At 41.2% G+C, this 126,616-nt stretch overlaps 2 protein-coding genes across 2 annotated transcripts; one reads left to right on the forward strand and one right to left on the reverse strand.

Moving 5' to 3' along the window:
* The first annotated feature begins 988 nt into the window (after window positions 1-988).
* On the forward strand, window positions 989-13,329 carry LOC149318284 (signal recognition particle receptor subunit beta-like). Its single transcript, XM_089509355.1, has 7 exons — window positions 989-1,210; window positions 3,064-3,158; window positions 3,850-3,927; window positions 6,569-6,651; window positions 7,107-7,243; window positions 9,785-9,839; window positions 10,769-13,329. The coding sequence occupies exons 1-7, from the start codon at window positions 1,075-1,077 to the stop codon at window positions 10,983-10,985; spliced, it is 801 nt and encodes a 266-aa protein (XP_089365481.1). The 5' UTR covers window positions 989-1,074; the 3' UTR covers window positions 10,986-13,329.
* A 6,104-nt stretch (window positions 13,330-19,433) lies between these two features.
* On the reverse strand, window positions 19,434-106,935 carry RAB6B (RAB6B, member RAS oncogene family). The gene is made up of 8 exons (XM_089509356.1): window positions 106,647-106,935; window positions 59,202-59,260; window positions 44,107-44,160; window positions 39,140-39,245; window positions 32,488-32,599; window positions 32,054-32,147; window positions 31,180-31,246; window positions 19,434-25,238 (listed from the first exon to the last, which is right to left on the reverse strand). Exons 1-8 carry the CDS (start codon window positions 106,714-106,716, stop codon window positions 25,174-25,176), a joined length of 627 nt encoding a protein of 208 aa, XP_089365482.1. The 5' UTR covers window positions 106,717-106,935; the 3' UTR covers window positions 19,434-25,173.
* Between the last annotated feature and the right edge of the window lie 19,681 nt (window positions 106,936-126,616).

Consider the following 126,616-nt stretch of genomic DNA (forward strand, 5'->3'; position numbering starts at 1 on the left):
ATTGCACTAATGGCTTTCACACAATGTCATGTTCAAAGCGCTATTGTCCTGGAAATATCCCATGATAATCATGAAATTGCACTAATGGTTTTCACACGTTGAGATGAAACATTAATAAAGTGTCATCATCCCGTGAATAACTAGGCAAGAAACAGCAACAACTCATTCATGGGATTTTATGTATAATAATATAATATAATTATATATAATATAATATATAATATTACTATAATTAAATAATAATATAATTATATATAATATAATTATATATAATATAATATATAATAATATATAATAATAATATAATATAATATATATAATACAATTACAATAATATAAAATAATTATAATAATTATAATAAAAGCTTTTTGTGGGTTTTTTCAGGCTACATGACCATGTTCTAGAAGAGTTTATTCTTGACATTTTGCCACCATCTGTGGCTGTGGCATCTTCAGAGAAATTTATAGATATATATTATTTATATACCGCCTTTTCCAAAAGATCAAAGTGGTTTATAAAATTACATAAACAAATATAATTATATTAGATATTATATATACAATTGTATTCTATTATTCTATTATTTTATATTATAATTATATTATATATAGTATATAATATTATTATATTAATTATTATAATATATAGATATATAATTATATCATATAATTATATTATTTTACAATTATAATTATATTAGATATTATAATATGTTGTTATATAATTATAATTATATTGTGATTATATTAGATATTATATATAATTATATAATTATAATAATAATAATAATAATTATTATTATTATTATTATTATTATTTCCTCAGTGTGTTTGGGGCCTATGAGTCTATGAGTGTGTTTTTATGTGGTAACGTCTTGCTCCTATCCCTTTCCTAGGCCCACTTTTCCTCCTCAGACGCCTCTCCCACAGAGAACTACATCCCCCATGATGCACTTGGGGGAGGACGGAAGTGCGTGCGCAGAGGAGACCGGAAGTCGGCGAGGCTCGCGAGGGGGGCCACGTCATCAGGCACGCGCGAGGGGAGGCAAAGCAAGGCCGAGGGGACCGTTAACGATGGAGGCCGGGGAGGTGAAGGCTGCGCGCGAAGGGCCTCTTCCGGCGCAGGACGCCCCGCTGCCTCCCCCGGAGACGGCCCAGGCCCAGCTCTTGGCCTCGGTGGCGGTGGCCGTCTTCGCCCTCCTGGCTCTGCGTGAGTCCCCTTCGCAGCGGCCTTCTTTTTAAGCAGCTGGAATGATGACGACGACGATGATGATGATGATGATGGGACTTCAACACCCAGAATCCCTGAACAATAGCATTACTGACGGGGGCTTCTGGGAATTGAAGTCTAAAACATCTTTAGGCCCAAAGGTTGGGAAGCCCTGGTCTGGCTGCGTTGGCCAGATAGCAAAGCCCGGCAACATCCAAACAACGGGGCTTTTATTGGGCCGAACAAGATGCAGAGCTCCATGTTGCAAGCATTCACAGTCAGGCTGGTTTCTTCATCAGGCAAAGAGGAGAGAGAGAGAGAGAGAGAGAGGATGTTAGTCACAGTAGGCATGCCTTTTCTGTTTCTGGCCCCAGTTCAGATGTTAGGGACAAAGCCAAGGCAACTTAGTCTCCATTTGAACTCAGAGGAGATGTTTCCTTGGAGTCCAGCATGCCTCCTTCCTTTGGGAAGCCACAGGCTCCTCAGGAATCCAGTAGAGAGCGCCAGACTAATCTCTTCAGTTTCTTTCTTCTCTTTGCCTGATGAAGAAGCCAGTCTGACTTCGAAAGCTTGCAATAAGTAATTGTGCATTTTGGTAATAAAGGTATCATTGTTTTGATAGTCAAATATGGGTTAGTGTGGTCCCCAAACTGTGCTCTTTAAGGGATTAAGCTCTCACAGCCCCAGAGCTGAAGTCCAAAATCTCTTAAAGGGCACAGTTTGGGGACCACTGGGTTAGATGATCCAACTGTTACGTGGATTTGTAATTGGTTAACTGGCTGAACCCAAAGGGTGCTCAGCAATGGCTCCTTTTCATCCTGGAGAGAAGTGACCAGTGGATGAAAGAATTGGGGGCATACTTGTCAAATTTGCAGGTGACACCAAATTAGGAGGAATAGCTAATACCCCAGAGGACAGGATCAACATTCAAAACGACCCGAATAGATTAGAAACCTGGGCCAAAGCTAACAAAATGAACTCCAACAGGGAGAGATGTAAGATACTGCACTTAGGGCGGAAAAATGAAATGCACAGATATATGATAGGGGACACCTGGCTGAATGAAAGTACATGTGAAAGGGATCTAACATGAGTCAACAAGTGATGCGGCAGCTAAAAAGACCAATGCAATTCTGGGCTGCATGAATAGAAGTATAGTGTCTAGATCAAGGAAAGTAACAGTGCCACTCAATTCTGCTTTGGTAAGGCCTCACCTGGAATACTGTGTCCAGTTCTCGGCACCACAGTTCAAAAAGGATGTTGAGAAGGTGGAGCGTGTCCAAAAGAGGGCAACCAAAATGGTGAAGAGCCTGGAAAGCATGCCTTACAAGGAGAGACTTAGGGAGCTGGGAATGTTTAGCCTGGAGAAGAGAAGGTTAAGGAGTGATATGATAGTCCTGTTTAAATAGGGGTGTCACATTGAGGAGGGAGCAAGCTTGTTCTCTGCTGATCCAGATAATAGGGCCCAGAACAATGGATTCAAACTACAGGAAAAGAGATTCTTCCTAAACATTAGGTGGAACTTCCTGACAGTAAGAGCTGTTCAGTTATGGAGTCTCCTTCTTTGGAGGTCTGTAAACAGAGGCTGGATGGCCATCTGTTAGGGGTGCTTTGATTGTGAGTTCCTGCATGGCAGAATGGGGTTGGACTGGATGGCCCTGGTGGCCTCATTCACCTCTGTGGTTCTATGAAAAATATATCCTCATTTTTTAAAACAGAATCCTTGAAGTAGCATTAGTTCTGAACCAGGTTAGTGGATGCGTGTTAACAGCTTGATTTCATAGGTGGCAAAAGTATGAATCATCCTGGATATAAGCATTCAAACGTCCCCTAATTCTTATGTTTTCCTGTAGTTATTTGGAAGTTTGTCCAGTCCAGAAAGAGCAGTCGGAGAGCAGTGCTTCTGGTGGGCCTTTGTGACTCGGGGAAAACTCTTCTCTTTGTAAGGGTATGTGAACTCCTTTCTTGGTTTCTTTTGGCTGTGTTCCAGACGTACATATTGTTTTTTCATACTGGAAAAAGTGACAAGCTTTTTGTCTAAGCCTACTTTTTAAGACACTGTGGGAATAAGATATTAAAAAGTCATTATGGCCTGTTACAGACTGCCAAAATAAAGCTGCTTCAGGTCTCTTTGGAGGTATGCTATTTAAATGATGCATGGGTCCTAAGAGTCCGGAGGTTGCGTCAAAGCCACACTCCATTCCTAAGCACTGGAGTGCAGCTTTGATGCAGCTTCTGGATTCTTAGGATGCATGCTTCATTTAAACAGCATACCTCCAAAGAGACCCGAAGCAGCTTTATTTTGGCAGTCTGTAACAAGCCTATGTTTCCTTATTAGGTATCTTAGCCCTTTGTTTACATAAATGAAAATAGAACCATATCATATCAAATGATAACATTAATTTTTATTTTTATTGAGTAAATGTAATTCACTGATGGGAGATCTAGATAAGATGCAGATGTTAAATTTGCAAAAAAAAATTTGTCAAAATTTTCCAAGCTGTTTCTGCAGGGAGAATTACTGGTATGTTCCTTGAGGATAGTTTTGTTAAATTAAATTGCATATTTATAAATTCAAGAGACAACTATTTGAAATTCATAGCATCTTTCTAACTCTTCCTTTCTTTTAATTTTCCTAGCTGATAACAGGAAATTTCCGAAATACACAGACTTCCATTACTGATAGCTCTGCCCTGTACAGAGTTAAAAATGATAAGGTAAAGACAGGAGAAGTGTGCTTATTGTTCTCTTACATTTTTATGGTTTTGTGGGCTATACTAAAAGCTTGAAGGATTTCATTGTAATAATTTGTGAAATGTAATATGGAGGTGTTAGTCATCACCTCTGCTCTTATGCAAGTTTAGCTTACATTATTTGAAAAAAGAAAGAAAGGGGATTTCATCTTACAAGTGAAATTTGTAGGGTTGGGTGGGAATCCCACAGAATGCATTTTTAAGCCATTCTTTTATCTGCTCTTGGAAAAGGTGCATGTTGTTTTGTGCCTTCAAGTCACACAAGTAGCTATCATGCATACAGTATAGTAAATCTATTACTATATATGCTAGGCCTGCCTAAACATTTTGTAGGAGGGATCCATTGTTCCCATTCCTACCCAGGATCACATGGAGACACTACTCATGCTGTTAGGTTTGAGGTGAGGTGAGGTGCGGGATGCATTGTTGAAAGAGAGAGCCAAGGCTTAGTAATGCATTATAGATAACAATATTCTTCTATATCTATTGGGAGAGGTGGGAAATACAAATATATTATTATTGTTGTTATTAATCTGTCCTTTCTGATGTTCTCGACTCCTTCATTACTCAAGTTCAGATGGCCATCTAATCATAGTTTAGAACGGTGATGGGGAACCTGTAGGTTTCCAGAAGTAGTTACTGTTTCCATTATTATTTTGGCCCTGTTGAAGGATAATGGGTGTAATAGTTGGTTAACATTTGAAGAACCACTTCTTTCCTACTCTTCATTTAGAAAATGATCAGGAGTGATCTGTAGTGAATCATTGGCCTGTTACAGACCACCCAAAAGGGGCGGTCTTGGGCCGCTGCCGGTTGCAGCGCAGAGGAGTCGCAGCAGCCAAACCGTGTGACTCCTCCGCGCTGCAAAGAAGGAACGCGAAAATCACGCTCCTTCTGGCAACCCGGAAGAGACGCCGCAAGTGCCAAAGCGCGCACTCGCGGTGTCACTTCGGGACCGTGACGTGTGGACGCAGAGCATCCGCTACGTCAAAATGGCGGCAGCCGTCTGGAACGGCCGCCGCCATTTGTTACGGACTGTCCGTAACAGGGTAGGGGGTGTCTGGAAGAGAGGCCCCTTTTTCAAAATGGGACGTCCCTTATAGCAGTCTGTAACCCGCCATTGTTTGATCCTGGTCTGTTTTCACCAACCAGGATTACAATAAATTGCAGTTCTCAGTTTTATACATAAAACAAAGCTGTATATACCTACCATGATTTCCCTGTTCTTACTGATACTTTGGCGAACAAATCCCTACAGATGTTTAAATAGTAGTAACTGTATATGCAACTTTGCCACTTCCCTGGAACCACTACTTCACACAAATAGTGAAATACCCACCATTGTATGGTGCCATTTTGCAATTGTAATCCAGTCCTGTAAGGATGAGTCTGAAAAGATTGGCTATGTTTTGCTAAATAGTGGAATGTAGTGGTGTGTGCTCTTGTTGCCATTTTTTAACCACAGTGGTAACTAACATGGTATTACAAACTGATGTCTGGACAGTTTCCTTTTCTGAGAATTGTGTAAGCAAAAGTTAACTGTATATTTAGGACTTTAATCATTTTTGAAATGCTCTAATCTAGAGGGTCACTCACATGGTCTGAGTACTCAGATAGGGAATCATCTGGGTTTCCTTGGTGTTGTCTTGAATTCCTTGATGGAAGGCAAACTGGATATAAAAACTTCACTTTTTTATTTTGTTTTTGTTACAAAGCTAGAAAAATATGCTAGTTGTGATGCTGCTTTCCTTGAATGTTTGGGTTATCAACATGCTATAATTCCAGTTAATGCTTAGATGTTCCTACAAGAACTGTGACTTACTTGACATATATCTACATCAGTTAGATGAAGCACTAGAAGTAATAGTGAATATTTCTGCAGACACCCAACAGTGCTTGTGTCAGACTTACCGGTAAATCTAATTAGTAGTAGAGCATACTCACTGAATCAGTGAGAACATTACATAATTTCCATTTATTTAATTGGTCTACTCAGGTTGGGACTAGCAATTGGATGTACACCTTAGTATTTTGCAAACAAGATTAGTGGTTACCATGGTCTAATTGTATAATTGTTCCCAGGATTTCTGTTCATCTCTAGATATTTGGTGGCTAGGATACAAATTTAAATTTTTCATTTCATCACAGTTTATCACATTCTATATTATTATTATTATTATTATTATTATTAACCTTTATTTATAAAGCGCTGTAAATGTACACAGTGCTGTACATACAATCTTTTTAATTAGACGGTTTCCTGCCCTCAGGCTTACAATCTAAAAAGACATGACATAAAAGGAGAAGGGAAAGGTGGTGGGGCTAGTAGGCTATTACATATAAAGTACATAGCAATACAGGAAATGGTTCGATAAAACAGGCACCAAAAGAACATCAAATAGCAAGCGACAATTATGCAATAAATATTTATCTATCAATATTTATTTGGGTTTAATTAGTTATGTGGGAAAACTAAATGAAATTGATAATGTTTGATGATAAGAACTCACATATTTGGACAGATTACAGTAGGCTTACTTTGACTCTGTCTAAAAACCCTCTGTGTGTCTCTAGAGGTTCCTGAAATATACTGTTTCTCCTACAGAACACAAGTGTGACTTTGATTGATCTTCCTGGCCATGAGAGCCTACGGCTTCAGTTACTGGATAGGTTCAAGGCTGCAGCCAGGTAAGAATAGGAAGAGAATTGGATGTTCATTACTTTTAGGCTGTAAGCAAATAAGACCTCTGCTAAGAATGGATCATATAGACTTTCCATATATAAACCTAAACACCTAATGAAATTGTATGCAGTTCATTTATTGGGCTTCATCCATGTTTCCTTTTCTTTCAAGAACTGGCCAACCATGGGGGAAAGAAAATACTTTTTTAACACAATAGATCAGACATCTAGAGGAAATGCTTGAGACTGGCAGGATTTTTTTTAAAAAGTTTTTGTGTAGAGTTTTTCTGTAGTATCAGCTTGGAGATGCTGTCCCCAGGCTTAATATTAGATCTTTGTACTTAAAGTGAAAGATCAGTGCTTCTTGCATAATGTTAAATGTTCCATGGGGGTTATATATGCAGACTGTCATTGGAGCACCACACCATTTGTGTTAATTTCTTTATACTTTCTCTGTGTAGGGCAATTGTGTTTGTTGTAGATAGCATAGCATTCCAACGAGAGATGAAGGATGTAGCAGAATTCCTGTACCAGCTTCTGATTGACAACACTCTGATGAAAAATGCACCTCCCCTGCTAATAGCCTGCAATAAGCAAGGTACTACATATTTACTTGAAAACAAAATGGTGATTCTTTGTTTATCAGATACTTTGACTGGCATTTTCTCATATTTTCTTTTTGCCTAAGATGTATTTGCACATATTGAGTTATGTACTACCCACATGAGTCTGTGGTGTATCATACTGAATTGAAATGCCTAGGCTGCTGGCAAAGGGGATTCCCCCCCCCCCCCAAGCTAAACAATAGTTATAAAACCAGCAGATGTATCCTCCACCTCTTTCCAATCCCATTGTAATAGATGGGTGTTATCCTTGGGTTTTTTTTTATGTTGGTTGCTGCTGTGATGAGAAGTGACTAGTAAGTTGAGTCAGCTGAATAAAATATGATAATATTTGTCAACTTACATTAAAAGATGAAATAACTGAACTATGCCATTGCAGCTGAATCCTTTATTTGTATGTGTGTGTTGGCGGAGGGGGTAAAGCCAGCTGATAGAAGTGGTACATACTTTATCAGTCTGTATTCATTATGGGTTACAAAACATAATCAGATTTGTGCAATCAAATTCCTGTATTCTGGACCAGTGGCTTGTATATCTTAAATCTACCTGTCAATCTCTTGAAGAACTTGAGTCCCATCAAATAGAAACAAAAAGCAGACTCTTGCTGAGAACAGGTGTTCTGTTATTACATCTATAATTTGTGGCAAGCTTTAAATAATAATACCATTATGAGTGGGAAATGGCAGTCATACCTTTGAGTATAAATTTTCCTAAATTAAATTAAATAAAGAGCTAAATCCAAATGAGCTAACCTAGAGTAAAATTAATGGAATGCACATAATTGCTGACTTAATCAAGTTCCCTTTGATTTCATGGGTCTATTCATGGAATCTACTAATTGAAAGTTGTTGTTGTTTCTGACTTATAGTGACATTAAGGTGAATGTATCATGGGGTTTTGTGAGGCTGAGAGTTTATAGCTTGCCCAGGTTCACCTAATGGGTTTCCATGGGTGAGCAAGGAATCAAACCCTGATCTTCAAACACATAGTTCAAACCACTATACCATTCTGGCTCTATAATTGGGATTAACAAGCATAATTAGGCCAAGGAATGTAAGTTTAAAAAATGCAATAGTATTAAAGACAGTTTGTAGAGTTAAAAACTGTAATAAAGCAAGTGGGATATGGTTGCTATTTAATCCAGGAACTGGAATGGATTGTAAGTGGATTTTTGTAGCCCTGTGTTTTCTTGCATAGCCTCTTCAGTTTCAGCGTCCATTTACTTACAAAGATAACAAAAGATGATTCTTTCTTTCTCAGAGTCTTCACTTGTTAACTCTCCTTTTTATAACTGCTGAATATTTTCATCTGAACGATTTGTACAGTGTAATTGTGTGTGTGTGTGTGTGTGTATTGTGTGCCTTCAAGTCATTTCTGACATATGGCGACCCTAAGGCAAACCTATCATGGGGTTTTCTTGACAAGATTTGTTCACAGTAGGTTTGCCATCTCCTTCCCCTGAGGCAGAGAGAGTGTGACTTACCTAAGGTATTTCACTGGGTTTTCTGGCCGAGCTGGGAATCAAACCCTAGTCTCTACTATTGTAGTCCAACGCTCAAAACCCTATACCACACTGACTGTAATTAAGAGTACCCAGTAGCAATTGGCTTCCAGGGAGATTTCAGGCTTGATAGTTTCTAGGACCCATTTATTTATTTGTTTGTTTTGGCTTTCCATGGTATCCTCAACATTATTCTCCAGCACTACATCTCAAATGAATTTATTTTCTTTTTATCCATTTTCTTAATTGTCCAGTTCTCATATCTGTACATAGCCATGAGGAATATGATGGCTTGAATGATTCTAAATTTAGTGCTCAGTTGTATATCTTTACACTTTAGTAATTGTTCCAGGTTGTTGTTGGTTTCTGCTAGTACCATTGTTTCATCTGCATATCTTGTTAATGTTTCTTCCTCTGATCTTCTCCTTCTTCTGACTCTAAACCTGCTCTGCATACTGTATTATCTGCATACAGGTTGAATAGATAGGGTGATAGATTGCAGCTTTACCTAAACCCTTTTGCTGATTGGGAACCATTCTGTTTCTCTAGGTCATTTCTTATTGCAGCCTCTTGTCCTGATATAGGTTGTGCATCAGAGCAGTTAGATCTAATGGCACTTCCATTTCTTTGAGAGCATTCCATCGCTTTTTGTGGTCTTTCTAGTCAAAGGCTTTGCTGGAATCAATAAAGAACATGTACATTTTCTTTTGGAATTCTCTGAGGCTCTCCATTATCCATCATGTGTTTTCTACATGGTTCCCAGTGCCTCCTATTTTCCTGAATCTAGCTTGCATCTCTGGAAATTCTCAATCCATGTATGCTAGGAGTCTTTGCTGCAGAATTTTGAGCATAACTTTGCTTGCATGGAAAATAAGTGCAATGGTCTTGTAGGTACTGCTGTCTTTTAGGTTTTTTTTTTGTGTATAGGAATGTATATTGATTTGTGTGAATTATTCAGTATCAAAATAACTCAAGAGAATGTGTAGTATAATGTAAAAATTTGTTCCTTCCTTAGATGTTACAATGGCAAAATCTTCCAAACTCATACAGCAACAACTTGAAAGAGAACTGTAAGTGTTGAAAAGAGTTGTCTTCTCAGACCTCATTCATGTGCCCTTCTTGGCTCTTTGCTTTCTGCCTGTATACTTCACAGTTCATTGGAATGGGATAGCAAAAGGAATAACAGCCTAGAAATCAGTTTAATCTAGTCAGTTTATGGACATCACACCCTTTTGAAATACTGCTTTGATCCAGATGATTCTTAGGCTGCATCCGCACTGCAGAAATAATGCAGTTTGACACCACTTTAACTGCCATGGCTCACTGTTATTGAATTCTGGGAACTGTAGTTTGTTGTGATACCAGAACACTCTGACAGAAAGCTAAATGTCTCACAAAAGTACAATTCACAGAATTTCATAGCATTGAGCCATGGCAATGAAAGTGGTGTCAAACTGGATTATTTCTGGAGTATGGATGTAGGCTTAGTGACTTGATTCTTAATTCATGAATTCATTATAATTCATTCAATAATTAATTGCTTTGAATTATTCTCCAGCTGGTGGCAGTATTGTAACTCAGGTTGGTAGAAATCTGCATTATCTCAGTTATATGTTAGTTATTTTGAATGAATAGGCAGTGGATAAAAAATCATTATTCAGATTATTATCATGGTGTGTTTATCACCAACGTATTACAAAGGTGAAGCTAAGGGAAAACATTTACAGTTTTCCACCTCCATGTAAAATGAAGCTTGTACTGTTGTCTCTTAAGTAGGCAATGATTTTAAGAACTCCAGATATAATGTAATTATAATTGCTTGATTTTCATAAGTTTTGGCCACACATCTCTGATCTAGTAAGATAGGACACCCCCTTAAAAGAAAACGTCTTGCTAGTTTAGCATGAATGAATGAGATGTATGTCGCATGTGATTTCAGCCTCTAATTTTGCATAGGATTATTTTGTTAATTGTAAATTTATTTTCTTTTTTTCAATAGCAATACCTTACGAGTGACACTCTCTGCTGCCCCAAGCACACTGGATAGTTCGAGCTCTGGGTCTGCATCTCACCTTGGGAAGAAGGGCAAGGAATTTGACTTCTCTCAATTGCCCATGAAAGTGGAATTTGTTGAATGCAGTGCGAGAGGAAGTAAGGGAGAAGAGGATAGTGCTGACATTGAAGCATTGGAGACGTGGCTAGCAAAAATTGCCTGAGTTTAAGGAAGCAACCAAGGCACCCACTGGGAAAACTAAATTGGAATAGTATACAGGATCTCATGAAAAAAAGCTTTAATTCCCAAGAACATCTGGGATGGGATGAAGAAGCAGTGACAAAAGCCATTCTTCTCTGGGGTGTTTCTGCTTGGCCTCTTACATTCTGTTCATTGTAACATTGTTGAGGGATCTCTGGTCTCCAGGCATATCCCAGCCAGGTGTAAGCCATCTTTGTGCTTCCATTTCTCATTTGCCTCAGCAGTTTTCCAATGCCTTATCTAGAGAGGCTTTGTGGGGTGGGGGTATTCTATGTTGATGAAATTTGCAAGAGAGATAGGAGATCTTTCCCATTATTATTCCATGGTTGGAATTTCTCTGCTTCTCCTTTCCTTCCGTTGTCTTCCTTATCTGAGTAGCTCAGGAGGAGGAGGAGTTACCTAATCATCACACCTTATTTCCTCCTCTTCCTTTTCATTTTCTGGGAAGCATTATAGTACCCTTCATTGAATAAAATATATTCTACCTAAGGTAGTATGAGCCCTTGTGAAGGCAATGCACTGCTTGCTGTTACGATCCATCAGCAGGGGTTGGCACAGTGTACAATGTCTGACATGGCTGTTCTTCTGCTACTGGGCTTGTAGTTACCTGGTGTTGCTGTTGTGAAACAGACCAAAATATTTTCTATAAAGAGTTGGGAACCCTATCTGGCTGAGGAAAATCTATCTGGTTTTGAGCACTTTTTTCCAGTGAGAATGGAAATGATGTGATGTACTGTAGGCCCTTGCCTTACATGGGGGATCCGTTCCGGACCCCCCCCCCCCCACGTAAGGCTGATTCCGTGTATGCTGGAGACCCATTCATTTGAATGGGACTCGTGTACGGCGGCGCGGGAGCACGCGGGGCACCACAGGTGCACGCACCATTCATTTGAATGGGACGCGCTGCCCTGCGTGCTCCCTGCTGCTTGAGCGCTTACGCTCAAGTCCGCGTAAAGCGCACCTGCGTATAACACGGGCGCACCGTACTACATAATGTTTGGATTGATTTGCACTATTTGCAATGAATCCAATAGCTGATACATCTGTAGCTGGAGTGCCTTCCATTCTTCAGCTTGATTCCTTCATAGCTTGCTAAAGTAACCTGAAAACATTAAAAAGAAAAGTTGAATATCCATTCTGAGAATGTTACGTTTTGGTGGATGAATCTCCCCTCAGTGCCCTAAGATCTGTCAGTCCTACAGCAGTTTGAAGGTGCTTCTGTCATGAATTTTTCTCCAGAACTCCATTTCTATCTGTGCTTGATTATTAAGACAGCAACCCTTAATACTCCATTTAAATATTGGTGTTTTGCTGTTATTTTTATAACAGAAAAAGTTGATTAGAATTTCTTTTAATATATTACAACTTTGGGCTTACTCATAAAATATAAAAGATGTTTATGGCCTATGAGTTGCATGTCCCAGCAGTGAACTCTACTGTTTGAGCAGGAGAAATGGGTGTGTGTGCATACATGCATGCAACTATATGGCTAAATCCTTTAGTAATCTCAACTAAAGTGGAACCATTCTCTCAAATGGATTTTACACAATTGATTCAATAGCTTGTTCAGTGGCTCATTTCTAGTTGGGTCTATCAGTTGAACTGAGACCTAATACTTATCCATGCCTTTAAAAAAAATCCTCACAATTTAGTTACTACTACTGGTGCCTGGTTATCACACATCCACAGACGCATGTCTACTACTGTAGTAAATTTGATGTGAAAAATCTGTTTTCATATTATATAAGAGAGCTCTATCTTTCCACTTGCTAGTCTCAATTAGAATATACCCATTGAATTAGCAGAATTTACAAATGTGTTGGCTTACCATTCACAAGTACTACTCAGTCTACTCCATTAGTATCATCCAGTTTACTCTAAATGAGGATAGCAATTCGATTTAGGCCATAGGATTTTGCATATATCTAGCAATATCCATATGGATGCGCCATGATAATGGCTCTCTCGTCATTTCCTCCAGTTTGTGGATTGATGAGAATTAATTTTGTACTTCTGAGCAACTGAGTTTGGACATTTGAACATGAAACATCTTATTCCTGAGCTCTGGAACAGTGCTGATACTGAGCTCTCCTTTGAAACAGAGTTCACATCCTAAGCCTTTTGCCAGGACCACACAACAGGAGTAAAATTTCAGCCCATGTGTCATCTTGTTTGCCATTAAGCCTGTGACTCCAGATGCAAGAAGCTGTTTTATACATACTGTATTTACAAGCTGCAAAGAGGTATGAGTCTATGTTTTTTTAAATTATTATACAAGTTTCTGTAAATAAAAATGTGTGACTGAATTTTTGACTGGCATTTCTGTAATCCTCACATACCTTGTCATCATTAATGTTTTCTAGGAACAAGATGAAGATGTACTGCATCAGAGTACATTTTCAAGTACGGGGCTTTATGCTTGTGAGAGGGCCTTAGTTGTTGTGTTAGAAAGAGTGGTTAATAATTCTAATTAATGTCTGAATAACAGTTTTTCATAATGCTCTTTGTTCTTTGATTGTAAATCTCTTAACACAGAAAAAAATGGTGGGATCTTATTTTGATATAAGATTTAGATGTTAATTGCTGTAGCAATCTTAGGGCCAGTACAGACTGGCATGAAAAGCCAGCTTGAGGGTATGGCATACACACAACTCACAGCAGGGCGGGAAAAGCCAGCTTTTTGCCAGCACACAAAGGAGTGGCTTTTTACCGCTTCTTTTTGGACCAGCAAAAAGGTGGATTGGGACCATGGCATTGCTGCAGCCTCAATCCAGCTTTCTGTTCCTCCTCTTAGTTTATCGACATATAACAAATTAGAATACAGTCGGCTCTTCTGATACACTGATTTTTTATACACTGATTCAAGCATCCACGATTTGAAAATGTTCAAAAAAAGTATAAATTTCAAATATCAAACCTTGATTTCCCAGTAGATAAGACCTCCCCACTTCCTGTAGTTGGGGTTATGCTCCTCCCATTCAATCCACATAGGCAGGAAGTAAAAAGATAGACCTTCTGGTGACCCCACATAGGTGGAGCTAACCCTAAAAGGCCAGTCTTGTCCTGCCTATCACTCCAGTACGATGTGTTTGCTGTTGCTCTCCAACTTCTTTACTACAGCTACTCCAGTCCTTTTCCTTCTCTTCATTTCTCTTGCTGCCTTGGAAGAATGAAGAAAGATTTAATATGGTAAGGCCTCCCAGGATTGGAGAAAGGTCTTGGCTTTGCCTATGACTCTCCCTCCTCCAAAGCTGCCCCCTTTCATGGTGGGAGCACAGGAGATTTCTGCAAACAGCTTTGCAGCACATGGGAGCTGAGGGAACAGTTGGTGAGTGGTGTCCCCTCCATGTCTCAGTTTCTCCACATCACCTCCACCCAGCCTGTTCAGGGCCAGGGATTAGGGAGGCAGCTGGCCAGAAGTTATGGAAACTTCCCTTCTCAGCATCTCTGCCCAGCCCGTTTAGGGCCAGGGTTCAGAGGACAGGCCAGCCAAAAGCCATGGAAAGAGTTTCTCTACAGCAAGGTCAGAGAGGCAAGCCAGCCAGAAGCAGTGTTGCCAATCACCCTAGAAGAAAATTCCCTGATTGGCTTCATGGAATGCCCCCAAATTTCCTGGAATGGGGGCGGGACTTCCAGTTTGGGCCACATACAAGGCACTATGGGAAGGCTAAAGGGGGCGGGACATTCCAGGATGGGAGATGCCGGGAGGTTTTTTGGGGGCGGGAAGGTGTTTTGGCCGGGGTTTTTGGGGAGGAAGGTTGAATTTCCCTGAATCTTCCCGAAAATTTAGCAATCCCAGAAATGACACGGAAAAACTTTTAAAACCCCAATTTCCGGGGAAATTTCCTCAAATTGGCAACATTGGCCAGAAGACAGGAGAAGGGGCGAGTACCAGGGGCCCCCTCTGTCCAGCCAACAAGGAACCTTTGTCATATCTCATGCCCTCACTCAGGGCAGTCATTGCCAGGAGGCCTCTACCATTGCCACTGCAGGCACTATGGCTAGCATAAGGTTTGGAACCCTGCCACAAAGGGCAGATGAGGGGATGATGATGATGATAATAATAATTTATACCCCACTCTTCAGCCAAGGCTATCAGAGTGGCTTACAATTTGTTAACTAGACATTTCCCTGCCCTCAGACTTACAATCTCTTGGTCTCCCCCTTCCTTCCCATCTCTAGCCCTAATAGCACCCTATTGGGTGTGGGAGATCCTATTGCAGCCAGGGAAACACATGGTGTCGCCAGGGCTCCTGCACATTCCCTTTGAATTCTTATAATGAGATGGCATGGAAGGAGGCAGAGGACTCCTCCTCTGGCATGTCCAGTCGCCATCTTGGCCGCATGGCTGTAAAGGAAGCTAGACAGGGCCCAGCAGGGGCTGAGGCTTCCAACTCTGAAATGGTCTTTTTTGGCTGCCACAGACAATCCCACAAAAAAACACAAAATGGCTTCATGTCCTCACTAGAGGGAGCATGGCCTCTGCCACCCACTTCTAAACAGAGGCTGGAGGGCCATCTGTCGGGTCTGCTTTGAGAGTTCCTGCCACCCACTTCTAAACAGAGGTGGCATATAATGGGGTTTGATTGGATGGCCCTAGCGTCTATTCCAACTCTAGGATTCTATGATTTTCTGAGAGAGCACATGGATACAAATCCTCCTGCATTCCCAGCCCCCCTGAAAAAGGGGGTGTTGAAAACTTCTCAGAAGGATGTAGAGAGTGTTCCCTACACCCCCAATTGTGCTAGGCTGCCTCATATGGTGGCACTCTTGAGAAGAACAATTGGGGCCCTTGGCCTCGCCTTTCCATCAGAGATAATCCTTTCTCAGGATACAGACTTACCTCAGGTAAATTTAGAGCCATGTCCCACAGCAGCCCCTCTGCCCTTCCCAGCTACCTATGCAAGTGGGAAGGGAGCTGAGGACCAAGCTAGCTTCTATCTTGCAGCCAGGTTACTATAAAGCCTGCCTGAGATTGAAAGGGCTAAGCTTCTAAACCCCAGCTTGAAGTTGGGGCTGTTTCAAACATAAATAAAACAAAATGCCCTGTGAATATCAGGGCTACACTACAGGCCATATACAGCTATCTACCCATGGTTCCAAATGGTCTTCAGTCACTGCTAAGCCAGGAGCAGTTTCCTCACTGCCTGGAAGAAACTTCTGCCCAGGCAGCCTCCCTTGATAGGGCAAATAAAGGAGGGGAGAGGGGTCTTGCAGCAGGTGCTCAAACCTATGTCTCTGAAGGGCCAGCACAGCCCAACCTGTTTAAATCCCAAACTACAGGATGTGGGGGTCTTATCTACTGGGAAAAGGGACATTGGCTCTTACTTGTGATATGTCCATTTCCAGTAGATAAGAGTCCCACATCCTGGCCCACCCTCGGGTGCTGGCGCGAGGATGGTTCATATCCACATAATGCGTCCCTATGGGGAGCAAGCTAGATTGCTCACTGGCTGCCTCGGTTGCCGTCCAATTCTCTATAGTTTGATATCCAAATGAATTGTGTATGTTTTTTCTAGAGCCTTTGTCTGTTGTAGCGACTGGCCTTCTAGGGTTAGCTCCACCCACATGGGGTCACCAAAGGTCTCTCTCTTTACTTCCTGCCTATCTGGAGTGAGTGGGAGGAACATAACCCAAACTACAGGATGTGGGGCTCTTATCTACTGGGAATGGACATATTACAGGTAAGAGCTAATGTCCCTTTTTCCATTTTTTATAAGGGGCACCATTTTGCTATGTCATTATATTTAATGGGACTTGAGCATACACGGATTTTGTTATCCATGGGGATTTTGGAACCAAACCCCAGCATATAACAAGAGTCCACTGTACAAGCCAAAGAAACTGACTTTTTGAATAAGATATACCTCTTGGCTTTAAGGCTAGGACAACACTTGAGCAATTTTTTGTGATGGTCACTTTTTACAATGGAATGATGACACTCACTATGCATATAGATTGCAAACACTTTGGGTTAGAAATCTATTTGCTTATGTAACTCTAATTGCCATGTAGTTGATACTATACTTGTCATGACATCTTGCAGTTACAGTATTTTAATACATGAAAAAATAAGTCCAAAGCAATATAGATAAGGAAGATGACCATGGTTTCTTTGACATTTGCTAATATATTGGGTTTGGGTCTCACCCCTTAATGGATATGATGTTGCTGGATATTGTTTCAAGAAAAAAATTAACTGTGAGCAAATTGTTCTACTGCAAAATATTGGTTCTTCAATCCTAGCTCAGGAAATGGCACTAGTGGAGTGTGTAAGGTGAATGATTTAATAATTACTGTGAGTTACTGCTGAGTTCAATTACAGCACAGATTCTATTGGAAACTACCCCAATGGGATTGTTCTCCCTCCTCATTTTTTGTCTTGGCTGTCTACAGGAAGTGCTTGTTTTTCCTTTTGATTGCCAATTAGTTCCATGAAGAATCCTCCCATGTGATCTTTTGCACATTGCTTACGAGAGTGCTGTGGTAGTTATTGCTTGAAACCCCTTCATCCCAGCTATTCTTTATTTGAGCATTAGTTCTGCCTTCTGGTTTAATCTCTTCAATTAATGTGAGTGGAGGGAGGGAAGTTCTGCTACACCTTTGAGTATTTCTCAATGTTCTCACCCTATACATAAGTTATTCTTTGTAAATTCACCAGTTTTCAGATCATTGTGTGTAACTGATAGCAATTGTAGTGAACTGCACAACCCACAGTATGAAAAACTTTTGACTGGATCCAGGCCAAAAATGGTTTTAATTGCCTCTGGGTGCTTCCATGTGCTACACTGGCTCATGCTTGTGAGCCTCAGCCCTTTTGTTGTTATGTTACTAGTTTATTCTTTCCTCTGTAAAAACTTTAAAATGTAGCTTGGCAATAGCTAAGTGTGTATGCTTAAGAAAGATTAAGATAGCACAAAATAGCTTGTTTAGTATTACACCAGGATGGCAATTGCATGATGTACAGCTCTGTGTAAACCTACAGTGCTTTATAAATAAACTTTAATAATAATCCTCCAGATATTCTTCACCATTGGCTATGCTGGCTGGAGCTTCTGGAAATGGCAGTGCAACAAGATCCTGAAGGCCACACAAATCCCATTCCCCCACCCTATGTCAATAAAAGTTAAAATACATGAAAGCTGTTAATATATTGGTTCAGCTTCTTTACAACTAGATTCCAGTAGACATGGCGTGTGACTTACCTGCTCCAAGAAAAGTAAATAGCACTGGGGAAATGATCCAGGTTGGGACTATGGTTCATCTCTGCCTGAGAGTGAACGAAAGAATATTACTCTTGGCTCAGGCTGTTCTCCTGGAGGCCAGGAAGAGAAGCTACAGTTTCTTTTGACATAGAGAAGAAAGTTGCCACTGTCCCTCCTACTTCTCCTCCTCCTCCTATTGGTTTTCTTAAGGGCACATAGCAAAGCCCTCTCAGCCAGAAGCTGGAAGAGTTGGGGTTTTGGACTAAAACATCCCAGCCAGCTGACCACAGCTGGCACTCTGCTAATCTCTGCTCTGTGCGTAGTTTTGCAAGCCAGTGGTAGGCCACGTGTGTGCAGTACTAAGAGACTGCACATATTTCTGAACTCATCTAGGGAGGATACTGCAGAACCGAACTCAAAAGTATCGAATCCACACTGACTTTTTTTCCTTATATAGACTTGCATGTAACAATTTAGTGTGCAAAGTATTTTATGGTATTTTTGTTTATGAACCCACCAGTCCACACCAGGTAAATGTGGATATGTAAAAGCTCTATCAACTTTACTGCGTGGCTATCCTGGTGCCCAATTACAGTCTAACCTATTTGGCATGAGAACATAAAAGCAGCGGGGGAAATCCCCCATCCTGCTGTATATATACCTGGTCAGGAATTCTCAGTATTCTCTCTGGCATGGAAGATTTGAATTTCATGCCATTTATACCTATCCTCTATGCATCCTTTTGGGCATATGTTGATCGCTATTGCCAATTTGTCAATAGGTAAATGTAAATCCCAGTGTGGTGTAGTGGTTTGAGTGTTGGACAGCAACTCTCGGAACAGGGTTTGATTCCGTTTGACCATGGAAACCCACTGGGTGAACTTGAGTGAGTCACATACACATTTTTTTCTGTTGTGGGAGTCCTTCTCTCCTAAGTAATCAAAATCAATCCTATTGTAAATTTTGATCTGGATAAGCTCTGTGGTCCCTATGTGTCTGCCTCACTAGTTTAAAGGGCTGCCTAATTGTAGCTTTGCATATGACAGAGAGGCTTTTAAACATATTTTGTAGTCTGATTGCACACACTCAAGAAGAGAGATCTTAATTATATGTCTATTAGGATTTTGTCCATTAGCTTGGGGAAAACAACAGTCTTATACTTGTGTCCCCCCCCCCCCCTCACTAACAAGAGAGAAGCTATGAATGAGCCATATGCAAAGGAAACATTGTGAAATAAACAAAAAATATATTTTTATTTTGAAGGTCTGTTTTTTGAAAATGCCAATAGTAGAACATGGTCCAGACCAAGGGGGCTCTTCAAAATTAAAGTCAAACAAGCATAACATTGCAAATAAAAAAAAAATTCTCAATAGAAGGAAATGTATTGTCATCTACATCACTGTAGTGATCTAGAAAAGGAGCAACAGTAATTCCTAATTTAAGAGAAAGTACAGTACTGCAGAAGATGTTTCTACAAGGCATTTGGTCTGAAACACATGTAGAATGGTGTGAGTTGCTGTATGTAAAGGGAATGAATCTTTATCAAGATAGATTTACTCTGTTTATTGCTTTAGAATGGTTTCTTTTTTTTTTAAAGTTAACTCAACTTGCTTCAGCCCTTCATGCTTATTTGTAAGGGCTGCAGTTCTTGTTTTTGCTTAAGTGTCAAAAATTTATTTTTCCCCATGGTCAGCAGAACCTCTGAATGAGATCTCCAGTTGGGCTCTGTCATGTTGTAAGCACAGTGGCATTTTTAGTCTGAAACTTCAACAGTTAATACCATTTCTTAGAGTTGTTGGTAAATCGTATAGTGATTTTTACAAATCTTTGTGGGCAATGTCTCCATATAGTCCATCCATTTCTTTCTATTTTCTTTCTTTTTATTGTAAAATAGCTTGTTTAGTTTTGTTATGCAGCTACCCCTCTGTAGTATTCAGATTGCGTATCCAGAATTTGACCATCCATGGCTTGAAAATATGTATTTTTAAAAAATCTGAAAAGCCTGATTTTGCCATTTTATATATGGGTCACCATTTTACTACCTCATTATATATAATCTTGAGCATCCACAGATTTCGGTTCCTGGTTTGTGTGTGCCCTGGAACAAAACCCCAGCACATACCAAGGGCCCATTGTATATGGTGTTCAAGTTAATCATCTGAATGCTTCTCTACAGATTATGTTTTAATTTAATCATATGTGAGTATATAGTTTGTTATGTGCCTTCAAGCCATTTCTCACTTGTGGTGACTCTATCATGGGTTTTCTTTGCAAGATCTATTCAGAGTGGGGTTTACTTTTGCCTCTCACTGAGGCTCAGAGTGGGGCTTGCCCATGGTTAGCCAGTGGGTTTCCATGGCTGTGGGGATTTGAATCCTGGTCTCCAGCACATATTTCAGCACTCAGACTACTATGCTATGCTGGCACTTGTGAGTACATGTATTCTATGGGGGTTTCTCCAAAGACTTTCACACTTTGTGCAGAGATTTATCCCTGTTCAGTGTTTCTCTTTTAGAGAATGGATGAGATTCATATGACCCTAAACATTTCCTGTAGCTGTGCCTAAGTACACTAAAGGCACCAGATGTATCTGATCTTCGAAACAACAACAAGAACTACTGCTACTACTACTATTACTACTACTACTGCTACTACTACTACTATTGTTGTTGTTGTTGTATCCTCTTTTTCTCCCAGAATTGGGACCCAAAGCAGCTTAGAGTATAAAAACACAGTACAATTAAAGAGGAATTAAACTATTGCAATATTAAAATACATCATTTGTTTAAAAACAGAATACAATTAAAAAGATAAAAGCACTTAACAACAGCACACCACCCCCAGGACTTTTAAGCTAAGCAGGGTCAGCCCTGGTTATCAGTCAGCTCTCCATATCCATGGATTCTGCATCCATGGATAGAACCATACACACACACAAAGCAAACTGTGCCATTTTATATAAGGGATACCATTTTACTACACCATGGTATATAATGGGACTTCAGCATTCACAGGTCTTGGTATCTACGGAGGGTCCTGGAAGCATTCCACAATGAATGCTAAGTGCCAACTGTATTTGGATGGGAAACCGCCAATGAATACCAGGTGCAGTAGGATGTATTTCAGAGGAAGGAACTGGCAAATCTACCTCTAAGTATTCCTTGTCTAAGAAAACACTTGAAAGTGTGCACACTCTCAAACACCCTTCTTATGTTTAATGGGAGGGATACAGACCACCCAAAGCGGGTGGTCTCCCGCCACCCAAGTTTGCTCCGCAGGGAAGCCGCAGCTTCCAGACCGCGGGGCTTCCCCGCGGAGCAAAAAGAATCCTTAAAAGATGGGTTCTTTATGCGGCACGCTTGTGACGCCACAAAGCGCCAATGGTGCACTTGCAGCGTCACAAGCGCGCTGGGACGTGCGGATGCTAGGTGTCCATCACGTCAAAATGGTGGCACCCATGTAGACAGGGCGCTGCCATTTTGACATCCTGGCGACGTACTAGGGTTAGGGAGCGTCTAAAAATTACGCTCCCGGGCAACCCTAGTACATCGTTAGGACGTACTAAAAGGCCCACGTAAACAGGGCCATGGATACCCTTTCTGTAAAATACTTCATGGGAACCTTTTCTCTTTCTTTTCATTTTTCCTTGTTGAACGTGATGGAAGTAAGAGCTGGAAACTGTCTCTTGGGAAAGCCATGTTTGTTTTTCATTTTGCTTTTGTACTGGCAAAGCTATGTGGATGTCATTTGTCTTCTCATTGTTATCTGCACATGTACTAACTTTGATTTTTCAGGACCTTTCAGTTTACTAGCAGCAATCAATTATATTAATTTGGCATTTTAATACTACTTAGTTCAACTTTTGTGGGAACTTCCTCTTAACCATTCTCTTAACTGTAAATGCTATTACTGTCTTCTCTTGGTTTCCAGTTGCAAGATAAACATGTCACTTACCTTGAAAAGCCTGACTTGCTTGACTAACATTGATCTTCTCCAACTCATTGTCAGTTCATCTGATTTTACCCACTGGCAAAATGCTCTTATACCTTGGAGATGGAAAACCTAATAGACAGTAATCTGTCCAATGAAATCTGCCTTGGGGAACTTCCAGACTGTAAGAGGGCCTCGTCACAGGGCTATATTTGCTGCATGAACGTTCCATATGATTGACTATAAAACTGAAACTGTAAAACATTCAAGTTTCCAACAATATTCATCTTTTAGCATTCAGTTAAACAACTGCTAACACGCTTTCAAAGAGAAAACAAGCAACAAGTAATGGGGGAAAGTGAATGTGTAATGGGGGAAAGTGAATGATGCAATCTTGCTGCTTTCGTGATGTATGAAACATAAGAAGAGGATCAAGGAGAGTTGTGGACATTCTTTAAACATGCTAAAGATAAGAGAAGAAAAAACAGCAGGGAAACTGACAAGTCAAAGGTGAACTGATTTGGCTAGAAAAGAAAACTAGGCAGCTGATGTTGCTTTTGGCTGCAGGCTATAATTAGGCAAACTAAAGTGTATGGTATGAGGACTTCTATAAGTCTACTATTGAATAAAACAGGCATCCTAATTATGTATTAGTACATGTGTGAGGGCTTGTTTTTTGGCTGTACAGGAGCATCCCACAAGCAGAACTATTCCACAGAGAAAGCACTTGCCTGATTTATTGCATTATCACATAGTGGTGATCACTCTGGCATTGCCTACAGCTTTGGCTGAAAGTTGAATTAGAAAACATCTGATACCCTTATGATGCTGTTACATTGAGTGATAATGACAGGTAACACAATCTTATGATAGCCACCTTCTCTATGGTATTTTGAGTGTAATTATGTGCTATCACACATTGATTGACAACACTTGGAGAAACTTCTCCATGCATTTTTTTCTAGTTTCACATGTATCTGAGTTTAATTTATTGAAGACATAACAAATCACACTTTCCCCCAACAATAACAAAAAAAAACCTTTTAAGACCCACACATTGCAGCAATTGTAATTTTCCACAATTGTTGTTGGCTGCACTTTCAAGTCATAACAGTAGGAGAAACCAAGCATCTATATTGTGCATGGGTGTGTAGACATACACCTCCACACAGCTGCGTGAGTTAGTGTATGTTTTATGTCATTATAAAACATGCATACACATGTATACAAAAATTAAATACATTATCTATCGCTTCTTTGTTGCCAAGGTAATCTTCTTTTCTAAGGAGACAGGCCTCATTCCTCTCCTTTGCTTTGTTCACTCATGCAGAAGTTACTATCACTCATAATAATGATCAACCACCATGAACAGTACAGTTGGCTAAAAGTGAGATTATCCCACTGGGTACATTTTTGAAGTTACAGTAATTGACAGCTCGGTTTGACTCTTGGCTGCCATTTTGAGTTGCTGCTGAAGAAACCTATTTCTAACAATAAGCCTGGAGTGAGAGAGCCTTTGAATTTTTGGCCAAACTTGTTTTGTTGCAAGATAGTACAACGTGGCAGCTATAACTTGACTGTGAAGAAGCCTACAAGGAACCAGTATTCTAGAATTTTCCTGGGCCAATCATAGATGTTAAATGACAGAAATCCCATTAATTTTACATATACACTGCAGTATATGTGTATGGTGGCTTTTACAAACGTGTGACTTCTCAAAAGTTGACACTTGCCTATACACAGTTATAGAACTTTATACCATTTTAATTCCCTCCATGCTATATAATCTTAGCATATAATAGTTTGATGGGGAACCTGGAATTCTCTCCTGGACAGGTCTAGTACTGTAGTACAGAGGAGTCCACTAACACTCTCTAGCAAGGAAATTAGCGTACCTCACCAAACTACAAATTCTAGAATTCTGCAAGATGAAGCCATAGCAGTTAATGTAGTATCAATATAACTTTAAATGTAAAGGTTTTCCCTTGACATGAATATCTAGTTGTAACTGACTATAGGGGGTGATGCTCATCTCCATTACTAAGCCAAAGAGCCAGCATTGTCCAAAGATGACTTTGGTGGTCATGTGGCCAGCATGACTGCACCGAATGCTGTTACCTTCCCACCAAAATGGTACCTATTTATTTGCATGCTTTCAAGCTGCTGGGTTGTGGCAGGAGCTCACCCCATCATGCGGCACTTGGACTTTGAACTGCCAACCTTCCAACCATCAGAATTGGCATCTTAACTACTAAGCCACCTCATCACCATACAACTTTACAGTATGGATATACCCTGTGTGAAACAAGTGAAGGCCTAGCCGCCATAGCAGTGCTTTAAAATCTTTTATGGTATGGAACATGATACTAAGCTGTGCATGCAGTGTGGCCACCTTACATGAAACGGTTTGGGAACTTTAGAGGTACACTCTCAATATTATGAACAAAAATTCTCTAGTTGTTGCAACTCTCTCTTCCATCTATATATGGCTGTATAGTCAGAAATCTTATATGGCACACTGGTAGATGCAGCATGCTTTATTAGCCTGCAGCTGGACAGTGAATAGGATAGTATTAGGTGGAACTAATCAGGGACTACTTCACTAGAAGATATGTCTACAATTTATGCCAAACACTGAAACCATACAGCCTGTATAATCTTGGGGTTTTCTCTGTTAAGTTTACAAATATACAATTAAAAAAAAAGTACCCAAAAAAGGATATACATCCCCACGGCTGAAAGTTGTATACACACACAATTAAAGTGTCTTGTTTAAAATTCTGAATTGTTTTGGCATTTTTATAAAGTACAATATATTACAACTGAACCAAAAAAGAAAACAGTATCGGCTCTTGAATCATGTATTTGATCCTTGCCACCCACCCCCTCCCTCCCCTAGAGAGAAAAGAAATCCTCCCCATCCAATAACTCAATTTGTATTAGAAAGCTAACCAATAGGAAGCAACACAACAAGCGTGTGGTGTCAAATGGAGCTGACGAATCCTGCGCTTTGCATTAACAAGAACAGCCTCCTTCACTGGCTGGTGGTTCCTGTGGTTTGTCCAGTTTAATGTCAATCACTGAAGAAAGGGGTTAAGGACCATAAGCAAAGGATGAGAGTCTTTCTTATGTGGACCATGGACAATTTTTGGGGAACAAAGCTTTGAACCATTAGCATTAGCAAGAATGTGTTCATATCAAATCATTAGGAGAAAATTGTTAACATAAAGAGAAAAGAATTGTATAGTTTATTAATGCATTTGTAAAATAATCTTTTAAAAAAGTTACTAAAAATGGTCAATAAGAAGATAAACTAATGAGGAACATTATTAATTGCTGACATATAATGATATTGGAATCTAACAATTACAATTAAGTTTTAAAACAGTTCTTGAACATTTCAACAAATTAAAGGTAACACACTGGTTTTTAACATGTTACTTCCAATCTCAGTGAATTTACATGTCAACAGGATTTCCTTGTCAACAGCAGGAACTCAGAAGTACCAGATAGCATCAATGCTATAAGCAAAAGGACATGTTTTTTAAGTGTATCATAGAAGTACTTTTGACAAGATGTTTAGAAAATACTAATAATATTTATAAAACATGTATGATACAGGCAAACTCAGGAGAATGGATAGAATTAGTGAAGCACAAAATCATGTCCACTTTGCACAAGTGTTCCTGCAAGCTAACCTAGTTTCCTGAGAGAGCATCTGCACTTGCCTTTCTTCCCACCATGAATCTGGTTTGACACTAGTAGTATTATGATTAGCTCCTATATACTGTAATGGGTTTGTCAGCTAACTTCAACAGGCATCATGGTGGAAGTTAAACTGAACATCCATTAACTGTACCTCCTCACATATGTGTATTTTTCACCTTTTGCACTGAATGGGTTGTTAGGCAAAAGAGGAGCTCGGAAATGTTATTTTTTGGATGTCAACTCCAAGAGCAAAGGGCTTCAACAAAATGGCCAACTAACTTGGCAGACACTCACTTGAAAGCATCCAGACCCACCAATGCATCTGGTTGACTGCGTGTCAACCTTTATGCTATCATTGATGCACAGCAATGTGTTGCCTGACAGGCAAATAAAGACTCCGGTGGCATTTTTTACTTTCCGGAGCAGAGAATTCAGCCCTAAGGGCTCAAAGAGATGACATCATATCTCCATCTTCCTTAACCAGTCACAAACTGGTCTTTCCCACTGTGCACAGCAAGTGCAAAGCCTAGGCTGTGCTCTCTGCATGTGGTGCTGACATATGTAATATATATCAAACGTAGCCTAAGTCCCCAAGAGAGCTGACCTTTCCCAGCATAAAAGGCAGCAATTAGACTGGAAGAGCTGTTGTCAGTCACATCCAGAGAGCCTCTCCCTTCCGCCACAATGGTTCTCAGGCGCCATGTCATCCCCCACTCTGTACCCCAGACAGGCACTTGCTGCTTCTGCTGCTGCATGTTGCCTGTGGGGCAATGAAGGAGAAATAAAAGGCAGGCTCAGCAGTTGTGCCACTGCATCTCCACCTCTCCTCTGAGTATGAGAGGCGCAATTTGTACAGTTAGCAAAAGGACAAAGTAAAAGCATCTTCCTGGCCTATATACTTTGGGCTGCAGGTGCAGTTTGTGCAACTGTATGTTCAAATGTTTTCCTAGCATTCAAATCCTTCAAATCTCCTTGCAGTAACTATGCAGGAAAAATAGATTTTACAAGAGCAACTGGGCCGAACAGATTCCTCCCATGAGGTGGTGATTTATGAACAAGGTAACTACCTTTGTTTAGCAGAAAATCATTCAGACATATAAATCTAGTCTCTCTCCCAACAAGAGAAGAAATCTAACATGGAACTGGTCTTTAGGAGCTAATGTCTTCATTCTGATATGTTATGAACAAAGGATGTGGGACAAAGTGTGTATCTGTAGTATCATCATCTTTATAGCCTGCCCTTTCCTCTAAAACTGGGTCTCAAGAAGACTGCGAATCAGGAAATTGGGCACAGACAAGGGAAGAGAAAAGGAAATCAAGATTGTGGAATATTTCTTTATTAACACATGTTATCCCTCTCTGTATCATTGGACCACAGGGCTCTTATCCACTGGACTAGAAAGGAAAATCATAGGATAAGTGAACTAAGTTAATATCCAGCTTGAGCTTTTCCTAATTCGGAAATGAGTTGTATAGTTGTTTGACTTTTACAGTACTTTTAAAAAAATCCCACTTGTTCTGTCTCCTGAGAAAATGAATCTAACTAGTAAATATTGTTTGTTTTGAGAAACACACAGCTGGTAGATAATATAAAAAAGGGAAAGGAAAGTTGCCTAAGAGGGGAAGTTGAAACTTGTAGAAAATTGCCAAGTGTCTGAGTGTGTAGCATATCAAGAATAAAGGAAATAAACACAGAGATTTTGACTTTCACTTGGTGACCTTTACGATGACTGCCATGGAGAGGTGTGTTATAGTAGTTAATATAGCAAACAATTCAAACTTCCTAGCACAGGCACTAAAATACACTAGAGAACTCAAGAGCAAACACAGAACAACATGTTAGAACTAAACAAAAGCTTGGCAGTAATGAAACACTCAGTTACTTGTAATTTATTTTTCTAGTTATAATGACTAGAGCATCAAAAGGGATAATTTTTCTCCTTTGCAATGTAATTGTGACTTGTTACTTTTTTAGCTATCTCACTAAATGGTCTCACTTCCTTGTGTTGTAATTTTTGCTCTGTTTTGGGTGGTGAGGTGGATGGAAAAAGAATGTTTTGTACCACAGGCTAGTATCTTGTAGCATTCAAATGGTTTTTTAAAAAGAAGTTTCTCTGTTTTAAAAGAAAAAGAGAAATCATGTTTACTTTTAAAAATGCAACTATAATGCTAACCCAAATTCTTGCAACTGTAACAAATTATTCTTATTACTGTTCCCATTCAAAACCAATATGGTATATTATTACTTTTGAAAAATAAAATTGGTGATTCCACACAGCCTTTGCTTCTTAAGTCATCTGGCACTTTGAAAATCCTGATTAATCTCATGTCTAACTCACCCTCTTACCAGTGAGGAATATGGCAGGGCAGAAGGGGCATTCATATGGGCCTTCTGCCTAACCTGAGCCAGGAAATGTCAGGCAGCAGGCTATGATCTGTCATTCTTTGGCAAACATTCCCTGTGTAACAATTACTCTCTTTTGTCTGCAAGCCCTAGAGACAGAGGGAAGTCATTACTGCTATGTTTAATTTAGAGACCATGACTTTCTCTGTAATAAATAAGACTGAATTGGCCCATATTCATTAGTACCAGTGTATGTTCATTCCATAATGGGAAAGAGGGGTTTCAGTTTAACAAGAGCATTTGTGTCTCTGCAGAATGCCCAACAAGGAAGGGAATGTCTGCTGGGTATTTATTTTTTTCTTGGACATTCTTGTAGTGCAAGGCTGAGAAGACACTGAGATACAATGTCCATTAACTGTAGCACAGGCTGTCATAAGCCCGTTCCTTTCCCAAACATAACTGTCGGAGGCATTGGCTCAGTGATCAATATTTATTTTTACTGGAAACAACACAATTAATATTTGACTCCTGTACAGAGCAACCGCCACATGGTGCTTTTATAATCCTTTTCAGAGCATAGACTTTCTCTAGTTTATGCAGGTTACCAAAGTAATGCCTGAGCCAAATTCCCGATAATTGGGAATGTTAAGTTTAACAGATGGCTCTTGGGAGATGTTCACTAAGTAAAAAAACTCACAACAGCAGCGGGGCATTTTCTTCTTCATTACAGAACGGTAATAAATAGAGCTACATACTTTTTGGGTTAAACGAGAAAAAATGGGCATCCCCCAAAAGCTATCTGCTGTGCTTGTGTTTATGTGTGTTCATATACTTAAATATTGTGCTTACTGTATCCTGCTTTAGCAGTTGTAAAAGTTCCTGGAAATCCTAATCAAGCTAAATACTATCAGATATTTTTGACACTCCCAAACCCATTTTGGGACTTTAATAAGAGAAGTCTAATTGGTAAAATTTTAGAGAACCTAAGCAAAGTAATTCACTTCTTGTTATCATTAATGGGAGGATTTATTGATACATTCCATTATTAGTTTTTTTTTAAAGTCCTAGTAGAAGATGCTAAATATTATTGTAATCAATGAAGTTGCTCTCCTGGGCAAAAATTGCTAGTTTGCTCTTTTAAATTGGCTCTTTCCCAACCTGACAGTTTCCACATGTCCTAGACACACCCCATAATTTAACTGCTGGCAGAGGATGATAGACTCTGTAGTCCAACATTTCAAAAAAACTGCCATTTTGGGGAACTCTGTCCTGAAGCATGGTTCCAATCTGTTCCATTCTTTGCTAGATTTTTACATGTAAGAAAGTTTTGTTTTGGCAGAAAAGTTGTGGCAGAAAAGCATCTAAACATGTCAGTGTCCACTAGCAATACGAAGTGGTGGCAGCCTAGAAAATGAATCATCACTTTATTTTTCTGTATGAATAAACAGGGCCTGAGGCTCCTTGAATGTCTTCTTGGAATAAGAATTTGTGGAAGATGCCTATAGAAAAATGCCCTCCCTCAGTTTGGGTTAAGTAGAACCAGTTGAGGGTGGGCTTGGCCTGCTTCACATGTCCCCTGGATTGGTTGTGAAGGGTTATCCAAAGCTCAAGAAAAGAAAAGCAACCCTGTCTCAACATTTCTATTATTTTTGAATAGGAAAAAGTAATTAAAATTAATAATTACTATATTATATGAATAAATTGTTTTGAATTATTCTAGGGAACTGCATTACTGTCATACTGATTTTTGTTTAGGCCATAAGAAAATATAATTGGGATTGTTTATAATGTGGAAGCAAATGATCCTACAATATAATGAATTGAATCATATTCACAAATTCCAATGCATTAGCCGAGAGATGAGCAAAGGTAATGGTTTCATCCCATACTACATATATTAATGTATGAGTCTTACTGCTTAGATACCAAAAGGAATCTCCTCAGAGAAGGTTTTAATCCAAGAAGACTGTCTTTTGGTAAGCAGATTTATTGATTTCATATGTTCATTCTAACTCTCCACTGTAAAACTCTAAAAGACTTGTATCTCCTCACTCAGTCCTTTGAAGATTCAAGGTGAGGGTCATGATTTGCATCTTTCTATTCTGTCCTATTACAGTCTATCCCACTCCTACAACTCTATAAACATGCTTACTGATCTGAAGATTTAATATCACTCTGTACTGTATCTGAAGAAGTGGACCAATATTCACGAAAGCTCATGCTAAAATATAAATCAGTTTGTCTTAAAGATGCTACTAGATGTCTTCCCCCTCCCTCCACATTTTATGCTGCAACAAACTAACACAGCTATTTCTTTGAAAGGTTAAACTAGCAATAGATGAACACCCCCCGTCAAGTTCAGTATTGGACTGTCTCCTCCCAAACTTTGAAAATAGCTCTGCCACTTTTAATTGAAATCTGAACCTGTTTTAGATACTGCTTTGCACCAATAATAGTATCACTGGGAGCAGAAGAGGGTTCAGGTATTTTCCCCACTCATGTACATGCTTTGCTTACTTGTTTGTTTCTCCTCCTGAAGCTTCTCACTTTATTTACCTTTGTTGAGGTTCTACTAGATGGAGCAGCAATGGCAGGGAAGGGAGGGGTCTCTTTCTTCTTCCCTTCCTCTGTTTCCTCCATGCTCTTATGACTATGTGTAAGAGAGAAATAATGTAGCTTTCACACTATTATTGACATAGGCCAACAGAACCTCTTAAGAATATCCAGCACTTCTCAACACTCCTTGCAGCTGACATACCATCACAACTATCTTCAGAGAGGGGAGAAGGAATTATCCCTTTATAATATCCTCAATCTAAACTTGGAGAAATAGAAACCTGAGAATTGTCCATCCCTACTTTAAATGCCATCTTGAGAAATCAAGACTTATCTATTTATCTTCTTTACTTTTAAGATCCTGAATGGGAAGTTTTACTTCAGAAGGCCCTTTATTAATTAGCAAAGGATACTTCCTTCTTTGCTCTTCTCCTGAACACTCTCCATTCCCGGCAGAGCTGAGGCAACACGTCGGAAGAGCTATAGCAGTGGGGTGAAGGATGACACAAGTAGACAGAAAAGAGGATCAAGGAGTAAAAGAAAATAATTATTTTTTCTGTAATTTGGACTTTCGTATTCAGAATGCCAGTATGAACCCCCCCCTACAAAATTATAGTATATGTGACATTAAGAGCACAGTGAAACTCCAAAACTTTCTTCCCTTTATACATTAGCAACAAAGAACAAAATTAGAACTTTTCAAGTAAGTATCAATGTATTCAACAGTGTCCCCCCAAAAAACAACAGTTGTTGTGGTGCATAATTGCAGTTTCCAGATTGCAAAATAGCCTCATTTGTGATACGACTAATTGCAACTTCAATTGGCAAAAACAAGAGGAGAAAAACACCACATAAAAAGGAAAGATGAAAAACTATCATGTGTTGACTGGAAATGCTCTGTCTTAGTTTGTTCTGCAGTCGATAGCTTGCTATGTAATAATGATAATATTTATTTGTACCCCACTTCCCCCCCCCCCCAAATGAGACTCCGTGCGGCTTACAGTCTAAAACACAGTGCAACTAAAAACTTATAAAAGTGACAAATAAAATGGAATTAAACTATTACAATATTAAAACAGATTATTTAAAGTTTTCACTGAATAGGGCAACATAATTGACCCATGAAGTGATTAATTGGACCACTGCATATCCAATTTATGTGTGTGTGTGTGTGGGGGGGATATTTTCTTGAATTTACATGTAGAAGACGGATGTAGTGGACAAACTGAATCAAGCAAATCTGACTAGGATCCAAATTACTGATACTCAGAAACAAAAGTCTCTTACCTGTTTCACATTGTATCCTGTTTTTGCACTGGTTTCAATAAACATGACATTCAGCTCTTTAGCTCTCTGTTCCCCTTCTTCAATGGTTATTTGCCTAGGGTCAGACAAGCAGAAGCAGGGACTATAGTAACTGTTTCAATGCAGCTGGGAAAAATTGGGGAAATGGGGGTTTGTTGGAATATGTAGGAATGGCAGGGAAGCTGAGGGAGGGATGAAGAGAAAGTTGCAACACCACCAAGCTGAACCACTGATGAAGTGATCTGTCAACCAGACAGGAATTGTTACTTAGGAAATTTGTTATTATGGCAGTAAAGTTCCTTTATCTTTGTGGCTTATTGCCTGTTTTGCAAATTAGAACTATGTGCAGGTAAGAATTTTGACCATCCTCATCTCCAATGGAAAATAACCGCTTCCCTCTCATTATACGTATTTACCTCTTATCTGCAAGGTCTGTTTTATTGCCCACTAACATAATGATGACATCGCTTCCTCTTTCTGTTCTGACATCATCAATCCATTTGGATGTTTGCTGGAAGGAGTTCAGATCTATGTGAGAGAAGGGAAACAGAGAAGTTGTGCACAAGATAAATACTGTATCAGTTTTCCAGATGTCTCTTATGTGACTAATTCTGAGAAGTCAAGAAATTACACTTGTGTCAGTAGTTACAAAATACAGTACCTCCAGAATTTTAAACATTAAGTATAATGTAGTATAACATCTGATTCTAAGGGCTTTAGTGTGTGAGGCAGGATACAGACCGCCTGAAAAGGGCGGTCTGCCGCCACCTCCATTTCCGTCGGCGGGAAACCTCAGCCTCCAAATGGCAAGGCTTCCCGGCGGCGGAAAAAGAACCCACAAAAAGTGGGTTCTTTTTGTGTCACGCTTGTGATGCCCGAGTGCGCAAATGGCGCACTCGTGACGTTGCAAGCACCATGTGATGCGTGGACACTATGCCACCATTTTGACGCCCTCGTCACGTGCTAGGTGTGAGGCCAATATGGACGGTGCGTCCTAGTTCTGAATAAAATGTTTGTTGAAACATGGTTAAATACTCTTTTTCTTTGTAGCACAGGAAGCTATTCTGATTTTTGCTGTGTGTTTTGTGCCTCTGGTACCCAATTTTCTGTTAAAGAAGTAATAACCAAGGGCAGATCTACTTTGTTTATTGAGGTAAACCTGTATTTAGTTGTCTCTTGAAAGACTGCAATCTGCCACTCTCATCATGAGTATAGAGACATGATACATTACAGTAGGACAAGAGTGGTGTAATGCCCATGTCAGATTTAGTCTGGTGAGACCTAGTTTAAAATTCCCAATCAGCTGCAAAGTTCACTAGTTGACCTTTAGGTAAGTCAAATGTTGGGTGTGTCTACACTGCAGAAATAAAGCAGTTTGACATCACCTTAACTTCCATGGCTCAATGCTATGGAATTCCGAGGTTTGTAGTTTTGTGAGGTGTTCAGCCTTCTCCATCAGAGAGATCTGGTGCCCCACCAAACTACAAATCCCAGAATTCCATAGCACTGAGGTGTGGAAGTTAAAGTGGTGTCAAACTGCTTTATTTCTGCAGTGTGTAGACACATCCTCATTCTCCGACCAAGATGATGAGCTGATACAACAGAGGAAGAGAGGGTGTCTCTTTGCCATCAACAGCTGCATGAAGAGTGAAGGATACAGGGATGGGTGGGTTGGACCATTCAAGAAGAGCTAGAACAACATTTTTGGTTGGATTTAGGCTTTGCCTTCCTTAGATGGAAGGGCTATGCTCACAGAAAGTAGCTCCATTCAATTTTTGAAGACATGCTCTTGTCTCACCACACACATCCTGTTCAGTAGCATCCTTAAACACACATGTAGGATTTTCAAGAGGCTACCATGGGGAGGAGGGGTGAGGGAAGCACATTTCCATCAGCCCATTTGCATGTGCCTTTGCATTGAGCCAATTCTCTGTTTTAATCAAGGCAGACTGAAGAAGCAACAGTCAAGACAAAACCCTTTGATACTGGCTGACTTGTGAGGGCTGTGAGAAGACTCAGAGAGAGAAGACCAACATTAATAAAAAATAGGCAAGGACATGCTATCTCTAGAAAGTTGACAAGGATAGAAATGGGCAAGAAAGTGACCAAAGAAGGAATCAGGATGGGAGCTCAAGCTACACTTTTAGTACAATACATACTGAAGGCCAAAGTAATGGAAGGGCTTTGCTCACAGATACATTTTTGCATATAATATATGTTTTTCAAATTCAAATAGAAGTCTCGGAGGATAATACAGTAACTGGTACATGGAACTGGTGCAAAGTGAGAATTTTTCTCCAATGCAAACAGCACCACCGGATTAGTATTTTTTGCCACATCTGTAGTGTGGAGAATCAAACTTCTCCACCATGGGGGAAGGGAGAAGCAGGAGGAGAGTCACATAGTAATTATCTTCCCAGAGCTGACATTTACATTTTAAAGCATGCACAATAAATTCTGTGTGTTCCTATGTAGCATCAGGTCTAATTTTGCCCTCAGATGTTAATATGCAGATGTTAATGGGCAAATAAATATTCATGCTTCATTTATGGAACTGCTGGGATGGGTTAAGATATTAGCACTACCATATCCCCCAAACAGAGTTGGATTGAGCTCTGAAGCTGGACAGAAAGGTACCACACAAAGTCTTTGGCCAAAGGATTCACAAAAAAACAGAACTGTTTTCAGTTCCACTCTGATTCTCACCTCTCTCTCCACTCCCTCCCTCATGAAGAGTAGTTTTTTGAGGATGACTTTCATCCAAGACTAGTCAGATTAATTTAGCTGGGAAAGTCACATTTTTAAAGACCTAGTGTGGAATCTTTATTCTTAAAAGACCTCACTGATAAAAGTTTCAGTTGGAAACATTGCTTCCACTAAAGGTGTAGTCACGAACACTGACTGAAGGTACCAGCAGAGGCTTCCTATATTATATATATACATGTAGAGCGAGAGAGAACTTTTGTCTATCCTTCCTTACATTTTGCTAGAATGTGTCATCAATTAGGTTAAATTTAGTGCACCTATGGCAACTGGAACATGGTTTCCAGATTTGCCAAATGAATCCATTTAAAAAGAACTTTTTAAAGAGCCACTTTGCTCAGAATCCTTCCCCTGCCTAGTCATGACCCTTCTGTGACTATTTTATGTGGCTCAGCATGCAAGGGACCATGAGAGACAGAAGCAGACTAACTTTTCTGTCCATCTTCACTTCTTCTTAGATTTAATTGCAATAACTAACATAGCAAGACACAAACAGCAAAAGAAGATTACAGAAAAGTTCATGGTGCTTAAAACAGAGATTAGCTTAAAAATCAGCCAAGTCTGAAATATTTTACTCTGTATTTCCTTCAGCATGGAGACACTAGCTCACCATGGGCATACATTTCTCAGTCTCTGAATGGACTATGACAATGTGTGGGGTTAGCCACACACTTTGCAAATGCCTTATGTGCTGGGAATTTATCTGTGTCAATATACTGTTGGCTTAAAGGAGTAGTATTTGTAATCAAAAATTACAAATATCTAAAATAACAAATTACAGTAGGCTCTTGGTATCCATTGGAGTTTGGTTCTAGGGCCCTTCATGAGATTACCAAAACCTGTGGATGCTCAAGTCCCATTAAATACAATACAATGGCATAGTGACATGGTGTCCCTAATATAAAATGGCAAAAAAAGAAAAGGTTTGAATATATATATATATATATATATATATATATATTTCAAGCCATGGAGACTTGAATCCATGGATAAAAAATTCATGGACACCAAGGACTGACTCTATAAACTCTACCAAAATACAATAAAAACAATATAAACTAGTATCAATAAAAGGTGAATCAAACATTTTATTCCCCCAAAACTTGTTACAAACAATGGCTGGCATCCTCTTCATTAAACTGGGTTTATGATCTTGTAACTTCTAGGGATTCATGTTTTCAGTTGTTAAGGACCAAATATAATCCTCAAAACCTGCCTTTTCAGCCTGGCAGCACCCCAAATAAGGTGTTTCTGAGGCAGTACAGATAGTTGTGCAGGGAAATGATGTCTTTCTCACTCTCCTAGTCACATGGCATATTCAAACAAGCAGTTGTTTGACCCTAAGACTAAGAGGTCTCTCCAACTGCTTCTTTTCAAGGCACCCTGCAATCAGGAGTGTGGAAGATATCATTTTCAAGCCACTGATCTGTACTACCTCAGAAACCCTTTGATTGGGGGTGCTGCCTGGCTGAAAAGATAGGTTGAGGGTGGTGACATCATCAGAAATATGATGGAGCTGCTGTCATTCGTCTGATAAAGAAAAATCTCAACCAAAGCTTTTAACTGGCATGTGAAAGACATGAGAGGTGGGGAGACAATTACAAGATCTCTAATGGAAGAGAATTCTACAACTGGGGTGTCATTAATGAGAAAGCCTTACCAGACATGATAGACACTACTCTTTATATCGTGGATATGCTGGCACTGGAGGATACAGTCCTTGAAATGTATGCATATGTCTAAAAATTCACCATCTGTTAGCCCAGATGTTACAGCTAAAAGAATATCTCAAAGCAAGATAACTTGAGTCCAGATTTTACTGGTAAAATGCCTGAACATATGACCAGTTGCACTTTTAGGCAATCAAGATACAAATCTATGTGTCTATTTTTCTATGTCTATCCAAGGCAAAGATTATTTATATAACATGCTGCTATTACAGTGCACAGATATGAATGGGCTTGGGATTAGATGCTTGAGAGAATGCTTCTTCCTACTTATATCTGCCTGGTCAGTAAGGTTTCTTGAGTGGGGCTGTCCTCTGCATCACACCACTGGGAGCTGTATACTATTTGGGGATGTGGGAGAGTCTTGGCTGAAGCACCCTAAGTTGTGGAAAGCTCTCTCTTTGAAGGCGGAACTGATGCTAACACTACCCTTGTTTTGGCAGTTAAAACATATCATTTGTTCAAATTTCTGGGCCTAGTGAAATCATATTTAGTATCTGCTCTGTCAAATGGCAGGGTTTTGTTTGTGTTAAAATTATTTTAAATTGCCTAGATTGTTTAAATAAGATTGGTTTTTAAATGACTCCATTTATTATGCCTCAGTCAGAAATCTACTGATGATATAGGGTGGATTAGAAATATTTTAATGTATAGGTTGTATTGTGGATATGGGAAACAGGTTTATTTTTAATGACAATACATTAAGAACTGGTTTGATCATAATAGGATGGAGAAGACCTGGTTCAGACTATATCCAGCATAAGACTCCACATGGGCACCTTAAGCTAGTCTCTCAGCCTGAGCTATCTTTCAGAGTGTTTGTGAAAATGAAAAGGGAGGTGGAAACTATATACAATACTTGAGACTCTCTGGAGAAGGTATAATGGAAAACATAATGAATAAGTAAAACAAGTGTTTGTCAGAAAGTGAAACTAAAATAGAATGACAGCACAGAAAAGTTATTTTTTTGGAGTATAAAATTCTCTAAACAGCATCGTCACACACTAGAAGCTATAGTCCATAAAAGTAACTTTTCCAAGTTCTGGATAGGATGTTGTTTCGATGGAGGTCAAAGTCCTTATTAGTCAAAAGAAGTGTAGCAGAAATACAGGTATTACAAAGAAGAACAGACACGTGAGTGAAACTACAACAATCCTAGCACAAAAATGTCAACAATGGAAGGAATGTGAGCTAATGTGCTATTTTTACCAAAATAAATAAATAAATAAATATTTTTAAAACTACTTCTGCTATAAAGGCTGGCATCCCATTGAGCAAAATGTGTAAGCTAGACTTACACATTCATAACTGTATGCAAAGGGATCTTGCAGCAATTTTGAGATTAACTGAAAACAGTCTCAAAGGTGCTACAGGGTCCTTTTGCATATTGATTTTCCAGACTAAAATACCTATGTCTTTGAATTCTACATTCATGACTGTTTATATTCATGCTTACAATTGTGGCACTATTGCCACAGTTGAAAATCTCCCTTCAACCTACCTTTAGAACCAGCAGCTGCACCAAGCGATGGAGGTCTGTTCTGCTAGTGACTGGGGGACAGCAGGAGGACATTTCCAGCCCCCCTCCCATTAGCAATCCACGGTGCAACAACCACAAGCAGCACCCTCATCACAACTCCTCATTGCACAGAAATCACCAGTGGGAGAAGGGTGAAAATGTCATCCTGTGGCACCTTGTTCCCATCAGAACAGACCTCCATTGCTCAGGGTGGCTGCTATCTAATAAATATGTTTGGGTAATTCAGTCAGGAAACATTGCATTATTATGCATTCATAATTATGTTTGTGATATAGGGCTTTGACTATAGTTTTTAAAAATATAAACATAGATTGCCATCATTAGGCTTTTCAATGTATTACCTGATCACTAATTTCACCCTACTCATAAAATGTTTTGCAACATGGTTTCTTATATACCTAGTAAAGAAGCCCCCCCCCCTTTTTTTTCCTGCTAAGAATCTGGACTATGTTGACTTTGTCTTCAAACCCACCAAGGCAATTCTTAAGGGATGTCCCTGGAGGGTTTCTTGATTTCCTGGACATGAAATGAAATCTAGCTCTCTTGCATCACAAATGGGTGCCATAAAATTAGTCACCTCCATAAAATATTAATACTACCATTTAAGCATTCCAGCCACTTAGCATATGGTTAACCAGCGTGCCAGCAACAATGAATACTTCACTTGACTATTATTCATGTGAGAGAAAACAAGGCCAAAATCAAAGTGTTAGTGTCAACCAGTGCAAACAAACTGAATGCATGGAATTCATCTATATGCTGACTTAATTTTCCATCAGTGGATTTAATAGGTCTGTTGTAACTGAGAAATGCAACACAATTAGGACATAAGTCTTTAAAGACATGAAGCTTCTTTGTGTAAGCACAGAGAGTACAACGTCTCCTTAAACAAAATCTTCATATACTTCTGATACACATCTTACACTGAACGATGTACTGTGCTTAATGTATTACAGAAGGTTATAACGAGCAAGGGGCATTACCAAGCTCCAAAGAACATTTACACTGTGTAGACAATCACACCCAGACTTAACTCACTTGTGATGTCATAGACCACCACAGCTACTGTGGAGTCCCGAATGTAACTGGGGATCAAGCTTCGGAATCTCTCCTGGCCTGCTGTGTCCCAGAGCTGCAACCGCACCTGCCAGGACCAAGAGGAGAAGAGAAACAGAGGGGGACACAGAAGAGAGGAGATACACAAACAATTAGGAGGAGAAGCAGCCATGAATGACAGGAAAAGGAAACAACAAAGATGACAAAGAACTAACAGAAGAAACATTTCTCCATTCATTATCTCTTATGCTCTCTAAGAAGTTCGATTCCTGCTAATCTTTAAACTTAATATTCTAAATTTCTCATCTGAGTTGTTGGTTTTTTTATGGCATGAGACAACTGCCATGCTCCTTTAATGTAGATGTTTCCTTCACCTTTCCAAGTGATCAAATTTGGTGTAAAGAATGTTGGGGGGAGTCTCTATGTCTAATCTATGTGCATGGATTAGAACAGAGGTAGTCAACTTGGTGTCCTATAGATACTTGGGACTACAACTCCCTCAACCCTTGACCATAAACCATGCTGTGGCTGATGGCCCCTGTAGTTAAAAATCTTCTGGAGGGCACCAAGGCACTTGCCATTTTATTAGAACGTGTACTGAAAATTCCTGTGTGGTCAGGAGGATATGAAGAGGACTTTCCTTTCCACATCTGTATTTATTATACCAACACTGAATATGTTTACAAACTATTTGGGCATTTTTCTGAACAAAAGGCCAAATATGAAGGAAGCAGGTGGCATTTGAGATAAATGGGAAGGAGCAATGGTATAGTTTCCAGTTACTGGGAGTCATACTAGTATTACTGTGGGGTGGTACAGCTATCACTAATATGAAAAATAAGGCCAGTAGCAGTGTGTAAGGCTGCTGTTAATGAGCTACTCCAGAGGGATACATGGCTGAAGAGTGCAACATGAATTTGCTTCTAATGCCTCAGTTCTAAGGCCATTCCATATGGATCACAATTGAGATCAATGCAAAGACACAAGCTGAGGGGATATACGTAGGCCCTCCAGATCTTGTTGGACCGCAACTTCCATCAGTCCTAGTCAACACAGATATTGAGGTGGTAAGGTGTGCACTGAAGTTCAACATCTGGTAGATTGTGTGATTGATAGCCTAGACATACACATGTCACAGCCAAGCTCTGTTGACACTAATAGCAAAGGATTTCCACTTGTACAATGGGAGACTCTAAAAGCCTGAATGCTGTGTAATCACAAAATTCAGCTGTGGGTTGGAAGGTACGTATCATTGTTTTTGTTTTGTTTTGTTTTTTATTTATATACCGCTATTCCAAAGATCATAGCGGTGAACAGCAAGTAAGCTAATTAGCAAGTAAGCTAATTTGCCCCCAACAGTCTGGGTACTCATTTTAGCGACCTCGGAAGGATGCAAGCCTGAGTCGAGCTTGGGCCCTTTTGCTGGTCTTGAACTCGCATGGGTGGTGTGTCTATGTGTGTAGGAGAGTATTTGAGGTCATATTCACATTAACACACACATGCCAAGTTTAATTCTCATTGACTTGTGGAATTTGCAATACGGGTTACAGCTATCTGCACTACAAGCAGTGCTGGATGGTGGAAGCACTCAGGCATGGTGTTAGCACAGAGTACAGTGAACAAGAGCTCTACAAGCGTTTAAGCTTGAGAAGCACTTTCAGAGAAATGATTGATTGCAGCTGTTTCAGACACAGGTAATCCACTGTGCGGTACATTTGACTTTTCATTTTCCTGAAGCTCGGAAAGACAACTGATTTAGGGAAAGGATAATGGAAGTGAAGAGAATATTTCATATTTCTGCCACTGCATCTGAAACAACCTCTAGGGAAGCATAGGAAAATCTATCAGTGCTTTTGTGTTTTGTTTTTGTGTTCTGAGCTCCTGTATCACTCAGCCTATGGCTTTCATTAGAGAAATTGGAAAGCCTTGGGAACAACCCATTAGGCCTGAGATGGATGTTGGAGAGTGCATTAACGCTGCACGAGATAGTTAGCTGCTACTTATTAATGCAGCAGCTGCTGCTTTTCTCTCATTAGAGATAGCTCCTGTCTGCACTGACATTGGGTTATCCTTGTGCAAAGTTCCCTGCAAAATCCATAAATCAAGACTTTTTTTTTACAGTGGACCCTCCCTCCCCACAATGTCATTTTCCAACAAGAGGGGAAAATGGCAAAATGCAGTCAGTCGGAAAGAACTTCTGAAAATAGGAGTTGATTACCCAACCTTGATTAATCAAATTTCCTAGACTACATTACAGTACAGGATTCTGTGCATATTCCTGTTTTGTAAGGCGGATAGTTTAGTATCACACCTGCTGTGCCTGACACCCTGGTGAACTGTTGCCAGTCAGGGCAAACAATACTGGCTAGTCAAGTGAATAGTCTGACTGGAACAGGGGAAAGGCCTGAGCTCCTTAAACAGGGGTGGGCAATATATGACCTTTCATATGTGGCTGGACTTCCTACCAGTCCTAGTCAGCACAGCTAATAACAAGGACAATGGGAGCTGCAGTCCAACAACACCTAGAAGGCCACAAGTTGCCCATCCCTGTCTTAAACACAACAAAATCTGTTAGGAAGCATCTTTTCCCACATCTAACCCATGTGAGGCAACCAGATTTTGAACTGAAGAGCTCAACTGGAATAAACTCACATCAGCCATGGCCACAAAGACGTTCTTCACTTTCAAAGTGGTTAAAGTGAACCTTGAGGTAACAAAACAAAGTGCTACACCTTCAATCTTTGGTTGCCCACTTGTTCATGCCACAGTGCAAATCCACAGACCTACCCTACCACACTGGAGGAAGAACCACCCAGTCCCAAGAGGTCTGACAGCACTTCCACCACTAGTAGATAAAAGCAGGGAGAAGTCAACAATGGTAGTAATTCTGTCTTCCCTCACATGCTGCCAGGTGAGGGAGGTGTACTCCATTCTCCAAGGCCAGTACCAGGCTGGCTATTTTTTGACTGGATGGTTCCAAGAGGTTCTCAGAGGTAGGGTAATATGGAAGGGGTAACCTGAAAAACCACTTGTGCCACAGCACAGTAGATTTTCCAGGTCACATTTCCCTTAGCACCCTGCTTTGAGGACCTCTCAGAACCATGGGTCTGGAGCAGCAAGGCCAGCAGCAGCAGTGGTGAGTGAAACTGTGACCTTGCCAATACTTGTGATCCATTGCTGGAGGTGACTGACCTCCTAAACAACTTAGAACCAAGTTATCTGAGAGACTGCTTCATCTCTTGCATTCCTGCTTAATCTCTTCAAATCTTTAGGGGAAGGTCTTCTGGTGCTGCCACTCTCCCCTTTGAGCACTCTGGTGGCTACTGAAATACGGTCTTTCAATGTAGCTGCCTTTGACATTGGAATGCACTGCTTCTGGAATTAAGGCATCTCACTAACAACTGTGAAATGTAGGTGCATGATAAAAATTATGATGCAGGTTTTACCAGGTTAGTCTTGCTAATCAATTAATTATCCTGATAGTTACTCCTTCAGTTACCAGTATAATGGAATAGATATTCCCCATGATTTCCATTTTATATTTTATTTTACAGGTACCTGATTCTGATTTTTATAATAGCCAGCATGTCTGAAATGCCAATGATATAGCCCTTGCTCAGTACAATGAAAAGGTAATGCTTTCTGGAGGGCTAAATCTCTCCCTGTGTCCCTAGAGACATACAACACCATCCCAGGGCTTTCACTCAGAGGGTGCCACTAATCAGAATTGCATATTTAATTTCCCAATATATTTGTATAACTCAGAGGCTCGCATACTTGCCATCAACTGCTTGTTAATGTGAAAGTATTACGAATCCCTTTCTCCTGCACAATAGTAAGGGCAACAGTTTAAGTCTATCCTTGGAAAGCGAGGGCCTCCTTAGGAGTTTGCTGTGATTATCTAAATAGGTCTCTCAATTAGAAAGGTAGTAATAGCAGCTCAGCGTTTGTGAAAGACAGTTTTTCCATCAACATTATTATTTCCCTGCAATGTGAAGCTACGTGAAAACACTGGCTGTACTTTTAGGAAGAGCTTGGGAAGGGTACCTTTCTGGATTATAACTCCCAAAATGCCGTAGAGGCCATACCATCTGGAGGATTCTTGTATTTGTAGTCCAAAACAGGAACTTTCTAAAGCCCCAATTTTAGGCCTCTCATACACAGTTCAATGGCAGGGGACAAAAGTAAGATCCAGTAGACCTGGTTAGTGCCCCTCATAAATCAGTTGTCTTCTTCAGACCAAACCCCTGGCCACTACTTTGCTGCAGATGGTGACTCCATTATAGATGCCTAATGGTTAAGCTCATACAAACACATGAAAACAGACAGTCTAGGATATTCACTGGACAGGGAGGATAATGGCAATAGGGATAACACAAACCTCTTTGACATGGAGCAACAAAGAATGAATGTACCGAAATGCCTGCTTACACTCTACGAAGTAGTCAACAGCTACCAATATGAAAACTGCCGGGTTAGCCAATATACTAGGAAAATATAATTTGAAGCTTTATGGTTGGCACTGGGTTTGAGGCCAAACTATATGACATGTAATCCAAGTGTCCTCATATATATATATATATATATATATATATATATATATATATATACACACACACACACACACACACACACACACACACACAGAAAGTGATTAATGCTAGAGAAGGAGATCTGCTCAGTTACTCCAGTTCCACTTTGCAAAGCATGAGAGTAGCCTACGGAATCCCATGAAATTCAGCAGAGACCATATGATGTTAATAGCGCAATTCAAATACCTCATGTCCCTAAAAAAAAGGTAGTCTGTGAAAAGCAAACCAGATGTAAAAGAGCACGAGCAGATTATGTGCACGGCAATGTGCAGTTAGCTTGAAAAATTCCCTCTGTGTGTGCCCATTACGTCTGTCTGAATACGTAGCTTGAGAACGTCAGCTCCTCCTGCCACTTACTGTCCGATCTTCCAAGTACATGGTTTTGGATAAGAAGTCAATTCCAATTGTAGCCTGTAGGAAAGGGAGGGAAAATACATACAAGATAACTGTCAGCAACTATTTCAGAACAAAAGTCATTTAAAATTCTGCATCTTGCCTGTAATCTAAAGAATCACTTTGAGGGTCCTCAAGGCCTTAAATATCACCCCACTAAGAATTCTTCTTTCAGCTTGAGTCAGCCTACCTCATGTCAAATAATAAATTGTTCAGAAATTCTCCCCAGTTTCAAATGAGGATGCTAGATTGTTTGAATCAAAGCCCCTGAGATAGGCAGAAATAGGAGCACAGATGTTTGGGATCCTATCTCAAATATCCACAGTGGTGGCTGTTCTCACTTTTCACACAGATTTTGGGAACATTACCTTCCTGGGACCAAAACTGCTAGAATCGCATAAGTGATTCTAGGGGTATTGCTCAAAAAGGTAACCAGTTTAACAGATGGATAGCAGACCTCTCAGTTCCCTAACACTGTTTAGACATATCTGTACTGCTTTGCCACATTTTGGTAACCACAGTGTAGTCACAGAATAGCATCCAGGTGTTTCAAGACTGGAATTCTAATCATCCCCAACCAGCAGCTGTTCTGGCTAGTCAAGATGGGAGTTGAAGTTTAACCAGTACTGAAGGCATCAGCTGGGGGGAAGCTAACCTAGGGTGTTTTACTGTACTGCTGTCCTACTTTGTTGTAAGTAGCAACAACAATGATAGCTGAAATTTTTTTGTCACTCCGTTCCACAGTCCTCCAAGAGTTGATGAAGATCCAAAGAGACTCTCCCATCACAGAGATTTAGAATTTTTTTACTGTGGTTCCACAGGCAAGATGCAATTCTGAAACCCTGAGATCTCATATAATAATTCCTGTACAGGCTAAAACAAGCATCTATAGTAACAAAATCATCTTTGGACTAAGTTACAAAAAATATCTCAACAGCAACCATGATTAAAAGGGTAATGGTATTTGTTCATGATGAAATACGCTGCCCATAAAATTGTTGATGTTAGCAACTTTTGCATGCCTATATTCACTGGTAGTTAAGATTGTGAGTTTTGGCACAACATATTCATGGCAACATCTTGTTTGCCTGTTAACAACTCTCTTTCTGCATCATGTAGACTTTACTTTGTTCTCTGTGATTTATTTTCTGCTCTCACATCTCTCTCTTTCCCCTTACCTGTCTTCTATGAAGCATGTGTGATATGAGCTTCTCTAGGGTGAGATGCTCTAGCTCTCCTGACTCCATATATGGACTATTTCTTTTCTTACGTTTATCCAAGAAAATAAACCTGTCTTGATTTTGCACACGTATTCATATACCTTCCAAAGAAGACATGTATCCAAAACACAATGCAGAAATAATCCTGTTTGGGACCACTTTAACAGCATTGGCTCATTGCTATGGAATCCTGGAAACTGTAGTGTATTGTGGCATTAGAGTTCTCTGACAGAGAAGATTAAATGTCTCAAAAAATTACAGTTCTCAGAATTCCTGAGCAATGAGTCAGGGTAGTTAAAGCAGTCTCAAATTGAATTATTTCTGTAGTGTCTTTTGGACCTAAGTTGATTACGTTTTCTCCTAGATCTTGTGTGTGGGGTGGAGTAGGCTGGTGAGCTGTTCAACTTCTGCCTAGAGCACCAGTTGCTCTGCTTGAGAGCGCCACTACATTTTCTCATGTTTCCCAATAAGAATGTAGTAGTGTAGCAATTCTGGTTAAAAAAACAAGCCAGGTTATGTGCTGAACATTTGCTAACAGCAGGGGGAAAACAATGACCTTGTTTACACTGTAGCTGCAAAGTGGGAAGAAATTGATGCCTCCCACCAACCACTGCTTCTGATCCAGAGCACCTTTCTCCCGATGCTATTAACAGGGCTGCGACCAAGCTTGGAAAAATTACTTTTTGGATTACAAGTCTAAGAACTTCAGCTGGCTGGCTGTGAATGGTTCTGCAACTTGTAGTCTAAAAAAACCATCTTTTCCCAGCTCTGGGAACATCAATGTATTCCCTGTTACCCTTATAGTGGGCAGGGTTCATCAGGGTTGTACAGAGACTAGCCAAAGCTATCCATGAGCTATAGACTACCTGACTGTCACATAGTGTATGAAAGCTAACTTCTTTTCTTTATTACCTGGCTTTATGTTGGTTTCCCAGCCAAGAATGGAAATTCCAGCAGGGAATATGACACACAAGCTCTAGTTGCTTCATGGCTGTAGAGGCCTGAGCACTGTAATTAAAAGGAGCTGTTCTCCAGAGCTCCAACACTGAAACATTCACAGCTTTGGAAGTTTGGATTTCAAGTCACATCTGCTGCCGGATTTTGTTGATTAATCAAACAGTATGTGCTGCAGTCTGCTAAGGGCCTTCCCTCCAGAGGAAGCAGCCCACATTTATAAAGTGATACACAGCATTGGCTCTATGTAGTTAGCCCTGTGCAGTCAGCTGAGTTTATCTAACTATTGGGGAATGTGAAAATAAGAGAATCTATCCATCTTCTCCTGTCAAAATCCTCAAGGCTGTTATATGCTGCTGAGTGATCAAATTCAGACATCTGGGAGTGCCTTCTCAATTACCAGTGTGTTACAGCAGAAAGGAGAAAGTAAGCAGATGGAACCTGAATTCTCACATACATAAAGCATCCACAGCAATAATTTTATCCACCTCTGCCCTTTGTAGCAGGGGGGAAAGCTACAGAAAAAAACCCCAAGGTTAGATTCCAATCTCTACATAAAAAAAATCTCTTTAGTAGAGAACAATAGTTTAAAGTCTTAGGCATGCTTATTTAACTCTTCTATCCACTGCTCCAAATTGATCCCAACAAAATGGGGGTCTTCTCACAAGCTTCCATGGTAATAGTTAGTCACCAGAAACACTGGGTGGCGGCACATTCTCCCACCTAAATAATAATGCTCATCTTATTTACATACTCTGGGCTCATACTAGGGATGAATCTTCAAGCTTTGAGGTTGATGATATAGATTAAATCTTTAGCTGAGGACGAAACATGAGTTAATGAGACAAGTACTGTGTTCAAATGAGAATTCTCATTGAAAGAAACACTGTCTTTGAGCCTTAAGGGAGGCAGTGTGCCTTGATTCACCTTTTCATGCCTACCAGCTCTTCCCCGACTCTATTGTATATGTTGGGAAGCTGGAATCAAAGCATTTGCTCATTATGTTTTGCTAAATTTGGATTCCTTTTTTTTTTAAATTTTTATTTTTGCATTTTCTTACAAATACAACAGACAATACATAAACACATAACAAAGATATATCACATAATAAAGTAAACATAACTTTACAAACCGTCTATCTTAACACCTTATACAGACCCACTTCACACACCTTTTCCTAAAACTACATTTAACACATAAAGTACTTCCTATTGCTTGAATTTGGATTCCTGAAGATCTAATTTTCAATTTTTTTTTAAAAAAATCTCAGTTTCCCTGGGATTGCTCTTGCAGTGCCCAGATGATGGAGAAACTGTTCTCAAGTGGGCATGCAGAAGGCCAATGATTCCAACAAGAAAATGGCTTTGGGGTCTTTTTATTGATTTTCTTTGCAGATGTCTGAAGGAAGATTGAGTGGGATTTAAGACAGAAAAAAAAAGAATGTAGCCAGGAAGCCAATTAAACTCAGTATCTTGCACCACACAACTCCCATCAGAAAAGCAAATAGCCTTTGTGTTTCACGACCCCTGAAGCTCCAAGAGAGCAATTACTTAAAAAGAATGGCAAACGACACAAGGAAACAGAGGCCAGTAAGAGTTGGTAAGAATGATACCAAATCATTGTCCTGCACTGTACTAGTAGGAGGCGAGGGAAGAGAAAAGGATGGCAGGAAAGCAAACCAAAGAATATTTGGTGGTGATTTATTTTTAATACAAGGCTGAAGGAAGCACTTGGGAGAAAGGGCAAAAAACCAGACAAAAAGTACACCAAATACTCAAAATTCTGTAGAATTTAGTAGAATTCTATAGAATTTACTCAGCTTTATATGTATCCTCTTATTTAATAAACTGGAGTGTATAAAGTGGAACCCCAAGACCATTCTTGCACCACTAATATATCACCAAAGGGCTTCCCCACCCCACTCCAAAATGGCTAAAAATGTCTGCTGAAAATTCCAGGGCTGGGGGCACTTACTGATCATTTTCAAAGGGCTTTGTTGAAGCCTACAGTCCTTTTTCCAGAAAGGATGAATGGATGTTCACTGCCTGTTCTGAAAAAAAAAAAATACCTGTACAAGTCTAAAAATAGGGATGGGCAACATGCAGTAAAATGACTAACACTGTCCCCTGGAGGCAATGGGGAATGCTGCTGGCAATCTGGGGGCAAAGAAATTTCACACACAATTTGGGGGGCAGAGAGTTGAAAACGGTGGGTTGGACCTGCCTCAGGTTAGCCATATTCCTTGTTTGGCTGGGTTTTACCTGGATTCCAGGCATGCTACCTGGTGCCCATTTGGCAAGGGTTCCAAGCTTTCATTAAAAAAAAAACACAACCCCACCATATGTACTTGTCCATAAGTCTAAAAATTTATGCCCAAAAATTGACCCCCATATCCCAGGTCAACTTATTTATGGGTCACTATGGTAATGTGATAGCAACTCTATCAGATTTCCCCATGCAGTCAGCATAGCAGTTTATTTCTCTCTTGCCCGAAGCACAAAGAGTCCTGAGTGATTAATTAATATTGCTGTTTGTTTAAGAGTCCTCTCCCACATGCCCGCGTGTCTGGCTAAAATGAAAGCTGAAATGAAAGCTGAAATTATGAAACAAAAAGTCTCAATGAGGGTCTCTCTTGCCATACGCACACTTACTCGCACTGAAGGAGCTGCCAAGTTTTACCCTTGACCTATGGCAAAATCCATAATTTTGGGCCCAAAACATGACCTCAACTTATACATGAGGCCAACTTATAGTTGAGTATATATGGTATGTCTTTACCCCTTGTAGCTGAGATATAAGGCAAAATGTGGAGACACTCTTTTGCAAAATTATTCTGCAAGAAACAAGTCTGCTTCTGCATTTGAGGCACAAAGGAAAGGACAGTGAGGTGGGTTACAAACCGCTGCTTTGCGGTGATCTCCCGGCGCTGCTGTTGCTCTGTGAGGGAGTCGGAGCAGCCAAACCGCGTGACTCCCTCGCGGAGCAAAAAAGGAGCTCCAAAATGGAGCTCCTTCTTGTGGCGCGGCTATGACGCCGTGAAGCGCCGCTGGCACACTCGCGGCGTCATAGCCACTGTGACACATGCGGAAGCACAGCATCCGCTACATAAAAATGGCGGCGGCCATCTGGAACGGCCGCCGTCATTTTTACGCGCTCCGCGCGTATTAGGGTTAGGGAGGTATGGAAGCACCGCACCTCCCTAATCCTAGTACGCGCTCTGCGCGTACTTTAATGGCGGTGTATAACCCGCCTATGTCCTGCAGGTGGTGGAGATGCATGAGAAGTGACAGGAGAGAGAAGGAGGGAAGGGAGGATCAACAGAGCAAGTAGCAGAGTGCAAGAAGAAACAAAGAAAGACGCATGGCAAGGGTGCAAGTGAGGCAGGGAAGGAAAAAAGAGATAAAGGAGAATGAGTAGTGTGAGTTGCAGGGTGGAAGAAAAAAGGGAGGGGGATACTGGAAAGGTGCAAGAGAGGGAGTAGGAGGGAAAGGAAGTAAGTAGAGAGAGTGGTGGCATGGGACTCCTAGGACTTTATCATACGTGGGGAATATCGGGTTTAAACGGGCATTATTCAGCGATATTTACGCAATCGAGGTGAAGATTTTTCACACGTATTGCAATTAAAGATGGCTTATTCCTGGAATAAGCACAAAATAACCAGCAAGAAATCATTCTCAGGGAAATCCCATGAATGATTTGTTGTTGGTTATTCCCTGGTTATTCCTGGAGTAAGTCATCTTTAATTGCGATGGTGTGTGAAAATCTTTACCGTGATTGCATGAATATTGCTGGATAATGCCCGTTTAAACCCCTGATTTTCCGTGTGATAAAATCCATAGAAATGGCTTGCTGAAGACAATGATCTCTGCTGGTGAACTGACAAAAGTGAAAATCTGGACTGTTAAATTCTGAACCCAGTTCCTGTGCTCCACTAAATGGCCACAAGCTCCCCCATTTATCTACCCCGATTAAATCACTTCTCTGTTATCAAGATTGCTGAAGCTCAACAAGGTTACTACAGAGGTAGCTAACCTTGGAGTGTGTTCTGTGCTTGCCTCTAATCCTAGTTTTACAGGCACATCACTGATTTGTGAGCAGATTTATATTTAGAATAGTTTAAGTCTATGGATAGTTTAATTGCATTTTAAATGATAACTTTTGTATGCTTTTACTTATATCTTGATATGTGCTTTTATCTGTATTTGTTTTACTTTTTGTAAAATGCTTAGAGTCCAGTTTCGGGAAAAAGTTAGAATATAAATAAACAGTTAAATTATTATTAACAGCAAAAACATATTAAGAGGTATCAGTTGAAGGCTTTGATCCAGCCCCAAACAAGCCATCCTGTTCCTAAAAAGCAAAGGCAGCCGTTGGTCATTGCACAAAACCCACAATCCATATTAGGTTAATGGCTTTATTGTCTCGAAAAGAAAAGCATGGGCTAGCTTTGTGGGTCCCTAGATCTTATTCAGGCAAGATGTCATTAAAAATGTGTGAGAACAGATAGGGAAAGAAGAAGGACCAATAAGAAATAACTCCTGGCTTTAATTATATATCTGCCAACTCTGTCCTCCATCACAGCTCAAGACACAATAGAGAAGAAGAAAGACTACAGAGCCCATTCTTGAGCTGTGAGTCCTTAAGATTATGAACAGACTTACTATTTGTCTTTTCTGCTTTTTTTAGTAACAGTATGCCAAAGGAAGAGAGCTAGGGATTCCTAAAGCTTGCACGCATTTTTGAGATCTTTTTGGTTGGTTTAATAAAGCTATTATCTTGTCCCTATTGTATCCTTGCTATTTAACTTTCTCTGAAGAGATTAGAACTGAGAAAAGTTCATGCAGCCTGTTGAGTCCTAGTCACTGGTCATAGTGTGAGCAAATGTGGTACAGTGGTCGAGAGCATGGGCTATAAGCCAAGGGGCTCCTGGCAATCCCTTTGATTTACTCACTGATAAACTTCATGATATATGTGTGCATCCATATAGTATATACCGCAAGCTGGAGATTAACAGCAGGTATGGCAACTGTCAGCCTATTCTGCTGCTTATGAGCATCCTCGAAGAGTCTGTCTGGCCAGCCGTTGGTGGTGCAGACATGCTGCATTTAATGGACCAGCATGTCAACTCGTGTGTGAAATCACTGCCAGATGAGATCAACATCAAAACAAGCCTGAGCTGGGGCTGTTTCAAGACACCATTCAGTGGCTTTCTCTGTATTAACCTTCCTTAAGCAAGAGGAGCCGGCATTTTCACACAAACAATGCTTCAAGCAGCTCTGGATTCAATTGGCATGTAATGCAAAAAATCAAAAGCATTTTGACCAAAAAAATACATTCAGAATACAAAATACATTATTTGACTTTTCTTCCTTTGCATTAACAAGAATGTATTTCTGTAGCACATACACAGCTTTTCAGGGTATACAAACCTATTAAATGAATAAATAAATGGGCATTTTGGAAATGTTGGTTCTTAAAATTTTCCACTCTTTCTAATAATTGTGAAGAGGGGGGAAAAAACCCTATACCACAGATTCAGGCAGTTTGTCCTCTTTCTGAAGGTAGCCCATAGATAATAATCTGTTGTGGCTGGTATGGCTTTTATGATGTGGGTTTACTGTTCTTTGTTTTATTGCTAAATTTGACTGTAATTTTGTTGCAATTTATATTTTTATTGTAAAATGCCTTGAATAATTTTTTAACCATAAAAAGGCAGGATATAAACATCCAAATAAATGTGGAAGTAGTATGTGAATGACTTTAGCAGGGTGCTTGTTTAATGTCAGGTAATTATCTTCAAACAAGCTATTTACTATGGTGGCATATACTGAGAAACAGGAGGCACTGGGATAACCAACAGCAGCAGCAGCTATAATCCAGATCTGTGTTAACCTGGGGCGACAAAAAAAATATAACAGAAAAATGATACCTTAAAGGAGGCAATGAAATATTTTAGCTACTCTTTTGGGATGACAGAGAGAACAAACTCCCCCCCCCCCCATGATAGGTTCATCTTGTTATTGTTAATTGTACTCAGGTTGACCCCAACTCATGGTGATCCTGTGGATGAGACATCTCCAATTCCCACTATGCTCAACTGCTCAGCTTAGATCCTGCAAACTCAGGTCCTGGTTAAGTCCATCCATCGGATATGTAGTCTTTCTCTTTTCCTACTACCCTCTACCTTTACCAGTATTATTGTCTTTTCTAATGAGTCATGTCTTCTCACGATGTGGCCAAAGTATGATAGCCTCAATTTTATCTTGGCTTCCAGGGAAATTTCTGGCTTCATCTGATCAAGGACTCATTTGTTTGTCTTTTTGGCTGTCCACTGTATCCTCAGCACTCTTCTCCAGTATCACATCTCAGATGAGTTGATTTTCTTCTCATCCACTTTCTTCACTGTTCAGCTCTCACATCCGTATATTGTGATGTGGAATAAAATGGCTTTGGTGGTCAGTTATATACTCTTTAGGATCTTGTCTAGTTCTTTCACAGTTGTCCTTCCCATTCCTAAGACTTTATCACATGGGGGAAAATCAGGGGTTTAAAAGGCATTTTCCCAGGGCATTTGTGTGATTGCGGGAAAGATTTTCCAACACTTCGTGATTAAAGAGGATTTATCCCAGGAAGAAACAGAAATGCCCCAGCAACAAATCATTCATGTGAAAATCTTATAAATGATTTGTTGCTCGAGCATTCCTAGTTCTTCCTGGGATAAGTCCTCTTTAATCGTGATGTAATGGGAAAATCTTTCCCATTATTGCATGAATGTCTTGGGAAAATGTCTTTTTAAACCCATGATTTCCCCCATGTGATAAACTCCCAAGTCGTCTTCCCGTTTCTTCACTGTAGTCTCCATTCTGATCAATGTTTGATCCAAGGTACAGGAACTCTTTAACTATTTCGATTTCCCAATTGCCTAGGGTGAATGTATGTAGATCCTCCATGGTCATTATTTTTGCATTATGTTTAGCAGCAAGCCTGTCTTTGCACTTTTTCCCTAGACTTTCCTTAACTGTTCCAAATCTGTGATGTTTTCTGCTATTAGTATGTTGTCATCCACATACGTTAGATTGCTGGTGTTCCTTCCTCCTGTCTTCACTCCTCCCTCTTCTGAGTCTAAACCTACTTTTCATATGATATTTTCAGCACACAGGCTGAACAAATAGAGTGATAACATGCAGGCTTGCCCAACCACTTTGCCAATTGGGAACCATTCTGTTTCTCCATATTTTGTTTTATCGGTGGCCTTTTGTCCTAAGTACAGCTTTCTCATCAGGTTCGCTTTAGAGTCACCATAAGTAAAAAAATGACTTGGAGGAACACGACAACAAAACATTCTATCTACATGTCCATTGTCTCCTCCAGATCTAATGTATGAAGCCAGAGCGATTTTATTTATTCTCTTGACTGTAATTCTGGTATTTGTGTGTGATAATCAACTTAACCTCTCAGTTTACTTGTGTGATCTAATATGGAAGGATTCCAATACATCTTATGTTATTCCACTTTTGACTTTTGGACAAAAAAGTTTTGGTTTATTTTCTGCAAAAACTGACTTAAATACTGCATGAAACTCTGCCAGTGTGGAAATTGGCGGGTTTTATGTGGTATCTAATTTTCTTACAGTAATAATAAAAGACAATGTATGTGTGTGTGTGTGTGTGTGTGTGCGTGTGTGTGCGCGCAACTGTATCTGCTATATTTCCAAGACCATGGATCCAAGACATCAGAAACATGGTGCGCATACTAAGGGGTGTGCATCTCAGTTTTTTTTAATTACTTTATTTAGGTAAAATTTCTTCATAGTTTGCAGAATTATCTTTAATCACTAGGATGAGGACTCCACAACCTTCCACAACCATCTTCGCCATCTTGTGTAGACGAAGGATATTGATTTCTCCTCAAAGCAGCATTAGGGATATTGATTTATCCACAAAGCCTATAGGCAGCACCATGTATTCCTTCTTTCTGAAGGGCCCCAGAACTCCAGAGAGAGAGAGAGAGAGAGAGAGAGAGAGAGAGAGAGGGAATGAATGACTGGCTGCCTAGAAATGGGAGGAAGAGGACTGATTAGTGGGAAAGGCTGAAAGACTACCATGGTGGAGGGAAAGACCAATAACAAAGAAAAACAAGGGCAGAGAGAAATGGAAAAAAAACAGGGGGGAAGAAAGCACTAGGATGGGAAACAAAGACGTTTCTAAGGCTTGTGAAGCTGGTACAGTACTGTACCTCTTTTTTTCTTTTCTTTTTTTAGTTAATCTAAAAAGGATCTTATTGTGTGTGTGTGTTAGCCAGGAGATGTTGCTATCCTGGCCTTTGTGTTTTTGCAGATAGGCTGGTGCAATTATTAGACACCTATCCAGCCTGATTTATTAAGTGATTTACCATAACACCAAGGTAAAAAGAGAGGTTAAGTGTCTCCAAAAGAACTTATTCTTTTCCCAGCTTGATGAAACATAAGAGTGCCCAGATGCACAGAATGAAAAATGCAGTCAGTGAATATGGCACCTGAACTCATGACCTCTTCCTCTGTTATGGAAACACACAGAAGGGGAAAAGAAGGATGGTTGCTAGGTAAAAGAGACATAACAAAAAAACGAATGGTAGAGATGGCTGCATGTATTATGTGCGGGGAAGGCAATGAAGCATAGAGCACTATATTCCCAGAATAACCCCAACCCACATAAGATTGTATGTGAGGGAGGCTATTTTGTAAAAACTCTGCCATGCACATGGAAAGGTGTCATGCTGGTTTTAGTCTTTTTGCCCTCTGGCTTGCAATCTTCCTATGCATTAGATTTTCGCAAGAAACACACTATTTGAACCTATACTGCCCGAAACCAGATTTGGTGAAATGAGAATGGACTAGTGTGGCTTGTGTGAAAGAAGTGTGAATTCTCATGATATAATGCTTTGGGTTTTGCTGGTTGTTGTTGCCAACATGCCCATGCATTTCAATCTTTTTAGGGACTGTCTGTAGCAATGTCCTGGATCTGATTTGGTCTCTTACAAAGTTTTCTTTGTTTAAAACCAGAGCATAGTTTGCTGAAGTGGTCCTAAGCTTTGAAGGGCAATTTTGATCCCTCTCTGAATTTTAAAAACTTTTTGTTTTTTAGATACAGTGCTATAGTACAAAGGTGCTATTTCACTGATCCAGTGATGGATCTATTATAGCTCTAAAAACATTTTAAAAAGAAAGAGAAAAAGGAATAAAGGATACTTTTTTTTTGTTCCAATGTCTCTTGAAATTAAAAAGATATCCATTTCAGGATAGGAATAAAATGTTGCAGCTGATGCTGGGAATTGCCAGAAAATAGTCTTGGACAACAGCAACATTGAGAACTGCAGCAACAAATACCATCTCCCAACATGTTTGTTCTGTCTGCTGGAAGCCATTATGCTTTGTTTCTTCTCTACTGTAATATGGTACTTGAGCTAGTTGGTTAGAAAGGAAAGATATACTGAGAGTGAAGATATTACTTTGGTTTTTCAGAGCCTAAGTAGGTCCTCACAGAATCTGAAGCATAGTTAAATGTGAGAATCAATATAACAGGGTTCTCATACTATATTGCTTTAAACTGCTTGTTAAAAAGTGAATGGCAAGTTTGTTTACCTTACTAAATTGAAACACTGATTGAGCCATGATTAAACCTAACATATCTGAGGAAAAAAATGCTGAAGGCTAGCAGACTTTCAACCTGGCTAAAATGAATTCTGTTGCAAATTGCACTGTAAGCACACTGCCCCTGAAATGTCTCTCCTTGCTTGTAAGAGTTGAACATTAATGTTTGCAATATTATCTTGCCTTCTGAGCACTGGTTACACATGAGTTGCTTCCAGTACTGGATGAGAAGGCCAATAATCATTTCTTGCTCATCATCAGTGATATACATATGAAAAAAGAAAAAAACAAGTCAAGACTTTTACCCAGGTCTGATTTATTACAGAACAGATTGAAGAGGGAAAATAACAGAACCACACTAGTGGTCACATACAGCTCCCAACTGGGACCACTCAGGTGTATAATCAATGAACTACAAACTATTCTGGACAGTAATGCTGTTCTTTCAAGGGCTCTTGGTGGCAGACCTTTACTTGCCTACAGATAGCCTCCAAACCTCAAACAGGTACTCACAGCAAGACACACAACACAGATGGGGACACAGGCACTAAGCTTTGCCACAAACTAAGATGCCAACTTTGCCTGCACATTTATCCAGGAAATGTCATCACAAGACCTAATGGCATCATCCACAATATTAGGGGGACCTTCATGTGCTCATCCTCCAATGTGATTTATGCCATACTATGTCATCAATGCCCATCAGCACTCTACATTGGGCAAACAGGCCAGACCTGTGCCAGAGGATAAATGGACATAAATCAGACATTAGGAATGGGAATACACAAAAAACAGTGGCAGAACATTTCAGTCTCCCCAGGCATTCCTTCTCAGACCTCAGAACAGTGGTCCTTGAACAAAAGAATTGCAACGGTAGATTGGAAAGAGAAACAGCAGAATTGGAGTTCATCCACAAACTACAGTCCCTCAGCAATGAATTGAACAAAGATAATGGATTTCTGGCACACTACACACATTTCTATGGCAGGATACAGACCGCCCAAAAGGTCTGCCGCCGCCTCCATTTCCGCCGGCAGGAAGCCTCAGCTGCCAAACGGCGAGGATTCTCGGCGGCAGAAAAAGAACCCACAAAAAGTGGCTTCTTTTTGCGTCGTACTTGTGATGCCTGAATGTGCAAATGGCGCACTTGTGACATCGCCAGCGTGACAGGATGTGCGGATGCTATGTGTCCGTCACGTCAAAATGGCGGTGCCCGTGTGTACAGGGCGCTGCCATTTTGACGCTCCCGTCACGTGCTAGGGGTGAGGCCAGTATGGACGCTGCATCCTTGGCCAACCCGTAGCACATGATGGGGCGGCGCAAAGGCCCGTTTAAATCGGGCCCATACTACCTGACCCCATCCTCACAGGGGTGCCCTACATTCATCTATTCTTTTCACCAGAGACTAGTCCTATTGCCAAACAGGATTGGCCACTTCATTTCCATGCACAAAGGCTAGTTCACAAGGCCTTTGTTCACAAACGACCATTGTTAAAACTGGACTTGCCACTTCATTTCCAGATGCAAAAGATTTTAGCAATGTAGCAATAGCAGCTTCATTTAGATATTGCTTCACACTGGACTAAGCAGTCTCTAAGTGGTTTACAACAATAAGCTAATTGTCCCCAACAAGCTGGGTATTCATTTTAGAGACCTTCGAAAGATGTAAGGCTGAATCAACCCTGAGCCCCTGGCTGGGAATGAATTCACAACCTTGTGGTTTGTGAGTAACTGGCTGCAGTACCAGCCTTTAACCACTACGCCACCAAACTAAGTTCATATGGGATTTACTCTTAGAAAAACGAGTGTGGGGCTACAGCCTTAATTTTGAGGCAACACATATGCAAAAATTTTTTGTATTGTACAGTCCATTGGTCAGCTTGATTAAATAATTAAATGGAACAAAAGTACAGTTCATAACAGACAGTGTGGAACAAGCTTGTTTTCTTCTGCTCCAGAGACTAGGACACAGAGCAATGGATTTGAACTACAAGAAAAGAGATTCCATCTAAATATTAGGAAGAACCTCTTGATGGTGAGAGCTGTTTGACAGTGGAACACGCTGCCTTGAAGAGTAGTGGAGTCTCCTTCTTTGGAGGTTTTTAAACAAAGGCTGGACAGCCATCTGTCAGGAATGCTTCAATTGTGTATTTCTGCATAGCAAGGGGTTGGACTGGATGACCCTTGTGGTATCTTCCAACCTTCAACCAATTAAGCAGGGCTTAATTTTGATGCACCCAAAATTTCAGACATCTTTGCATTTCTTCAGCCCTGTGAATGATTTAGGAAGAAAAAGGCCTTTGGTATAATCTACAGCAGATTCTGGGATTTTATCACTGGTTAGCTGCTAGCTGCATGTCTTCTTGTTTCTGTAGCTAGAAGTGGTATTCAAGATGAATGCCTAAACCATTGCCATGGACAATAATATCTTTTGGCTACTCATTCTGGGAGAGTTGTCTCTTTTTTCCTTTACCTAATGAACAGTGAAAGTTTAATTTTTTTAAAGTTTGCATTTACATTTGAACAGCATGCAATCCTTGTTTCCATAGTCCTAGTCCCAAATGTTTGGACTCAACAGATGGTGGCTGCGGTGATGCAACTGGGATCCTGATAGTAGGAGCCACATCTGAACAAATAAAATTTCCAGGGACAACCACAACTTTATATCCTATGGTATGCTAGTACAAGCCACACACACCAGGCATCAAGAAGGGAAGGAATCCATCCCAACCCCACCCCAGTCCCAGTTAGCCAAACAAGTGAGGTTTTTTTTTTTAAAGCAGCATTCGGATTAGCTAACAAAAATGAATGGAGTGATTTCCCCAGTTTGGAGCAAGAGGATAATGGCTCTGCTTACTTTAGAGCCAAGATGATACAAGCCATTTCTGGCACATCCATTTCTACTTTCTGATCAATTATCTGGGTATGCCAATGTTCAATTGTCAGAAGAATGCATAGGAAAGATGAGGTTCTATACCTATGGCTGAGTTTAAGGACTGTACCGGGAAATCAATTCTGGATCTCCCCTGGTCCCAATATTTATTTGCCCTGGGAAAGGGGAAAGTTATTTTGGGGAGAGAGCAACCTTGATTGTAACACTGCTACCGAACAGTATGTAGAGAGACTTTGTAGCATACTGATTCTACAGACTAACATGGCTACATCTTTGAATGCTACCAAAGAAAATTAGAAAATGTCCTTTTTTATTTCAACATGAAACAAACTGTTATAAACACTTTAGAAGTATCAAGTCTTACCTGATATGTGTTGTCAAAACTGTCATACATGAACCTTGTGATCAGAGATGTTTTCCCAACTAGAAAAAAAAAAAAACAACAACAACAACAGAGATTACATGAAAATCATAGATTTCCAAATGATTGATAATTCTGGATTCTTCCTCTAGTTGCATTATGTGTGTAACAATGGAGAGTCAGTTCCACTTTTTAAAAAAGCATTTCGAAAGAGCAGCCATGTGTCTATGTGTATTGAGGGCAGTGGTGGTGCAGTTAACTGTTTCCATTTGTTCCATTACATTTTAAAATTTTTGTAATGTACCCTGAAAACCTATTGAAGGATGGATATGAATCCTTTAAAAAATACATATGATTGTGACTTTCTCCTCAATGAAAATGAAGTCTTCCTCATATGTAGATATGAGTATCTGCTTTTAAACCAACAGATACCCAAGGTACAAAACATTCCTATCAAGGCTAATAGTAAAGGATGAGTATTTACCCCAGGAGACACAGTGATAGGGTTGTCATAAGTCAGAAATTACTTGAAGACATACAACAACAATTCACTAAGAAAAGAGCACAATCAGACAGAGGCTAATGCCCTTCATCCCATATTCATCCATGGTTGCCATTTGGAAAATTGAAAGATAGCACAAGTATATCTACACATGTCTGCTACTATGTCTAAATTGGTTCTCAGTTTTCATGACGCAACTATAAACAAGAGAGAGACAAAGACACTTAGAAAATATTTTAGAACACCTGCAAGGTACAAGCATTCTAGTAACAAATGGGAAAATACGGAAAGGATTTCTTGAGGTCAGGAAGTTTAAAAAACTTTGACTGAGGTTCAAACCCATATTGATAAATTCCTCACATATGCAATAGGATATTCTCCACACAGTGGAGAAATATCAAAGTGCCCATTTTCATATTGTGCGGAGGTGCAATTGCACTGGGTCTCTCTGTGCCTGAGAAGAATATGGTTCTCACCCTGGAAATATACACATAGTTTAATATAAGTGCCCTTATGCCATGTAAGGTACATGGGATGGAAACTCTATCAGGAATGGTAGAAACTGCTGTATCTCCTGTGTAACTTTGCTGCTTAGAACTGAAAAGCACCTCGTTTATTACTTGGTTAGCCAGGTTTTGTGTAAAATATGGACCCATTACCCTCATATATGTTTCCACAATCAGCTGACCCAGAAACAGTTCCAGGCCATCCTTATGATCTCGTAAGGACCATCTCTTTGGTCTTGCATTTTAGCTTTGAAAGTTCTGAAAATGGGATGCTGCTGAAAGGGCAACTCTATAGGGAAGTGTATTTTATTTACATTTAGAACAGTCACACAGAAGCGACTCAGTGGTCTGAATTCTATTGTTAAGACCCAACTAAAGTAGACCCACTGAATCAAGACAATTTACCAAATTAGCATTGATTCAATAGATCTGCTCTAGTTGGGACTAACAATAGGATTTAAGCCAAGAAAATCTTATAATCAAAAAGAGTTTAAAAAGCTGATTCATTATGAGAAGTATCAAACCATGACTACTAAATTAGAACTCTAATGCAGAGAAAAGATGGATCATCTCTCCATTCTGTTAATTGGGGTAGAAATAATAATATATCATTCTAATAAATATCAGAGGCTGCAACCCAAACAGAGCCATGTGTATTCTGACAAACAAAAGAATGAACATCACTGCTGACACTGGATTTTTTTTCAAGCAAGTAAGCCTGTAGTCAAACAGATGCAAGTATTATTTATTTATTGACTTCATTTATATGACATCTTTCTACCAGGCTGCATAGACATTAATAATTGTTTACAAAAAGTAACTATGAGTTAAGTCACATGGCAACCATTCCAGACACCATCATTGGTTTCCAGCAAGCAACCAAACTGGACAATGACTGTGTTGAACATAACAATGCTCAATCCTTGGATTAGTGTATTCCCTCTTCCATCACTCACTCTCTCTTGCTCTCTTCCCTTAATGCACTTTGAATTTCTTATGGATTTCAAATCACTCCAGAACAAAGTTTAATATTATATCTGATCTGACTGCAACCATTTTTGCATGGTGCAATGTGAAGAAAGAAGGATATAGTGCAAAGCAGGCCAACATACTGCAGGAACTAGGGGCAAGGGCAGAATTTGGAAGCAATGTATTATAGGTAAGGATTGCTAAATATTACAATTTGGCATGATAAGGATGTAACAATCTTCCTTTTAAAAAAAAGGAATTACTAATAATGCCACTTGTACTGTGCTATGAGTAACTTGTAATTGGCTAAAATGCTTAGGAGGGCATTTTAAGCTCTTCCCTCATCATAGGCCATGCTTTTAAAAACCTTTTCAGGATTTTAAAAAAGAAAAGAAATGAAACGTAATACATATGTAATATGATTAGTAATACATTGAATCACTATATTTTTCTTGTAAAATTAGCAGTGACAAGTTTTTCCCCCTAATGTACTGCATGATAAATTCATTTCTGAAGTAATTTTCCAAGCTGTGAACAGAGGTTCTAATCTATGTGCTGCACGGCTTTAAACAAATGATGAAAAGCCTCCAGTGTACCCCAGTTCTCTCTTCTATGCAAGGAGGAAAATGCAGTGCAGCCCAAGGGACAGATTGACAGCTTTGGAAAATCTGAATTAGTCCAGCCAGCCATAGGCTCATAACTTGGCATAAGCAATTTATTCTTTCTCAGCCAAGTTTCTAAGCCTCTGAAGCTGTAAAGACAGGCAATATAGTATTTTAATGACTTTTTGCCCTTCTTCATGACTGAGAGATGCCAAATTATGCAAGCCTTGAACATAAACTTGTGTTTAATTTGCATTATTTACCCAGGTTACAGAATTCAGGTTTACCTAGTACAGAATTATAGGAACTGTAAATTAGTTTTTTATTTCTTTCAGCATCCACAGTCTTGACAATAACAGACCCACACAGTTCAAAGAATTTGGTCCTGTTCAATTTAGAAGTTACTATTTTCTTTTGAAATGAATTGTAGAATAAAATTATATCTTGTAAATAAAAAATTACAGTCATGGCCAGAATCCTGCTGGGGAGCTATGAGTCCATAAGCACTGTGGTTAAGTGAATCATGTCCCAGTCCTTTCCCATTCTCTTGGTCCTTCAGTTCTACCTATGTTTATCTTCAAAACACAGGTGGCTGTGCTGCCCAGGTTGACATCTCTGCCCACCAATATGGCTGCTGTAAGAGCATACAAACTTGGTTTGAGCAAGATAACTGCAGCATCAAAATGGGTATTGATTTCTCAGGAGAGAATGGATTGAAGGCAGGCAATTCAAATGAGACACCCATACACTGAAAACCTTTGGGAACAGATGCCTTGCAGACATACACGGGACCTCTTTGTCTATTGTCACACTTCTATATCTAGGGTTATCTTTTCCACAGAAAACATGCCTTTGCAGACAAATGACAACAGATGTCCTGATCATACTAAGTCTGCACAATAAAAAAGGGAAATGTTTAAAGCAAACCACCACTTAAGACCCGTTTCCCCAGAGGGCACATATGTTAATTTAAAATTTTTACACTGCCATTCATCAGGAGCCTTAATGAAATATGCTAATTCCCTTCATGTTATGTCTTTTGAAAAGACAGGACCTGTCTTTTGGTTTAATGAGCCCACAAGCATTCTGCTAGAATTTTCTGTCTCTCACAAGCAGTCCAGCCAGAATCTCTCCTGAAGGGAGAGAGGCATTCCACATATTTTGCCTCAGGGCTTATGGGTGTGGTTTTTTAAAAAAATAGATTCAGTGTTTGGCACTGGAGATGTGGTTCATTTGTAGGACAAGTACAACTGTAAATTAGAGAATGTTCTAAACCAGTGATTCCCAGACTTTGGTCCTTTGGATGTTTGGGACTTCAGCTTCAGAATTCCTGATTGTTGGCCAAGCTGACTGGAGCTTCTGGGAGCTGATGTTCAAACCAAGTGGAGGATCAAAGATGTTTAAAGTCATAATGGGTACTTCTTAATAATATTTCTTAACAGGAAATGTAGATAAGAATGGCTAGTGTGGTCTCCAATAGCCATCACCCTACTCTGTCTGCTACTTTCTTTTGGAAACTAATGGAGACAAATTGAAGGCTTAAATCCATGTGCTCCCCCATGAGGAAGCGCCAGATTAGACTTCTCATTAGGTAGGGCTGACCCATATTATTTTGCTGCTCTGATGAAGGACAAGATGGTATCCTTCTCATTACATGTATAGAAACTGACTAGACTAACAGTTGAATCTTAACATTGGCAATGGGCCAGCATCTTGTGCTGTTCTTGAAGGCAGCAAGTGAGACACATTGCTCAGACACCTTTGTCCTCCAAACATTTCCTGTGATTCCTGTGATTCTCTGACCAAAGTATCTGCCACCTAAGGCAGATTCTTCACTCTGCCTAATAGTAGGGCCAGCCCTGCCAACTGGCAAGGTGAGGCAGTCTGCTTCATCAGAAGGGCACAAAACTGTCCACAGCTTAGTTTGCATCATATTGCCACCACATCCCATTTGAGTTTTCTGCCTCAAGCATCAAATGTCTCGACCTATCTCTAACGAAGATTTCTATTGGGCCCCTTTCATTTATAGTGATTTTCAATTATATAGTGATTTTCAATTATATTTTCAATTATAGTGCTATGATTCTGCTTTAACTGGCTTGGTGCCATTCTGTAGAATCCTGGGATTTACAGTTTAGGGAAGGTATTTAGAATTCTCTGGCAGAGAGCTCTAATGCCTTACCAAATTACATTCCTCAAGATTCCCTCACCATGACAGTTAATGTGGAATCACAGTACTATAATTGTGTAGTATGAAAGTACGCCTGGATGGTTACCAGTTATTGTTTGGAAGACTGCAAGCTAGCAAATCATCTCTGCAAGAAGCAACCAAAGATGACACCCTGGTGTACAAATAAATAGAATCATACAGGCCTATTCCAATTAACAGTGTGCAAAGTCTCTCTTATTCTTTCTTTCCTAAAAAGCATTTGCAACCAACATCATTTGATGCAGTTTGTGCACATTCTTTCTAATCTGGAGACAGATGGGTGTGAAGAGACCATCACCTTGTATTGGAAGACACATTACTCCTGCTCTTCATACATTCATGCCTTAGGGTTTGCCTTCTATAGAAAAAATGGTGAACAAAAGGAACTAAAACAAATTGTGGATATTTATAGAGCAGCTCTAGCCAGATCAGCAGAGGACATGGGACTGGTGCAGAATGCTAATTGACTGCTGAGGTCTACAAGGCACTGACTGATGCTTTGCTCTCTGGAGATGCTCTAAGAATCAAGAGCATCATGAAGCTGAAAAATGCCATCCACTTTCTCTCGCATGTGCTCTCTCTCTTAAAAGATATAGCGTTGGTCTGATAAACAATGCTGAAGTCTGAACTGCCTTTGTTTTCCATTATTCAACAATTGTGCTATGGTGGTTGATTTAACCTACAGTTAATTATGTTTAGACTGGAATTTCATTCATTCCCACATTCTGATTTGTGGAAATAGAGCTGTGCATTAATGGCTGTAGGTGAGTATATTTGGGAGTCCCAGGAAAGAACTTGAAGATTTTGGTGTTACTTTTTGTAGTTTACTCTATTTAAAATGTGCCATTGGTTCTCCAGGACTACCACTGCTGTAGTCTTTTCTTTTTTATTATTATTTTTATGCATATTTTATGAATATATTATGAATGTGAATGCTGCTGTATTCTTTTCTGTATATATACATATTTAATGGTATAGTAACACTCACATATTAGTAACCATGTAAATCATACTATAGAAACACAAAAAAACTACAACCCACAACATTCTTCTATATACATAACCCCCCCCTCAATAAACAAACAAAAACAGAACAAAAGAGTATATAAATAAAAAGATAACAAACATCAACTTCCCATTTGCCAAGACAAAAGGCATATCCCCTCAGCCTTTCCCTCATTTCTTTCATATACAAACTTTGTGTATTCAGTTTATTCTTAATTTTAACATCTTAAAAGTAAAACAGGTCCTTGTTAGGGTTATGACAATGAGCCTTAATTGGGGAATTCAGGTTTAATTAGGCATGTTTAAAGTCTCCCCCATTGCACAATAGCTTATAAGTATGCAATTTCATTTTATGTTTTCAGGTGGTGAATAGATCCAGTGTTAGATTCCTGCTGGGGCAACAGTGGAATCCAGGAGAGCTTGTGATCTTCCCTTCCCACTGCAGCCTCTCTCTGCCCATGCAGCCCTGGAAAATGCTCAGGATTGCTGGGAAACCCTTGGCAGCCAGTTTTTGGCTAGCTCCAAGTGATGTTGGCTGGAGGAGAGGAGAAGGAAATTCTGTCATGGTGGTGCTATAGAGAACAACATGATGTTTGGTTTAGGCCACTGTAACATTACTCACTCATTTTGGTAGGCAGAATAGTTTGAGAGGCTTAATTGCATATATGCTTTTATCTACATCTGTATGAGAAACTGTCATTCAGATATCTCTGGAGTAGTGAGGAAGACCTCACTCTTGAAATGTAATTAGTATGTCTTACACATGATTATTTCTACATTATATTTGTTGCTGTATGCCTTCAAGTTGTTTTTGGCTTATGGACATCCTAAGGTGAACCTATCATGGGGTGTTCTTGGCAAGATTTTCACAGTGGAGGTTTGCCATTTCCTTCCCCTGAAGTTGAGATTATGTGACCTGTCCAAGGTCACACACTGGGTTTCATGGCCAAGTAGGGAATCAAACCCTGGTTTCCAGAGTCATAAACCAACACTGAAACCACTATGCCACTCTGGCTCAGATATATTGTGTGTCTGATGTAATATCTTAATTTTTGAAATGGTACAGCAGGCATATCTGTTTTGTGTATCTAACTTTGTCTATTTTTATTACATTATACAGTACATTCCAAGTTATCTGTTGAATTTTTCATCCTTTTTGTTGCTGGGGTATATCTCCTTTTCTATTATGAGGATTTTGGAGATGATCAGAAGACTTGCAACAAAAAATGCAGCTAGTGTAGAATTCCACTACAAGCAGAGGAGATTTGTTGTTGCTGTTGTTTAGAAAAGTTCCTTTGGTTGGATGACAACTTATGTGTTCTTAAAAGCAGTTAAAATAGAATATGTAGTTTTGTCTTCTTTTCAGTGCAGAACTTGGAGACCATATATATGAATGATAAATTCTGAACAGTGGTGGCTGATGGTTAATATGTTGTCCTTTATGACACCACAAAGGTTTGCCTCATATTGTCATATCTGCTAACATTTCACAGGTGAAAATTGGGACATATATGGCCAGCCATATCAGGCAACAAGAAGGCAAAAGTTATTAACGGGGAAGAACACACAAATCTCCTACGTTAATCAGAGAAACATTGGAATGTATGTACTGAATTTAGGAAAGGCAAGACTCCAACCCCTTCTCTTCCCCAGTTCTTGCTGAATTAACTGTATGCAAACTACCTTTGAACTTAGTCTTCAGCAGTCAACATAAGCTGAGAATAGAGGGGGAAAGTGGGAGGAGGAAAAAGAAACCAGGACGTTTTAAAAGCAGCTAAGAAAATGGGACAGCAGAGTATTACTCAGGGCTTTCTCACTAAACCAGGCAGTGGGAGGGAGGCTTTGTCAGCAGAGCCTACTTATTCTCTATGATATGGCAAAGGACCATCAGCGCCTGGGATGCTTATGACCTATGTAACATTAGAAGATCAAACACAATGTGATATTAACTGAATTAATGCAATCAATGAGCATATTTTAAAAAATATAAATGATGGTTGGAGTCCCCCTGGGTAGTGGTAGTGGACTGTGGTTGTCATTTACTTTCATGTAACATCAAATCTAGGCTAAGATACTGCCTGGAAACAAGATTAACTTGGATTCAAATGCTATTAAACTGTTTGAACTCAGCAGTGCTGGCAAAAACCCTTTAGTGACAAAAGCTCTCCTACCAAATATGAAGCTGTGGGATAGATAACAACTTATGCTGCAAAGGCAGACAGGAGTGCCAGCTTGACTATAGCACAATCCAGGCTGAGAAACCCTCCTGCTAATGTACAGGTGCATCACAAGCTCTGATCATGATCATGCTGATTATGAAAAGAGCCTGAAGGAAGAGGCCCCTCCCTCCTTAACTGTCATCTTGGCCTCAGAGGGAGCGATCAGGCAGACCCAGCAACATCAGGGACTGCCTGAAGGAAGAGGCCCCTCCCTCCTTAACTGTCACCTGGCCCTCAGAGGGAGCGATCAGGCAGACCCAGCAACATCAGGGACTGCCTGAAGGAAGAGGCCCCTCCCTCCTTAACTGTCATCTTGGCCTCAGAGGGAGCGATCAGGCAGACCCAACAACATCAGGGACTGCCTGAAGGAAGAGGCCCCTCCCTCTTGTAACTGTCATCTTGGCCTCAGAGGGAGCAATCAGGCAGACCCAGCAACATCAGGGACAGCCTGAAGGAAGAGGCCCCTCCCTCCTTAACTGTCATCTTGGCTTCAGAGGGAGCGATCAGGCAGACCCAGCAACATCAGGGGCAGCCTGAAGGAAGAGGCTCCTCCCTCTTGTAACTGTCATCTCGGCCTCAGAGGGAGCGATCAGGCAGACCCAGCAACATCAGGGACTGCCTGAAGGAAGAGGCCCTCCCTCCTTAACTGTCACTTTGGCCTCAGAGGGAGAGATCAGGCAGACCCAGCAACATCAGGGACAGCCTGAAGGAAGAGGCCCCTCCCTCCTTAACTGTCATCTTGGCCTCAGAGGGAGCGATCAGGCAGACCCAGCAACATCAGGGACAGCCTGAAGGACGAAGCCCCTCCCTCATTTAACTGTCACTGTGTATTTTGTATTGTATTCTTTTGCAATTCTTACTGTACACCGCTATGATCATTGCGGAATAGCGGTCTATAAATAATAAAACGTATTATTATTTTGAAAAGCACAGAAAGACAAACGTATTGAACACTCATCAAAATATATTCATTCCTTCTCCCGACTCCCTACCCCCCTCACTACTACAGGCTGACAACTGTAACACCACATCATCCATCAGGAAGGGTTGGGGTATACAGGTGGGACATTCAGACAGACAGGGATGATAACTTGGAATAAGCAGCTCTGGATCTGAGTTTCAAGGGAGGAATGATCCCTTAGTTTGTAGAAGATGGATATAGAAGCAAGAGGCCGAGAGATCATTTAGCAATCTTAAAGGGCACCAGTTAGCACAGGGGTGGCAATTATAGAATTGCCAAGACAGCAGTTTCCCACTCCCTGAGATTTCAGGGCCAAAACTAGAAAAAGAGGGCTCTTGTGATGCCATGGGGACAAGCCTCACATACTGAAACTGCACACTACTGTGGATACAAATGAAAGAGTGATTTCTGACAAAGCCACCTAAACTAGAGGCTCCCAAAATGTGTGCCACAGTGCCACAGAGCACTGCAGCAAACTCACTGGGGCACTGCAGGAAATTTTGATTCTCCTCTCAACTTTTTCGCCTGGCTCAGCTCTGGCTGAGTGGTGGAAGAGAAATTTTGAATTTGCCATTTTATATAAGGGACACTATTTTGCTATGTCACTGTATTTAATGGAACTTGAGTATCCATGGATTTTGGTATCCATGGGGGCCCTGGAATAAATCCCAACAGATAATAAAGGCCAGCTATACAGTGAAACATATGCAAGCAAGAAAGTGGTATTAGCTGTGTTAAACTTACAGTTCTGTCTTTTTCAAGGTAAAGTGCTGGTGAAGCTGGGAAATGGTAGGAATGAGTATTGCTTTGTTTTGATAGGTGCACGTACCATGTGAATTGATCCTATAAGAAGGTAGGAACAGCCAAATACAATCAGCCACTGTTAAGAGTAATATTAATTCTCCCTGAATCTGCCAATACATAGAAGGGCCCCATGTGGAGCTGAAGGATGGTAGGCATAAACCAAATTAATAGTCCTCTTATTTAGCATCCTGGGCTGCATTTAAGGGCGGTACCTCCTCAACTGCAATTCTGCTTTTTTAAACCTGTTTCTATAGTCACTGTGAGAAGTAAATATAAAATCCAAATGTTCTCCAGTTGCCTTTGTAGGTTTTGTTGCTTCGGTACGTAGAAAACAATCACAGAATGAGAAAGCTACTATCTTTTTCTTTCTCTATGTTTTATCTGTCCAATTAATACAACACCTGGGCAAGCACCAAGTGCAATGAATATAGAGGGCACAAGAGGAAAGTTCACAGGTGTCATTGCAGTGCTAACATGTTTTACAGAAGCATAATTATGGGCAAAGAAGGGCAAAGAGGAAATTAACCAGACTGGTTCCCTGAACTCAGATTGGAATTGGTCCCCGTCAGAGCTGCACACCCTACTGCACATCTCTAATAAGCATGAAATATGGAACACTGCTATTTTGTACACTGCCTTTTATACTGTGACCTTTCAGTGAAACAAGCCTTAGTACAGTACTTAAAGCTGGCTCTCAGTCCTCACCATGCAGAAGCCACAGAAATATTGACAACTAGTAGGCAGCATTTCACAGTTAGATGACAATGTGAAAAAGAGCGCAGAATACCATACCGAGATCAGGTTGTCTTAAACCACGATTTAAACCAAATGACTTAAAAAAAAAAACATTCCTGGGTTTTTTAAAAAAATGATTATCCATATATTTTTAAAAGTCTGGCTATTATTACTGTTTTCCAATCCTCTTATCAGAACAACAATAATTGTTTAAATGTAAACAATTTAATTTTTAACAGTTGATATGCAATTGTTCATTGTTAGACCAGTATCCAGTGCCTGTAGTTTCTTTTTAATCACTTTATTTTATAGTGCAAGAAATGCCATTCCAAAAAACCCTCTAATTAATTTAAGTTCAACCAAAATAACTTGCTTTAAAATAACACTTTTTAAAAATAACAATTATTATTTAAGCTAGTGGTCACAACAGCTGAATTGCATTTTGCTACTTAATTTTCTGATTTAATTCTATATTGGTATAGTCCTACACATTAATGCAAAACAACAACAAGAGCAACACGTTGTTTAAACAACAATGACAATAACAACTGGTTTAAACAAAAGAACTGATTTTGGTATGTGTGTGTGTGTGTGTGTGTGTGTGTGTGTTTTAAACTGTCCCTCCTCCCATTTGAGATGATACTCAAGATGACCTGAGAGAAATGGACAGAACAATTACAATTCAGTGCATTTGGGCTATGAATTGAACCATAAAAACAATCTAGGAAATAAAATTATTTATTTCCAATATTTATATGCTCCTTTTTATTTTTTTAAAAAAACAAACCAGTTCACAATGAAAGCAGACACAATAAAACAGTAGCTTAAAAGATAAAATAATAAAACAATAAAGGCAATAAAATCCATTCAAGGGAGAGCTGATAGAAGGGAACTAAAAGGAGTAAACGTGTGTGGGATGGCAAAACACATCTTCAAAAGAAACAAAGTTGGGAGCTGCAGTCAGTCCTCTGTATCCATAGATTCCATCAACTCCATCTTGAAAATATTTTTTTTAAAATTTAAAAAGCAAAACTGATTTTGCTATTTTATATTGTTGTTATTGTTGTATTCCATCAAGTCGTTTCTGACTTATGGCAACCCTGAGGTACACCTATCACAAGGTTTTCTTGTCAAGTTTCTTCAGGGGGTGTTTGCCATTGCCATCCTGAGGCTGTGAAAGTGTGACTTGCCCAAGGTCAACAGGTGGGATTTGCACCCTGGTCTCCAGAGTTATAGTACAATGCTCAAACCACTACATATAAGAGACATCATTTTACTACACCATTGGATATAATGGGACTTAAGCAGCCAAGGATTTTCATATCCATGGGGGTCCTGGAGTCAAACTCCAGTGGATACCAAGGGCCCATTGTAAATTAAATTGTTTAAAGTGTAAATGAAAACATGCTGGCAATGGCAGAAATTATTACAATGGCTTTGGATGTGTGCTTGCAGTCTGTGAATCAAAAACGTAAACTTTCAGGTACACATGGTGTCAGGTTCAGCCCATGCCAACTCTTCCAGAGACACACAGGTAACACCATTCATACCAGAACTGGAGAAGAGGGGGGAAAAATCAAGGCCTGGCCATTCACTGAAAATGGCAGGTCATCTATGAGAAAAGCCATCTACTAACAACTAGCTTTCATTTCTGAGACTTCAACTGATCAGAAAGAAAGTAACCACTTAATCAAGAAATAACCACCCAGAACTCCTAACAATATGATATTAAGATGTTTTGTCTAAAAGGACAGCCACTTCTAGACTGCCAGCTTTCCCAGTCCTGGATCCCTAGAAATTACTGGAGCTGTAGTCCAACACCTGCGGATCCTAAGTTGGGAAAAGTTGCTCTAGGGCAGGGGTAGGCAATCTTTTTGAGCCGGGGGCCGGGTTGCTGTCCTTCAGACAGCTGGGGGGCCGAAGCCAAAAAATAAATAATTAAATATTTTTTAAAAAAATTAAATATATAAATAAACCAGGACAAATGTAAGACAAAATTTTCAAATGGAAGACACTTTTTTTAAAAAAATGGAGGACATGCGAAAAAATTTGCTGATTTTAAAAAAAATGTTAATATAAATGCATGTTTCTGAGGCTTCTATAGACAATTGCCCCCCAAAGGCTCCGGCGGCAATCGGCGGCAGGACCAGGCTGAGGCCGGTCCCAAGGTCTCGCCGGGCCGCATCCGGCCCGTGGGCCGCAGGTTGCCTACCCCTGCTCTAGGGGATACAATTCAAATGAGAGAGTACTTATGAAATGCCTTTTGGGCACAAAACATTTGCTGTGTGAATGATACAAATATTTTATAGTGTGTTATTGGCATGGGGTGAGGGGATACTCTGAAGTAATTAGAAACCATGAACTATAACAGTCTCAGTCAACCCTCTCTAGCAATGGGGGCTGGTGACTCCAGTGTCACTGGAGTGGCGATTCGGCTCTAAGTTTCACTCTAAATGAACTATCCAAGGTGCTGAAATCTATCCTCCAAACAGGAGCACCATAATCTCCATTATTCTCTAGTTTCTGTACTTTCACAAAGGATACAGATACATTTTATAATTGTTTCAGAGCTGCAATAACCAGAAATGTATATTAAAGAAATTGCCTTCTGTGTCACTTTTTGATTTCCACATCTAAAAACCAAGATCATAATCAGCCACAGATGTCTGTGCCTTGAGTAGCTCTGTGATAAAGGATTTAAAAGATGCTGCTGCATCCACCACTGTAATGTGAGAACTGAAAGATGGCATAACAGCTGGATTTCTTCTTGTTTCAAAGTTATTAAAGTCTCAAGTTCTCTTCCACTACTACTAAAAGTAGCTGGAGATTAGGACCAACATAATAGGGGAAAAAACCAGAACTGGTCAGAGAATTTGTGTGGTTGAAGAGACTGTGCTGATTAACAGCTACCTGTATAGATCCCCCCCCCAATTAAAAGCTGGAGATTGCATTTTTAATGGCTTCTCCTGGGAATAAAATACTATGAAACTCCCTCCCTACCCCTCCTTCATTCTTCAGAACAAATCTTCCATTCCTGGCATTAGTCATTTCACATGTGCAAACATAAATCATAGTCAACACAACCTAGATTACTTCGGAGTTTGGCTTTCAAACTTGCTTCCAAACACTGATTTGGTTCGGCTGGCCCAGTAGTGATCCAACTAACCATGGAAGACAAAAAACATGTGACAGGATCACAGATCCCCCTCCTCACAATCTGATTCTCCCTTCCCTTTCATTATTTGGTAGGTAGACAGACCATCCCTGGGCCTTAAAGGCACCTGTTCCTGTCTGATCATGGAAGCTAAACAGGCTCAGCTCTTGTTAGTACTTGGATGGAAGACAGCCAATGAAAATCAGGTGCTGTAGGCTATATTTCAGAGGAACAAACTGTGAAAACAAAACCCTATGAAATTCATTTGGGGTCACCATAAATCAACAAGCAACCTGAAGGAACATACACATGGGGATGGATCATAATTTGCTAGGATTACCAAACTGAGAAAATAAGAAACCAGCGCTTATTTTTAAAACCATAACTTGAAGTAATAAATTGGAGGTAATTTCCTATTACCACTGACCATAGCATTCTCTGATATCTGTGCATGAACAAAATTATGGTCTTCTCAAATTATGGAAAGGAAGCAAGATTTAGCATGTAAGAGAAAGATGGAAACAGGAGCACATCAATTTATGGTATAGCATTAGTCCTCGAAAACAGTGACAGCTTTTGGGTCAAGAAGAAGAGGGCCTTACTCAAAACTATGAGCTGGACCTACATCCCCCCAAATCACCTGAAGCCTTAGTACTAAAACAGCAATGGTTGGATAATTTTTGCTCCCATTGTACACTACATGTTCAGCTCTTCATCTTGCTCCTTCCATTTTTCCGTGAAACATGATTATTACTTTTTGAATTATTATTGTTAGAGCATTTATGATACCATAATAACAAAACAAGCCTTGGGGGAAAGTGCTAGCAATAAAGATACACGTGACTCAGTCTGCAATAAAAGGAAGAGGCTAGTTACAAGATTTGTTCCCCACAATCAATCCAATTTTAGTTGCTTTCATGGCACGCTATGGCAGTTACTTTTTCCATTCCATGAACATCCTGCTTGAGAGTAAATGCTAATACAGGCAATGCTAGCTCTCCAGGGATGTTTCTGTCTACCTGTGACTGCCATACAACACAGAAATTACTCAGTAGAAGACTCGCACATACTCCAAAAATCTCCCACCAGAACAGTAACTGGCAGCGGCCTCATATCTGAGTAGGCATATTCTTTTACTATTATTTGCTTTTATAACATGCAATAAAACATCCCTCTCCAGAAGACAAGTGCAAAACTTGTATCTAGGACTAATCTATTACAAAACACATTGAAGAAAGAAAATGACAGAACTCCACTAGTGGTCAAATATAGCTCCCAACTGAGGCCACTCAAGCTTATCATCAATGAACTACAACCCAGTCTGGACAATAATGCTGCCTTTTACTCACCTACAGATATCCTCCAAACATCAAACAGGCACTTCCCTAGAGAAGCATACATAACACAGATGTGGACAATGGTACAAAGCTTTGCCACAAACCCAGATGCCAACTCTGCCCACACATCTATTCAGGAAATGTCATGACAAGACCTAATGACATCACTGTTAATATTAGGGGGACTTTCATGTTGTCATCCTCCAATGTGATTTATGCCCTACTATGTCAGCAATGCCCTATAATGGGCAAACATGACAGTCCCTGCACTAGACAATAAATGGACATAAATCAGACATTAGGAATGGGAATACAAAAAATTGGTCACAGAACACTTCTGTGCTACCTTGCTGTCTTTGTCCCCCAACAGCCATTGTTAAAACTGTATTTGCTATCTCATTTCCATACATAAAAGGTTTTGAATTTGAATTGGCATTCTCACCCACAAATGGCTTATTTAGGTCTATCTCTGTGTTCTCCACTCCAAACATGCATCAGAAGAAGTAGGCTTAAGCCTATGAAAGTTCACATTACCAACTTTTTTCTTTTCAGTTAGTCTCAAAGGTGCTACAAGATCTTTTTGCATACAGAAGGCAAGTGATTTAAAATGAACTAGTTTAAGGTTCAGGAACCATAACAAAGGATAGCAGAGGTCATGAAGTTTCACATCAACAAAGAACAATTGTCCATTAACTCAGTTGAACAGACACATAATTGTCTTCCTCAGCATCATGAGATGCAATTTAGTTCTATTTAAATTACAGTAATCGCTTCCAAAATTGTATATATATACATTCACATTTGCAATTTCTTACCTCATTGCACATTTATGTCTTTTGGAGAGCCTTTTTTTTTTAAAAAAAATGCATTTGTCTTTTGTAAAGGAAACTAATAAGCAGGGATCCTGTTTTCTGAGGGTGCTGAAGGTGGGTGGGGAATCAACATCCCCCTGTACATTTAGGGTGAAGAAGATGGGTTTAGGGGCCATAAATTCTAGAAACAATTGAGCCCTGGCACTGTGGCTCACTAGGGCTACTGTGGCTCATAAATCTGTCACCAAAAATTCCTGTCCTAAAGTTGTACGTGTTGGCTGCCAAAAAAGGACAAAAAGACCCTTGATGCAGATCTTAAGTTAAAAAGCCAAAGCGTCATCAGAGGCTGGCCTGAAGACAGAGTGCCCTCCCTCCGTAACTGTCATCTTTCGGCCGTTGAGGGAGAGAACAGGCTGGCCCAGCGTCATCAGAGGCTGGCCTGAAGACAGAGTGCCCTCCCTCCGTAACTGTCATCTTTCGGCCGTTGAGGGAGAGAACAGGCTGGCCCAGCGTCATCAGAGGCTGGCCTGAAGACAGAGTGCCCTCCCTCCGTAACTGTCATCTTTCGGCCGTTGAGGGAGAGAACAGGCTGGCCCAGCGTCATCAGAGGCTGGCCTGAAGACAGAGTGCCCTCCCTCCGTAACTGTCATCTTTCGGCCATTGAGGGAGAGAACAGGCTGGCCCAGCGTCATCAGAGGCTGGCCTGAAGACAGAGTGCCCTCCCTCCGTAACTGTCATCTTTCGGCCGTTGAGGGAGAGAACAGGCTGGCCCAGCGTCATCAGAGGCTGGCCTGAAGACAGAGTGCCCTCCCTCCGTAACTGTCATCTTTCGGCCGTTGAGGGAGAGAACAGGCTGGCCCAGCGTCATCAGAGGCTGGCCTGAAGACAGAGTGCCCTCCCTCCGTAACTGTCATCTTTCGGCCGTTGAGGGAGAGAACAGGCTGGCCCAGCATCATCAGAGGCTGGCCTGAAGACAGAGTGCCCTCCCTCCGTAACTGTCATCTTTCGGCCGTTGAGGGAGAGAACAGGCTGGCCCAGCATCATCGGGGCTAGCCTGAAGATACAGTGTATCTTAATTGTAGATTTTTCTTGTACTATTTTATAATTTTCTTGTACACCGCTATGATCTATTTGGAATAGCGGTTTATAAATAAAACATATTATTATTATTATTATTATTATTATTATTATTATTATTATTAATTTGGATGGGAAGAAAACCACACTGCCCAGGAGGCAAAGAATGTTCAGGGTCACTAGGAGCAAAACACTCTTGTTAGGAATGAGTTCATCAGTGGTTTTCGGCCAAATCAGCAAGGCAGGTTTATCTTGCTGAACAGTTTACTAGATAAACAGGTTTGTTATCAGTTATAGGGAAGTGGGATTGAGGAGAGTTCCTATGAAACTTTGCTCCTAAGGACAGGGTATAAATGACTGTGTGCAAGGTTGGAGGGTTATTTATCTCAGATTGCTCTTATGATCACAATAAAAGCATAATTGAACATATCACTACAAGCTGATATTGTCAACAGGCCCATGGTGAGTGTATCAGCTGCTTTTATTAGCTTGTAACATAAGGCTTATGTGGAGCTGGGTGACCAGCACTGAATGTTACCAGGAGAGACTGTTTCATCTCTAGGAAGGGAGCAAGAAAGAACCCTCAGCAGCATTTAGTTCTGTTGCAAATCTAAGGTGCTGTACAGGAATTGGTGTTGCTTTGTGCCTTCAAGTTATTTCCATCTTATAGTGACCTCTCACAGGGTTTTCTTGACAAGTTTCTTCAGAAGGGGTTTGACATTGCCATTCTTTGAGGCAGAGAGAGTGTGACTTGCCCAAGGTCATCCAGTGAGTTTACATGGCCCAGCCAGGATTTAAACCCTGTACTCCAGTCATTGTCCAAATCTGAAATCACTACACCATGCTTGCTCTCACAAGAACTGATGGCAGCAACTTCTTCTGAGGTACCCCCAAAAGGATGCCTCCTCTTTCACACAGGAATTTAAGGCATGCAGCAACATTTAATTTAGTGAAAAGGCAATTGTTTCAAAATTATTGTATTTTCATAGAATAAATATTGGGATGCATGTTCTTTTCTAGATATACTCTATTACTGTGGTGATGAACCTATGGCACACGTGCCAGAGACAACATGTAAAGCCATTATTCAGGACAGCTGTCCCAGGCCTTTAGCTGTCTCCAGAGAAGCAGCTGAAGGCCTGGGAGGTTGGAGGGAAGAAATCCCACACTGGAAGTCCCGTCCCCAGAAGGCAGAAGTCCCACCCCAGAAGTCTCGCCCTTGCCCCTGGGTAAAACCCAGTGCCAGAACGCCTTTTAGTTTGGGCAAACTAAACTAAAAGGGTCCCTAGAAGGTTCACCATCACTGCTCTATTCAAATGCTGGCCAAGAAACTTTTCCAAGCTAGGGGTGGAGAACATGTGGCTCACTTGATGTTGGTAGATGGTAACTCCTATCATCCCTCATCCTACCTAACTATGCTGGCTGCAGAAGATGGGAGTTACAGTCCCACACAACTAGGAAGACTGCAAGTTGCTTGCCTTGTTCTAAGTCCTAATAACATCATGTACTTTTTGCACAGGATATCCATCTATGGACCTTAAGGTTGTATGAAGTAGTTCCTTATGTTACTATTACATGTACATGGCATTTGGTGCAAGTTCCATATATTAAATTAGGGATGGGAATCATTAAGCCCCCCCAGATGTTGCTGGGTTACAATTCCCCACATTTTTCATCATTAGCTAGGGCTGCTGGGAGTTGCAGACCAACATCTGATTGATTCCCACTCCTGAATTAAAAATAAGGAAAAATAACTACTAATATAAAACTTGGATTTACAAATGCAGGTTTTCAAAGCCCTCTAAAGCAGAGAAGGAGGGTGGAAGTTACTTGGTTCTGCACACATATTGCTTGAGAAACTGAGCAATTTCTCAGCAAACATGAAGCAGGCAGGTCATTGATATTCCAGTCCCATGCATCACCAGCATCCTGCTGAACATTTCAAAAGGGAAATGCATCTCTTAAAAGACAGCTTTGAAACACGCCTGGGGAAATAAATAAATTTAGTTTTACAATGGAATTTCTGGAGTTCACACAGAGATTTGAACAAGAAAAATGTGGAAAGGGATATATAAATGTATGTAAAAATAAATAAGATGGTTTTGCATATGGTAGCTGTCAGAGGTGCAGTGGAGCCAGGGCTCAAGATGTCAGTGTCCAGGACCTTTTAATTAGCAACAACTACTGACGTCATCTACTACCCTTCCTGGATTCCTCGCCCTTCTCATTTTAGTTGCAATCTTCACTATTGCTGAAGTTGATACGGATTTTTGCAGAAACATTCTTAGAGGCTATCCCTTTTGCAATCCAAACTATTTTGAGGGTAGCTTGTTCTTGGGTGGGCAAGAAACATCAGCTGGACAAAAGACCTGTTCTTGGTGGAAATTTGCACTGCACAAATGTCTAGGTCCACTCTCAATGCCTGTATTTTTGGACTTTTTTAAGGGATGTTGCTATAGGGACTGTCATGATGAGAGCCTATACAAAATTTACTACTGTTCCACTGATGGCTGCTCTTCCATAAAACAGTAAGGGTAAAGATAACAAGGCCATTATGCACTTCCTTTGGTACATCAGTGTTTACATATGTAAAATACCTTTAGGCAATGATTAGAGGTGGAAGAGAAATTCAAATAATAATAATAATAATAATAATAATAATAATAAAATGGTTGAAAAACAGGTATTTCAAGTGTTGTGAAATTCTGACAAAAAGAATCTTGGACTGATTTGAATCTTCACAGTACAAGTCTTATTCAGTGCAAAATCTGCATGTGGTTATTCTGTTCAGAATACAGCTTTTTGTGTGTGTGCAGGAAGCAGCTTTTTCTGCATAGAAAATAATATTTTCCCACAGAAATATTATTTTCTACACAGAAAAAGCTGTTTCCTATTCAATTCAACCATGTGCAAATTTCAAACAGGCTTTGAAAATGGTGCAGTGGAAACAAAATCCTAACATTACCAACTGATTTCTTTAAAAGAACATCAGTGAAGAATTACATCCCTAGCGAGAAGGGATGCTAAGCCAATCAGTAGTTCACTTCATGTGGAGATAATGATGAGCTAACATGCCAGCAAAGAACGTACTGGTAGCAGGTAGGGGATGCTTTAGACATCCTTAATGTCATAACAACATCTGCATTGAGGACAGCAAAAGTGTGAGAACAGAGACAATCATATGTTTCCACTGGGCCTTTAATTGTGAAGGCTTCTTCAATGACACTACTATAAGGTACATTTCTAGTGATATTCAACCTTCACATGAATGATTTGTGGCTTAACTTTCAATCTATGGGGTACTGATACAGTATAGGAAAAGGGGTTACATTGACCTACTTTGTTTTTATTTTATAGCCCACCTTGCTCTCAATAAGGAGGAAGGCTGCTTACAATAAGGTTGAAACAAGATAGAGCTAAAAACTGATTATAAAAGGTTAAAACACAATAAAACAAGCTATTACACTAAAACAGCATTAAGATTTAAAAATTATAAAATTATATAAAAACATCTATAAAATAAAAACACAGGACCACTACTCTCATGAGAAAGAACCTTCTGCAATCAATTAATCACCCAATGTCTGTTTAAACGTAAAGGTCTTTACATGCTGTTGAAAGGAGAGCAGAGAGCCTACTGTGACCAGGTATCTGTTATCTACAATGCTTCATCTTTTTTAGCAGCATAGGAAGCCATTACTCCATTTGACCCAGTAGTGTCAATTCTGACTGGCAACAGAGATCCAGGAAACCTCTGGAGTTCCCAGGTGGTCTCCCATCTGGGTACTAACCAGGACTGACTGTACTTAGCTTCCAAAATCAGACATGACTGGGCACATTCAGGTTGAAATGGTGGCACCAGAATGATCACTGTTCCAATTATAAGATGTAGGGAAGTTCCTTACCTTTTATGACAGCTCCTTTAGCAACTGATTTAGACTACAGAAGGTTCAACATGTTTTTCTTTACTTCTGCAAGGCTTACCTGATTTGGTTGTATTGTTAGTTTTGAATAAAGTGTCTGCTAAAACATGTTGAACTGCTCTTCTTCTTCTTCTTTTTTTTTTTTTTGTAGCAACTTGTTCTTATTTTTTTCATGTTATTTGTGTCTCTGGTACCAAATTTTCTGTTAAAGACTTAATCCCCAAGAAGACATCTACTTCATTAACTGAGCTATACCTGTATACTTTGTACTACAATAGCAACAGTGGCACAACAATATATTGTTCCTAGAAAAAGGAAATATCCTGCCAGTGCTGTGATGATTTTGGCTATGCTCAGGGGGATCAGAGACTTTTTGGGGAGGGAGTTGCTAGATGATGTGATCATCCTTACTGAGCAACAAGTTTCGATATTTCAACCCTAGTACTATTATAGCACTTCTGAGCATGTAGGCAGTGTACATCGGCACCTTTTCCCATCTGAGCAACTATTTTGCACTTGGTTGCAGTTGGCAGACCTCTGGATTATACAACAAAGTTAGTCCTTGTTAAGTCTGATGTCTACTTACCTACTCCTAGTCTGCTACATCCTGATTTTGACAGACAATAATCTGTACTAACTGATCCTTTTTATTACTATCTATCCTTGAATCTCTGCCATGTTCTCAGAAGACTTCACTCAATAGCTGGAGGGCTGTTAACATACTGACACACAGGAATTCCAAAGGACTGAAACATTGGGTAGAATTAACTGCATTTTCATTTTTGTAAGGAGAAGCTTCTTCCAGATTAGAATTTTGTAACCAAACACAAACAGCAAGGGCCATTTTAATAGTTCTTGCCACCACCAACTCTCCACTACGTGACTGAAAGACTACTAAATTTAGAAGCATAGGCTCAGCATTTGTCAAGAGACCAGCCAAGTCTCCTCACAGGAGCCAATATTCTGCAACAAAACTGCCCCTCTGTTCTCATTGGGAAGCTTGTGAAGATGCTGAGCAAAGAAACAAAACAAAACAAAGCCCCAAACCTAATTTTTATCCATTAGCCAGCCAGCCAAGACAAATCAATAGTAGATCAAAGGTGTCTAGCAGAAAACAGTCCAAGCAATTCATCATGGGGCTCACAACCATCTCATTATCTATGTAGCATGCAAGAAAAGACGGCACTGATTCTGGTTGACTGTATGTGGAGAGGCTGCTGACTAGACAGGGAAGAAGCATTGTAGCTATGGACCAATAGCCTCTTTGTAGTCTCTTTATAAACAACTGTTTCGTTGTGATAGGCTCCAAATTTTGAGAGAAAGTGTCTCTTCTTTGGGTTTCTGAACAGTACATAAATGCAGCTGGCTGTCACATGCCCTTGGTTTTGTTTTTTTGTTTTTTAAGATGACACTATTTTAAAAAAACAAAACACTTTCACCACCATCACCATGTACTACTCACATGAGGTACACAATCTCCAATTGGCAATTGTCTAACTTGAGTAGATTTACTTATAGGATTGCCAGGTCAGGATTAGACTTGGGCTCAGACATCAAAATCAAGACCCAGAAATGACTTTTTTGTGGTTTCTTGGAAAGGCCCTGTTGATGTTACAAGGGGCAGCCTTGATTATATCCTTAAGCGTGACACATGAAGTATCAATCACAGTTATACAGAATATGCAATTCAAATATAAAACACAAAGACTAAGAAATGAGGCAAACAGAAACATTTTTCAAGACAACGCTCGCAATTTGAGTTTCTTCTCCCTTGCCTGAGAACTCAAGAAGAAAAGGAGCCAAGTCCTGAGACCTAAGAACCCTATTCACTCGAGATGTTTTAAGAACAGTTTCTTAACTTATATAGTTGACTGTCACAGTATAGAATCATAGAATAATAGAGTTGGAAGAGATCCCAAGGGCCATCCAATCCAACCCCCTTCTGCCATGCAGGAACTCTCAATTAAAGCACCCCCATTGACAGATGGCCATCCAGCCTCTGTTTAAAGCCCTCCAAGGAGGGAGATTCCACTACACTCCAAGGGAGTGTGTTCCACTGTCGGACAGCTCTTACTGTCAGGAAGTTCCTCCTAATGTTGAGGTGGAATCTCTTTTCCTGTAGCTTGCATCCATTGTTTCGGGTCCTAGTCTCTAGAGCAGAAAAACAAGCTTGCTCCCTCCTCAATATGACATCCCTTCAAGTATTTAAACAGGGCTATCATATCACCTCTTAACCTTCTCTTCTCCCCAGCTCCCTAAGTCATTCCTCATAGGGCATGGTTTCCAGACCCTTCACCATTTTAGACTTAGGAAACTGTAGACTTATGGCGACTCTAAGGCAAACCTATCATGGGTTTTTCTTGACAAGATTGTGTTGGTGTGCTATTATTTGCTACTCAGAAGGATCCAATGTCCTGTCAGAGTGGTGGAGTCAATCATAAGATAGAAGGCTCTTTGCTGAGAAACAACCACCCACATATCAGTGACCAATCACACAGGGTGGCTACACGATGTTCATGATACAGTCAGCCCTCCTTATCCACAGATTTTTTAGCCATGGATTCAAGCATCCATGGCTTGAAAATATTCCAAAAAAGTATAAATTTCAAATAGCAAACCTTGATTTTCCATTTTATATAAGGGACACCATTTTGCTCTGCCATGATATTTAATGGGACTTGAGCATCCAAGGATTTTGTTATCCACGGGGGAGCCTGGAACCAAACAAATAAGGTCCCACTGTACTTTATTGAGAAGTTGCAGTTCTGTTCTTCATAGAGATGAATAAAATATTTGAAAATATTTGAAAAATTTTTTTTTTAAAATGTGTTTTTGAGTGTTGAGAAACTCTGATGAGAAGAATCCTGGACTGATGAGAATTTTCAGTTTGGGACTTGCTCTACATAAAATTTGCACATGGTTTATTTGCATAGTAAACTGCATTTTCTCTGGGGAAAATCCCAGATTTTTGTGCACAGGATGTCATGTTTCTGTGTTGTATTATTCCTTTCCATACAGAAAATGCTGTTTCTTGCTCTGAAAATGCTGTTCCATGCACAAAAAGTCCACATGCAAATTCTATGTCCCAAATTGCAAACAGCTTTTGAAAACTGCATGGTTTTCAAAGGCTTTCTCACAGCAGGAATAAAATTGCTAAAATTACTCATTGCTATGTTCAAAAAGAAATTTAGATCCAAAACACACTGTAGAAATAATCCAGCTTGAAACCGTTTTAGCTGCCCTGGCTCAATGCTGGGAATTCTGAGAACTACAGTTCTGTGAGACATTTAGCTTTCTTTGTCAGAGAGCTCTGGTCCCACACTAAACTACAATTCCCAGGATTCCCTAGCACTGAGCCAGGGCAGTTAAAGTGGTCTCAAACTGGTTTATCTCTGCAGTTCTTTACCACATGAACTCCCACTTATAGGAGTTTTGTTTTTGAATAACATCACCTTCAGCACTACTAATTTAATCTGATAAGGAACTCACTGAAAGCAAACTCACTAGGCTACAATGAAACCAAGAAACAATATTTGTTAGTTGGTTATTTATTGGTTTATGTTTATTTATTGTTAAACATTTCTACTAATACTCCTGTTTATTGTTGAACAATACCCACATATTTACTGTTTATTTTGCCTAGTAGAAATAAACATCTATTCATTTCATTTATTTCTGTTTATTTATTGGTAAACAATATTAGTTTATTTATTGTTTATTTCTACTAGCAGCAATAAGCTTACTCACTCTGTATGTTTATTGTTAAACAATATTATTTACTGTTCATTTCTCCTAGTAGAAATAAACTTACCTATTCATTTCATTTGTTTATTGCTTATTTATTGTTAAACAATACTAGTTAATTTATTGTTTATTTTCTTTGGCAGAAATAAACTTACTTAACTAAGAACAAAGGCACAGGAAGAGTCCAAAAATACCACCAAATGACTCCAGACTGCATGTTCAGGCTCACTATGTAATAATAATAATAATAATAATAATAATAATAATAATAATTAATTTTATTTGTATACCGCTTTTCCATAGATCAAAGCGGTTTACAGACCATATAAAAACCATTAAAAACAGCTCATAAAAATAGATAAAATCCACTAATACAAATTATACAAAATCTGAACACAACCATTCAACAGGGTAAGGCAGAGAATCGATGGGAACGGGAATACACAGCTTCATTTTACAGGGGAGAAGGCTTGACAGAAGAGGAAGGTTTTGAGCCTCTTTTTAAATGTTACCAGGGAGGTCACAAGACGGAGCTCCTCGGGGAGACCATTCCAAATTTGTGGGGCCACCACTGAATAGGCCATCCGGGATGTAGAAACATGTTTGGAAGATGGAATTTCCAACAAGTTCTTCCCGGACATCCTGAGTGTGTGGGGCGGATTATATGGGGAGATGTGGTCCCTCAAGTAACTTGGGCCCAAGCCATATAGGGCTTTATAGGTAATAACCAACACTTGTATTGCGCTCGGGAACGAATAGGCAGCCAGTGGAGATCTTTCAGAATAGGTGTTATATGGTCAAACCTGGACGCACCGGTGACCAATCTGGCTGCCATGTTTTGTACTAGCTGAAGCTTCCGGGCTTGGTACAAGGGTAGCCCCATGTAGAGCGCATTACAGAAATCTAGACGAGAGGTTACCAGAGCGTGTACCACAGTTTTAAGGTCCCTTTGGCCCAGGTAGGGTCACAGCTGGCATATCAACCGAAGTTGATAGCAAGCACTTCTGACTGTTGCATCTACTTGAGATGTCAACTGCAGAGACGAGTCCAGAAGTACTCCTAAACTGTGAACTCCATCCTTAAGGGGAAGTGTGACCCCATTCAGGACAGGTGGATAAACTTCCTTCCCCGGGTCTGGGGAACCTATCACAAGCACTTCCGTTTTCTCTGGATTCAGACTGAGTTTGTTTTCCCTATGTAAATGCCAAGGGGAGAAAGGGTTAAGTATTTTTTATATCTGAATCCTAGTTATTGATGATTTTGACTGAATCACTAGCCCACAAATTAAAGCTGGTTGAAGCCCTCTCCTCAAATCAATCAATCAGTCAGTCAGTCAGTCAGTCAGTCAGTCAGTCAGTCAGTCAGTCAGAGACTGAAGAGATTACAAATGGTCAATAAAGCCAATTGCTCCACATTATAAATTGATGCCAAAAGGAGTTGTTAGCTATTGCCTCAATGTGGAAGCTTCTTCAAAGTTTAAATGACAGAAGGCACCCAAGTACAACACATTTAATTAATGAACAAAAATAAAAAAATGCATCAATGTCACAGACTATATGGATATTAAAGCATGGAGGACACTCAAGAGGCAAAACATTATCACCCATCTCCCAGCCCCCGCATAACATCCCTGCATTCACCACTTCCATCTTGACTTTCTTGCATGGATCAGGGGAGTCTGAAAGGCAATTCTAAGTGTGTTATGCTAAATGTGCTCCAAATCTCCCTTCAGAACATCTCATGGAAGGTAGGAAGGTCAGGGGGCAGGGACATTGTATTGTGCATGCCTCTGCCCTTGATGTCCACACAGTATTCAATAAACAGCATTAACAGTTATTCTGGATATGAGAAAGAGAAGAGGAGATACATAGAATGACAAGCCCCCTATTCAGGCAGTCTCTATTTACATTAAGTAGACATGCATTTGATCCAGTGGGTCTATTTTAGGTTGGACTAAAAACTGAATGCATGCCTTTTAAAAATTGCTCATGCTTTTTAGATATATTAAATCTTGTATTTATCTTACACATATTTTTGGCTGCTCTGCTGGTTTAATTGAATTGTTTTATAGATGGATTTGATCTTATTGGTTTTTGCTGTTGTAAACTGCTCTGCAAATTCCCTTGGGATTCACAAGAATAGGGCTATTAAATTATTACAAGATTAATTTATGTATATATCACCAAGAGAAATATGGTTACAGGACATTTTAAAAACACAACAAACAACACATTATAGGAATCCATACAAGTGACACTGGGCAACCCACTTTCCAAAATAAGTGGTATGCTCACCTTGAACCAAGGTATCTCCCACTTACAATAATACACATTCCTACTACCAATAATTTAAGTGGTTTCTCAGTCTGAAAACACATACCAGAAGGATTTGGGTTTTTGCACGTGATGGCAGTGCTGGGGGGGGGGGGCTGTAACATAGCGTTCTCACAAGGTACAGGGAGAAGACATCTTCCGTGAAAGGTGACGATCCTATTGAGCATCCTTCAAATCAAATGTCTTTCATACTTAAAGCAAGGGTAGGCCTATTGCAGCCTTCATGAGCTCCCCAAGCTTGTTTTTATGCTCCTCAATACCTCCAGAGATTAGTTTTTCTCTGCCACCCTGATGATACATTTAATTTCCCAGAAGTCTCCAGGAAAGGCAATTAACCTTCAAAATAGGTTGCAGCCTCACTTCACTGTTTATCATCAAAAAACTGCCCACTTTATCAAAGCCAAAAACCGGTCTTCTGGGTCTTCTGGTTTTTAAATTTTTTTACTTTTAGCACCTCATTCAGAAAATTAAAAACAACAACTGTAGAGTATTAACATCCAAAATCTGGCCTGTGACTCTTCCCTAGCCTCCCATGCCCAACTTAAAGCTGTTCCGTTATGTAACTGGGCAAATGTGATTCTTCACCAAAATCAGAATTGGAGAACTTCGGCACCTCCGGGACTGCGTTATGTAAATTGATAATGCTTTATTTATTTTCACTGTTCACTTGCAATAACCAGAAGCCCTTTACATGTACAGAACTGCAGCTCTAACTAGCATGACAAGGGGTGATGGAAACTATAGTTTAACACAAATGGAGAATGCCAGGGTGGGCAAAGCTAGTTCAGATCAAAGCTGGGGAACTCTAACCCTCCAGATGATTTCTCCTACAACACCCAACAGTTTAATTTAATATGGCAACAGTAAGAGATCCTAGCGCTGTAGTCCTTTAAAACAGAGATGGGCAACTGCACAAGGAGCGGGGGCCATTTTACCTCACAGTGCCCATCTGGTGGACCAAACCAATGAGTTTCAGTGTGCTTGAAGTGATGCAATGTCACTTCTAATTGCCATTTTGGCTGATTGGGAGCTTGAGAGGCTTTGCAAGATTATGTTATGCCCAAGATTGTAAGGGCAACCTGTTTATCCTGAGAGCGTGTAATGAGAATCTTCCTCTCCGTGAACTTATTCACAGTAGGGCTGACACAGACATTGAGACACCAAATTTGGTTTTAAACACCATGCATGTAACATTTATTGAATCACACAAGTAACACAAACATTGATTATCAAGAGCTCTTTCACTCACACATTCATACAATACTCACACACACTTTCCTTCCGCCGAACATTGATCAGTTGTTCTCAAAGGCTGGGGATGACACCGTTGCCGCGGATGGTGCCAACAAAATGGAGATGAAAGTCCAGGGTCTTTATACTTTTTCTTCTCTCTGGCTCTTGGCTGCTGAAGTCTTGCAATATTACAGCCCATTACTCAACTTCCTCTTTTGGGAGGACAGACAGGTTGTTCAGATCAGTCCCTGTTCAAAGCAACTCGTTCTGTTCAAAGTTCTCCATTGTCCTGTCAGTTCCTCATCATGGCGACTCAGGAGGTAAGGTTCTTCCCGGTCATGGTTCATCACACCTGGACGGCACCCCGCTTCAGCTTCCAAGTTTTCAGACTTTCCTCGCCTCGGTTGCCAAATACCTTCGTCACATCAATGCTCTGCGCGGAACCATCTTGTTTGGTCCTTTAGCTATGTTTAAAGCACAGTTCCTTGGTTCTTCGGTTCTTCAGCTCTGGGTTTAAGTCAGAACTCACGCATTTGTCTTACAATTAGAGGAAGAAAAATGCTCTGTTTTTAGGAAGTTTAGGCCTGTTTGGGGATTTAAAAAAATGCTTGAAAATTGCCCCCTAATTTATTTTAATAAAAGTGTTGGGTGGGACTGGGGGCAGGAGAGGTTTTCGGGGGGGGGGAGTGCCAAGAGATCCTATGGGCCACACTTTCCTCACCTTCGAGGCACACTTTTCCTCATTTAGGAGGAGAAACATTAATCAAGCCTTTGGAATTGTGTATAAAAGACAATTCCCATCACCCAGCCTGCAACACCCCACCATCCAGCCCACAGTAGTGGCCATAAAGAATATGGCTGAAAAGAGAAACTCAGCTCAGGGAGAATGAAGGAGGAAGGAGCAGAATCTAGAGATATTTGGGGATGTTGTGAAATGTACACATAAGAGGGAAAGGGTTAACTCAAGCATCCCACTGTGAAAATGGCAGATGACATGAGATGCCAGGAAAAGAGAGATAGGAACAAAAGAGGAATCCAATGTGCACTAAAGGGAAAGCAGGGCTGTCAGGTGTCCTGATGTATAATTAAAAACCATCCTCCTCTCCCACTGAGTGGAAACTGCTCTGCTCGTGTCTGGTTTGCTAAATTAGCCATGCCTGGGCAGGTGGAGCACACGTCACACTTAAGAGGGGTCCCTAGAGGAATGAGAACTCAATGCATTAGTCACTATTGACAGAGGAATGGCAGTAACCCCCAGGCAAGCATTGGCAAGGGATTGCCACCAGATGGTCCCACTGCCAAAGTAGCACACAATCCAGGGAAAGGAGCCAGCATCTGTGATGGAGGGGCGAGCTGCACAGTGCCACAAGTGGCTGCTCTCTTTGCAGTAAGCTGGAGCTAACCATTCCCAAGTCTATACACTACACATACCAAACTGGGCACCTCTCCATATCACACCAGCTGGCTCCACAGCCTCTTTAGCTGCGCTTCCATTCCTTCACAGTGGGAGAGATCATCCAATTCATTTTTTTGTTTGCCTTTGGCTTTTTTTTTTAAATGTGATCCTGACAGCAGGTCTGCAGATGCAGAGTGCCACTATTCACAGTTGCCAGGCAACAGACGGCAAAGCGATCAAGAAAGCCTGAAGGGGTCAGGCAGAGCCAGCAGAACTATAGGCAATCAACCGAAGTAATAGTACCACTCTATTTTGCCTTGCTCAGACCTCACCTGGAATATTGTGTCCAGTTCTGGGCATCACAATTCAAGAAGGATACTGACAAGTTGGAGCATGTTCAGAGGAGGGTGACCAAAATGGTGAAAGATCTGCAAAACATACCCTATGAGAAACATCTAAGGGAGCTGGGTATGTTTAGTCTGGAGATGATAAGGTTAAGAAGTGATATGATAGCCTTATTTAAATATCTGAAGGAATGTCATACTGAGGATAGAACAAGCTTGTTTCCTGCTGCTCCAGAGATTATGATAAGGAGCAATGGATGCAAGGTAGAGGAAAAGGGATTCCAGCTAAACATTAGGGAGAGCTTCCTGATGGTATGAACAGTTTGACAGTGGAACATGCTCCCTTGGAGAGCAGTGGAATCTCCTTCTTTGGAAGTTTTTAAACAGAGACTGCATGGCCTACTGTCAGGAGTGTTTTGATTGTGTCTTGCTGAATGGCAGGGTGTTGGAATGGATGGCCCTTGGGGTCTCTTCCAAATCTTATGATTTGTGATCAGCTCTGGGCCACACCACTGACAGAGGAGAATAAACATTCAATCAGCGTTAAGTCTGGCCCTCAGTTCATTACTCAGATGCACACCCAAAAACTTTAAATGGTACTCAGTCCTGCATGAAATACAGTGTACCCTTGATATCCCCTTGGATATAATTCCAGGACCCTCCATGGATAACGAAATCCATGGATGCTCAAGTCCCATTATATACAATGACATAGTAAAATGGGGTCCATTATGTAAAATGGCAAAATCAAGGTTTGCGTTTTTGTTTTTTGCTTTTTGAATATTTTCAAACCATGGATGACTGAATCTGTGGATATCGAGAGCGGACTGTACACAGAATTACTGCCTTAAACTGGAATCCTAACACAGAGTTGTTGTTAACTGCCTTCGCGTCAATCTTGACCCATGGTGACCCTATGAATGAGACATCACCCCCACCCCCACCCCATCCTCTACTGCTCTGCCCAGCTTCTGCAAACTCATATTTGTGGTCTCTTTAAAAAAGTCCATCCATCTAGCATGTAGCCTTCCTCTCTTTTTACTTCCCTCCACCTTTCCTAACATTTTTATCTTTTCCAATGATTCATGTCTTCTCATGTGAACAAAGTATGACAGTCTAAGGCAGGATACAGACCGCCCAAAAAGGGCGCTCTGCTGCCGCCTCCATTCCCACTGGCAGGAAGCTTCAGCTGCCAAACGGCAAGGCTTCCCGGCAGCCGAAAAAGAACCCGCAAAAAGTGTATGTGTGTGGGGGGGTTGCGTCCTGAATGTGCGAATGGCGCACTTTTGATGTCTCAAGCGCAACACGCCATGCAGATGCTATGTGTCCGTCGTGTCAAAATGGCAGCGACCGTGTGTACAGGGCGCCGCCATTTTGATGCCCCTGTCATGTGCCAGGGGTGAAGCCAATATGGATGGTGCATCCTCAGCCAACCCCTAGCACGTGACGGGGGTGCCGCAAAGGCCCGTCTAAATCAGGCCTACGTCTTGTCATCTTGGCTTCTAGGGAAATTTCTGGCATGATCTGCTCTACGACCCATTTGTTTGTCCTTTTGGCTGCCCATGGAATCCTCAGCACTCTTCTCCAGCACCACATGCCAAATGAGTTGATTTTTCCTTCTGTCTTCTTACTTGACTGTTCAGCTCTCACATCCATACATGACAATAGGGAATATAATGGCTTAAATCATTCTGGGGTTTGCGCTGAGTTGCATGTCTTTGCATTTTAGGATCTTTTCTAGTTCTTTTTTAGCCATCCTCCCCATTCTTAATCTTCTTTTGATTTCTTGGCTGCAGTCCCCATTCCGATTAATGTTTGATCCTAGATATGAGATCTCTTTTACTATTTTCCCCCTCATTGTCTAGTTTGAATGTGTGTAAGTTCTCTGTAGTCATTATTTTTGTTTTCTTTATGTTCAACAGTAGACTTGCCTTTGCCCGTTCTTCCTTGATCTTCATTATTAGTTGTTCCAGGTCTGGGAGGTTTTCTGCTAGTATTATGGTGTTGTTTACATATCTTAAACTGTTGACATTCCTTCCTCCTATTTTCACTCCTCCTTCTTCCGTGTCCAAGCCTGCTTTCCTCACAATATGTTCTGCATATAAGTTTAATAGGTAGGGTGATAGGATACAGTCTTGCCTGACTCCATTGCCAGTTGGGAATCATTCTGTTTCTCCTTGTTCTGTCTTTACAATAGCCTCTTGTTCTGAGTACAGATTCCTCATTAGGACTATCAGACATGTTGGTACTCCTATGTCTTTAAGAACAGACACAGACTAGGGGGTAAATACCTCTGAAATACCTCTGGTTGGGATACATGTCATTCAATTCTAAGAAAATGGGCAGAGATTTGGGCTATAACTCTTCTTTGTACAAGAGTTCAGTGGGAAAGTGATAACTTATTGCCTTTTGAAATTCTGCTTGAATCAAAAGTTACAGGAATTAATAGTCATATACTGACTGATTCAAAAAGCATGGTGCAAAAGTAAAACTGTTCTTATTCGGTTTTGCATTATTCTTTTTGAATCATCCAACACAGGACACAATCCAACACAGAACAGAGCCTCTTAAATGTTATGAACTGAAGTGCTTCAGTGACTCTGTCATACTGGAGTCACTGAAACTATTTTTAGTTTAACAAAGAATGGCTGCATAATCTACATTGAGGTGGGGTGGAGGTGGGCAAAATGGGGATTTCCAGGAGACTGCAATGCCCATCAGCCCAAGCCAGTATAGCAAATGATGAGGAGTGGCAGGAAAGGCAGTGCAACAACATCTGGAGAACCACATAATTCTTACCTCTGCTGTAATCCAGCTATTACTTTGCTGATATGTTGCACTACAATGCCCAGAATAACATGCTGGCTGGGGATACTGTGAATTGTAGATTAATACAACTAGAAAGCATTGGATTGTGGAGGCTGCACTAAACTCATCTGCTAATTTACAAGAATTTTTATTTTCAGTAACAACTGTAGTTTCATGACAGTTAAATAAACATACAGTAAATTAAAAGCCTTTAAAAAAAAGAGTTAAGCCTTCAGAGATATCTGGATTGGATGAAGGAATCTGTTAATTTTACTTCAAGCCATGTGTGAATTTTTGAAAACTCAAGTTCTACTGCTCAGTTTATGACATTTTTGATTTTTTATGACATGGTAGGTACTATCTTCCACTGCATTATTTCAAGGTTCAATGCTGATAGAATAGAAACACTCCATGAAAAATCCAGAAATCTAGGCTAATTTACACTAATCTAACAAGAGCCTTAACTTTAGAGCAATAGCTACAACTTGCAGTTAATATATTGAAAAACATACTACTAATATAAGAAAGGATCAGCCATATTCCCACCGATTATAGTAGTTTTGGTATGTCATTTTATGAATGGTACCACTGCTTTGTTTAGACTAGAGCAAGATGAATCATTTCTACATGTTATTTTTATGCCTACTTGCTGGAGTCTAATAATACATATACTGTACATACACACATAAGGAATGTTTCAAGTTGTAGTAGAGTTTCTTTATGCCAAACAATGTGTTCAGAATAGAGATGGGTGAACTTGTCAGTTTTATTCACTCTCAGGTTTGATCTTTTATATATCTCTGTCAGGGATGCTTTGATTGAGATTTCCTGCATAGCAGGGGGTTGGACTGGATGGCCCTTGTGGTGCCTTCCAACTCTACGATTCTGATTCAAATTCCTTCATTTGAATTTATGAAGAAATTTGATAATTTTGTTCATTTTCTACTTAAGTGTCAACTGTGCGGATTGTCCAAATCCAGTAAGTACATATTTTTGGCATAAAGATGACTGTGTTCTGCCTGCCTGCCATCTTAGAAGCTAAAGATGAAAGGGAAAAAAGAGATACCAACCCTAATTCAGCAAAGTTGAATATACAGAAATTCAAAGCCAGATTTTAGAGTTCAGCCATTCCAGCCCTCTGGTTGAGATACATGAGTTTGTCAGTTCTGCTTCTATTCATGTGTGGATATATTAAATCTCATGTTCTTCCACTGAATTTATGACAAATCTGTGACTTTTGGAAAGCTGTCATTTAAAAAGATTTCTCATCCATTTGTTGTTCAAAAATTCCTGATAAAAAGCACGGACCATTCAGTATCGCCAAATGAAAATTATACACACACACACACACACACACACACACACATATATAAATGCTAGGAAACAGAATCAGAACAAACTATTATTTTCACTGGGAAACAGATGGGAAGGCAAGAAAAGATTAAGGATAAGTCGGTATACAGGAGTTTTGTGGGAGGAAAGTTTTGACTGGTAACAAGGACAAAAATATACCACAGTGTACCAATTTAAATTAGGAACTATGGCTTGTGAAGAACGAGATCAAGCATGCTGAGATGGCCAGCTGACTCTTGGGTGTGGTGAGAGGAATGGCCAGAATACTGGGCCAGCCCAAAACAGTTTTCTATCTAAGCAAAATATAGCACCCTCTATCATTTTTTAAACATTTTTTAAACAACGCTGGAGAGAAGATACACATGTATGTTGCCTTACCTTGACAAAAATCCCACAATACGTGATCCTGTTCTTTCTAATGCATCCCATATCCCACAGTTCTTATTATAGTGGCCTACCTATTAGGCCAAAAATAATGTTTTAAAGGTACCAAAGAGTCACATTCCCCAACATTCAGGTTCTTTCTGGAGGACATGTTTCAGAGTCATATTTGGTAAAGGCAACCTATGAACTTTTTACAGACATCTACAGTTAAAAGTGGTTGTTTTAAATTAATATGATAAGGAGAAAGACTGATGAATGAAATGCTGATGAATCAGCATTCAAAGAGCTGCCCCGTCTGACAGTTGCACAGCAACTACACAATACTACTCACCCCAATATAAACATATCCAAATATTTACTGTGTTTGTTGTGTCCAGACAGCTTCAATTTACTGTAATGGTGGATGAGACATTTCCAAGAGCTTTGGTTATCATCACCTCTGCTCAGATCTTACCAATTCAGGCTTCCTTGATCAGATAAATCCATCCATAATGCAGTCTTCCTCTGTGTCTACTGCCTTCTATTTTAACAAGCATTATCTTTGCCAATGAGTTGTGTCTTTTCATAATACCGAACAGTCCCAGTTTATATTTTGGCATCTGATGAGAACTTAGATTTAATTTGCTCTTGAAATCCTTTGTTTGTCTTTTTTGGTGGCCCAAGGTTTCCACAGAGCATTACACAAGCACCATATTTAAAATGACTTGACCCCCCCCTTCCCGATCGTCTTTCCTTACTCTCCAGATTTCACATCCATACATAAATAATTGTAAATGTATGGTGTGGATGATCCTGACTTTAATATTCAATTATATAGATACAGGAACAAATATTGACATACAGGGCACAATCCAACACAGGACAAAATGACTATATTAAACCTATTTTCATTCACTGTTGCTTTATTATTTGTGTGTGTATATGCATTTTTATTTCACAGGCATCAGGAAGTGCCTAGCATTCCACATCTTTCCATGCAATTGCCAGATCCTAGCAACTGATCCAGTGCCAGTTGAGTCTGAGAGAGACAGCCACCTGGAAAGTCTAAAGGACAGTTGGGCAGTTTAATGATTACAGCATAGCATGGCCAAGCAATCCAAACTAGAGATAGGAGGAACGATGGGGATTGTCTAAGATTAACCAGAACTGTGGAAACTTGCCAGGAAGGCAGGAAGGCAGGAATGAGTCAATAAACTGGTTTTGAGAATTATTAAGAAATATTAAAAGGTAACTTGAAAAAAGGATGTTGCTAAAGCTATGCTTGCTTTTTTGAATGTATAAAAGGTTTGAAGAAAGACAATTGGGTGTGACAGTCTTGGAATCGCCATTTAGGTGGCTGTCACCCCAGACGGAGAATAAAGGTGTGCTTATTTTGGACCACAGTTCGGACTCTTGACTCTCTTTGTTGCTGGGTGCTCCAAGGACCCTTCCAGCATAGGTTGGGAGGGCTTGCACCCTCCCCCTTCAAGTCAACTTTCTTAGATTCCCTGCATGCAATCTAGAGTTTTGAGATACCATTTGTATACATCTGCAATTAAAAGTTCACCAGGTACTCTTAATTATTTAAGTACCAAAACTGGTTTGGGGAGTTAAGTAAATGTGTGGATTCATGATTTCACAAGCATCAGCCAATTGGCATTGTGCACAGCCAGCTTGATCTACAAAATCAAAATAACTAATTTCCTTCAAATTCAGCTCTAAAGAACTATTATTTAATTGCCTGTATTACTTAAGTGATGTTTCATTTGTAGACATCTCATGTTACATGAGGCCAATACCACATAGACCCTTCCCCTTCAGTTTCTTAATATGAGTAAAATTTCAGGAAAGGTCTTTAGTGTTTATAAAATGTCTTATAAGTACCAAGATATAAGATCAATAGTGCGATATTTCATAGCAGGCAAAGATGATCTGGGAAATCTAGAATTTGTTGGTTTAAATGAAGATGCATTCTGCCACTTGAGTTAAAACAAATACTGGTTGTACAGTTTTCAACTCTTATTCTGCTGCTCGTTTTAAACATTATCTGCTGAAATATTTGCTTTTCTCCTGCTGGTTTTACAGTACTATTGTATATATTCTGCTGTCTTTAGTCATTTTTTAAATTATTGTTGCATCATTGTATTTTATATTTCTTATCAACTGTACATGACTAGAGAACTCTGGTTAGTGGCCAGTTTAAAAGTGGAATCAGTCAGTGAAAATAACTGTTCAAGGTTGAATATTTCATGTTATACAGGACTGGATAGCCCTCAAAAGAGATGAAGCTGTTCTCTGTAAAATACAGTACATGTTTACCCTAGATGTGTAGCCCAACAAGCAGAAGAAAAATCTGACTGCACAGTTTCCTGGCAGGTTATAATAATCAGAACCTGGTAGACTGTTCTTAGTGCTTCACATGCAAAGATACACATCTCATCATCTCTCCCAAAATCTAAGCCACACTTCCACCAGAAAGTATGTACACATAGTTACATCAGAGTCTGGCATTTCACCCCCATTTCGGTTCCTTTTTGAATGGCACACAGAGCCAAGGCAATATCTGCACAGAGAAAACCAAAAAGGACTAATGTAAATATGCATGGAAAATGAAAGCAAAACAAAGCCTGATTTGTTAGTACTTGGATCAATCCACACTCAAGGAATATTAAGATCAACAAAAGTTAAGTTCAGTGGAAGGATTATTGATAAAGGCCCTGTACTACAGAGAAAGACAATCAAGTTGAATAGCGAAGCTGATTTGATCAGCTGTTTTTAAAGAGTTAATCCAACAGATACACTCCTATTTTGATCTTAATAATAAAAATTATAATAATAATAATAATATTTATATTCGATTAATCACTTGGAATACAAGCAGATTACAAAAATAAAACGAGATAGTTAAAAATTCTAAAAACCGCTATCCCTTCCCCCAGTATATAGTAATACTAAAAAGAGATTAAACCAGAAAGACATTAAAACAATAGTATAAATATATCCCATCTTAAACAATGGGATAACCAGCTTCTTCCTAAAAATAAATAGGGCCCATCAAAGGCATTTTGCTACACAAGACAGAACAGCAAATAGCACCCCTGCCATTCCCAAAGTCAAGGTACACAATATTCAAAGCCACTGCTTGAGGCAGAAAATCTCGCCAGTATGCCTCCTCTTCCTGCCAGTAAAATTATAATTAAATAACTAACATTTTGCTGCAATTTCATGGCACACTCAGAATCTGCTCCCTATGGAGGCCACCTCACTGCCTGACGGAAGGGCTGGCTCTGCAAAACAACAACAATTCCTTCCAGGTGAATACTATGGCTGGCCAATCCAGCAATAAAAACATCTAGTGACATTTGAACTTGCAAGCAAGCAAGCTGGCAATAAAATTGTAGCCTACACAACTATTTTATAAGTGGAGTAAGTGCTGCTTTGACAAAGCAAAAATGCTCTTGAACAAAACCCAAACTTCCTTGCAAGAACTCAGCTCATCTGCATATTAATTCAAATCAGACAAGGTAAGGCATTGATTGTGAAAATATCAACCTTGCATTGTGTGTTACTAAAGCATGTTCAAAGTTGGCATTTCTGGGTTTTCACTAAAATAAAACAAGAGAAGGTAACCAATGCAATACATGTTTGAAAAAGCTTCTTCAAACCTCCACTAACATGAAAGATCCACAAGGTTTGGGGACTATTTTTTCCACCTATATGCCTTCTCACAGGACCACTAGATCTATCCATAAAAAGTATGTATACAGCTGGAGCATCTGAACAACACCCATAATCCAAGGTTATTAATTTGTGCTCAAGTACAACCCCCAACACAATTGGCTGAGGAATTATGAGAGCTAAAGTACAACAGATCTGGAGGGGATAACACTAAAAATGGCTGGTCTGGATCCAGAGGCTGAACTAATTTGGGGGAGTGGGTAGGACAAGGACCATTCTATTCACTAGATTTGAATCAGGACAAAAATTACCCATTCACACAATACTTAACAGATAGGGGAGAAAGGGGGAGAGAGAGCAGTTTTATTCCTTCATTAAAAAAAGGAAGAGGGGAAACTAGCCTAAATTGTTGTAAACAGCCAGGGCAATTCTTCGTCCACCTTGTCAGCTGACAGTCCTATATTTTTCATGTAACAGAACTGATTGATTGATTACTTTTACATGCTGTCTTTCTCCCAAATTGGAATCAAGGCATTCACTAGCAGAAACAAATCTCTTCCAATTTAGCAGCCCTGGATAGTAGTTTCTGAGTTAATTAATTGCCACAAATTATCAAGCTATGGACCACCCTGTTTAAATATTTTTGAAACACATTTATCCCCCATCAACTCTGCAGCCTCACCCAGTTCCCTGTTCTGGTCCCTTTGGATGCTATGGGGTTACTCTGTGCTTAAGCTTCAGTGTGTTATGGCCACGTGGAAAGGACTGGAAAGTGTAGGAAAGAAAGAATTGGGGACAGGTGTGCTTTATTCCACTCTATGTGGAGATTAGAGCTAGTCTGTTACAACTGTCCCACCACTCAGAACCTAAAGGGTAGCTAATGAGGCTATTTCAAACCACCCATAGTTTATGAAGCATAAAAAGTAGCTCTACTAACATCCAGTCACTGAGTGAAAGCAGGAAATGGGGGTACTGGTCAGAGATGTGTCCTCCCATATCTTTATCCAAAGCAAGCACAGGTGTGCATCACTGTCACTGCCTCCCTTCCATCAATTCAGGAACAGAGACACAGAGGAGGTGGTCTAGTCTTCATCATTAGGTGTGGAATCAAATATCTCTTCTCAAGGACCAACAGCTCTTTGGGGGAGGGGGTCAAGTTTCCCTTGCCTCCTGGAAACATTTGATCCTCCAGAGGTCCCTCAGGATTAGTGATGCTGGCTATGACTGGGAGTAGTTGCAATCCATCAGCTTTTGATGGGCCAATCTTTCCCATACCTGCTGTAGTGCAACCAATGGGTATAATTATAGCAGAGAGCAGAATGAGGGTGTTGGTCCTCAAATTTGCAGATGACACCAAATTAGGAGGAATAGCTAATACTCCAGAGGACAGGATCAAAATTCAAAATGACCTGAATAGACTAGAAAGCTGGGCCACAGCTAACAAAATGAACTTCAACAGGGAGAAATGTAAGGTACTGCACTTAGGGCGAAAAAATGAAATGCACAGATATAGGATGGGGGACACCTGGCTTAAGGAGACAACATGTGAAAGGGATCTAGGAGTCCAAGTAGACCACAAGTTGAACATGAGTCAACAGTGCGATGCGGCAGCTAACAAGGCCAATGCGATTTTAGGCTGCATCAATAGAAGTATAGTGTCTAGATCAAGGGAGGTAATAGTGCCACTCTATTCTGCTCTGGTCAGGCCCCACCTGGAATATTGTGTCCAGTTCTGGGCGCCACAATTCAAAAAGGACATTGAGAAACTGGAGCGTGTCCAAAGGAGGGCGACTAAAATGGTGAAGGGTCTGGAAACCTTGCCCTATGAGGAACGTCTTAGGGAGCTGGGGATGTTTAGCCTGGAGAAAAGAAGGTTAAGAGGTGATATGATAGCTCTATTTAAATATTTGAAGGGATGTCATATTGAGGAGGGAGGAAGCTTGTTTTCTGCTGCTCCAGAGACTAGGACCCGGAGCAATGGATGCAAGCTGCAGGAAAAGAGATTCCACCTCAACATTAGGAGGAACTTCCTGACAGTAAGGGCTGTTCGACAGTGGAACAAACTCCCTCGGAGTGTAGTGGAGTCTCCCTCCTTGGAGGTCTTCAAACGGAGGCTGGATGGCCATCTGTTGGGGATGCTTTGATTTGGATTTCCTGCATGGCAGGGGGTTGGACTGGATGGCCCTTGCAGTCTCTTCCAACTCTATGATTCTATGATTCTAAATAAGAATTCTGCCCCCTCCATGAAATTTTGTTTCAGTACCCAAATATCTTGCATCACAGTAACTTAAAACTTCAGTTGAGCATTTCGAAATAGAGTTTAGGTATCCAAAGAAAAGGGACAGGGAAAGGCCCTAAGGGAATGTGAACACAGCAAATATAAGAGTTCTAGGCATGAACAACTTGCAATGTTTCACCTTCTGAAATGCTAGAAATCTGGGGACTTAAGAAAAAAATTATTTGAGGGGGCAGAATTCTTGAGAGGCAACACCCTCATTTTGCCACCCTTGTAGCTATTCCCTTGAATAACAGCTAAGTACCATCCTTAAATCACCGCTGTTTGCTTAGTAGCACTGGATTGAAATATAAAAAGCAGAGCTTCACTGAAACTAACAGGTAAAATATCACTTCATGTGCCTTGATCTCAAGCTTTTTCTTTGGAACACAATAAACCTGCAGCAATGGAGCCACTGACAGCATGAAATAACAATCAGGAGGAAGAGATGAATTAGAGAGGAGAAAAACAATTGCTTTAGCTTTTTATTTTGCCCTAGGACAGATATGGGTGAGGGTGGCATGGAAATGATTATGGATGGAAAAAATTGATCAGCTGAAAAGTTCTTTTTTTGATCAATAACATTAAACCAGCACAATTGTCAGAAATGTGGCTGTCTATTTGATGCCTGTGCACAAGCAGCCAAGGTCATTTGGCTTTGGTTCTCTCTTCAGCATGGTTTTTATGCAACTTGTTCAGAATGTAATTAAAATTGCACAGCATGCTGTGCAGGGCCAACTCAAGACATGTTGCTGCCTGAGGCTGAGCAAAGCCCAATTTTCCCTACCATGCATGTTAAAGTGCATAATATCCAAATCCAAGTGAGCTATTTTGGGACCTGAGGCACATACTTGGTAGTAAAAATACAACACTAATAAATTAGCAAACTAGTCTCTTCATGTCACCCAAAATTAGAGGTGTAAAGTAGCCATTTCATTCTGCTTAATTGGGGGCCTGATCTTCCAAAGCAGAAGGACTCACTGACCCACATATTGGCAGGGAATTGCTGATGGACATTTAGCAGACAAAAAGCTTGAAACAGTTACTTTATTAAACACCACCCACCACACTCAAAAATTCCCCACCAACATACTCATGAAACGTAGCGGCTGGGAAACTTTAAAATGTAACGATTCTAAGCACTAAGAACCAAGTATGAAGAGTTACCACTCTCTTGGCACAGCTAATATGTGATGCTTCACCTTTACCAGTATTTATGGCAGGAATGAAAGTTCCACTCTTCTTCTACAGAACAGGGTCTGTCCAAGATATTTTGCTGCCTTTGGACAAGGACTGCATCTGCACTGCAGAAGTAATGCAGTTTGACACTGCTTTTACTACCATGGGTCTATCCTATTGAATGTTGGGATGGGTAAATTGTTGTGCTACCAGAGCTCTCTCACAGAGAAGGCCAAGTATCTCACAAAACTACAAATCCCAGAATTCGAGAATAACATTGAGTCACTGCAGTTAAAGCAGTGTCAAACTGCATTATTTCTGCAGTGCAGATGCAGCTAAGGATAAAAACCATCTTTCCACATTTCATGTACAGCACCAACAAAGCTATCAGTTAAGCAGTGGTGATGAGACAATATTCTCAACTGAGGGCTGGAGATTGGTTGGGAGCCAAATGCAGGGCCAGGCATTTGGTACCCACAGCTCTGCACTTCAACATTCTCAGTCACTCCCATGCATCTCTCTCCTGAGGCAATCACTCCATTCTGCCTAATAAGAGTGCCAGCCCTGCTATAAATGGGGGAAATGCAAAAGAACAAATGGGAAAGTTATGAACCAAGAGGGGGGAAAGAAATGAACATGAAGAAGATGTGAAATAAGGCTGGATCAAGTGTCAGGCAAGGCTAGATTAACATGTTCCAAGTCCCGGAGCAATGTTGCATTTATGAGCATATCATTATATAAAAATATAATTATTTATAATGTTTAGAGGTTCTTCATAATGTGAAACCCTATGCTGTAGCTTATACATCAATCTGCCACTCATGATAGAAAAGGGGTGTCTCTCTTGAAAACATAAGGCATTTAGAATTCTCAACTACGGAGCTCTAGTGCTTCACCAAACTATAAACCCCAGGATTCCGTAAGATGTTGCTTTGGTAGTTAAAGTGGAATCAAAGTGCTAATTTGAAAGGGCGCAAGATACTGACTAGAAATTATCTCTCTCCTTTCATGCTTGCTTCAGAAGGATGATGCAGAAAGGGGAGAAATGGACCAAGGAATGATGTTATGTTGTCTACCTGGCATAAAGGATGGAAGCTTATATCGTTTTTTTCCCCTAACCAAGAGTCAGTATTTTATTTAGAGTGAATGGCAAAGGAGAAGACAATTTAACTCTTTGCAGGTCAACACTCCCCCCCCCCTCCCTTTATGCAGAACAGGAATGTTTCCTTGGTTGATGAATAAAAGAGTAAGAGAAATAATGATTCTCTAGTCACTTTATGGCCAACACACCTATGGAGATTCCATGCTCAGGTCAATCCATCCCAATCCCCAGCCAACCTCCTATAAACTGGCAAGACTCCAGATGTGTTGAACTGCAACTTTTATCACTCCAAGTGAGAAGTGGCTGGGAATTATGGAGATTGTAGCCCAACACATGTAGAAGGACACTAGGTTGGAGAAAAGTGAATTAAGATCTGATCCTACCTATCTTCAAGAGCCAATGTGGTGTATTTGTTTGAGTGCTGGACTTTGGGAGTCCTGGGTTCAAAACCTTGATTGGCCATGGAAACCCACTGGGCAAGTTACACTTTCTCAGTTGTAGAGGCACACAATCACAAACCCCTCTGAACAAATCTTGCCAAAAAAAAAAAAAAACCCACCACAGATTTACCTTAGGGGTCACCATAGTCAGAAACAACTTGAAGGCACACAACAGCAACATGTTTATTACAGATTGTGCCTATCATATGTGCTGTGTTTTGGGAATAAATGTTGGCCTACAACACAGAGATGAGAACCAGTGCTGTGTAGTGGTTTAAGTATTGAGCTAAGACACTGGGAAAGTCACAGTCTCTCAGCTTCAGAGGAAGACAATGCCAAACCTCTTCTGAACAAATCTTGCCAAGAAACCCCCATGACAGGCTTGTCTTAGCACTGCTGTAAGTCAGAAATGATTTAAAGGCACACAACAATAACACAAAGAATAATATCTGAAATGACTGTTTCCATTTTCAAGACTTCAGCATGTCGCCTCCAAAAAGACTTTGACATACCTAATGATTGACCCTGCCTCTCTCTTCTTAAACAGCTGCAGGGATTTAGCAGGCAGAGGTTGTCCCGACATAGGGGCAAAAACAGTAGGGAGAATTTCACTCTGCTGGTCCCCCCCCCCCTCCTATCTGTTGCTGTGAAAAGGCAAGAGGAGGACAACTAGGACAAGAAGATACAAAAGCCTTATGAGGCACAGATTTGATGAAAAGCCTTCCTGTAATTATCCAACTAGCTTAAAAAGGAAGAAGCAATGCTGCGCTGTCATATTTCTTCAAAAAACACACAACAAAGATGGAGGAGGGAGAGCAGATCTAGCGTCAAATGAGTCACTTCTCTTTCTTCCATGAAGATAGAAGACTGGAGATGTTAAGAATTGGCATCCATTTAATAAAACAGCATAAAAGCATACAAATAATTCTCTCTCCTCTAAAAGAAGACTAGAGGCTTTGTTTGGAGGTGGAAGAGGCCAGAACTTTGGTCTGATGCCCTGCTACACTATAAACCACAGCATTTATCATGAAGGTACAAAGCCAGTGTGGAGTAGTGAGTTGAGTGTTAGACTATAACTCTGGAGACCAGGGTTCGAGTCCCACCTCGGCCAAAAAACCCACTGGGTGACCTTGGGCAAGTCACATGCTCTCAGCCTCAAGGTAAGGCAATGGCAAACCTCCTCTGAACAAATCTTGCAAAAAATTTTTTATAGAGTTGCCTTAGAGTCACCACAAGTCGGAAATGACACAACAACAAGCCTTTTCTCTTTCTTCTTAAAAAAGCTATCAAGACGGATCTTCTCTGACAGGCCTTCCCTAAATAACTTGCTCGGTCACCCTGCTGATATGGACCATTCTATTAGTACCCCAAGATGTCCTATTTGTCCCATTTTCCTGTCTTCAATTGTTTTAATGATTCATAGGGTATTTTAATTATCGTTATGTTGGAATTGTTATATTCTTATTGGGGAGGGAGGCGATGATGGGATTTATTTTTTGTATTTAATTACGGTCTGCCCTTCCTTTACGTGGGGGATCCGTTCCAGACACACACACACCCATGTAAAGGGAATTCCGTGTATGCTCAAGCCCCATTTAAATGAATGGGGCTTGTGCATGTGGTGGTGGCTCCCAGCGTGGCTTTCAGCGTATGCTGACAGCCTTGTAAGGCACACCTGTGTATGACGTAGGCACACTGCACTTTATTTTGTATTGTATGAATTTTATTACTGTTGTAAGCTGCCTCAATCCTGTGGGAGAGGTGAGATAAAAATAACAACTTCTTATTATTATTTCACAGGATGGGAGCTTTGCAGCCTTTGTTCATAGGGCAACTTACAAATGGGTTGGAGTAGAATGCCCACCATACCCAGTCTGCCAGCAAGCTGGCTGGGGATGGCAGGAGTTGTATGTCTAACAAATTGCAGGAGCAACAGGTTGGAGAAGGCTGTTAGCTACTTTATGCTTAATTTCCAAAATTAAAGGGAGAAACAAGGAGATTCAACTTCCTAGAAACCACTGTCTCTCTTTGGGGAGAAGACTGATTCCACATTACTAGAAATACAGTGCCTGGTTGGTGGTTTTAAACAATTCATTTTTAGAAAACAGCATGTCATTACCATTAATTTTCAACAAGGAGAGGGAGACAAGGGGAGGGACACCTGGCCCAGAGGCAACATGCCACTGGATGACAGCAGCTGGGAAGACCAGTGGTTAGGGAGGGCTACTGCCTTCACTCTTAAGTTTTCCAGAAGCATCTGGCCTGGCCCTGCTTTCAAAAAGCAGGATGCCGGACCTGATGAAACCAGGGCTGGGCTCATATTCACTTTAAATCTGTTCAGGTGCATTCTGATTAGAATGCACCAAGACTGAAGCCTGGGTGGATCACTTCTGCTTTTATTGTTTGCTCCAGTGATGTAAAAGCCTTTAAAAAAGGAAAAACCAGACCAATTGCCTCCTAAAGGAAAAGACACCCTGGAGGTTTAAAACAGCAGCTCTGGGGGAAGGGATTGGACCCTGTCAGATGGATGACACCTGCAGAAAGGTTTCAAGCTGCTTTCCCTCCCTCTCCCAAGGAGGTAGAAGAAGAGCCTCTGGACCAAAAAGGAGCTAAAAGCCAGTGATGGAAAACTATAGGAAGCCTCTTGGCTCCTCTCCCTTCCTAACAAGGGAAGGCATTGCTCTCTTTTTCTCCTTCTCTAGGGCCAGTCTTTCTCAAGGTGGGTAGCACCAGGATGCAGGACACTACAGTTCCCACCATCTCAGCTAACCTATGATGCTGGGAAAAGGAGGGGATGATGAGAGTTGAGATCTATCGGGAAAAAAAAGCTGGGCTAAGGCACAAGGTTGCTAGGAAGGAAGAGCCCTTGGGTGTGTCCTTCCTTCTCCCTACTCCTTCCTTTTTGGCGCAAGAAAAGACAGCAGCCTAAAAAAACCACCCAATAGTCTTCGGGGGGGGGGCAATAATCTATTGGAGATGGGGGGCCAGGAAATGACAAGAGAGCCCATTTTAATAATTCATAGGGTATTTTAATTATTGTTATGTTGGAATTGTTATGTTCTTGTTGGGGAGGGAGGGGATGATGGGATTTAATTTTTTGTGTTTAATTATTTTATTTTGTATCATATGAATTTTATGGCTGTTGTAAGCAACCTTGATCCTGTGGGAGAGGCGGGATAAAAATAAATTTTGTTATTATTTCCTAGGATGGTACCTTTGCAGTCTTCCCTCATATAGGGCAACTTACAAAAGGGTGGCAAGCATGACCCTCCCTAGCTTGGCAGAGGCCAAAGAAAATGGCTCTCCTATTCCCACCAGCCATGATCCCCCCCCCCAAAAAAAAACAGATGGAGGGAGAGAAAGAATTCCATTTGTGCACACTCTGGCTGCATGCGCACTGCAGACATAACCCGGTTTGATCATGCTTTAACTGCCACAGCTCAATGCCCTGGGATTCTGGGAATTGTTGTTTGTTGCGGCACCAAAGGTCGGGATCAAATCGGGTTATGTCTGTAGCGTGGATGCAGCCCCCTGCCTTAGCTCTTGCCTGCTTTCTCCCTTCCTCAGGAAGGGAAGCCAAGGAGGGAAGAGGGTGGCCATTTTCAGCCCAGCTCATGGCTCCCAAGGCTTGGGCGTTGCTCAGGGATGGGCAAGGCTTGGCAAGGCCCTGCCGCAGCAGCAGCAGCAGCAAGGAGGGTGGCCAGGTGTCCTCCTCAGCTCCAAATGGAGGGCCTTCCAGGGGAGAAAGGGAGGCCATGACCACAGGGCAGCTCCAAAAGACTCCTAGAAGTGGAAGTCCAGGCTCCTCAAGGATGCTCCAAAGAGAAGGTGTTGTGGAAGATCTCCTGGAGAGAAAGTGGAAATGGAGGAAGTGTCATGGAAATAAGGAGTGCCTTGGCCCAAATGGAGGACGTTTTGGACTTCCTCCTGGAGAGGAGGTGGAAATGGAGGGCAGGCCCTAAAAAGGGGCCTCCTGGGGGGAAAAGGAGGGCCTCTGGTCACCCGGACCTAAAGCCCCGGCTTCTTGGCCATGCTCCAAAGGGAGGGCATTGGGGAATTCTTCCTGGAGGGAGAGGGCTGGCATGGAGACTGGGTCCCAAAACCTCTTCTTCTTCTTCTTAGTCTGTGGCGGCCAAGGAGGCCGTGTCTGGCCAACCCTGAGCCCCAAGCCCTCCCTGCTGCTTAGCCATGGTCAGAATGGAGGACATGAGGGAAGAGAGAGGCAGCTGAAATGGAGGACGGGTCCTGGCCCCCCTCAGCAGCAGCAGCAGCAGCCCTTACTTTGCAAGGAAGGAGGGAAGGAAGGAAGGAAGGAAGGAAAGAAAGAAAGAAAGAGGAAGAGAGAAAAAGAGAGCCCCCCCCCTCTCATTCCCCCTTCGACTCACCGCTTTGCTCCCCCAGGAAGACCAGCTTGAATTTCCGGAGCGGGTTCCCAAAGTCTGCCCCCGTCGACATGGCTCCAGCAGGAGAGGCGAGGGCTCCCCGAGGGACGGAAAGGGAGGGGGAGGGGGGTGTCAGGGCTTCCTTCCCTTTGGCCCCCGCTCTCTGCCTGCTCTCTGGGCTCTGCAAATCCCCTGCTGCTGCCTGGGATGGAGGAGCTCTTGGAGCAGGGAAGGAGCTGGCCCCGGCCTCGGCTGCCTCTGCCTCCGCAGCGCCTGCGCCCCCGCCCCTTCCCCGGCTCCCCTGATGTCATGCCGGAGCAAAGCAGCAAAGCAAGGCGGGGCTGCAAGGAGAGCGAGGCGAGGGAGGAGGGCTTCTCCAGGAGGGGAAGTCCCGGGCTGCTCAAGAGGAGGGCCTGGAGAGAATGGAGGACGTGTCCTGGGAAAGGAGGACCTCTGGCCACCCTGAAGGAACAAGACTCCTCCTTCGACAGGCTCAGAAGGGAGGACGTTTTGGCCTTCCTCCTGGAGAGAAGGCTGAAAGGGAGGGCCCCTAGTCAGCCTGAGGAGGGGGAACACTCCTCACTCGCCCTGGGCATCCCTGCTTCTTAGCCAGGCTGGAAATGGAGGACAGGCCCTGGAAAAAGGAGGGCCTCTGCTCCGCCTGACCTAGAAGCATTCCTGTCAAGCAGTGCCAGTCCCGCCCTTTCTTCCCCAGGGGAGAAGAAGGGGCTCGGCTGTGGGTGCAAAGTGGGGGGACACCATGCTTCCCCAAACCTCTGCCTTGCCGCAGAAACCGTGGGTGGCATTTGCCTGTGTCCCATCAAAATGCTGAAGAGAGAGAGGGAGGAGAAAGGAGAGCCCCCATGGGGGCTTTAGGGGTCTTTAAAGTAAAAGTAAATTCAAAGGAAAGCCCTCCCTCCCCCAAAAGCCGACCAGGTTGGCAAAGACAGCCTTCCTTCGGAGGGCCCACTTTGCCCACTCTCTCTATCACAAGTTTGGCTTGTGTTTCTCCTATTCCACCTGGAAGAAAGAAAGAAAGAAAGAAAGAAAGAAAGAGCAGGCTTACAAGACCTGGATTTTCCACAAGTGTTGGCAAGGAGTGATAGCTCTCCCAGCCAAAGGGGCCACTTTGGTGTGTGGACCGTACCTGGGGGCACCCCAAGGTGGAGGGACACCACTGCTCCCCAGACATCTCCCCTTGGGCAGAAAGAGGCCCAGGCATCCATTTGCCTGTGTGCCACTAAAATGCTGAAGAGGGGAGGGGAGGCTGAGGGGGAGCAGAAAGGAGGGAAACCAATGTTTACATTTTAATTTTTCAAAATAAATATTAAAATTTAATTTTCCTTTAAAAAATTACTTTTTTTTCTTTAAAAACATCACATTTTACCAAATGTTCACTTCATCCACATTAAACAATGCATATGGAAATGCATTTAGGCTGTTTGTATGATACTGTAATTTAAGGGTATAATTTTAATTTTGCTTGTTGTTTTATGTCACAACCATTGCCAGTGCATTCAGTGATACGCAGGAATTGCGGTTCATGAGTCACATTAGTACCAAAAACATTGCAAAGGATTCTGTGTGGGGTGGTATATGGGAGGAAGTCAGGGGGGGCATGAGTTACTGCACCAGGTGACACCAAACCTAGTGAAGACACTGGTCTGAGGGAGTCAGGAAGCCCCCACAAAAACTTACCAGGTTGGCAAAAGCAGCTTTTGGAGGGCACACTTTGTCCACCCTGTCCTAACTTCTGTTTGTGCTTCACCTATTCCACCTGAAAGAAATAAAGAGGATAGCTGTACAGGAACTGGAGTTTTCAGAAGCGTTAGCTAGGAGTGATAGATCTCACAGAGAGGAGGACCTGGTTGCTGATGGTGAAGAGAAAGGACTAGAGCCACCCTGGATAGAAAGGGGTCTCACCTTAAGCACAAGAGAACTGATCACCACCCCTTCCATCCTTTCTTCCTTCCTGTATGGGGGCCACATGGCTCTCTTGTGTCCACCCAAGTGTACCCTTGTCTTTTATTCCTGCCAACTGGCACCTGCTGGCACCCAAGTGGGGAGGAGGAAGTGTGTCCCCAGAGGAAAAGAGCTGGATGATGGTGACATCAGATCTTGTTACTCTGGGGTAATTAATCCAGAATTGCTACCTCTTGCTCTACTTGTTGTTTGTTGTTGTGTGCCTCCATAGAATCACAGTTGTAACAAGTGACAAGAGCCATCCAGCCACAGAGTTAGAAGAGACCCCAAGGGCCATCCAGTCAAACCCCCCGCCATGCAAGAAGACACCATCAAAGCACTCCTGACAGATGGCCATCCAGCCTCTGCTTTAAAACTTCCAAAGAAAGAGACGCCATCACTCTGTGAGGGAGTGTGTTCCACAGTTGAACAGCTCTCACTGTCAGGACATTCTTGCTAATGTTGCAGTGGAATCTCCTTTCCTGTACCTTGAAACCATTGCTCCAGGTCCTATTCATAATGCAACAAGGGCATCTTCTGAACATCCTCATTTTAAACTCTCTATAAACTTTATTTATATACTAGCAAGATGCCCGCCCAATGGAGAGAACAGCTTATGGAAACATGTCCTAACAAAAAGGAAAAGTTTCTTTCAATGTTTCCAGCATAGAGTGGAGAGAAAGATATAGGGTGCATCTACACTTGAGCTTTTCTCTCAACTGGATCTTTTCCCCTTAATCTTTCTTCCTTTGATTTCCTGTCCCATTCTATTGTCCCAGCTGTTCAGGACCACTCCTACATTAGAAGAGGGTTGAGTAAATACCAAGACTGGTGGGTGCACATCTTTCCTCCACTAGACACACTAATTCTGCTGAGAATTAATTCTCTCTCTCTCTCTTATTTGGTTGAAAAAAGCACCCCTCTGCTGCCTTTTGGGCCCAGGAGAAGCTTTTTTTTTCTTAATCAGGAAGTGGCTCAGGGGAAGGCAATGACATAAGTAAAAATGACCCTAATCTTGAGTCATTTAGCTGGACCCATTGTGCTTTATTGTACATTGGCAGAAGGGCGCCTCCAAAAATCAGTTATTTTTATGCAGCCAGGATAGCAGTGAAACAAGATGGCAGACACAGGTAACAAACAGAGTAACAATATAGTAGTGGTACTGTGCCAGTCCAATGTAAAACAAGGAAACAAAAATTAAGAAAAATAATTATCTTCCAAGATACTAGGAGAAAAACAGACTTAAACTCCAGCAAAAGAATTTGACAAGGAAGCAAACAGAAAGCAGAGAATTAAAAGGAGCAATAATCCAGTAAAGATTAATTGCAAGGGAAGAAGGGCGGGGGTTATTGCTAAACAAGGAATAACAATTTCTTTATCTGAGAGGACAACTAACCAGGAATGCTGGTTAGCAAACTATGAACAGATCCCAAAAGGACAAGGAGACTGGGAGAATGCTGGATTAAATTGTTGTGACTAGACAAAAGGTGACCAAATTCTTCACTGCAGTGGTTGGATAGCATACCCTCCAATATTCTACAGATGAAAAGTGATATACTTGTGGTTAAGCAACCATCAGAGTGCAGTGAAGATGGCAATGGTTATTAATGAGAATGAACACACGAACTAGAAGGGGCTGCAGGGACTAGTTTTCTTTTACTTTACCCTGCTATCTGACATAGCGGTTTGAGTATTGAATTTATGACTCTGAAGATCAGGGTTCATTTCCCAGCTTGACCATGAAACCGACTGCGTGACCTTGGGCAAGTCACACTCTCTTAGCTTCAGGTGAAGGCAACGGCATACCTCCTCTGAACAAATCTTGACAAGAAAACCCCATGATAGGTTTGCCTTAGGGTTGCCATAAGTAAAAAATTACTTGAAGGCACACAACATACACATGTGCATACATGCGCGCAAGCATGCGCACACACACACACACACACACACACACATGTAAGATGGAAGGGTAGTAGGAAAAGAAGGATATCAAATTTCAGTTGGACAGGCTCAATCAAAGAAGCCACTGCCCATGTTCTGCAAGATCTGAGCAGGGCTGTTGAGGATAGGAGGTCTCTCATTGATAGGGTCATCATACGTTGAAGTCACCATAATGTAAAGGCAGCTAACAACAACTGGGAAGGGCAATTCTGCACCCTCCTTTCCTCTCTCACACTGAGTTAATTGAGTGCAAGCTACTTTTGCACTTTGAAGCTTGAAAAAATAGAGAGGGAGGGAGGGAAGAAGGAAGGAAGGAAGGAAGGAAGGAAGGAAGGAAGGAAGGAGAGATGGATTGAAATTGGACAAATGAGCCATGAGACACAAAAAGTACATGCATTAGATGCATTCTAATTTATGAAAGTTAATGCTGGAATGACTGTTAATCAAAGGGTGGATATACCTCAGGTTTGTATGATTATTTTTCCCTATAGCCTCACGATCACCAACTAGATCATAGTGCAAAAGATATACACATAACAATGAATAATTAACATCTCACACATTAGCCACATACAGAAACCTACTCCCATTCACCCCTAGCTTGCTTCTTTTCAGCAGCAGAGGCATCACAGGTGTGTGTGTGTGTGTAGAAGATGCAATCCCCACCAATTGACATCCTAAGGGGATCACACCACTCCTTTGCAAACATCTGCCTTTGGGCAGAAATGGACTCTGTTTTCGCCTGTGTCCCTTTAAAATGCTAAAGAGATGGTTCAAGTTGGGTGACACTCAATGGGAGGAGAAAAGAGAGGGCCCAGATTTATTTTTAAATTAAATCTTACATTTTAAATTAAAAAAATATTTTTTTAATTTTTAAAATTCTTTTACAATTTTCTTTTAAAACATCACATCTTACCAAATTTTCACTTTAACTCATGAAACTATGTACATGTAAATATATCTAGACTGTGCATATTATATTGTAATTTAAAGTTATAATTTTAATTTTCCTGGTTGTTTATGTCCAAGTATTACCATCACATTCAGTGATATATGGGAATTATGATTTATGAATAACATTAGTACAAATAACATTACTAAGGATTCTTTATGGGGTGGTATGGGAGGAGGCCAATGGTAGGGGTAGCACCATGAGTTACCACACCAGGTGATGCCAGCCCTTGTGACGCCACTGTTCAGCAGTATACTGTAGGATAAGGGAGTCACTTTCCAGTACTATTTTTTTTAACACTTGGGAATCAGAAATCCTTGCTGAAATACTTGCAAATCACTCAGTGTTCTCTGAGTAGATCCAGATTTACATTCTGCCCTGCTCTGTAGGACTGGAAGCTGCCTAGTTGTCCTCATCTACATGTGGCATTGTTAGGTCCTGTATAGGACCTCTTTTTATTAATGATAAATAGGCCCTTCATTTTTCACAGATTTTTATCAGCAGTTTTTAATATTTGAGAAGTGCCAAGGAATGGCCTTACTAAAAGTAAGCACTGATGTCAAGCTCTTGCATAGTGCATTTTCATCAGTAAAAAGTGAAGTGCTTTAATTTCCTTTAATGGCCATAGCAGTCCCATTAAGAGAAGAGGTTAGGGTTATTTTTTAGATGAGAAACTGAGGTTGCAGTATGTTGACTATGCTGTCAAGACTAAGAGCCATCTACCAGAGCTGAGAGACAAATATTAATTCAGGCCAGGCAACCCTCCCAGCTTTGAATAAAAATGTCCATGTTCAGTGATCTCAAAAGGCCAGGTACCAGGTAATGGGAAACACCTGAATCTGAGACCCTAAGGAAGTGATGTCACATTGCCAGACAAATAATCTGATCTACTACCTGTGTTATCCCTTCCTTTTGGTAATCCACTCCAGCTGCAATCATAACAGGAAAGTACTTTTGTCAGAAAACCCCATTTCTTCACAAAAATAATTACAGTAAACCTTGCAGAACTTGTTCTGCCAAATCAGTCTTTGAGAAGAGAGTGCTGTTTTGGGGGGGGGGGGGTCATCCTTGATTCTTTGTGGTTTGTGTGTGTGTTTTATTTCTTGCCATTGGATATACTGGCTAGACCTGCTAGGACTTGTAGTCCAACAACATTTGGTGGCCTCCATGATTTCCACCCCTTGCTTATTAGGAGTGAGTTTCCCATGGCCTTCCAAATGTTGTTAGGCTCCAGTCCAATGGCCAACAGCCAAGAATGATGAGAGCTATAGTAAAACAACATATGGAAGACCAAAGATTCTGTACCTCAGGCAGGACTAAAGTGGATTTTGAAATTTGCTGCTCTAAGGGCTTAAGGCAACAACAACAATTAACTAACCAACTATATATGTAAGTGGACACCAGATAGGAAGTGGAAATAAGAAGCTGGCTGATGCTCAGTTCCCTGTGTAATTTTATTTTTCTTGCTTTGTAGCCGAAAGCTGGGTGGGAGGAGAAGAGAAAAAACTGGCAGAAATCATATGAAGACAAGTAAATGCAAACAATTTTTTAAAAAATAACGCACACGCACACACACACACACACACACATATTTAGAGAAATGCAAACAAAGTTAACTACTGATATGGTTTGTTATAAATATATGTCTAGAAAAAGCTCTTGTGGCACTGAGTTAGCAAAATGCTGCCTTTGGGATGTGAAGGGCAATGACATCTACTGAAGCTTGAAAGGGGAATCCAATAAAAGAGCCAGAGATATCCAGGGCCGAACGAAACTCAAAGGCCATTTAATCTTAGGCAGGCACATTTATTTTGAAGGATACAGAAAATATCCTTCTGCCGTCAATAGGAACGGTGGCTTCAGCTTTGTCATGCAGCAGCTTAGTCTAATCAGCACATTGCCCAAGCAGATGATGTCTGGGTATGTGTGCATATTTATTTATATTTATAATAAGTAATATTTATGTTTTATGTTTGTTATTTAAATTTATATCCCATTGATATGCAGTGAGTTCAAGATGACCTAAAGTACTTTCTTTCTCTTCCTTTATTCTCACAACAGCCCTGTAAAGTAGATTAATTTGAATTTTCTTTTACTTGAGCTGCATCTGCACTGCAGAAATAATCCAGTTTCACATCACTTTACTTGGCATGGCTCAGTGCTATGAAATTCTGTGAATTGTAGTTTTATGAGGCATTTAGCCTTGTCTGCCAGAAACCTCTGGTGCCACAACAAACTACAAACACCAGGATTCCAAAGAATTGAACCATGGCAGTAAAAGTGGTGTCAAACTGGATTATTTCTGCAGTGTGGATACAGCCTTGGTTACTTATTTACCTTATATCATACTTTTCTTCCAGAACTGAGACTGAAAGTGGTAGAAACTGCATCAACAACAAGATAATTGAATATCCTTCAAATTACAAGTCCCCACAACCACCACTTTCCCAGTGTAACAGGTCAAAGGGGTGATGGTCTCAAAGGAGGACCTCCAGGAAGCAGTCTTTGCCACTTTATGTCCTGTGCTCATTACCATTCCATGTTTGTGTTTGTATGTGCCTTCAAGTCGCCTGTCAGTTTATGGCAACCACCCATGGATTTCATGCATCAAATTCAGTAGATTCAGTTCCACAAATTACAGTGCTCTCTAAGCCAGTTGATCTCCACAGTCTGGGCAGTCAGTTTTATAAACTGTTTATTTCCAATAGATAAGCCTGTGTGGTGTCATGCCGTGCCTCTGGTGCTGCGTCCAGCTATGTGCCAGTGTGGCTATGGTGCCCTTTCGAGGGGGCAAAAAGGAGCCGCTTTTTGCACCCTCAAAAGGCCGGATTGGGGTTGCAGCATGAGTTGACATGTTAACTGTGGGCTGGAACAGACCACAAAGGATGCCTTCAGGGTGTCATCAGTGTACAGCATTTAAATACTGAATGCTCTGATGATGCCCTGAAGCCGCCTGGAAAATAGGCAGCCACCCAGACATGTGCACCTTCAAGACACTCTGGTGGCAGAGCATTTATGTAAAGTGTTTTATATTATTAAAGCAGCAAAATAAAATGAAAATAAGAATATCAGATTCTCCATCCTCACTTTTTTGTTTTGTTCAATTCCAGCTGGTCAGGACATTTCCAAATTCCTGGAAATTTTACATCTCTAGACACAAGGCAGGCCATGTGACATACTGAGTGGTCTCCTCTAACACCTTACCGCCATTTCTTTTCCCACTTTGTGGCATATGCCACCTCAACAGTGGCCTCACTCCATCTCATGGTAGGGCTGGCCCAGAGTTCCTCCCGTAATGAAAGAAAGAAACCCTCTCCAGTAGTGGGCTAAATGTATTTTGATGATATTTTGTTTAGAATGATTTCATACACTGCCACACTCAGAACAGGCAGTACAAGACTGGACAGAACAAGAGGCTGACAGCGTAAGGCACTGTCACATGCTCCTAAATATCAGGAAGGCAATAATATGGGCTTAAGCGCTAAGCAGAGAGCCATCCACTAGAGGGAGATGCCTACACTATATATTCAATCTGGTTCCTTTAACTTTTCATTTATCGCTCTAGGCATTATAATTTCAATAGGAACAGGGCAGAGTTTGAAAAGAGGATAAGACAGAGATAGACCACTGGTATGACATTGACCTTTTCACACTTCGCAATTACAGCACCATGATTCCACTTTAACTGTCATGACTGCATCTTATGGAACTGTGAGATTTGTAGTCAGGTGAAGCACTAGAGCTCTCTGACAGAGCTCTCTAACCATCCCTCCCTACATTTCAAATCTCAGGATTTCAAAAAATGGAACCATGGCTGGAATCACAGTGCTATAACTGTGTGGCATGAAAGATCTTTGAACTTTGACAGGGAGAGAACAAGTGAAGCTGTATGGCAGCAATGGCCTGCATACATGTCAAGGGCACTTTTTAAGGGTCCAGAGCTCAGCAGGGACCCATGCAGCATGTCCTCCTTGCCTTATTTCTCCTCATCCTTGCATCCTGTTTATTCATCCACCTTTCATTCTGGCCCAGTGTGGAGTCTTCCTATGGTAGAGCAATTCTAATCTCCTCTTTGCAGTCCTTGAACCTATGACCAGAAGCATACAGTTCAAAATGCTTTATTGTTGACTTTGGCCTTGGATCTCTTATTCCTCACTTTTACAGCAATGGGCTCTAATCAAGCTGAGTGTCTCCAAAAGCAACATTATATCCCAGCCTACTTACAAGCCTCTTTCTTCTCCTTTAATGCAAGGAGCCCTTCTGGAAACCATGCCTTTGGGGTTGTAAAACTCCTAGCCCCTGGTTCCCAGTTGTAGCTGGGGATGTTTAGCCTGGAGAAAAGAAGGTTAAGAGGTGTTATGATAGCCCTGTTTAAATACTTGAAGGGATGCCATATTGAGGCGGGAGCTAACTTCTTTTCTGCTGCTCCAGAGACTATGACCTGGAGCAATGGATGCAAGCTCCAGGAAAAGAGACTCCACCTCAACATTAGGAGGAAGTTCCTAACAGTAAGGGCTGTTGGACAGTGAAACACACTCTCTCGGAGTGTAGTGGAGTCTCCTTCCTTAGAGGTCTTTAAACAGAGGCTGGATGGCCATCTGTCGGGGATGTTTTGACTGGGAGTTCCTGAATGGCAGGGGTTGGACTGGATGGCCCTTGTGGTCTCTTCCAACTCTATGAATCTGTGATTCTATTCCCAATTGCAGGAGTGTCTCTCACCTATTCTAGCTCATTCTTCTGTAAAATTGTTCTGGCTTCCTTGCCTTCCTTGCCAGTTTTTCCTCTCCATTAAATCATGCTTCCAGCCAGCTCACAAGATAGCTACAGCCTCACCATTCAGCTGCTGCTGATTCCCCTGGTCAGATGTTTGTTGAATCTCCCAATTTCCCAATCTCCCGTCCCTGAAGGTTTTGTTGTCTTTCCATGTCTCCTTACTTGTGTCTGCAAGCCTCACCCCCAAAGAGTCCTTCCAGCTTCTTACACCTAGACAAAAATGGTGGTGTGACATTTGCTCACTGGCTGTCTGCTCATTTTATCACACAAGGCTAAAAAGCAGAATTTTAACAGGAGGAAAGCATCTATGGCTGGTACTTACGTATCATACAACATTGTGTGTCCTACTACTGCCTTGCATTCCATTTGTTACTGCAGTGCACCTTTTCACTGACTGATAAAACAGATCATGCAACCATGAATTGCCCAAGATATATCATGGGGAAAAGTGTGATATGAAATGATGCCAAATCAGTATGTTTCCATTCTTAAACTAGGACAATTGTGGCTGGACAACAGGCTGGTGTGATAAGGTTCTACTCTCAAACAAGCAAGTGGCAGCAATGACCAAGAGAGGCATCGCTTCTCAGCCTTTTGGCTAAGATCAAGGGCGTAGTGTCTGTAGACTAAGGACTTTATCACATGGTCAAAAAAGACAAGAGCATAGCATGATGCTCCCATCAATATTGCGTAATAGTGCAAAGATTTTCACATGACGTTGCACGATATCATGATTACCCTGCGATTATCATGTGAATAAAGAGGAATCCAAGCACCGCTTTTTTAAAAGTGTTGCTCAAATTCTTCTTTATTCACGCAGCGCTAGAATGCCTGTTTATTCATGGGATAATTGTGCGATAATCATGACGTTGCATGATGTCATGTGATCATCTTCGTGTTATTGCCCATTATTGACAGGAGCATACTGCTATGCTCCCATCTATTTTGTCAGTCTAATAAAAGTCCAATGAGAGGCTAGTGAAGAAACAGCATTTGGAGCTGCCCTTCAGGAAGTGCTTCCCATTTCCTACTAAAGAACAGATAAAACAATCCCCTGCCTATGAATAAATATGTTTTTCTCTCCTGACAATTTTCTGGATGTAGATGTAAAGGGATTAGAAGAGTTAAAAAATTGAGCACCACTGGCTTTGATAGTTAGGCAGCATCTCATCCTCAACATAATCCAGTCTTCTGCCCTAGTCCTAGAAGGCACTGTGGTCCAGTGGGAACAAGGGTTTCTCATCTCTAGTCAGTGCTAATTGCTTCAGGAATGGATATGGCAGTACACTGCTACCTCGGGTTACGAAATTAATTCGTTCCGCAATTCCTTTCGTAAGCCGAAAATTTCGTAACCCGAAACACATTTTCCATTGAAAATAACTAATGCGTTCTATGACCTCAGACTGAACCTGCAAGTCAAAACAAAGGCACAATAGAGGCCTATTAAGCTAAGTACCCTACAATACAAGTTGCCTGAGGCACTAAAGAGCTTAACAATGACTGGCAGGTCCATTCTAAACTTTCTAAAGGATAAAGAAAAAAAGTTTTTTTCTTATCTTTGATGGTTCTGGCATCTCAGAGTGAGGCAGGAGGAGGAGGAGGAGCTCTCAAATCATCACACCCATGACCAAAGCAACCCCAAATCTAAAAAAGCAACCCCATGGTCACACTCTATGGCCCACATCAAATCAAGGCCAAACTTTCAAAACTCACACCCCACACCCCACACTCTCAAATCATCACACCCATGACCAAAGCAACCCCATGGTCACACTCTATGGCCCGCATCAAATCAAGGCCAAACTTTCAAAACTCACACCCCACACCCCACACTCTCAAATCATCACACCCATGACCATACCACCCCAGAACTCAAACCCAAAGGCCAGAAACCCCAAATCTGAACATGCAACCCCATGGTCAGGCCCATTCTAAAGGATAAAGAAAAACAGTGTTTTTCTTATCTTTGCTGGTCTTGGCATCTCAGAGTGAGGCAGGAGAAGGAGGAGGAGGAGCTCTCAAATCATCACACCCATGACCAAAGCAACCCCAAATCTAAAAAAGCAACCCCATGGTCACACTCTATGGCCCACATCAAATCAAGGCCAAACATGCAAAACTCACATCCCACACTCTCAAATCATCACAGCCATGACCAAACCACCCCAGAACCCAAACTCAAAGGCCAGAAACCCCAAATCTAAAAATGCAACCCCATGGTCACACTCTCTGGCCCACATCAAATCAAGGCCAAACATGCAAAACTCACATCCCACACTCTCAAATCATCACAGCCATGACCAAACCACCCCAGAACCCAAACTCAAAGGCCAGAAACCCCAAATCTAAAAAAGCAACCCCATGGTCACACTCTCTGGCCCACATCAAATCAAGGCCAGACTTGCAAAACTCACAGCCCACACCCCACACTCTCAAATCATCACACCCATGACCATACCACCCCAAATCTAAAAAAGCAACCCCATGGTCACACTCTCTGGCCCGCATCAAATCAAGGCCAGACTTGCAAAACTCACAGCCCACACCCCACACTCTCAAATCATCACACCCATGACCATACCACCCCAAATCTAAAAAAGCAACCCCATGGTCACACTCTCTGGCCCGCATCAAATCAAGGCCAGACTTGCAAAACTCACAGCCCACACCCCACACTCTCAAATCATCACACCCATGACCATACAAAAGTGTTTTTCTTATCTTTGCTGGTCTTGGCATCAGAGTGAGGCAGGAGAAGGAGGAGGAGGAGCTCTCAAATCAACATAGCCATGACCAAAGCAACCCCAAATCTAAAAAAGCAACCCCATGGTCACACTCTATGGCCCACATCAAATCAAGGCCAAACATGCAAAACTCACATCCCACACTCTCAAATCATCACAGCCATGGCCAAACCACCCCAGAACCCAAACTCAAAGGCCAGAAACCCCAAATCTAAAAAAGCAACCCCATGGTCACACTCTCTGGCCCACATCAAATCAAGGCCAAACATGCAAAACTCACATCCCACACTCTCAAATCATCACAGCCATGGCCAAACCACCCCAGAACCCAAACTCAAAGGCCAGAAACCCCAAATCTAAAAAAGCAACCCCATGGTCACACTCTATGGCCCACATCAAATCAAGGCCAAACATGCAAAACTCACATCCCACACTCTCAAATCATCACACCCATGACCATACCACCCCAGAACCCAAACTCAAAGGCCAGAAACCCCAAATCTAAAAAAGCAACCCCATGGTCACACTCTATGGCCCACATCAAATCAAGGCCAAACATGCAAAACTCACATCCCACACTCTCAAATCATCACACCCATGACCATACCACCCCAGAACTCAAACCCAAAGGCCAGAAACCCCAAATCTGAACATGCAACCCCATGGTCAGGCCCATTCTAAAGGATAAAGAAAAAAAGTGTTTTTCTTATCTTTGCTGGTCTTGGCATCTGGTCCTGGCATCTCGGAGTGAGGCAGGAGGAGGAGGAGGAGGAGAGGGGCAGCCCAAAAAGCCAAATTTAAACCAATTCAAGCAATTTAACCACTTCAGCCAATTCAAGCAATTTAACCACTTCAGCCAATTTATCCAATTCAAGCAATTTAACCAATTCAGCCAATTTATCCAATTCAAGCAATTTAACCAATTCAGCCAATTTATCCAATTCAAGCAATTTAACCAATTCAGCCAATTTAGCCAATGCCACCAATTTAACAAAGTTAACCATTTTTTTAAAAAGAATTTGGTGTTTTTTTTAAGGGTCACCTTTTTTTTAAGGGTCACCTTTTGCCTTCTTGGATGACGGTTCTCCCTCTCTAGTGAAGAACTGGTCCAAGGATGTCTGCTTTTGCCGGCCCTTAAGCAGGTTCTTAAAATGGCTAAGGCAGACATTATCAAAATGGGCAATGGCATGGCTGGTGAGCACCTTCTCAGGGTGGTGCTTCTCCACATATGAAGCCACATTGTGGAATTGCCGCAAAATGTCTTTAATTTCTGCCGTTGGCAAAGATGCCCCCGCAGCCTCCTCCTCCTGGCCCCTGTCGAAATGGAGCACGTCCTCATCCACGGCCGAGTGTTGCATCGCCGCCAAGGCCTTCAGGTCCTCTGTTGTCAGGTCCTCGTTGTGCTCCTCGATGAGTTCCTCCACGTCCTCGTTGTCCACGTCGAGTCCCAGGGACCTTGCGATGGAGACGATCTCGTGCACCTCTTCCTCTTCACCTGGCTCAGCACCCTCGGACTGTGACCCTTCCAAGGAAGAAGCATCAGGCCACAGCTTCCTCCACGCAGCAATCAGGTTGCGCCTGGTGATCTCCTGCCAGGCCAAGTCCACCATCTTCAAGCACACCACGATATCAAAATGCTGCTTCCAGAACTCTCGAAGGGTCAGCTGTGTGCTCTCCGTCACATCGAAGCAACGCTTGAACATGTGCTTTGTGTAGATCTTCTTGAAGTTGGCGATCACCTGCTGGTCCATGGGTTGCAAGAGGGAGGTCGTGTTGGGTGGCAGAAACTGGACCTTGATGAAGGAGAACTCATCAAGGATGTCCTTCTCCAGGCCATGCGGGTGCGCAGGAGCATTGTCCAAGAGGAGGAGGCACTTCAAGGGCAAATCTTCTTCCTCCAGGTACCGCTTCACTGTCGGGGCGAAGACACTGTTGATCCACTCGACGAAAAGGAGGCGTGTGACCCATGCGCGGCCATTGGAGCGCCACATCACTGGCAACCTGTCCTTCTGGATGTTGTGTGCCTTGAAGGCCCTTGGATTTTCGGAGTGGTACACCAACAGGGGCTTGACCTTACAGTCCCCGCTGGCATTGGCACACAACGCAAGTGTGAAGCGGTCCTTCATAGGCTTGTGGCCTGGCTGTCTCCTCTCCTCCTGGGTGATGTAGGTGCGGCGAGGCATCTTCTTCCAGAAGAGGCCCGTCTCGTCGCAATTGAAGACTTGCTGCGGGACGTAGCCTTCCTCCTCCACCATGGCCTTGAACTCGACGACGAATGCTTCGGCGGCCTGGTGGTCTGCGCTGGACGCCTCGCCGTGACGGACGACAGAGTGGATCCCGGTCCTCCTCTTGAACTTCTCGAACCAGCCACGTGATGCTTTGAAGTCCGGGGTGGCTGGCTCCTCCTGCGAAGAAGTTCCTTCATCTGCCTCCCTGCTGGCCAGGTCTTCGAAAATGGTGATGGCCCTCTCGCAGATGACCGAGGTGGTCACAGTGTCCCCGACTCGCTCCTTTTCCTTGATCCAGAGGAGAAGCAGGCGCTCCATCTCCTCGTGCTTCGGTGTCCTCTGCTTGGCAATCGTCGTCACGCCTTTCGCTGGAGCCACAACAGCTCTGATGGCCTCCTTCTGCTTGAGGACAGTGCCAATTGTCGAAGGGTTTCGTCCATACTCCTTGGCAATGTCCACCAAGCGCACGCCCCTCTCGTGCTTGGCGATGATGTCCTTCTTGTCCTCCAAGGACAAGGGAGCCCTCTTCTTTTTCTCACCGCTTGGCTTGGGAGCCATAGCTCAAGCCTAAAAAGGACAAAAGGCACAGGCACTGAGCAAAAGCCACAATTGGAAACCACCCCCACCCCCATGGTCACACTCTCTGGCCCAAACTTGCAAAAGTCCCACCCCACACTCTCAAATCATCACAGCCATGGCCAAAGCACACAAGAACACAAGCCCATAGGCCAGAAACCCAAAATCTGAAAATGCCACCCTATGGTGGGACTCTCTGGCCCACATGAGACCATGGCCAAAGTTTCAAAACCCACACTCCACACTTTGAAAACAGAAAAAAAAAACCCAGCATGTCAAGCCCATAATCCACACATCTGAACATGCCACCCTAAAAGGAAAAAAAGCCGAAAAAGGCAAGCCAGCATGTCAAGCCCATAATCCACACATCTGAACATGCCACCCTAAAAGGAAAAAAAGCCGAAAAAGGCAAGCCAGCATGTCAAGCCCATAATCCACACATCTGAACATGCCACCCTAAAAGGAAAAAAAGCCGAAAAAGGCAAGCCAGCATGTCAAGCCCATAATCCACACATCTGAACATGCCACCCTAAAAGGAAAAAAAGCCGAAAAAGGCAAGCCAGCATGTCAAGCCCATAATCCACACATCTGAACATGCCACCCTAAAAGGAAAAAAAGCCGAAAAAGGCAAGCCAGCATGTCAAGCCCATAATCCACACATCTGAACATGCCACCCTAAAAGGAAAAAAAGCCGAAAAAGGCAAGCCAGCACGTCAAGCCCATAATCCACACATCTGAACATGCCACCCTAAAAGGAAAAAAAGCCAAAAAAGGCAAGCCAGCACGTCAAGCCCATAATCCACACATCTGAACATGCCACCCTAAAAGGAAAAAAAGCCAAAAAAGGCAAGCCAGCACCCCAAGCCCATAATCCACACATCTGAACATGCCACCCTAAAAGGAAAAAAAGCCAAAAAAGGCAAGCCAGCACCCCAAGCCCATAATCCACACATCTGAACATGCCACCCTAAAAGGAAAAAAAGCCAAAAAAGGCAAGCTAGCACCCCAAGCCCATAATCCACACATCTGAACATGCCAGTAGCAAAACCCACAATCCACACTTTGAAAACACACACACACAAAAAAAAAACCCAGCACCCCACAGCAAAAGCATGGTCACACTGTCTCACCCCACCCCACCCCACAAGAAGAAGGTAAAAATCCATCAACCTACCTGTAGAGAAATTCCTGATGGCCGGTCTTGATCGGAAGATACACCTGGCAAAGGCAGAAAAAGTCCAAAGGCCAGGAAAAGTCCGAACCTCAAGTGGAACCAAAGAGTCAGAGCTCAGAATATCAACTCTTCCTCACACAGTCCACAGGGCCAGACAAAGGAGCAGATCAATGGAAGCCGGCTTTTGTATCTCAAGCCAGGCCACCCCCCCAATTTCGTTAGCCAATCCAGATGATCAGCTTGATTTCTCAAGCCAATCACTGCTGCTAACGAAATTCAAAATTCGCGCCAAAGCTAACCCCTAACCCAGCCCCCTTAGGTTTCCGTTAGCCCTGGAAATCCCTGGAAAGCCTGTAGCTGCACTTTGCATCATTTGAATTTCGCGCCGAAATGAATTTCGTAACCCGAAAAACATTTCGTAACCCGAAACAGTTTTTTCCAATCCACGTTTTTCGTATCCCGAAAATTTCGTAACCCGATCATTTCGTATCCCGAGGCACCAGTGTATAGTCTTGGTCACCATTGGTATTGCTTGTTCAGCAGCAAGGCTTGCTCCACACTGGTGTTAGAATCTGATCGAATTTATCATGAGATGTGTATATGGTTGAGTAATTAGTTTTTAATGTAGTGATATAAAAGGTAAAGTTTTCCCCTTTGTCAAGGTTGTCATGTCCAACTGTAGGGGGCAGTGCTCATCTCTGTTACTAAGCCAAAGAGCCAGAATTATCAAAGATGACTCTGTGATCAAGTGGCCAGCATGATGGATGTTACTTTCCTACCAAAGTGGTACCTATGTATGTACTTGCACTTTTATATGCTTTCAAACTACTAGGTTGGCAGAAGCTGGGACTAGTGCTGGGAGCTCATTCCATCACATGGCACTTGGGTCTTGAACTGCCAATCATCAGAATCAGCATCTTAACCGGTAAACCTTCACGTAATATAGTAGTAATATGTAGTAATATAGGAGGTATTATTTTAAAATTGTACATGTGTGTAATGTAGATATGGGTGATGATGAGAGGTGTAGTGTTAGGAAAGGACCTTGATCATGGTTTATAGTGAAGATAATTGCTTTGTACAGGAATTCACAGATGTATATGGGATGCTGTTTCTCACAAGAGATGTAGAGAGGGAAACTGAAAGTGTTTAAGGGGGCCTGGGTGATTAGACCACATATGTATTGATTTATGGGCGAATCATAGCCAAATCTGCCAAGTTTTAGGGTGGGGAATTGTGGATATGGGATTGATGTTTGGGGATGATAGTGGTTCTGTTTGCAAACATCTTCCTACTAATACCTACAGTTGTTGGAATAAAATTCTTTGCTGTTTGAAATACAGAAGGCTGGTTCACAGAACTGTGGGGTGGGGAAGAGTGTTCTTTGACACATAGTGTTCTCTTATTTCCTTTTTATTGGATTCAGTCCAGATTTTCTTTCTGTTGAACTGAATTCTCAGAAATTCATACATTTATAATGGGGAACTGTTGTCAAATATTGACACTGGCAGTTTCATAATTTCAGTTCTCAGTTTTTAAAAAAACCTGAAGAACAATATTTATTTGCTGTGCTTAAGCCAATCTTAACTGAAATGAATGATTTTCCAGTCACAATACAAGATGGGAGTTTCTGACCTCCTGTTGGTAGAGAAAGCTTATTAAAATATAACGTACATATGATACAAAAAGAGCAAAAGATGAATAAAGCTCATGCTATAAGAGTCTGAGTGAGGAAGCTGCCTGTGGTTTTTTTTTTTGGGGGGGGGGGAAGGTGGGATACCATTTCAGTTTTCCCTTTTATGTACCACAATGCTTTAGGCCAATTCTGTCAATAGGTTTACACCCTTGTAAAAATTTCTGAAATGTGGATTTGGCAGCCATGCACACCATGCAGCCAGAACTTCAGGTGTTCAAGGAGAGCGGGGCAATAAGTGGGTCAAGGAGCCCATTTTCTGCCCCTGGGACCTTCTGAGGAACACACAGATTGCTAAAAATTCCAATAAACAAAATAAGTCTGGAAATGGGTAATCTATTTTGGTTTTGAAAATTAGTATTTTTGATGTTCTATAATGCTGGGGCCTTTGCAAGCTACTGAGGTGAATTGCCACTCCTGGAGGCTTCTAAGAGGTGTAATTCACCTTTTGGGGTCAGAAAAAGGGGAATCTGGGAATTGTGAAAGGGCTCAAGGCTGTAAAAAGTAGCATTGAAAGGCCACATGTAACCCCAGCATTCATTTTTCCACTCCATAGAGCACGTATGGGCAGATTACATCTTATACATAAAAATATATACGAAAATCCTGATGGTCAGTTCATATGACCTCATACATTTTGTTCACATTTACAAGCATGGCGCTGTTGGTATGACCACAAATGCTCTTCAATAGCCAGTCAGCCATATCAGCTGAAGAGGTCTTGCACCACTGGCAAATAGGGCACTGAAGAATGACATGTCCAGCCCCCTCCTGCCAGCAAGCTATGGTAGGGTGAGCAGTAGCAAGAGAAGCTTGTAGGGTCCCTGATGCTTCTGTTCACACTGTGGCTTTCTGGCAGGATGGGGCTGGATGCATTATCCTTCAGCTGCAGAACTCCTTTGGTTGATGGACCTTCCTTGCTTTCAGGGTGGGTTGGGGAGGGTGGATTGAGAGACAGAGCATAGCTACATCTTCCATACAAGATCCAAGAAGAATGTATATGCCCTTGTAGGAGGTGGTGGCAGGGGGGCAATTGGAACGAAAAAATGGCTCTGGCCACAACCTTACCACTAAAAACCTAACTCTGTTATCATTTGCATTATGATTTGCACTTTAAAAATTGGCTGTTGTGGGTTTCTCTCACAAATTTGCTTGCAACAGGTAGGCATCAGTCTGAAAAAAAATGCAGAAATAGCAATGGAGGTGGGGCTTCAAGTGATCCATGGTTCAGTCTGGGTACATAGGAAGAGAATGCGTCTGAACCTAAGAGATGTTGAAATTTGGCAACCAAAAATTGTAGTGACACTAGGTGGCACTACCTCCTACATATACGCTTGTCCCTCCACATTTGCGGCTTTGATTTTTGTGGATTTGATTATTCATGAATTTTATTAATATGTCCTCTCTAGGAATATCTAGGCCCTCCAGTGCAGTTCTATGGTAAACTTTAACCAAAAGTTGCACTGAAGGACCTAGAGATTCCTAGAGAGAACACTCCACTAGGAATCTGTAGCTCCTCCAATGAAGTTCTATGGTCAATGTCTGGCAGATTTTGAATGCAGAGTTGTACTGGAGGACCTACAAATTGCTAGAGAGGTGTTCTCTAAGGTAAAAACATAGTGTTTTTGTTTTTTGTGGTTTTCCCACATTCACGGGGGTCTTGTGGCACACTTGTGACGTAACTAGCGCAGCGCGATGTGTGGATGCTATGCATCTATTACGTCATAATGGCGGCGCCTGTATACATGGGGCGCCACCATTATGGCATCGCCAGTATGTGCTAGGGTTAGAGACCGTGAGGTTGCTTCACGGTCCCTAACCCTAGCTACACTGCTGCCACGGCACAAAAGGGCCGTTTGTCCCGTGCCATAGTCCCCCTGGTACAATTTACCATTAAAACTGATTTTCAAATTGAGAAGTGGTTTCCAGC

Source organism: Sceloporus occidentalis, unplaced genomic scaffold (assembly GCF_023333645.1).
Source record: "Sceloporus occidentalis isolate IW3139 unplaced genomic scaffold, rSceOcc1.0.p SCAF_2, whole genome shotgun sequence".
Taxonomy (NCBI): domain Eukaryota; kingdom Metazoa; phylum Chordata; class Lepidosauria; order Squamata; family Phrynosomatidae; genus Sceloporus; species Sceloporus occidentalis.

Excerpts from the sequence above, each read along its gene's own strand:
- LOC149318284 (XM_089509355.1), top strand. The coding sequence starts at position 1,075 with ATGGAGGCCGGGGAGGTGAAGGCTGCGCGCGAAGGGCCTCTTCCGGCG. Across the intron at positions 1,211-3,063 it reads CTTCGCCCTCCTGGCTCTGC|TTATTTGGAAGTTTGTCCAG; the intron begins GTGAGTCCCCTT and ends GTTTTCCTGTAG. Across the intron at positions 3,928-6,568 it reads ACAGAGTTAAAAATGATAAG|AACACAAGTGTGACTTTGAT; the intron begins GTAAAGACAGGA and ends TTTCTCCTACAG.
- RAB6B (XM_089509356.1), bottom strand. The coding sequence starts at position 106,716 with ATGTCGACGGGGGCAGACTTTGGGAACCCGCTCCGGAAATTCAAGCTG. Across the intron at positions 39,246-44,106 it reads TGTACTTGGAAGATCGGACA|GTGCGGTTGCAGCTCTGGGA; the intron begins GTAAGTGGCAGG and ends TGGTCCTGGCAG. Across the intron at positions 32,600-39,139 it reads GGTGGTCTATGACATCACAA|ATCTGAACTCCTTCCAGCAA; the intron begins GTGAGTTAAGTC and ends TCTCTCACATAG.